This window comes from Scyliorhinus torazame, chromosome 14, assembly GCF_047496885.1.
Source record: "Scyliorhinus torazame isolate Kashiwa2021f chromosome 14, sScyTor2.1, whole genome shotgun sequence".
In the NCBI taxonomy this organism is placed as follows: domain Eukaryota; kingdom Metazoa; phylum Chordata; class Chondrichthyes; order Carcharhiniformes; family Scyliorhinidae; genus Scyliorhinus; species Scyliorhinus torazame.
The window spans coordinates 209644207-209787952 of record NC_092720.1 but is presented as its reverse complement, the minus strand read 5'-3'; the positions used below and the strand labels follow the sequence as shown (position 1 = coordinate 209787952).

Below are 143746 nucleotides of genomic sequence, written 5' to 3'. Positions count from 1 at the left end.
TCCGAAGCGGCGGGAAGGGCCCCGTCGAGTTCCGCGGGCCGCAGGCCAGAGAATCGCCGGACACACCCAAAATGGTGATTCTCCGGCACCCCCGCTATTCTCAGGCCTGGATGGGCCGAGCGGCCAGGCCAAAATGGCGGGTTCCCCCGGCGCCGTCCACACCTGGTTGCTGCCGATGGGAACAGCGCGGGAACGTTGGCGGGGGGCGGCCTGCGGGGGTGGGGGAGGGGGGATCCTGCACCGGGGGTTACCTCAAATGTGGGATGGCCCGCGATCAGTGCCCACCGATCGTCGGGCCGTCCTCTCTGAAGAAGAACCTCCTTCCTTCCGCGGCCCCGCAAGATCCGCCCGCCAACTTCTTACGGGGCGGACTCTGATAGGACGGCAACCACGCATGCGCGGGTTGGCGCGGGCCAACCTGCGCATGCGTGGGTGATGCCAGTTATGCGGCGCAGGCCGCATCATCTATACGGCGCCACCTTTACGCGGCGACATGGCCTGGCACGTGTAGATGGCGCGGCCCCGATCCTAGCCCATTGTCGGGGCTTGAATCGGTGGGGATCGGGGCCGTTTGGCGCCGTCGTGAACCTCGACGGCGTTCATGACGGCGTGGGCACTTCGGCGCGGGAGTGGAGAATCCCGCCCATGGTTATCACAAACCGGTGCCAGCTTCCACATCCTACTTAATTTTAAATGCTGCTGAAATAGATGCCAGATTTCCAACATTGCAACCATCACCAGATTACCCGAATACTTCACTGGAGAAAATATCAGTGAGGCTGTCACCAGTGCCGGCAGCCCTGTCCCCCTGCAACACCAAACAGCAACACCCCCAAATTAGCTCCCTTCTCCAACGGGATAACTGAAAAACACTCACTCTTCCCCAGAAAACACATCAAACTGCTTCAACAGCATTCTGCCCTCCATTGCAGGAATCGAACCCAAAACATACAGCAACAGATCATCAGCATACAGGGACACCCTATGATCTACTCCCCCCTCACTATCCCCCTCCACTCACCCATATTCCACACGACGATGGGAAAAGGCTTTATCGCCAATGCAAATAAAAATGGGGACATAGGGCACCCCGGCTTAGTTTTCCTGTACTGCTGAAAATACTTTATTCATGTAAACACTCGCCTTAGATTCCTTGTATAACAGTCTCACCCATGACACAAACTTGCACCCAATCCCAAACTGTTGCAAAACTGCAGATACTGCCACACCACGCTCCACACTACCCTATCAAAGGCCTTTTCCACATAAGCACCACAATGACCTTCTGCTTCGCTTCCCTCCCCTCAGGCAGGGGTAGGATCACGTTCAACAGGCTCCTCACCTTAAGAAGGCAACCGTCTACCCATCACAAATTCTGTTTGATCCGCCCCAACTTCTCAGGAGGCACTCCTCCAATCTGAGCACCAGCATCTTTGCCAGGATCTTTGCATCCACATTCAATTACACAATTGGCCGATAGAACCCTCAATCCACCTGGTCATTCTTCTTAAGAAGGAGCGAAAGGGATGCCTGCATCATCATCTCTGGGAGCGACCCCCGAGCCATTTAGTCCTCAAATGCAACGGGACCGACCAGTCAGCAATCTTTTTCTAAAATTCCATCTGGCCCTGGTGTCTTCCCTGTCTGCATAGCTCCGATTGCCTTCGGAACTTCTTCCATCCCCCAGTGGCTCCTCTAACCCTTCCTGATCCTCCTGCTCCAATGTGAAACACTCCAACCCATGCCAAAACTCCCCCATGCCCAACTCATCCTCTGATGGTTCCGACCGATGTAGCCTCCACAGAATGCCTCAACCGCCGCATTCACCTTCTCGAGCGCAGCCACCAGCCCACCTCCCATGTCCCGCTCCTGAACAATCTCTCGGGAAGCTGCCTGCTGTCTCAACTCAACAGCCAAAAAGTGGCTGTCCTTCTCCCCATATTCATACATCACCCCCTTTGCATGCCGCAGTTGGCGCCTCGCCTTATCCTTGGTCGCCAGATTAAACTGAGTCTGCAATGCCTCCCTACTAGACAATAGCTACCGGGTGGGACCCTCTGCATAATTACTGTCAACCTCCAGAATCTCATCCACCAGCTGCTGCCGTTCTCCCTCGCCTCCCTATCTAGCTGCGCCTTAGGTACAATTATCTCTCCTTGCACCACTGCCTTCAACACCTCCCATAACACCAATGGCGAGACACCACCATTTTTATTAAACCTAACAAACTCCCATCACACCAACATTCCCCAACCAGCAGTCCCCACCCAAGATGGCACCAGCCCCACCCATCAGATAGAACAAAAAACAACCCCAGTCACTATCAGCAAACTCGCCCTGCTTAACCCATAAATCCCACACCACTTCCTCTCAAAACCATTCTTATCTCCCCCACCCCCCCACCTTCGCACCTCTAAGGCACACAGTAACCTGCACAAACAGGATCAGCAAGCCGCAGCCCCTCCCCCATCTGGCTTCCATTTACTCGCAACTGCAGTTCGCTAGCAGGGTAGCCCCCTTCAGAACCCCCCTTGCTCAAATATCAACAATAAACCAATGGACCCTCCACACTCTCCCCATTCTTCATAATGTAATTTCCCCCTCCCCATCCCAAATATGCATACCCACCACTCACAACCACAATTTACAAAAGGGGGAAAGAAGCAACCTAATCCATCGAACAGCTCCCCAAACAATTTTCAAGTAACACTACCAAAGAAAATACAAGGTCTCAGTTACAACAAAGAAACCACAGACCACATAGCCCTCCCCATCGCCCCTTTACACGACAAGATCCCCCTTCCACCATTCTTAGTTCAGTCCAAAATCCTCTGCCTTTAGTTTGAGATTTAATCTGTGGCTAACCCCGTGCGGTACCTGTCCTGAGAGTTTAACGGGGAGAATGTTTGGGGAGCTGCACTGTATCTAATCCTCGGCCTGGAAGTGTGTGGTGCAAACAGTGCAGAGGTAGCTTTGCTCCATTTCTAACCGATACCGGGTGTGTTTGATGGGGACAGTGTGGAGGAAGTTTTACTTCATATCTAAACCAATGTTGTACCTGTTGTAGGAGTGTTTGTTGGTGACAATGCAGAAGTAGCTTTACTCTGCATCTAACCTCATGCTTTATCTGTCCTTTTATTCAATATAAATTTAGAGTACCCAATTCATTGTTTCCAATTAACGGGCAATTTAGCATGGCCAATCCACCTACCCTGCACATCTTTGGGTTGTGGAGGCAAAACGCACGCAAACACGGGGAGAATGTGCAGACTCCACACAGACAGTAACCCAGAGCCGGAATCGAACCTGGGACCTTGCCGCTATGAGGCAGCAGTGCTAACCACTGCACCACCGTGCTGCCCTTGCTTTATCTATTTCCAGCCTGTACCGGCTGTGTTTGATGGGGACATGGAAGCGGTAGCTTTACTCCGTATCTAACCCAGCGCTGTACTAATCCTGAGAGTGTTAGACTGAGCTTTACTCCGTATCACAACTTTGTGGGATTGTTTGATAGTTTCATAGGATACAGTGCAGAATGAGGCCATTGATCAAGTCTGCACTGACACTCTGATAGAGCACCCTACCTAGGCCGAATCACACCAAACCTTTGGACACTAAGGGGCAATTTAGTATGTCCAATGCACCTAACCTGCACATCTTTGGTCTGTGGTAGGAAACCGGGGCACCCGGAGGAAATCCATGCAGAAACGGAGAGAACTTGAACACTCCACACAATCATTAAATCATTGACTCGGGAATTGAACCTGGATCTCTGGTGGTGTGATGCAGCAATGCTAACCACTGTGTCACCATGGCACCCATTTGTTGATGGCAGCTTCGAGATAGCTCTACTCTTTCTCCCCCTGCCCAGAGATTGGTTGATGGAGGTTGTGTTTACCACCACCACCAAACTGTAATAACCACTCCCAGGCCATGAAGCCAATGAATCAAAATCAAGAGTGGTGATACTGCCTAAATGTTCTCATTCTTAAACTGAAGACACTGCAGCAAACTGCTGTACATCAGCCCAGGAAAAATCTGGACAAATGTAACTTGGGTATTTCAAGTTGCAGTCAGTCTGTATCATGTCAGAATTATTGAGCCTTTAATTGAGGTGGAAAAAGAAACAGCAGCAAATAATTATCAGATCAAAATACCGTGGATGCAGGAATCTGAAACAAAAACAGAAGATATTGGACAATTCGGCAGGTTTGAAAGTATCTGTAGAAAGGGAAGGGAGCTAACGTTTCAAGTCTGGATGACTTTGTCCACTTTCTCACTCTGCATGACAGGCCCTATGACCAATCCGCTTCCCCAGACCCAAAGCCCGCCTCCACGAACCTGCGTGACAGGTGTTGTGACCAATCCGAACCGTCATTACCCGAAAGCCCGCCTTCCTCCCTGTGAGTGACAGGCACTCCGACCAAACCACTTCTCACTTCCCGGAAGCCAGCACCCTCACACTTTGTGACAAGACCATGGACCAATTCGCTTCTCCGTTGATCAGGAATTCACCGCCCACGCCCTGGGTGACAGTCAGATCGGCCAATCCGCCTCCTCATCCACCGGAAACCCGCCTCCCTCGCTCTGAGTGACAGGCGCTCTGACCAATACGCTTCCCCATTCCACGGAAACCCGCCTCCCTCACTCAGTGACGACACAAACAACATGTTGAGCTTCTGCTTCTTGGATTTAATGATGAACTGTGTCAACTTTGAGAAAAACTGTTTCAATTCCAGTGGTTCTCAGATTGTTTTGTTATGTTGAAGGAATCATTTCACAAATGTAATCATGGAGCCCCCAATATAAATTATAATTCTATATAATAACCATAATATGAACAGGTTCCATTTACAGAGAACATAAATAATACTTTACTAAACAGGTAATTACATACTAGTGATTTAAAGATTATTTCACTGTTGTGGACAGTGATGAAACAGAGCAGATAAACCAGAGCAGATAGCGGCATGGTAGCACAGCAGTTAGCACTGTTGCTTCACAGCGCCAGGGTCCCAGGTTTGGTTCCCAGCTTCGGCCACTGTCTGTGCAGAGTCTACATGGTCTCCCTGTGTCTGTGGGTTTCCTCCAGGTGCTCCGGTTTCCTCCCACAAATCCGGAAAGACGTGCTGTTAGGTGAATTGAACATTCTGAATTCTCCCTCTGTGTACCCGAACAGGTGCCGGAATATGGTGACTGGGGCTTTTCACAGTAACTTCATTGCGGTGTTAATGTAAGCAGACTTGTGACAATAAAGATTATTATTATAACTGTGACTCCACTAACATTCTAGTGCAGCGACTTAACTGCATTTCAACTGGCTAAACATTACCTGTTAATATCATACAAATCCCATCATTTCACATGTCATGTTCAATACAGACATACTGTCAAATCAGTATTCACAGCAGTGTCACATAATTTACATCCTTAAAACTGTCTCAAGGCAGCTTCCTGTTTTCATGTAAAATATAAACTCCTGGAAACACGAGTTTCCTTCCCTAAATTGTATTACAGAGTATCCACTGGAACATGACATTTTGGGCAATATTTGAAAATGAAAAATGAAATGAAAATCACTTATTGTCACAAGTAGGCTTCAAATGAAGTTACTGTGAAAAGCACCTAGTCGCCACAGTCCGGCATCTGTTTGGGGAGGCAAGTATGGGAATTGAACCAGGCTGCTGGCCTGTCTTGGTCTGGTTTAAAAGCCAGCAATTTAGCCCTGTGCTATTTACAGACCTGTGCAAACCGAGTCCAGTTTGTCAGTGTTATTTAATCACACAAGGAAGTTACAATATTAAAACATGGTGAGAGTTTGAAGTGAGTCAAACTGACAGATTTATCTTGATTATAAGAAACAAACCAACTGGAGATTAAAAAAACAGAGAATGATGGAAATACTCAGCAGGGCGGGCAGCTCGATAACGGCACTTACTCACTGCCTGAGCCCAAACTGAAGACAGCGAGTATCACAGCAGCAGCTGGTCTCCCACCTCCCCTCCCCTCCCCTCCTACTGAAAGACAAAGTAAGACTCACCGCTGAAAACCATGACAGCGAAATGTCCATCACCGTGTAGAAGGGAGAGGATTCGGGAGGTTTGTAGTGCAATTATTGATAGCTGCTCAATATAGAACTAACACTATCTCCTGCTAAGTTATATAAAACAACAGTTGAGATATTTTCACTTAGCTTCCTCTCCCTCTTGTGTTTCTCTCTCTCTCTCTCACCCTCTAGAAAAATTATTTCTTGGACCCCTGGAAAGACTCCTTGGTCCCCAGTTGGAGAATCATGGAACTGATTCACCTGAAACACGGTGATGTAGCACCAAATTCCACCTATGGAGCAACATTACAGGCAGGAAGTCACCGGCTTCCTGAATTTACAACTCATTCCACCCAGTAGGATCCTCTCCACAATTGAGCTTCTATTTGTTTCTTCTCTCCCCCTGCTTCTTTTCCCAAATCCTACAGAGGTCCTTGCTGATTATTCAGGTTCCCGTTCCGATACATGGATTATACCCGGAATGTTAATCTGATTTCTCCGTCCACACCATGAAACACTCCAGGCAGTCGACTGTTGTGTTCATGTCCAACCCCTGATTTGCATGTGTTTCTGATTCTGTCTCTCTCTCACTCTCCCACAATCTGTAGAAATTGGGCCTCCTGGAAAGACTCCCCGGGGCTCAGTTTGAGATCACTGAACTGATTCATCTCAAACACAGTGATTATCCACCACCTTCCGCCTGTGGAGCAACATTACAGGCAGGAAGGTCACCGGCTTCCTGCAGTTCACAGCTCATTCTACCCAGTAAGCTCCTCTCTACAATTGAGCTTCTATTTGTTTCATCTCGCTCCCTCCTTTATTCCCCCAGCCCTACAGAGGTCCTTGCTGATCTTCAGTTCCCAGTTCCCATACAGGGTTTATACCCGGAATGTTAACCTGGTTTCTCTCCCCACACGTTCAAACACTCCAGGCTGCCGAATGTTTTGTTCATTTCCAACCCCTGGTTTGTGAGTGTTTCTGATTCTCCTGCCTGTTCCCTATTGAATTTGCTTCTATGTACTTGTGAATTTTCCTTTGTACTTCCCTGGGTATTATTTAATTTTCCCGCTCTTGGATTTTCTCCTTTGTCATTTCCTTGCCATTGGTGATCAATCTCACCCTAGTTCCTCTTCCCTGCCCCTCTTAACGTTCAATTTCCCACCTGGAGTCTCGGAGACCCTTAGTTTATTTCTGTCTGTGTTTTAATTCTCCATCGTCTCTGCACTTTGATTATTCTCCATTATCTTGGGGATTTTAATCTGTTTTCCAGGAGTCACTGGAAAAGTTGCCGCGTGTGTGTTTCTCCTCACCGAGTAAGGAAACAAAAAACAAAATCACCAAAACATTATTGTCACTCAGCTGGAATCACCCTGAGCTCAGGAACCATTGGAACCATCCGCACCCCCTGTGACTGAGACCCACACCCAGCAGCTTACAGCTGCCAGGAGGCAGGGAGATGGTGTGAAATTATGGGAATGATCTGTTTGTGACCTTTAATCCCGCAGATTGTCAGTGCTGTGGAGTTTTTCCCATCGTTATTCAATCCCGGACTGAAGATGGGAAAGATTCTCTCAGTGAAAGTGTGGGTGAAAGTGTGGAGATGGGACATGTTGTCCGCATTGTAAAATGACACCTGTCCCCCCTCATAGTCCAGGAAAACCCCGATCTTAACGAGATTCACACTCGGGGTGAGGCAGGTATCAGAGGGGGAGGTGGCGGCAAAATAACCAATTCCGGGAAACAGACCCACAATCCAGAATCCGGACTCAGGAATCAGGGAGATTCTCCTTTTCCTGTCCACAGACTCTCGGGCCACTCCCAGAATCCACTCAGTCTTCTCCCCAACCCCCACCTCCCAGTAATGTCTCCCTGATGTGAATCCCTCTGATCCCAGGACACATTTCCAGAGATTAAACCTCTCCGGGGTGTCAGGGAGTGGCTGCTGTTTGTCTCCGAGTCTCACACTGGTCCGGTCCTCAGACAGGATGAGCCGGGGATTTGCTGTGTTCAGATCCAGAGTCAGAGAGGCTGGAGCTGGGGGAAAGATAAAATTACACAGTCGGTGAGTTAGAGAGAGGGGGTGGGGAAGAGAGAGGGACTGGTAGAGAGGGCAGAAGTGGTAGGCAAGGAAGAGGGTAGTGAGGGAGGGATAAGTTGGATAGTTGGAGGGGTGAGGTTCAGAGGAGAGAAATTAGGGCAGGGAGACAGTAGGAGAATGGGTTCCTCACACACCTCCTTCCTTCACTTTCAGCTTTCCCTCCCCCTCTCTCTGCTCCCCCTCCAGCCCATGGGTCATCTCCTCTAGCTCACTGTATTGTTACTCTGTCTATTCACACTCTCCCCTACTCCTCCGAATCTCTTGCTCATCCATCCCCCTTTGTCCCTCCCCTACCCTATGGTGGTTAGCACTGTTGCTTCACAGGTCCAGGGTCCCAGGTTCGATTCCCAGCTGAAGTCACCGTCTGTGCGGAGTCTGCACGTTCTCCCCGTGTCTGCGTGGGTTTCCTCCGCGTGCTCCGGTTTCTTCCCACAAGTCCAAAGATGTACAGGTTAAATGGATTGGCCATGCAAAATTGCCCTTTGTGTCCAAAAAGGTTAGGTGGGGTTACTGGGTTACTGGGACAGGATGGGGTGTGGGAGGAGTCGAGCATGAAGGGATAGTTTAAAAATGAGGGATTTGACATTTGAGACTGAGATGAGGAGAATTTGTTTGCTGTCAGAGGGTTGTTAGTGTTTGGGATTCTCTTCCCCAGTGAGCAGTGGTGACTGGGTCAGGAAATATATTCAATCAGATCAGCCATGATCTTACTGAATGGTGGGGCAGGCTCGAGGGGCCGAATGGCCTCCTCCTTCTGCTAATTCTTGTGTTCTTGTAATGTAATTTTTGTCTGGTATCTTACTGGCTCGGATTGTGTCCAACCTGTGCAGTGATATCGAAACACTGCTTAGCGGAAATATCACTTCCCACCCGCTCTCCATTTACCTCTTTCTCTCCTTCCCTCTGTTCCCTCTCCCGGTCTCCACAACCTTATCTTCCCCTCCTGCTCTCCTTATCACAGTCTGTCTTCCCTCTCTCACATTCTCTTCTCGAACTCTCATATTCTCTCTCTCATATTCTCTCTCTCCCATTGCCCTGCTATTTCACTGTGTCAATCCCCTGCACCTCACTCACTTCCTGACATATCACTCCCTCTTCTCTCCATTTCCCCCATCTGCATTTTCTCACTCCTCTTTTCCTCACACTCCCACACACTCGTTCTACCTGTTTAACTTCCGCTCTCCTTACCGCTACCCTTCCCACAATCTCTCTCTCCTTGCCATGCACTCAGACTCCCCCCTCCTGCTCAATCTAATATCTTTCCCTTCCACTCTCGATCTCCTATTCCCCTCCCACTGTCCCTCTCAGCCCCTCTTCTAGCTATGAACCTTCTCCACCATTCAATCGGATCATGGCTGATCACAATGTGATTTCGACCCCACTTTCCTGACTATCTCCCCATGCAGGTCCAGAAATTCATTCGGAACCAAATGGAATACTGGTCTTCATTATAAGAGGGATGGAGTATACAAGCACAGAAGTTTTGATCCAGCTGTGCAGGACATTGGTGAGAGTAATGGTACAGTTTTAGGCTGCTTACTTAAGGAAGGTATACTTGCCTTCATAGTCTTTCAGCGAATGTTCACGAGGGAGTTTCCTGGGATGACTAATTTGCTTATGAGGAAAGATTTAGCAGGTTAGATATCGCCTAGGGGCAGCATGGTAGTGTCGTGGTTAGCACTGCTGCTTCATGGCGCTATGGTCCCAGGTTCGATCCCGGCTCTGGGTCACTGTCCGTGTGGAGTTTGCACATGGGTTTCGCCGCCCACAACCCAAAGATGTGTGGGCTAGGTGGATTGGCCGCGTTAAATTGCCCCTTAATTGGAAAAAATGAATTGGGTACGCTGAATTTATTTTAGAAAAAGATTTATAGTTTGACATTTCGAAAAATGAGATGTGATCTTATTGAAATATTTTTGCTGGAGTTTGACAGAGGAAATGCGGGAAGGATTTTTCCTCTTGTGGAGAAATTTTGAACGAGTGGGATATAGTTTGCAAATGAGGAGTCTGTCTTCCTTTAAATACAGAGATGAGGAGGAATTTCTTCTCCCAGAAGGATGTTAGCTTTTGCAATTCACTTCCAGAGAGAGCAATGGAAACGACGTCATTGTATACAGTCGGGATGAGGTAATATAATAATAATCGCTTATTGTCACAAGTAGGCTTCAATTAAGTTACTGTGAAAAGCCCCTAGGTAGACAGAATTGACCAACAGGTTTATCGAGAAGAGGCAAAAGGTGGAGTTAAGGCCACAGTCAGATGAGCCATGATCATTTTGAATGGGAAAGCAGAATCAGTGGGAAAAAATGACCTACTCCTGCTCCTATTTCTTCAGATCCTATGATCCTCAAGCTACCCCAGTCTCTCACTGGAAGATCACTGGTTTTCTGCCCCCCAGCCCTCCCAACCCCCACATCCAAAAAGGACCACCAAGCACCTTTCCACACAATAAACCTATGAAAGATTGTGGTGATCTTTCGCGGTAGTTCAACCCTTAGAATGGACTGGGCATCTGAGCAAATTCAAAGTGAGCAGTGGCTTCACTGGTTCACTACCTGCTCCATCAATGGAGTCACTCAAAACATCAACCTCACTCAATCCAAACTGCTGTGTCACCATCCCTTTTCTTAATTTTATGTTGTCCTACTTTGTTGCAAACTCTGTGACTGTGTGAAAACGATGAATGTTTGTCTTCTCTAACTACTTTGATAGGATCCCCTGGTGTCCTCCCTTTTCCAGTGCAGACTCACCTCCTCACGATGAAGGAGTCTAATTCTACATTCAATGTTAGTTGTCTTTAAACACATTACCCCCAAAGACACCATATCTCCTGATAATACATTTTAAGAGCCCTTCCTGATGATTCCCTTATTTCCCCTTTCATTATTTTTTGCCGTTAGCATTTTGGATCCATGGATGCTCAGTGGACATATATTTTTCAGTCAAGCAGCAGAAAGATGGGGGAATTCAAGAAGTTGCAACATGTTATATGGTTCTGCTAGCTTTGGACAGCAAGACCCAGACTTCTCAGCACCCAAGAGATGGGTTGGGACTTGGTTCGATTGATTGGTTGGTGGTCAATGAATTGGCGATAAGGCTGTAATCTGCCTTGTAACAGGCGGTGATTAGGTCCTACACAAGTGGAATAATTTTTGGAAACCCAAGGAGCTGGGTTGAATCCTGGACACTCGGGGGAAGGACCTGCCCTTCACTCTCTCACACACTCTCTCTCTTTCTCTCTCTCTCTTTCTCCAGAAAAGCTGTGAGTTGCTGTATTTCTGAAACTGCAGAGACCTGAATGACTCGACAGTGAAATCCATTACAGGCTGCAAACAGAGACCTGGGGCGGGATTTTCCGACCCCCTGCCGGGTCGGAGAATCGCCAGGGTGTGGCATAAATCCCACCCCACCATTCCAACGCCGGCTGCCGAAATCGCCGGCGCCGGTTTTCGGGCGGGGCAGGGATCGCACCGCGCTGGTCGGGGGCAGTTGGCAGCAGCCCCCCTGGCAATTCTCCGGGCCCTGATGGGCCAAGCGGCCACCCGTTTGCGGCCAGTCCCGCAAGCGTGAAATAGACATGGTCCATTCTGGTGGGACCTGGTTTGGAGGGTGGCTACCGGAGTCCTGGGGAAGTGGGGGGGATCTGGCCCTGGGGGGAGGCGGGGCCTGGCCTGTGATCGGGCCACCGATCTGCAGGCAGGCCTGCGCCGTGGGGGCACTCTTTCCCTACGCGCCGGCCTCTGTAAGGCTCTGCCATGGCCGGCGCGGAGAGGAAACCCTCTTCGCATGCACAGGAAACATGCCGGCAGTTCTGCGCATGCGCCAGAACATGCTGGCAGTCCTGCGCATGCGGCAACTCGCGCCGGCCCGCGGTGGTCCTTTGGTGCCGGTTGGCGTGGCGCCAACCCCTCCGGTGCCGGTCTCGCCCCCGGAAGTGCGGCGGATTCCGCAACTTCCAGGCGGCCCGACGGCGGAGTGGTTTGCGCCGCTCGAGGTGCCGCTGTCGGGCCATCCCGCCAAGTGCGGGAGAATCCCGTCCCTGGATCTGAAAGCTTACCTGGAAGGAAGGTATGCTCAAACTCAACCATCTGAAATAAACACTCTTTTCCTTGTAAGGGGGAATTGGTGCTCTATTCCTCTGGTTGTACAGAACCATTCACTTCTTTAACACATGGTGCTGATGGTTTCAAACACATTCCCAGAGGAACCCACAGAAAGTCAAATATGAGAATGGGACGGCTGAAGAGATTCTAATCCGGGACCTTGGAGACCTGTTTGTCCATCCAAAGTTGATTTATAATCAGGAAAATTAATATCAGAGTTTTACCTGGGTTAATTAAATGCAGCATTTCTCTCCACATTGTGTACTGTAAAGGACCATTAAACTTTCCAGTGGGTAGGGCGACATCAGAAAGTGGGAGCGATGGATCGGCATCACTCATCCTGCAAATAATAGTTGATGTCATAAATCATTGCTTGTTAGAAAATTTAAGAAATGTAAATAAGCAACTATTTGAATGATCTATCTGTCCCACCATTCCCAGAGTGAAAGCAAAATGTTAATTTAAGTTTGATAGCTGAGAAGGAGCAGAGAATGGAAACACCCATATCCCGAAAATGATTCATAGTCGGATAACAGATTAGTTACCAAGGCATCGCACACACTCAGAAGATACACACAATCCTCTGAGTCAGAGCTGCTCTATTTCTGGCCTCTTGACTATCTTTGATCTCAGTCGCTCAGCTATTGGTGGCTGGGCCTTCAGATGTCGGGGCCATAAACTCTGGAAATTCCCCCTAAAATCTTCCCCTCTCTTCTTTCTCCTTGAAGAAAGCTCTACAATTTTGCTCCGTCTTTATATGGCTCGGTCTCAATAATTAAGGCAGCACGGTAGCATAGTGGTTAGCACAATTGCTTCACAGCTCCAGGATCCCAGGTTCGATTCCCGGCTTGGGTACCTGTCTGTGCGGAGTCTGCACATCCTCCCCGTGTGTGCGTGGGTTTCCTTCGGGTGCTCCGGTTTCCTCCCACAGTCCAAAGATGTGCAGGTTAGGTGGATTGGCCATGCTAAATTGTCCTTAGTGTCCAAAATTGCCCTTAGTGTTGGGTGGGGTTACTGGGTTATGGGGGTAGGGTGGGGGAGTGGACTTGGGTAGGGTGCTCTTTCCAATAGCTGGTGCAGACTCGATGGGCTGAATGGCCACCTTCTGCACTGTAAATTCTATGATGATCTACGATGATAATTACTTTTTAAGTTCAAATGCTCCTGCGCATCACCTTGGGATTTTCTAATGTGTCAAAGGCATTATAAACATACGAATTATTGTTATTGTGGTTGATATTGGGACATAGCAAGGTTGCATGAATGTATAAAAATAGAACCCAGTTCTCCTTTAAGGTGAGGCTCTCTCAGATGCTGTGAAGATGTTTGAATGACCCACACCTAGGAAACCTGGACCGTGTGTCTCTCTCAGGGTCAGTGGGAAGGTCACTACCTCACAGGCAGACTGCAGCTTGTAAATCATCACTGCGGGTCCTGGAGCATGGTCCTGTTATTTACATGTCACCGTGTCACTTAATACAACATTGGAGAATAGCTATTGATCACTGTATTAAAACGTGTTATTACAATGAAAACACTCGTATGGGAATCATAAACGAGTTATCGTCACCCGACTAATAGACCTTGGAAAATGTAATGTAACTGCAGGCAGGGGAGAAATACACTAAAATCTAAAATAACATAATTCTGAGTTATTCTTAAAAATGTCCTACCTTCTCTTCCGAGAAACTCCCACCTGAAATAAATAAATCACAACAGTGACGATGATAGTAACAGATTTCAGGACGAGACAGACAGGATGGTGAAATGAACAGACATAGGGGCAGATGTGATTTCACACGTGGATGTAAAGTGATGCATTTTGGAAGGAAGAATGAGTGGAGACAAAATAAACGAAATATTACAATTTAAAAATAATACGGGAACAGAGCGATCTGGAGGATTGAGTTCACGAATATTAGCTAATTGTAAAAAGAGAGAAATGTATTTTGCTAATGAATTGTGATGGAACATGTTGACTGAAATGCTGGAGAAAACAGATTCATTAGTGATTTTCAGAAGGGATTTGGAGATATATTTGTGAAGGGTACAATTGCCCCCGATCAGGCTAAAGATCCGGGGCAGTGGGACTAATTGGAGATCTCTTTCACTGACCCGGCACGGACAAGATGGAGAGAAGTGTTCCCCCTGTGCTGTAGAATTGATGATATTATTAAGATGATCTTTGTGTCAAATACTGGAGTCAACATCAATCCCAGTCACAGACGGAGTGACTCTCACACCCACCGTATTAGACACACCCACACACTCACAACATGGGAATGGAACTGAATGACAATGTCAATTTCAGGAAAAAATTACACTAATGGAGCATGGAAATCATTCCAAACAAGTGTCCAGATCGGGACAACTCAAACCCGGGAGGTTCCGGTATTCCTGAGATTCTGCAATATGAAGGCGGTTAGTTCAGTGACAGTCGTAGAAATTCCCGGAAATGGGCACAATCTCAGTTTCATTCTGGCTTCATATTGTTCAGTAAATTCTATGTTAATTTCAATTTAATTTCACAGTTATCATCAGTTATTTTGTGACTGTGAAGTTTCACGGAACTGACCCGCAATATATTCCCTCACCTTCAGAAATAAAAGCTCGTCTTTTTGCTCCATCTGTTTCTGCAACTTTGAGAGTTTCTCCTCAATAGAATTTAAATTCTCCTGAATCTCTCGAAGGTTTTTCTCCATTGGTTCTAGAATCCTCTCCTCTTCTTCCCTGAGATCTCTGAGTAAACGCTGCTCTTTCTCAGTGAGAATCTGGTGCATTTTACTGAACTCGGCTGTGATGTGGGTCTGCAGACCGCTCGACTGTTCCTACCAAATGAAATGTGAAACATAATTAATGTCCCGCGATGAAGGGAACAAAACTAACCGAGATACCAGAAAATCAGCTCAGGGAGACCTTACCCTAACTTTAGAAATTTTCCCTTTTTGTTTCAGTTCCGTTTCTAGAACCGCCGATTTCTTCTCTGTGAGAGAATCTAAGGACGATTTCAGCTGTTCCTGGGATTGGAAGAAAAAAACAAGAAACTTGTTGTAAGTCCACGTTGCAATCAAATAATTTGCTGATAAAATCTGTCACCTTTTACCTTGTAGATTTCAACAGCTTCAACGATGGGCAGAAAGTTGTGAGATTTGTGTTCCCGCGAATCTCTACAAATCAGACAGATCAATTTCTTGTCAGTTTCACAAAACAGCTTCAGTTCTTCCTGATGTTCATCACAGTGAAGTTTACTTTCCTTCTCTTTCCGATTCAACTTCAATGTTCGTGCTTTCTCGGCCAAATTCGCTAAGGCCCGATTTCTTCTGAGGTTTCTTTCCGGAAACTCCTCTCTACATTCCGGACAGGAGTTTATCTCCTTCTTTTCCCAACACTGGGAGATACAGGAGCGGCAGAAGTTGTGTCCACAATCCAGTATTACCGGATCAGTGAAGAAATCAAGACAAATGGGACAAATTGCCTCCTCGGCCAAAGCCTGGACCTGCTGACTGAGAGCCATGTTCGCACTCAGCACTTCCTGATTCAAACCGATTTCAGTTTCGATGTTACTGCCGAACATCTTCAGTTCAACGATTTCTAGATTATCTACGAAGTTTACGTTCTCGAGAATTTCTCACCGAAGAGATAAAGGATAACGGAGCGGAATAATTGAACTCTTCCAGGGGCCGGTTGGGCTCCAGGGAATGTTGACAGTGGAGAGAGAGTGAGAGAAACAGAGAGGGAGATGAGGCAATGATGGGAGACATCAAGATTCAATTGAACTTTTCTCCAATCTTAATTCGCTGTCGATTACAACCCCTCTGGGGAAACTCGGTGTGAGATCCAGGTCCAGACATTTAAGCAAAAAAATACCGTAAATGACAGGAAGATATTTAAAACAACGGATACAGGGAAGATATTTAGAAGTTTGTTTTTGTTTTCTAGAAAGGAAATCTTGCGGATTTATATATATTTATGGACCCCTTTCGGGGATCCAGAGAAACATCGTCTGATGAAGGAAGATTTGAAGTGGAATCTCTCCTCCAATATTTGGCGGACTTTCTTCACACAGAGAGTGATGAGGATGTGGAACCTGCTGTCACAGGGAGCGAGCACAGTAAGAAGTCTCACAACACCAGGTTAAAGTCCAACAGGTTTGTTTCAAACACTAGCTTTCAGAGCGCTGCTCCTTCCTCAGGTGAATGAAGAGGTGGGTTACATTCACCCCCGCCATCAGGCCTGGGCTTGCGAAATCCGACCAACTGACCTGGCTTGGGACAATTCACACCTCTTTAACCTGGGGTTATCCCCCTCTCCAGTCGTTCCATCTGGACCTTTAAAGCAAAAAGTGCAGAGCATACCGGAAGTCTGCAGAGGGATTTGGATAGGTGAAATGAATGGCCTAGGGTCTGGCAGATGGAATAAAATGTTGACAAATGTGAGGTTATCCATTTTGGTAGGAATAACAGCAAAAGGGTTTATTTTAATGATAAAATATTAAAACATGCTGCTGTGCAGAGAGACCTGGGTGTGCTCGTGCATGCGTCGCAAAAAGTTGGTTTACAGGTGCAACAGGTGATCAAGAAGGCAAATGGAATGTTGTCCTTCATTGCTAGAGGGATGGAGTTTAAGACTAGGGAGGTTATGCTGCAATTGTATAGGGTATTGGTGAGGCCACACCTGGACTATTGTGTTCAGTTTTGGTCTCCTTACCTGAGAAAGGACGTACTGGCGCGGGAGGGTGTGCAGAGGAGATTCACTAGGTTAATCCCAGAGTTGAAGGGGTTGGATTACGAGGAGAGGTTGAGTAGACTGGGACTGTACTCGTTGGAATTTAGAAGGATGAGGGGGGGGATTTCATAGAAACATATAAAATTATGAAGGGAATAGATAGGATAGATGCGGGCAGGTTGTTTCCACTGGTGGGTGAAAGCAGAACTAGGGGGCATAGCCTCAAAATAAGGGGAAGTAGATTTAGGACTGAGTTTAGGAGGAACTTCTTCACCCAAAGGTTTGTGAATCTATGGAATTCCTTGCCCAGTGAAGCAGTTGAGGCTCCTTCATTAAATGTTTTTAAGATAAAGATAGATAGTGTTTGGAAGAATAAAGGGATTAAGGGTTATGGTGTTTGGGCCGGAAAGTGAAGCTGAGTCCACAAAAGATCAGCCATGATCTCATTGAATGTTGGAGCAGGCTCGAGGGGCCAGATGGCCTACTCCTGCTCCTAGTTCTTATGTTCTTATGTAAAGACTTAATTACCTGTAAAGACTCGCATTCAAAGTATCGTCTTGCATCTTTGACTTTGTCTATATATATGTTTCTGGAACCCACCTCTTCATTCACCTGAGGAAGGAGCAGTGCTCCGAAAGCTAGTGATTCGAAACAAACCTGTTGGACTTTAACCTGGTGTTGTAAGACGTCTCACTGTGCTCATCCCAGTCCAACGCCCGCATCTCCACATCATATATCTGACAATATTGAACATTGGGTTTTATTGTTACTGCCTGGGTGTTAAACAACTTGTGTGCGGAGCACAGAATGGAAAATCTGGCCTGAGTTCACCAATCACTTTTTCTCCAGCATTACTGTTGTCAAATTCTCTGTAAGCTCAGCAATGCCGCGCTGACAATTGTCGTAGTTTCCAGAGCGGATTTGAAAAGCAGCTAAATACTATAATATATATTAAATTAATGCAGAATGTTAATTCGTACATCCTTTCCATATTCTCCAGATAATCTTTACCACGAATAGCCATGGGCAGCACGGTAGCATAGTGGTTAGCACAATTGCTTCACAGCTCCAGGGTCTCAGGTTCGATTTCCGGCTGGGTCACTGTCTGTGCGGAGTTTGCACATTCTCCTCGTGTGTGCGTGGGGTTCCTCCGGGCTCTCCGGTTTCCTCCCACAGTCCAAAGTTGTGCGGGTTAGGTGGATTGGCCACGCTAAATTGCCCTTTGTGTCCAAAAAGGTTGAGTGAGGGTTGCTGGTGTTGCTCGTTTTAGCCTTAGTTTAATTGCTCTTATTCTGTCACCTTTGCTGTTGAGTCACCAGATATCTTTCTGATACCGCCACGTGGTTCAAGTCCGAGTATTGATCAATAATCCAACACACCGCTTAGTAAGAGTTAAATCAATGCACATTTATTTTTACAGCAATCAATACTTATACATTAATTCTACTTCTAAGCTACTTCCTACAACTAACAGGCCAATACTTAACTTTGGGCATGGCCCACCAGGTCAGGGAAACAAATGGCCTTCCGTATGGGTTCTGAGCCTGCGGGATTCAAAGCTGGTACAAGTCGATAGTCAGGAGTGTCTATCGCGTAGCGAGCGTTGGAGTAAAACTTACTATTTCTCGCGGCTGTTGCAGAGGGTCAGCAGAAGGGTCTCGAAGGGTGCGGAGAGGAGGAGAAGGGTCGATTTGAACTTGGCCCCTATTCTTATAGTCCCCAGGGGCTTCCCGCCTCTCGGGACAGACCTTGTACCTGGTTCCAAGTGATTGGACCTGGTCCCAATCACTTGGTTCGATATTCTCCAATGCTGGAGCGATTCCTTGATCGAGGGGTGGTCATTCCCCTCTCTTTGTGTAAGCTCCTGCTGGCGCCGAAAAGTCTGGGTTGGCTTTGTGTTCCTAATTTGTAGCATATTGTTCCCGGGATTGCTACTTACTATGCAGATGGCTGGTGTGTTGTTGTGTTGATGGCTGCAGGCATCGATTCTGTCTGGCTTCCCCAGAGGCGAATACACTGTTTTATCTGCAGCTGTCTGTTTGAGTCCTGTTGGCTGATTTTCCCATCAGCCTCTTCCGTTCGCCATTTTACATCGGGGTTTGCCTATTCTAATTGGGAGTTAGCCATCTTACATGGCTACACTGGGTTGCGGGGATAGGGTAGCTACATGGGCTTGAGTGGGTTGCTCCTTGTAAGGGCCGGTGCATACTCGATGGGCCGAATGGCCTCCTTCTGCACTGTAAATTCTATGATTCCATCTCACCAAACAATAGGATTGCATGAATAGAATTTCCGAATCTGGATGTTATCAGATAAAAATCTATGAATATATCACAATCCCAGTCTGATACAATACAGAGGATGACATTCAGTCTATCGAGACTGGGGAATATGGCTATAGCTCAATTTATTGACGTTAATTTCAGCCAAAGGAAAATCGTAGAATCATCATAGAATTTCTACAGTGCAGAAGGCGGCCGTTCGGCCCATCGAGTCTGCACTGACTCTCTGAAAGAGCATCCTACCTAGGCCCACTCCATCCACCTATCCTTTAGCCACTATAGGGCAATTGATCATGACCAATCTACCAAACCTGCATATATTTGGACTGTGGGAGGAAACCCACGCAGATACGGGGAGAATGAGCAAACTCCTCGCGCACAGTCACCGAAGGCCGGAATCGAACCCAGGTCCCTGGCGCTGTGAGGCACTGTGCCAACTTCTGGAAAGTTTCTGTCATTTTCGACAATCCCCCTAACTGCTTCTGCACTTGTGAATAAATCATTGCAGTAAGTTTCTGGGATGTGTTGAGACTCTGTGTGAAGTCAAGTCTGTGACAGTTCCCTTTAGTAAATTACATAAATTGCCTAGTTCTTTTTCATGGAATGATACAACTGCATCAAAGATCTGTTATAACCCCATACTCATCAGTTTGCCGAATAAATTGTTGTGATAAACCATATTCGTTATTTCCCACCTTCAGTTCTGTTCCATCTTTAGACATTTAACCTCTCCTGCATTCCAGCATTTCATTGGTTGTTGTTGCTCTCCGCCCTTTTATCTGACACTGTCCTTGCTGAGAAATTGTTTACTAGAACCCTAGAAAGGATACAGCACAGAAGGGGGACATTCGGCCCATCTCATTCATACCGGCCCAATGACATCCAGGTGCCATTTCTCATCCCATCTTCCTGCGTCTGGCCCATTTAAGGTGCAGATCCTGGTACTTTTAAAAAGAATTTAGGTTAACTGCCTCCACCACCAACTCAGGCACCGAATTCCAGATACCCACCTCCCTCTGTGAAATATTCCAGTTTCAATGAAAGGACATCGACTTGAAAAGTTAATTCCTTTCCACTCTCCGTTGATTCTGCCTGATCTGTTGAGTGCTTTCAGCATTTTATGTATTGTAAAAAGGATTAGGTCTATAAATAATAGATTCATAACTTTCAATCGCTGCAGAGTAAATGCAGTAACCAGCAGGAAGCTGAAGAGAAGCCGGCGTGATTCGCCCACAGGAATATCAGAAAGCACTGAAACTCCCCATGGCTTCCAAACCAGGCGGAGAGTTTCACTGAGCTTCTCTGCAACATAAGGTCTGAAATGGGATAATTGCACAGTGGTCAGTGCCATTCACAGCTCTTGAGATACTGAATGTCCGAATGCAACAAGACCTGGACAACTGTCTGATAATAAATGGCCAATAACATCGCATCACTCAATTGCCAATGTAATTAATGACCATCTTCAACAAGAGAGAATTTAACCAATGCCTCTTGTTATTCAACAGCATCGCAGCCACACATCCCTCACCATCAACAACCTGTGGTGTCTTTTTTTTTCAAAAAATTTACTTTATTCATAAAATCTATCATAAACATTACAGCTCATTTTGAATTGTCTTGACTGTACATTTCCATCGGAGTTACACATTCCCTTGACTTTCTTCCATTCAATTTTGATAACATTACACACATATCGCTCTTTACGTTACAATTCCTTCTTAAACATTTACATTGTCATGTTTCTTTTATACATTAGAGTGTTAATGACCCAGACCGAGGGGGGTTTACACTGTTACCCGCCCGTCGGTGTACATTTGCTGGTAAGACCTTACACAGTGGCCTTTCCCCATTGCGCCTTGGTGGTAGCTGCCCCAAGCTTGTGTGCGTCCCTCAGCACATAGTCCTGGACCTTGGAATGTGCCAGTCTGCAACACTCGGTCGAGGACAGCTCTTTGCACCGGAAGATCAGCAAGTTTTGGGCAGACCAAAGAGCGACTTTCACCGAGTTGATGACCTTCCAGCAGCAGTTGATGTTTGTCTCGGTGTGTCCCCCTGGAAACAGTCCGTAGAGCACAGAGTCCTGTGTCACAGAGCTTCTCAGGATGAACCTTGACAAATACCACTGCATCCTTCTCCAGACCTTCTTTGCAAAGGCACATTCCACAAGGAGGTGTGTGACCGTCTCATTTCCCCCACAGCCACTCCGAGGGCAGCGTGCATTGGCGCAGAGCCTTCGGGTGTACATGAAGAATCTGACGGGGAGGGCCATTCTCACCACCAGCCAAGCTAGGTCTTGGTGCTAGTTTGTAAGTTCTGGTGATGAGACGTTCTGCCAGATGACTCTGACAGTCTGCTCAGGGAACCGTCCAATGTCCTCCACAGTCTGCTTTTCCCTGAGGGCCTCGAGGACATTTCGTGCTGACCACTGCTTCATTGCCTTGTGGTCAAAGGTGTTTTTCTTCAAAAACGTTTCCACAAAGGACAGGTGGTACGGCACGGTCCAACTACTTGGAGCGTTCCGCGGCAATGAGGCCAGGCCCATCCTTCGTAACACCGGGGACAGGTAGAACCTCAGTATGTAGTGACACTTGGTGTTTGCATACAGGGGGTCCACACACAGCTTGATGCAGCTGCACACAAAGGTGGCCATCAGGATGAGGGAGACGTTGGGTACGTTTTCCCCTCCCTTATCCAGAGGTTTGTACATGGTCCCTTCGGACACTGTCCATCTTGGATCTCCAGATGAATTTAATTATGCAGCAAGTAACTCATCTCCCAAAGTCTGTCCACCCTGGAGAAGGCACAAGTCAGTATGAAGGGATCTCTCCAATTGTCTGATAAGAAATGGAGCTTCAATAGCAAACACGAAACTCGGCACCATCCAAAACAAGGCAACCCGCTTCATCGGATGCCGTCTACTACTTTAAATATTTACCTCCTTCACCGCCAGCGCTCAGTGGTAGCGGTGTTTACCATATAGAATATACTGACCATCAAAGTGTTTATTATGAATTTATTGGCAGGATTAATGAAAATTATAATTGAGTGTTGTTATCAGAGAGTTTTACTGTGACGGATGGTGGTGCAGTTATGAGTAATTCATTGCGGATGCAGGAAGTTTCTAGGATCTGTTGAGACTCTGTGAACTCAAGTCTTTCATTGTTACAAAGAGCACCGCTGCCACCTGCTGACGGAATGTCGGTGCTGCAGGAAAGAATTCCCCATTAAAAACAAAGAAATGGGGGTTCACGTGATATGAGCGCGGGAACACCTGTGCCTCGGCTTTGGCCCTACTCAGATTTTAACCCTTTCATTTATCCCGGTGCACAGCCAATAAGTATCTTATCCTGGAGTGAAAACTCCGTACTATGCCCCAGGAAGATTTCAGGTTGACTTGAGACAAAATACTGAGTAAAGTGATGAAGATCCTGGATTGAAATGAGTTGGGGAGCAGCCGAGTCCTCAATGTGGTGATTTGTTCAGTGAACCGACTCTCCACCAGGCCCCAGTGAAATGAAGCGTAAATGATAACTGCCAATACTTTTAGATAACAAACTCGGCTATTTGACACAGAATTTCAGCGCTCATATTGCTGAACTGCAGAGTATTGACAAGAAGCTCAATGAAGCGGAGGAAACCATCCTTATTGTGCAGGATGCAACTTCCTGAGTTCAGGCCCGCTTCCAATCCTCGGAAAATCAGCTCAATGGGATATCAGTTATCCTGGTCCATGTGGAGAGCCGCAGCCCGAGTGTCCCCGTCACCAGCTTTCCAGTAGGAGCTCAGGGTGAGATCCCAGCGAAACCTTTTGAGAACTGGCTGCCACGTTTCCTGAATCTCCACACAAAGAAGCTGGGCGGATGAAGCTTGAAGGGACATGTCACATCCTGTTGCTAAGGCTCCTGTTCTCGAGCTGTGACCCACACTGGTAATCCTGCGTTTTCATAGCTTCAGTGACAGATGTTTCGATGATGCTGGAAAGCGTCTGAAAGCACCTGAATGCAGGTTGCCCTGCTTTAATCCTGATACCCTGAGGGTGACATCCGATGTGTCCACGGTGGCGCATTGCTGCCTCACGGCTCTGAGGTCCCAGGTTCGATCCCCATTCTGGGTCACTGTCTGTGTGGAGTTTGTACAGTCTCCCTGTGTTTGCGTGGGTTTCGCCCCCACAATCCAAAGATGTGCACGTAATGGATTGGCCACGCTAAATTGCCCCTTAATTGGAAAAAAAATAATTGGGTACTTTGTTTAAAAAAAGGATGTTTGTCAGGCCTACTAACACTTTGGCCTCTCTAAACTCTGCGGATGACAATGATTTGGAGTCATAATCATCACTAATCCTGGATTTTAGCCTTTGTCGTACTGATGTTGCGCTGCTATTTATCATGTTGATAGGGGTGATCCGCACTGTATTTCTATTATTTTGGGGTCAAAGAGATTCCTACAGACTCCTGTAAAGGTGCAGACAGAGCACATATCCTGGTAAAATAGATTGTTTTGTATCAATAGTGCCCCTGGTGGCTGGAGATGGGGGAAGTATGTTTTGGCGCGTGCCTAAGCATGGCGGGAGAATCTGTGGCGGTCCAGCCTTCTCTGTACCTGTGTCAATATCCACCATTCTCCTTGGCTGAATACGCAATGGCAGCCGCTACCTTGAAAATCGTGGAATGCGGGGCTACAATTGTTTAAATGGATTGCATCCCTCAGTGCGCTCCTTTGATGGAGCGGGGTAGATTTAGCCTCTAACACCGCGCCGTCTTCATTGCTTCAAGCCTAAAACACAGATTTAATCCTGCTTGTTAACCAGTGGTGTGGGGTGGGTATAGGGGTCTAACGACTTTATATTTGGCACTGTGTCAAAATTGAATCCTGATGGAAGGGTTTGAGAAGTTAAACTGATATTGGCCATGATGTGGAGATGCCGGCGTTGGACTGGGGTGAGCACAGTACGAAGTCTTACAACACCAGGTTAAAGTCCAACAGGTTTGTTTCGATGTCACTGATATTGGCAGTATGGGACAATATGTTTTGCTTATGATTGGCGGTGGGTCTCTGTTCTCGTGGAGAGTGCGCTGTGTAAAGTTCCATCGTCCCCAAGGACCACAAGTTACTCTCCCCTTTTGAGAGAGAGCGCTGACGACTGGGAGTTATTTAAACTGAGGGTCATCACACTTCAGACCAATGGCAAGGGTGCGACGGTAGGGCGTTCATGAATAACCTGTGCGCTGTGCAGATTGTTTGGTATTTTCCCTATTAAAAGGAGGGAGGAGGTGGGCAGCATGGTGGCGCAGTGGGTTAGCCCTGCTGCCTCACGGCGCCGAGGTCCCAGGTTCGATCCCGGCTTTGGGTCACTGTGTGGACACTGTGTGGAGTTTGCACATTCTCCCCGTGTTTGCATGGGTTTCGCCCCCACAGCCCAAAGATGTGCAGGCTAGGTGGATTGAACACGTTAAATTGCCCCTTAATTGGAAAAAATGAATTGGGCACTCTAAATTTATTTTAAAAATTAAAAAAAAGGAGGGAGCAGTGTGTCTTTTCTTAAATAGGAGAGGATTGGCAAAGCTTTGTATCGGGGGAAGAGTTGGGGGCACCTCAAATTGAAAGGGGCCGTGTTTGATGTGCCTCCCTATCGCCTATTGGGCAACTACGTCAGTGACCAGTTCTTCCGAGATACTCCATTTTACTGTATCCTTAATAATATGGTCCTTTTTGGTGTTAAAAAATCCTGGTGTTTGCAGAACCGAAGCGAGTATTTTGCTTTGGATCCTGCGAGAAGTTGGACTCCGAACTATGTGACTTACTCGAAAGTTTCCTCGAGTTACGTGGTTCTATCTCCAGTATCCTGTCAGCGTGCATCATTATCCTATGTACTTATGGCTTTTTCTTGTTGTTTCCCCCCCAATCCCTCAAACATCCTTTCATTGTTTGTACCTTTGGAGGCGCTGTTTGTAATGAATTGTAAATAATCCGAACCAATCAGCTTGGTGCTTTCTTGTCTCTTTCTGTGTATGTGGAAAATGATGACGCCGCACTGAATCGATTCTTGAGGATTTGTTTGTGAAATGGGGAAAAAAAATCTTTAATAAAAACATATAAACAAGAAACGGCCCAAGAAGTGGAGGCTGAATTTGAAGGTTCACAGGCATGATGGGCCGAACGCTCTCCTGTGCTGGATCATCAGTGATTCTTCGGTATTCTGCTACTCGGATCTAATTGATTCCACCTTCTCAAAACTGATTTAATTCAAACCCCTTGTTTATATGTTTTGTGGACACCATTGGGAAGATTAGCTGGAAAGCACACACTAAAATCAGCTATTAATTAGGACCTATACACGCAATATGGTTGTCAATTAATGTGTAAGTTTTAATATAAGTTGTAACATTTAACTGGCTTTGATTGCAGCTGCAAGAATGAGCTTAATATCAAGGTGGTGTCCTTCTAACAGGATGATTTAAGTTCAGCAATTTGAAAGCAAATCACTGCGGATGTTGGAAACCGGAAATAAGAACAGAAAATGCTGTAACACTCAGCAGGTCTGGCAGCATCTATGGAGAGAGAAACAGAGTTAACATTCCGAGTTCAATATGCCTCTTCTGCAGATCCCAGTAATGCTGGGACCAAGTGATTGGAGAATTCAGGAAAGAAACAGGATCACGGTCAGCTTTCGTGTCCAGCCTCTGGCTTGAACAAGTCAATTCCGACCTGCTACTCCAGCGAATATCGCAATGGGATTCACTCTACTGGGGAAAATTATCTAACGGTCAACTCACTCGTCAGACTAACTCCTGCTAAACCCCGATTCCTTTGCTCCAACATTGGTGGCTGTGCCTTCAGCAGTCCCGGTGCCAAGGCCAGGATTCCACCAAAACCTCCCGACCTCTCTCCATTCGTTTCAGATACTCTTTAAATATTAAGATTGACAAAGCATTTGGACACCTGGTAAATATGTTGTTTCTGTTGCTCATTAGCAAATTTTGACAATTATTTTATGATTGTTCTGATGGGAAAATTCCAGGGTGTCTTGAATGGTCACCTGTTGGGCCGTAAAGCAGCCGCATGACAACAAAACTTTGTGATAATTTGGAGATGTTTCCTGTGTGTTTTGGGCAGGAATGATGTGAACAGAGGAATAAGAAGATGAAGAGCACAATGTAATGTTGCAGTGTGAGTGTCAATCAGTGAGTGTAACGTTTGAATGGAGCTGGTGAATCAGTGGGACTCAGGATGACAGAATGTGGTGAGAAACCTGGATCAGCTGAATTTGGGACATTGTCACTTTCTGAAGCCCGGGGCTACGAGGCCTTTCCCGCGCTCCCCTCCCCGACTCGCGCGCTTCTCACCACGTGATGCAGTGCGGAGTACAGCCCCTCCCCTTCCCTCGCTGACGCTGTCTGATCCTCCAATCAGAGCCGCGCTTCTTCCCGCGATTTCTTTTGTCTCGGGCCGCTCGCGCTCTGACGTTGGGCTTGTAGGTCAGCGCGCGGCCGCTCCTCGCGCTCTGGGAGGATTCCCCTGCTCCTCTTTACCGTGAGATCTGAAAGACCCACTTGAGGCAAACTCACCGGAAGGACGAAGCTGGTGGGAGGAAGATACGAACAGGAGTGTTCAGCTCCTAAAATTCAGCCCCTAAAATCACTTCCACCTTTAAAGTAGATCATGGTTGAGTTTATCCCTACTCCATTTACCCACCTTCGCCTCATAACGCTTGATACTCTGGGAAGCTCCAATTGTTCCAGTATCCACAGGCCTAGTGGTTACTTCACTAAAGGTCGAGATGACCTGCGTTCTTTAACCTGAAATGTTAATTATATTTCTCTGGACCAATGCTGCCTGACGTGCTGAGTAGTTCCAGCACTTTTGTTTTTATTTCAGATTTCCAGCTCCCGGTGACCTCTTCATTCACCTGAGGAAGGAGCAGTACTCCGAAAGCTAGTGTTTGAAACACACCTGTTGGACTTTAACCTGGTGTTGTAAGACTTCTTACTGTGCTCTCCCCAGTCCAACGCCGGCATCTTCACATCATCTTCTTCCTGTGTTATGGAATTGTCTGGGAGGAACCAGCCACAACAGGAAATCCATCGCATCACCTCCCCAGACATGCTAGGCAAAGAAACATTCCAGAAACAGTTGGGGAAACTGCCTGGGCTCCAGCGCCCTTATCGCCGAGTGAGGAGAGAGTGGGATCGATCCCATTCCACACACTTCAGCACATAACTGGAATTGGAGGGATCTCGTTGATCTCAAATCAACTCAGCGACCCCAGGAGCGATGAAAAATCTTTGTTCATTGCTTCCTCGCAGAGAAAACTGAATCTCACATTCCCCTTCCCTCTAAAGATTTTCTCTGTGCGATATAGAATCGTAGAATTTCCAGTGCAGAAGGAGGTCAATCGGCCCATAGTGTCTACATGGCCCTTAAAGAGCACCCTACCCGAGTCCACACCTCCACCATCCCTGGAACCCAGTGACCACAATTAACCTTTAGACACTACGGACAACATAGTATGATAAATCCACCTAATATGATGTATTTGAAATTGAAAATCGCTTATTGTCACAAGTAGGCGTCAATGAAGTTACTGTGAAAAGCCCCTAGTCACCACATTCAGGTGCCTATTCGGGAGGCTGGTACAGGAATTGAACCGTGCTGCTGGCTTGCCTTGGTCTGCTTTAAAAGCCAGCGATTTAGCCCAGTGTGCTAAACCAGCCCCGAACCAAATATTTCCCTGAACCAAAACTGTGACTACACATCAAACCTACTCACTGGTCCTTCATGCCCTTTGGGACATCCCAAAGTGGCGAAAGGCACTATATAAATGCAAATATTTCTGACTCGTAAATAAGATTGGAGATCACAGGTTCAATCCCTCTCAACATCTTCTCTTGACATTTATTGTTCTTTTATGGTTTTATATGAGCAGCTGTTCTCATGAACACAATTCAGTTTCTAGACCTAGATCTCACACCGAGTTTTCCAGAGGGTTTGTAATTTTCAGCGAGTTTAGGCTGCAAAAAAAATGTAAAGAGATCTCGATCCCACCCATCTCCGTCTCTCTGTCGGTTTCCCCACTGTCAACATTTCTTGATCCCGATCTGCAGTGCAGCAACCAAAGAGGAAGAGTCGAATTGGACACCTCCGGAAGGCTGCTGCCCTGTCTAGACTCAACATGAATGCTCAAGCCGTCAGGAGTCGCCGTCAATGCCAGATTCACTAGTCTCATTCACAAGACGGCCCTGAACTTCACTCAAACACAATGCAATGCCATCCGCTCTCTCAAGACCAACCGCAACATCATCATCAAACCAGTTGAATCAGAACATTCCTCGTCACAATGGACTTCTCAGCACTCACACCAGCATCCCCCATGACGATGGCATTGCTGCATCTGCCTCAGTACTCAACACCGACAACTGCCAATCTCCAGACGCAATTCTACAACTCATCCGCTTCATCCTGGATTACAACGTCTTCACCTTTGACGACAAGTTCTTCAGCCAGACACATGACAGCCATGGGACCAAATTTGCACCTCAATACACGAACATCGTCATGTTACTTACAACACCAGGTTAAAGTCCAACAGGTTTGTTTCGAATCACTAGCTTTCGGAGCGCAGCTCCTTCTTCACCTCAAATCCAGCTCCCTCGCTCAATGACAGACACAAACAACATGTTGAGTTTCTGCTTCTTGGATTTAATGATGAACTGTGCAAATTTAGAGAAAAACTGTTTCTATTCCAGTGGTTCTCAGATTCTTTGGTTTGAAGAATCATTTTACAAATGTAATTGGACCCCTACACCACCGTGCTGCCCACAAACATTATCTGTTCATGTCGTACAGTTCACACATCATGTTCAATAGAGACAGACTGTCAAATCAGTATTCACAGCAGTGTCACATCATTTACATCTTTAAACTATCTCGAGGGAAGTCCTGTTTTAATGTAAAATAAAAACTCCCAGAAACAAGAGTTTGCTTCCCTCCAATTTTATTACAGATTACCCACTGGAACACTATTCTGGACAATCCTGGACAATATTCACAAACCTGTACAAACCCAGTCCAGTTGTCAGTGCCATTCAATCATATAAGGAAGTTACATTATTGAAACACGGTGAGAGTTTGAAGCGAGTCAAACTGACAGATTTACCACGATTACAAGAAACAAACCAACTGGAGATTAATATTAACAGAGAATGATGGAAATACTCAGCAGGCCCGGCAACTTGATAACGGCACTTACTCACTGCCTGAGCCCAAACTGAAGACAGCGAGTATCACAGCAGCAGCTGGTCTCCCACCTCCCCTCCCCTCCGACTGAAAGTCAATGTGAGACTCACGGCAGAAAACCATGACAGTGAAATGTCCATCACCGTGAAGAAGGGAGGGGATTCAGGAGTTTTGGAGCAGAAATATGGACAGCTGCTCAATACAGAACTAACACTGACTCCTGGGAATTTATACAAAATGGAACAGTTGACGTTTTTTCACTCCTCTCGCTCTCTCTCTTGTCTCTCGCTCTTTCTCACACAATCTGTAGAAATTGGACCTTCTGAAAAGAGACCTCAGTTTGAGAATCACTGAACTGATTCATCTCAAACACGGTGATCTATCGCCACCTTCCGCCTGTGGAGCAACATTACAGGCAGGAAGGTCACCGGCTTCCTGCAGTTCACAGCTCATTCTACCCAGTAAGTTCCTCTCTACAATTGAGATTCTATTTGTTTCTTCTCTCCCACTCCTTCTTCCCCCAGCCCTTAAAGGGATTCTTGTTGATATTTCAGTTCTGATACAGGGTTTAAACCCAGAATGTTAACCTGGTTTCTCTCCATACCTTTAAACACTCCAGGCAGTCAAATGTTTTGTTCATTTCCAACCCCTGGTTTGTGAGTGTTTCTGATTCTCCTGCCTGTTCCCTATTGAATTTGCTTCTATATACTTGTGAATTTTCCTTTGTACTTCCCTGGGTATTATTTAATTTTCCTGCTCTTGGATTTTCTCCTTTGTCATTTCCTTGCCATTGGTGATCAATCTCACCCTAGTTCCTCTTCCCTGTCCCTCTTAAAGTTCAATTTCCCACCTGGAGTCTCGGAGACCCTTAGTTTATTTCTGTCTGTGTTTTAATTTTCCATTGTCTCTGCGCTTTGATTATTCGCCATTATCTTGGGGTTTTTAATCTATTTTACAGGAATCTCTGGAAAAGTTACCGCGTGTTTGTTGCTCCTCACCGAGTAAGGAAACAAAAAACAAAATCACCAAAACATTATTGTCACTCAGCTGGAATCACCCTGAGCTCAGGAACCATTGGAACCATCCGCACCCCCTGTGACTCAGACCCACACCCAGCAGCTTACAGCTGGCAGGAGGCAGGGAGATGGTGTGAAATTATGGGATGGATGGGTTAGTGATCTTTAATCCCGCAGATTGTCAGCGGAGTCGAGTTTTTCCCGTCCTCATTCCATCCTGGACTGAAGAAGGGAAATATACTCGGAGTGAAAGTGTGGATGAAGGTGTGGAGATGGGACATGTTGTCTGCATTGTAAAATGACACCTGTCCACCTTCATAGTCCAGGAAAATCCCGATCTTCCGGGGATTCACACCCAGGTTGAGGGGGATATCAGATAGGGAAGCGGCGGCAAAATACCCTCTTTCAGGATTCAGCCTCACAATCCAGACTCAGGGATCAGGGAGGTTCCAATTTTCATGTTCACAGACTCTCGGGCCACTCCCAAACCCCATCAAGTCCTCTCCCCCACATCCACCTCCCAGTAATGTCTCCCTGATGTGTATGCCTCTGATCCCAAGACACAGAGGCAGGAATCAAATCTCTTTGGGGTGCAAGGAAGTGGCTGCCATTTATCTCTGGATCTTACGTTGGTCCGGTCCTCAGACAGGATGAGCCGGGGATTCGCTGTGTTCGCATCCAGAGTCAGAGAGGCTGGAGCTGGGAGAAAGTTGAAATAACACAGTCAGTGATTTAGAGAGTGGTAGTATGTATTGGGGGTCATGTGGGACTGGAAGCCCTAATGTCATTGGCTGACAGATCCCGGGTCCTGGTTGGCCGTTGACCTCAAGCTCCGCCCTGAAGGCGGAGTATAAGAAGCCGGAGTCTTCCCCCGCAGGCCAGTTTACTATCGAGCTGCAGGGGAACAGACATGCTTAATAAAGCCTCATCGACTTCACTCTATTCGTCTCATGGAGTCTTTGTGCGCTACAGGGAGCGAGCGAGAGGGAGTAGTAGAAAGGAGAAGGGATAGGCGAGGTAGAGAATAGCGAGGGAGAGGTCAAGTTGAGAGGAGAGCGATCAAAGTAGTAGAGCCAGAAAGTGGATAAAGGAAGTGAGCAGGAACCGAGGAAGTGTGAAAGAGAGGCAGAGAGGGGCGATGGAGAGCTGGATTGAGAGTTTGAAAGCAGTAATGAGAGCCGGAATGTGACAGGGAATGTAGTAGGATGTGAGAGATCAAGGTGGAGGAGGAGAGGGAGCAGGGAGAGGGCAGAGGTGAAAGAGAGAGCGGAGGGATAAATGCAAAAGTTAGAGCGCCTGAAAAAGAGAAAGGGGGAAGGTTAGCAACAGTAGGAGGGTGAGATAATGAGGCAGGGGATGGAAATGCAGGAGGGGGAAGGGCGAGAACATGAGGAGGGTAGGATTGGGGAGGGGGGGGGGGAAGTACAGCGGAATGATGAAGGAAGAGTGAAGGAGAGAAATGGGAGAAAGTGTGTAAAGGTGGAAGGGGCTGAGGGAGAGTGGGAGGAAAGAAGATAGAGAGTGGGATGGAAAGATGTTAGATTAAGCAAGAAGAAAGAGCTTGAGTGCTTGGCAGGGAGAGGGAAAGAGATTGGTGGAAGAGCAGATGTAACCAGACCAGAAGTTATACAGAGAGAGAGCATGTGTTGGTGTAACAGAGTGTGAGGAAAAGAGGAAAAAGAATGTACGGTTGGAGGGAAGGAAAGGGGAAAACAGGGAGCAATGTCAGTCAGGAAGACAGTGAGGGATAGGGAGTGGACACTGAGATAGCAGGGGAGTAGGAGAGAGAGAATGTGAGATGGATTAGAAATTGTGAAAAGGAGAGGGAAGGGGAAGATAATGTTTTAGGAGAGGGAACAGAGGAGAAGGAAAGAAAGAGTTGGAGAGAGCACAGTGGGGGTGAGGAGTGATGTTTCGATATCACTGCCCAGGTTGTACACAATCCGAGCCTGTAAGATACCAGAGAAAAACTACATTTCAAAAACACAAGAATTAAGAGGAGGACGCAATTTAGCCCCTTGAGCCTGCTCCACCATTCAGTAAGGTCAGGGCTGATCTGATTGAATATATTTCCTGACCCGGACTTCCGGGTGCGTCTATGCAGAGCTCGGTCGCATATTTGGTCGCTCCCGCTTGGAACGGACTTTTGGGCTCTTTTGCAGGGCCCCCACGGCATTTGTTTGACATTTCCCGGTGCGGCAAGAGGACTGCAACACTCCCCTGACGGTGTCCCCCAGGAGTGTTGTGTCTTTTGGCTGCCAGGCCCGGCAGAAGCAGTGGAAGATTTGGCTGCAACAGGATAAACAGCATTTGCAGCAGTTTGCAGCTTGCAAGCGGGGGAAGGGCAAGCTTAAAGCTGCAAACAGTCCTGAGGACCTTTATCAAAAGTGAATTCTAACAGCAGAGGGAACAACTGTGAAAAGATCTCACCAGGGCCACTGAAGAAGCGGGGACGAGGCTTCCTGTGGCGGCCATGGAAGAGTAGGTCACGCATTCGGCAATTCCCGTCTGGAATGGACACTTAGACCATTTTCAGGAGTTTCCACGGACATTTTGGGGCAAATTGGTGAAGCGAACACTGCCAAAAGGATTCCCTCTCGAGACTTTTGGGCTCTTTTCAGGGCCCCCAAGGGCACGTTTTCGACGTTTTCCGGTGTGGGAAGGAGTTAATAATAGTTCCCCGTCAGTATATGGCTTTAACTAGGAGCGGGGCGACAAAAAAGGTGGTGGTGGACCAGAAGAAGGGAGGGAAGAAGGTCAAAATGGCGGCGGGCGGAGACCAGGCAGCGTGGAGGCAGTGGGCGGAGGAGCAACAGGAGGGTATCCAGCGATGCCTCAGAGAGATTAAAAAGGACCTGCTAGAGCCAATGAAGGCTTCTATTGATAAGCTGCTGGAGACACAGACGGCCCAGGGGGTGGCGATCCGAGAAGCTCAACAAAAGATCTCTGACAATGAGGACGAGATCTCAGCCCTGGCGGTAAAGGTGGAGGCGCACGAGGCGCTCCACAAGAAATGGCAGGAGCGGTTCGAGGAGATGGAGAATCGGTCGAGGCGGAAGAATCTGCGGATTCTGGGCCTCCCGGAGGGGCTGGAGGGGCCGGACGTGGGGGCCTATATGGTCACCATGTTAAACTCGCTGATGGGAGCGGGGTCCTTCCAGGGGCCCCAGGAGCTGGAAGGGGCCCATAGAGTGTTGGCGAGGAGGCCAAAAGCTAACGAGCCTCCGCGGGCGGTGCTGGTGCCGTTCCATTGGTTCGTCGATCGGGAGTGTGTGCTCAGGTGGGCCAAGAAGGAGAGGAGCAGCAGGTGGGAGAACGCGGAGGTTCGGATATATCAGGACTGGAGTGCGGAGGTGGCGAAGGGGAGGGCCGGGTACAATCGAGCGAAGGCGGTGCTGCACAGGAAGGGGGTGAAGTTTGACATGTTGCAGCCGGCATGATTGTGGGTTACCTACAAGGGCCAGCACCATTATTTTGAGTCTCCGGAGGAGGCGTGGGCCTTTGTTCAGGCCGAAAAGCTGGACACAGACTGAGGGTCGGGATGGGCGATTGGGGACTGCGGTGGATATGTTATGCCTATTTTTGGTTCGTGGGGGGGGGCCTTTGCATTGTTTTGGGTTTCTTTTTCTCTGTGTTTTTCTCTTTCGGGTTGGGGAGGTTGGATGGGGCGGGTTGGGACTATTTTGGTTGGTGGCGGGGCCTGGTAGGTAGAGAGCGGGGGATTTTTTTCCCGTGCCGAAGACTGGGGGGGACGGGACCGGGGCGGGGAAGCGAGGATTGTTTCCCGCGCTTAGAACGGAGGGGGAGAGCCTGTGAATGGGGAGCGGGAGAGGAGGGTGTGCCACACAATGGGAGGAGTCGAAGGGGAGGCGGGAGTGGCCGGGGCCAGCAGGAGTCAGCTGACTTGCGGAAGTGCAATGGGGGGAGTAAACCAGCTAGGATGGGTCCTAGCCGGGGGGTGGGGTGGGGTGGGGGTGGGGGGGGGAATCGAGTTGCTGCTGCTAAGATCAAGGAGGAGCTGGAGCGAGTGGGGTGGGTCAAGACAGGGGTATGCCGCTGTGGGGAACGGGCCGGGTGTGGGGTGCGGGCGCCTGGCTGGCCGAGGAGGGGTCATGGCTAGTCGGCGGGGGAGGGGGGCGGGTAGCCCCCTAATCCGGCTGATAACCTGGAATGTAAGGGGACTGAATGGGCCGGTTAAGCGGGCCCGCGTGTTCGCGCATCTGAAGGGGCTCAAGGCGGATGTGGTTATGCTCCAGGAGACACACCTGAAGGTGGCAGACCTGGTAAGACTGAGGAAAGGGTGGGTAGGTCAGGTGTTTCACTCGGGGCTAGATGCCAAAAACCGAGGGGTGGCGATCTTAGTGGGAAAGAAGGTGTTATTCGAGGCTTCGAGCATTGTGGCAGATAATGGCGGTAGGTGCATAATGGTAAGTGGTAAGTTGCAGGGAGAGAAGGTGGTACTGGTCAATGTGTATACTCCGAACTGGGACGATGCGGGTTTTATGCGGCGTATGTTGGGTTGGATCCCAGACTTGGAAGTGGGGGGCCTGATAATGGGGGGAGACTTTAACACGGTGTTGGATCCTGCACTGGATCGCTCCAGGTCTAGGACGGGTAGGAAGCCGGCGGCGGCTAGAGTGTTGAGGGGATTTATGGACCAAATAGGAGGGGTAGTCCCTTGGAGATTTGCAAGGCCGGGGGCTAGGGAATTTTCATTCTTCTCACATGTCCATAAGGCTTATTCTCGAATCGACTTTTTCATTTTGAGTAAGGCGCTGATAGCGAGAGTAGAGGATACCGAGTATTCAGCAATAGCCATTTCGGACCACGCCCCGCATTGGGTGGACTTGGAGATGGGGGAGGAGAGGGACCAGCGCCCGCTGTGGCGCTTGGAGGTTGGGCTGTTGGCGGACGAGGAGGTGAGCGAGCGGGTCCGAGGAAGTATAGAGAGGTACTTGGAGACCAACGACAACGGGGAGGTCCGCGTGGGGATGGTATGGGAGGCACTGAAGGCGGTGGTGAGGGGAGAGCTGATCTCCATCAGGGCCCACAAGGAGCGGAGGGAGCGGGGGGAGAGGGAGAGGCTGGTGGGGGAGATGGTGAGGGTAGACAGGAGGTATGCGGAAGAACCTGAGGAAGGATTGTTGAGGAAGAGGTGCAGCCTCCAGGCCGAATTCAACCTGGTGACCACCAGGAAGGCGGAGGTGCAGTGGAGGAAGGCCCAGGGGGCGGTCTATGAGTATGGGGAAAAGGCAAGCCGGATGCTGGCGCATCAGCTTCGGAAGCGGGACGCAGCTAGGGAGATCGGGGGAGTTAAGGACAGGGGAGGGAGCGTGGTGCGGAGTGGGGTTGTCATCTATGGGGTCCTCAGGGACTTTTACGAGGAATTGTACCGATCCGAGCCCCCACGGGAGGAGGGAGGGATGGGCCGTTTCCTGGACCAATTGAGGTTTCCAAAGGTGGAAGAGGGACTGGTGGCGGGACTGGGGGCCCCGATTGGGCTGGAGGAGCTGATCAAAGGGATAGGAAGCATGCAGGCGGGGAAGGCACCGGGGCCGGACGGTTTCCCGGTCGAGTTCTATAAAAAATATATGGACCTGTTGGGCCCGCTGTTAGTTAGGACCTTTAATGAGGCAAGGGAGGGGGGGGCTTTACGCCCGATGATGTCCCGGGCACTGATCTCCTTGATCCTGAAGCGGGACAAGGATCCCCTGCAATGTGGGTCTTACAGACCGATTTCCTTGCTAAATGTAGATGCCAAGGTGCTGGCGAAGGTCTTAGCCACGAGGATTGAGGATTGTGTGCCGCAGATCATCCATGAAGACCAGACGGGGTTTGTGAAGGGGAGACAGTTGAACGCGAATGTGCGGAGGCTTTTGAACGTTATCATGATGCCGGCGAGGGAGGGGGAGGCGGAGATAGTGGTGGCGATGGACGCTGAGAAAGCCTTCGATAGGGTCGAGTGGGGGTACCTGTGGGAGATGCTGAAGAGGTTTGGGTTTGGGGAGGGGTTTGTCAGGTGGGTTAGGCTGTTGTACGAGGTCCCGATGGCGAGTGTGGCCACAAATAGGAGGAGGTCCGAGTACTTTCGGTTGCACCGAGGGACGAGACAGGGGTGTCCCCTGTCCCCCCTGCTCTTCGCACTGGCGATTGAACCCCTGGCTATGGCACTGAGAGAGTCAAGGAACTGGAGGGGGTTGGTGCGGGGTGGGGAGGAGCACAGGGTGTCGCTTTATGCGGACAACCTGCTGCTGTATGTGGCGGACCCGGTGGGAGGAATGCCAGAGGTAATGAGGATGCTTAGGGAATTCGGGGACTTTTCGGGGTACAAGCTCAATATGGGGAAGAGCGAGCTGTTCGTAGTTCAGCTAGGGGACCAGGAGAGGGGGATTGGCGAGCTCCCACTAAAAAGGGTGGAGAGGAGTTTCAGATATTTGGGGGTCCAGGTGGCCAGGAGCTGGGGGGCCCTGCATAGGCTTAACTTTACAAGGCTGGTGGAGCAAATGGAGGAGGAGTTCAAGACGTGGGACGCGTTGCCGCTGTCCCTGGCGGGTAGGGTGCAATCAATCAAAATGACGGTGCTCCCAAGGTTTTTGTTCCTGTTCCATTGCCTCCCCGTGTTTATCCCAAAGGCTTTCTTCAGGCGGGTTAACAGGAGTATAATGGGGTTTGTGTGGGCGCGAGGGACTCCGAGGGTGAGAAGGGTGTTCCTGGAGCGGAGTAGAGATAGGGGGGGGCTGGCGCTGCCCAACCTCTGTGGGTACTACTGGGCTGCCAATGCGACAATGGTGCGCAAGTGGGTGATGGAGGGGGAGGGGGCTGCATGGAAGAGGCTGGAGACGGCGTCCTGTGTGGGTACAAGTCTGGGGGCGCTGGCAACGGCGCCGCTGCCGCTCCCTCCAAGGAGGTATACCACGAGCCCGGTGGTGGTGGCGGCCCTCAAAATTTGGGGGCAGTTGAGGCGGCATAGGGGGGAAGTTAGGGCCTCGGCGTGGACCCCATTACGGGGGAACCACCGGTTCGCCCCAGGAAGAACAGGTGGAGGGTTTTCGGGGTGGCACAGGGCAGGCATACGAAAGTTAGGGGACCTGTTTGTGGACGGGAAGTTCGCGAGCTTGGGTGAGCTGGAGGAGAAGTACGGGCTCCCCCCGGGGAACACCTTCAGGTACTTACAGGTAAGGGCGTTTGCCAGACGGCAGGTGGTGGAATTCCCACGGCTACTGCCACACACAGTACAGGACAGGGTGCTCTCGGGGGGATGGGTGGGATTGGGGAAGATCTCGGAAACTTACCAGGTGATGCAGGAGGAGGAGGAGGCCTCGGTGGTGGAGTTGAAAGGTAAGTGGGAGGAGGAGTTGGGAGAGGAGATCGAAGAGGGGACGTGGGCAGATGCCCTAGGGAGGGTGAACTCTTCCTCTTCATGCGCGAGGCTCAGCCTCATACAGTTTAAGGTGCTGCACAGGGCACACATGACCGGGACAAGGATGAGCAGGTTCTTTGGGGGTGAGGACAGGTGTGTTAGGTGCTCAGTGAGCCCAGCAAATCACACCCATATGTTCTGGGCATGCACAGCGCTGGAGGAATTTTGGAAGGGCGTAGCGAGGACGGTGTCGAGGGTGGTAGGATCCAGGGTCGAACCGGGCTGGAGGCTCGCAATATTTGGGGTGGCAGAGGAGCCGGGAGTGCAGGAGGCGAAAGAGGCCGGAATTCTGGCCTTTGTGTCCTTGGTAGCCCATTCTTAGACTTTCTGGCAGAACGCTAGACATTGGTCAATGGCAGCAGCAGCTCGGCGGGGGGGGGGGGGGTTTACTTTATTTTTGTTTTTGTTATTTACATTGGAAGGGTCTGAGGGGGCGTATACACCTGTTGTCTTAAGTCGGGGTGTTAATGTTAATTTATTATTTAGGGGGGTGAGGGGTTTGGGGGGTTGCTTTTTTAGATTGTGTTTTGTACTTAACCCTGTTGGGTTCTTTTTTCTTTCTCATTTTGTTCTTGATATTTTATGAAAACCTTTAATAAAAATTATTTAAAAAAAAAAAAGAATATATTTCCTGACCCAGTCACCACTGCTCACTGGGGAAGAGAATCCCAAACACTAACAACCCTCTGACAGCAAACAAATTCTCCTAATCTCAGTCTCAAATGCCAGATCCCTCATTCTTAAACTGTCCCTTCATGCTCGACTCCTCCACAAGAGAAACATCCTCTCAGCATCCACCCTCTCAAGTCACCTCAGCGTTTTATATGTTTCAGTAAGATCACCTCTCATTCTCCTAAACCCCAATGGGTATCGGCTCAACCTTTCATCATAAGATAACCCCTTCATCCTAGGAATCAGTTGAATGAACCTTCTTTGAACTGCTTCTAATGTAATTGTATAATATAACACAAAAGGAGCCCAAAATGGTACACAGTACTCCAGATGTGGCCTCACCCAAGGCCCTGTACAGCTGCTGCAGCAACATAATTTTTATATTCGATTCGCCTTGCATCTCATTTACTTTCCTGATTGCTTGCTGTACCTGCTGACAAACCTTTTATGATTCATGTACCAGGACACCCAGATCCCTCTGTACCATGCAGTTCCTCTTTGCACGATGCCTGACCAGATCCCCAAATTCATAACATTCCTGAACAATAACCAGCAAATTTGGTTATGATATGGTTAAGGACTATTATATTTTTTGTTGGTAGATCTAGTAAGAGAATAAAATCATAAGATTCCATGGTTTGAACGAAACAAAATAGTTTGCTATTCAAGAGTCAACCAAAGGTAGAGGAGTCTCGAACTGGAGGGCATAGGTTTAAGGTGACAGGGGAAAGATTCAAAAGAGACCAGAGGAAAAATTTCTTCACACAGAAGGCTGTGAGCATCTGGAATGAGCTGCCAGATGCAGTGGTAGAGACGGGTACTATTTTTTTCCTTTAAAAAACAGTTAGACAGTTACATGGGCAGGCTGGGTATAGAGGGACATGGGCCAAATGCAGGCAAGTGGGACTAGCTTAGTGATAGAAATTGGGCGGCATGGACAAGCTGGGCCAAAGGGTCTGTTTCCATGCTGTAAACTTCTATGATTCTATGATTCTATGATAACTGAAGCATAGGATCCTTGCTGTTCTGTTCAATTGCTCTTTTCTTTGGAATACAGGGAATTGGTGAGACTCGACTTTGAATACTGTGTGCAATTTTAGTCTCCTGATTTAAGGAAGGATGCAAATGCATTTGAGACAATGCAAAGGAGGTTTACTAGTTTGACACCTTCAACGAGTGGTTTGTCTTGGGAGTATAGGTTGGAAAGGCTGGGCTTGTTGCCACTGGAGTTAAGAAGAGTGAGGGGTGACTTGATTGAAGTGTAAAAGTTCCTGAATGGTAATGACAAGGCGGACATTTAAAAGTTGTTTCCTCGTTATGCATGTCATTTATTAGGACCATTCTGGGCTGTGATCGGGATGAAAATCTGGTTGCTGTGGTTCAAACATCCATGTGCAGTAAATTGGACATCGATTTCAGAAGTGAACACTTGTTGAAAGACTTTGTAGAAGAATGTACGGTCAGAGAACAATTATAAATACAGAGGGATTGAGATTGGGGATTTTGAATTGGGGCGTATAAAATGTGAAAAGGAATTTAACAGGAGCTGACAGCACAGGAACAAGATCGGAGAGAGAAGACAGCCCTGCACGACTCCAGATTTAACTGGAAAACTTTCCAATTTCCACCCATTGATTGAAATTGCGGTATTGTTGTTTGTATAGAGCAGTTTGATCCATTTGTAGATTTTGGAGAGCATATTGACCATGTGGGTGTGTGATATTCTGTTAAAGGCCTTCTCCTGGTCCAGTCTCATGAGACAGGTGTCTACATCCTGATCCACATATAGGTGATTGTATCCCTGAGGTGCACAAGACTATCAGAGATCTTCCTTCTGGATACAGCAGAGGTCTGATCAAAGTAGATCACCAACTCTAGAGCAGACTTGACTCGATTGAAGACCTTGGACAGAATTCTGTTGCCCATGTTAAGCAGTTAAATGGGTCACCAATTTTGAATTCATCTCTCTCCTTCCACTTAAAGGTGAAGGTGATGATGCATTTTCTCATGGATTCTGAAATCTTGTCAGTCAGAAGCACACACTCAGACACTCCCAGCCGACCTGGACTGATCGAGTCCCACAGAGTCAAACACAACTGACCTGGTGAACTGTCACTTCCCTTCAAGGATCTGACATCTGTTGTCAGCTTGCCCAGAGTTGGTGGTTTTGTGTGCACTTTTGCTGTCTTTATCTGAGGAAGGATGTTCTTGCTATGGAGGGAGCGCAGCAAAGATTTACCCGGCTCATTCCTGGGATAGCAGGACCACCATATGAGGAGAGACAAAGTCAGTTAAGATTATATTCATCGGAGTTTAGAAGAGCGAGAGGGGATTTCATAGAAACTTATAAAATTCTTACAGGATTAGACAGGGTAGATTGAGAATAAATGTTCCTGATGATGGGGGAGTCCAGAACTAGGGGTCATATTTTGAGGGTAAAGGGGATCAACCTTTTAGGACTGAGGTGAGGAGAAATCTCTTCACGCAGAGAATGGTGAATCTGTGGAATTCGCTACCACAGAGAGTAGTTGAGGTGAGAATGTTACGTAATTTCAAGAAGGAATTGGATATAACTCTTGGGGCTAAAGGGATCAAGGGATATGGGTGTGTGTGGGGGAGGCAGGAACTTGATGATCAGCCATGATCTTAAAGAAAGGTAGAGCAGGCTCGAAGGGCTGAATGGCCTCCTCCTGCTTCTCTTTCCTATGTTTTTCTAGACTCTCCTGCGTACTGTCATCTAAGATCGGAGGACAGTAAGGAGAGTGATGCCGTGCTGTCTGTGGTCTTTGTGTCAAATAATCTGGCACAAAATGATTTGCTGATCATCAGTACATCAGACCGATGATGGCACTGAATCAGTTTCTTTCTTCAGGCTGTTGATCACAAGAGTTCTGTCCCTGTGATTGTCTCTCTATAACCTTTGGAATATGAAAAGTAAGTGGACTTGGGAATGGATGATTAATCTTGGGAGGTCTCTGCAGCAAAGAATGATTCATGATGACCCTTCAGACCCTCCTTGTTATCGACCAGGAGCAGTTTCTACATACTTTTCTGGAGTCATTACATTTACTTCTGTCTCTCTCTCTCTTTCACCTTCTGAACACCTTTGTTAAAACCTGCCTGGATCCTATTGGCTGAGGACAATTGGTTACCCCATGTTCCTTAAGGAATACGAGCTCCCCCAATGAGTGGGGGAGAGGGGTGATGCCAGAGAGGGAACCCAGTGGTGAACTGCTGGTATTTTGTACATAGTGTTTTAAATAAAGTTACTTTCTGTTTGACTCTACAAACTCGTGCTGGATTCTTCATGGTCCTCAGAAAAGCCTTTGAGGAAAAGCAACCTCTTGATGTTTCCTTTGACTGCTTCCCACCAGGCATCTTGGGTTTCCTAGGCACCCACCTTTTTGCAATGCAGTTCCTTGATGTTTTCTGGAGAATTGTGACAAATTGTCATGTCTGTCTTGGGCCAAATTAGGTGATGAAGCGAGTTGTGAGGGTGATTCAAAGAGTTTGTAAAGGGATATGGAGAGGTTAAGTATGTAAGAAAAATTGGCATCTAGCATTTAATGTGGGAAAATGTGATGTTGTCCACTTTATCAAGAAGAATTGAAAAGTAGAATATTACTTAATTGGAGAGAAATTTCAGAATGCTGGAGTACAGGGGGAACTTGTACATTAAATCACAAAAGGTGAGCACAATAGACAAAAATTGGTCCATGGGTAGGCCATTTATTTCCACGAACCTGCTACACCATTCAATAGGATTGCGGCTGATCTTATTGTGGCCTCAACTCCACCCTATCTCCCCGTGCAGGTACAAAAATCATTAGGAAACCAAATGGAACACTGCTCTTTATTATAAGGCTGTACAGGACATTGGCGAGAGTAAAAGTACTGTTTTGGGCTGCTTACTTGCCTTCCTAGTTTGGGGTCACTCAAGAAATCAACCCCAGTCAATCCAAACTGCTGTATCACCCTCCCTTTTTGAAATTTCATGTTACCCTACTTTGTTGCAAACACTGACTTGTGTGAAAACTATGAATGTTCATCTTCTCTGTACTTTTGAATCTTGAATAGAACATAGAACAGACAGTGCAGAAGGAGGCCATTCGGTCCATCGGGTCTGCACTGACCCACTTAAGCCCTCACTTCCACCCTATCCCCGTAACCCAATAACCCCATCTAACCTTTTTGGTCACTGAGGACAATTTATCATGGACAATCTACCTAACCTGCACGTCTTTGGACTGTGGGAGGAAACCGGAGCACCGGGAGGAAGCCCACGCAGACACAGGGAGAAGGTGCAGACTCCACATAGACAGTGACCCAGCGGGGAATCGAACCTGGGACCCTGGCGCTGTGAAGCCGCAGTGCTATCCACTTGTGCTACCGTGCTGCCCACCACTTTGGTAGGATCCCTTGGTGTCCTCCCTTTTTCAGTGCAGACTCATCTCCTCACGATTAAGGAGTCCCATATTAGCTGCCTTTTAAGACATTCTCTTCAATGTTCCCAGATCTTCCCGATAATACATTTTAAGGGTCCTTCCTGATGGGTCCTTCCTGATTCCCTTATTTCCCCTTTCTATATTTATGGCGAAATCATTTTTGATCCATGGATGCTCAATAGACATATATCTTTCAGTCAAGCAGCAGAGAGAAGAAAGAATTCAAAAAGTTGCAACATAAGGTGCTGCAAGCTTTGGACAGCAAGACCCAGACTTCTCAGCACCCAAGAGATGGGATGGAACACGATGCAATTGATTGGCTAGTGGCCAATGAATCGAACAAAAGGTCTTATTCTGCCTGATAACAGGTGGTGATTGGATCCTACTCGAGTGGAATGATTATCAGAGGCCCAAGGAGCTCGGTATGAATCCTGAACACTCAGGGGAACTAACTCCTCCTCTCACACGCTCTCTCGCTGTCCAGAAAAGCTGTGATTGCCTGCATTTCTGAAACTGACCTGAATGAGTCTATAGTGAAAACCATGACACTGCAAATGGAGACCTGGAGCTGACAGCTTACTTTGAAGGAAAATCTGCTTAAAAGATAACTATCTGGAACAAAGACTCTTTTTCCTTCTATTATTTTCACCCCTCTCCTTATATAGAGGGTGGAGGCACATCAAAGTGGAGGAGTAAGAATTAGATAATAGTTACCCTGTTGTATTTGCTGCAGATTTCATTATAGCTCGTATTCCAAATTAAAAGCAATTGTGTTTAAATTTACAAGCCTGGTGACTGTAATAATTGGGCAGTCAATGGCCAAAGACTTTTGGGTATTTTACTCAGAATTATTGGTTACTTAAATTGTGTTGCGACTCCGGGTCAAGTGGGGCTGCGATTGGCCGTGCACTAGCCCAGGGTGTCATGACAACATTGATAAAAGGTTTCACAGAATTTCAAAAGCAGATTTGTCCAGTCTCACGAAATTGGGTTTCCCATTCAGAGATTGGTCCTCTATTCCTCTTGTTGTACAATCCCTTTACTATTTTAACACACAGCGCTGATGGTTTTAAACACTTTTACAGAGGAACCCACAAAAAGTAAAATATGAGAATGGAGAGGCTCCAGGGATTAATAACTGGAAATGTGAACATCTCATCCGGCACCTTGGAGACCCGTTTGTCCATTCCCAAGTGGATTTATAATCAGGAAAATTAATATCTGAGTTTTACCTGGGTTAATGGAGTTTATCATTTCTCTCCACATTGTGTACTGTAATGGGCCTTTGAACTTTCCAATGGGTAGGGCGGCAGCATATACTGAGAGTGACGGATCGGCATCACTCATCCTGTAAATATTGAACAGTTCGTCAGAAATCATTCCTTGTTCGAAAATGTAATTTCTGTGAGAAATTATTTGAACTATCGACCTGTCCCACCATTCCCATCTATTAGCACTTTTCACATGAGTGAAAGTAAAATGTTTTGTAACTGAGCAAAAGAGAAGGAGCAGAGAATGGAAAATGTCCAGAAAAAGATTCATAGTCTGATAACCGATTAGTTACCAATACATCGCCCACATTGAGAAGATACACACAATCCTCTCTGAGCTGCTCTAATTCTGGCCTCTTGACTATTTTTGATTTTAGTTGCTCGGCTATTGGTAGCATGGCCTTCAGATGTCGGTGCCACAAATTCTGGGAATTCTTCCCTAATTATCGTGCCTTCTCCATTTCTCATTTTCCTTTCAGACAAGGTTTAAATCTCGTTCAGTCATCTGAGTTAATATCTCTTATGTGGCTCGGTCTCAGTTTTTTGTTTTCTAAGTTCTAATACTCCTGTTCAGCACTTTGGGACTTTTAAAATGGTAAAGGCGCTATAAAGATACAAGTTGTTGTTGTGGTTGTTATTGGGACAGAGCAAGGTTGTATTATAATATAAAAATAGAACCCGCTTCTCCTTTAAGGTGAAGCTCTCTCCGGCCTGTCAGGTGCTGTGAAGGTGTTTGAATGACCCACACCTTTGAAATATAGACTGTGTGCCTCTCTCAGGGTCAGTCAGAAGGTCACTACATCACAGGCAGATTGCAGCTTGTAAATCATCACTGCAGGTCCTGGAACATGGCTGTGTTATTTAGATGTCACCATGTCAATTAATACAATATTAGAGTACAGATATTGATCACTGTATTAAAAGTTATTACAATGAAAACACTCATTTGGGAATCATGAAATGAGTTATGGTCACCCAACTAATAAATCTTTAAAATGTAATTTGGAACTGAAAGCAGGAGGGAAATTCACAAAAATCCAAAACACAATTCTGAGTTATTTAAAAAAAATCAAACTCTGCAGAGTTCGAGTAAAGAGCATGTCCTACCTTCTCTTCCGAGAAACTCCCACCTGAAATAAATAAATCACAAACAATGAAGATGATGGTAACAGATTTGAGGAGGAGATAGACAGGATGGTAAAATGAAACACACGGACAGATGTGATTTCACAAGGACCGGACGTGGAAAGTGATTCATTTGGATGCAAGAATGAGAGAGACAAAATAAACTAAATACCATAATTTCTTTTACTTATTTATTTTTTTAAATTTACAGTACCCCATTCATTTTTTCCAATTAAGGGGCAATTTAGCATGACCAATCCACCAAGCCTGCACATCTTTGGGTTGTGGGGGCGAAAGCCACGCAAACACGGGGGAAATGTGCAAACTCCACACGGACAGTGACCCAGAGCCGGGATCAAACCTGGGACCTCAGTGCCATGAAGCAGAGTGCTAACCACTGCGCCACCGTGCTGCTCTTAAATACCATAATTTAAAAGAAATAAAAGAACAGAGGGATCTGGAGGATTGTGTTCACAAATATTCAAGATAATTGTAAAAAAAGAGGAAAAATTATTTTACCAGTGAAATTTAATGATCTGGAATGTGCTGACTGAAATTCTGGAGAAAACAGATTCATTGGTAATTTTCAAAAAGGATTTGGAGATATATTCGTAAATGAAACAATTTCCCCTCCAGGGTGAAGAGACGGGGCAGTGGAACTAATTGGAGATCTCTTTCACTGACCGAGCACAGACAAGATGGAGAGAATGGTTTCCCCCTGTGCTGTAGAATTGATGATATTATTAAGTGATCTTTGTGTCAGATACTGGAACTCAACATCAATCCCGCTCACAGACACAGTGGGCGGGATTCTCCTTTCCTGAGACGAAGTGTTGATGCCAACACTGAATTCATGGACTTTCATGACAGAAAAACTGGCACCACATCTGGATCGATTCCGCTACTATTAAGGGGCCAGCACTGTGCCGGGTGAAACACAATTGATTCCAATGAAAAATGGTGTAGGATTCGCTGGGTCCGTATTTGACATTCAGGAGGCTGACAAGCTGCAGCCACGCAAACACATTACACTTTCCACACAGAGTTATCCCAGCCAAAAAGATGGCACTGGTTGTGCTGGAGCATGCCCTCACAGCGATGGGTCAACTGGGGCCAGACGGCACCTGGGGGGACACCTATAAGACCCCTGGCATAAGTTCAAAGTGGGCTCTTAGTGGTGTGCGCAGCTGCATGGCTGCCTTGCCGGCAGGAATGGAGTTCTGTGCGGGTAGTCGGCGTGGTCGGTGGTGGTCCCAAGATAGCGGCCCCCGTCGTGTCGGGCGGCGTTGAAGATGGCGGCCAAGATGGCGACCTCCATGAGTTGCACACGGCGGGCCTGGTTGAAGATGGCGGCCACCATGAGTCGCACGTGTCGGGCGGAGTTAAAGATGGCGGCCCCCACGGATAGCACGAGGCGGATGACGCATCAGAAGGGGGCGGTACCGGCAGGCACGCAGCCACGCCGTGGTGCCTGTGAGTCTGAGAGTCGGGCCTGCGATTTTGGAACTTTGGGACGGGCCAAGCAGACTTTGGCAAAATGTCCTTTCTTGCCGCAGTTGCTGCAGGTCATGATCCGAGCTGGGCAACGCTGCCTGGGGTGCTGGTTCTAACCACAGAAATAGCAAGATGGCCCCCCGGGTTGGGAGGGCAGCTGCGTGGCACAGGCCTGGGGCACCCTCGGGTTGGGTGATGGCCGTGCCTCCGGCGCCCACGAGGATATTGCGTGGTCGGAGGGGAAAGCATTTAGGCTCTGACAGGCTACCTCTAATGAGGTGGATAGTTTTACCGTCTCTTCTAGGTCGAGGGTGCCCTTTTCGAACAGGCGCGTTCCGGATAGCGAGTTCCATGTGATGCAAGGCGACGTCTCTGTAGTTACAGTTCCGAGCGAGTACCCTCAGGTCACGTAGATATTCCTCCAGCGATTCCGTGGGGCGTTGATGATGTGTGGTGAGGAGATGCCGCGCAAACACTTCGTTCACCAGCCTCGCGTAATGTCTTTTCAGAATCACGACCACGTCTGTTTACGTGGTCGCGTCCTCGATTAATATAAAGATTCTGTGGCTCACCTGGGCGTTGAGGAGACTCAGCTTGTGTGCCTCGGTGATGGCGGGCGAGGAGGAGGCGCCGAGGTAGGCCTCAAAGCAGCGGAGCCAATGTGAGAAGATTCCTCTGGCTTCAGCTGCCTGTGGGTCGAGTTCCAGTCAATCAGATTTGAGGGCAGCTTCCATTGCGATATCTTAGCTTATTGAATTGCTGCGACCATCAGTTCACATGAGACGATTAGTAGAAGTGAACAGTGGTTTTAATAAGCTAGATCTGTGCCTGCCAGTGACTGCTCTGTACTGAGTACTGCCTACAGGCTGCAGGTTTATATACCACCCCCGAGGGGGCAGAGCCACAGGTGGAGCCCACAGGGGCATCAATATAATACAGTACAATACAGTGGTGAATTGCAGTAGCAAAACGTTCACCACATTTAGAAAAAAGAAAGTCAGCCATAGGGGTTGTTTAGCACAGGGCTAAATCACTGGCTTTGAAAGCAGACCAAGGCAGGCCAGCAGCACGGTTCAATACCCGTATCGGCCTCTCCGAACAGGCACGGGAATGTGGTGACCAGGGGCTTTTCACATTAACTTCATTTGAAGCCTACTTGTGACAATAAGCCATTTTCATTTCATATTGGAGGAGAGATTCCACTTCAAATCTTCCTTCATCACTTGTTGTTTCTCTGGGTTTAGGTCTTTAACACATGTCAGGAAGAGGAAATATCCCAATAGTGTCCCACCCTGCCCTGCCCCTCCGTACTCTGAAAACTATCCAGTGAGCGCTCCTCTCCACTTCCCATCCCTCAGACACTTCCATGTTTGTGTTGCAATTGCTCATTTTATTGCATGAACTGCAAGTTGGCTCACTCACCTGCTGTGTGACACCGTATCAAATGCAAGTCCATGTACAGCACATCAGAAGCATTATCCTCATAAATCTATTATACCTCAAAAAAAACCTCCAGCAATTAGTTAAACAGCCAACAATCCCGTGATGGCTTTTCTTAATTTACCTGCATTTGGTTATTCTTGGGTGGTAAGTGGCTGCCGCATTTCCCCCTGTCAAGACAGGCTTTCCAGGTTTCTGGAATTTCTGGAATAAAGCAGACATTCCTGGAAATACCCCTTGACTCTTCTGGGGAGAGAAACCGTTAACATGTCTGGTTGATGATCTTTCATTCGCCAATTATTTTTCTCATTGGGACTATGTGAAATTGGTGAATTTGCAGATATTTTTAAAATGCAGAAGCAGGAGAACAAGTGGGAGAAAGAAGTTGTTCATCAGTATACTGGAGATGACCAAATCTAAAATGGAAGCAGCTTTTTCCCCAATTGTTCTCATTGCTGATTATTCAAGTGTAAATTTTCCGAGGACCAATGTAAGAAGCTGGACAGGAGGGTAACAGGAGAAATACATTCCAAACATATATCAAAAACATTTAATTCAAAGGCCATCAAGTAAGGGTGATGTACCTAATGTAGCAACAACCCCAGTGAATTATTACATCAACATAAAGCTGTGTGGCAACTTCAACCACAAAATAATCTGCAGACCATCAAAATGAAACTGACCAATGATTAATGTCAGTCATATTAACAGATTCTGACATTGAAAATTTCTCATTGTTGCTGCCGGGTGGCTCAGAGAATGAACGAATCAGAGGCTTGATCTCCTTTGCGTTGTACCAGTCTTGGGGGTCATAGTACCACTGCAGTTATTTGAATGCTTAATTTGGGAATTAATTTTGCGCTTCTGGATAATGAGGTAGAAATACGACCGTGTTTTACCTGTTTTATTGGTTGAAACAGTTGCAATGAGAACTAACATCTGATGCCTATCTGAATCTTTACCTCTACCCAGAGTTCTAGTTGACATTTACCTTTACAACACATTCAAAAACAGATCATTTGGTCATTATCACATTGCTGTTTGTGGGGCATTACTGTATGCAAATTGTTGGTGGTGGCTTCCTACATTTCAGAAGATGTGATAGTTCAATATCATAGAATCATAGAATTTACAGTGCAGAAGGAGGCCATTTGCCCATCGAGTCTGCACCGGCTCCTGGAAAGAGCACCCTACCCAAGGTCCACACCTCCACCCTATCCCCATAACCCAGTAACCCCACCCAACACTAAGGGCAATTTTGGACACTATGAGCAATTCAGCATGGCCAATCCACCTAACCCGCACATCTTTGGACTGTGGGAGGAAACCGGAGCACCCGGAGGAAACCCACGCACACACGGGGAGGATGTGCAGACTCGGCACAGACAGTGACCCAAGCCGGAATCGAACCTGGGACCCTGGAGCTGTGAAGCATTTGTGCTATCCACAATGCTACCGTGCTGTGGTATACTTAATTCACTGTCAATGCTTTGGGATGTAAGGATGATGGATATTAATATAAATACATTTTTCTTTATATTTTCATTTACATTCAATCAGCTTCATGTTTTAAAATTGTAATTGTGTTTCAGTTTTTGACTTTAAAAGATTGATTCTGAGGAATTCAACAGAAATCAAAATGCATCTTTGTGACTGAACGTTGAAACTGTCTTATTTTTGTGTTGTCTCCATATATCCTTGCTAATCTGTTAGGGGCTGGTTTAGCACAGTGGGCTAATAGCTGGCTTGTAAAGCAGACCAAGGCCAGCAGCACGGGTTCAATTCACGTACCAGCCTCCCCGAACAGGCGCCGTAATGTGGTGACTAGGGGCTTTTCACATTAACTTCATTAGAAGCCAACTTGTGACAACAAGCAATTTTCATTTCATTGAGTTTTAATTTTAATTATCCGATGATTCATCGTTGACAAATATTGATGACAGTGATTATATTTTATTCAGCACAGAGACTTGACATGGTACAATATCCAAGCAGTAGTTACAATGCATAATTGAGAATTACATTAGATGGTTTATGCATTAGGTTAAGGTTGTGGTAACACGTGCCTGCACCCCTGGCCTGCACCCGTGGCCTGCACCCCTGGCCTGAACCTCTGACTCACCCTCCAAATGTCTCCTGAAATTTTCTAAACTTTGATAAGAAGGCATCTCCCCTCCTTTCATAACTCTTTCTATGATTCAAAGCAACTTCGTTGACCTATAGCCAACACCTTGTTGTCCCTTATCAGGGTACCACTTACACAAAGGCTCAGGATTTGGCCTAATGACACCTAATATCATTGGTTTGCCTGTTGTTCAAGCTGTTCTCCATGCAGCTGTGGCAATACAAAGGGGCGTGTTTTGCATAGTAGACATGTATTGCACTTAATGGTCCAATGATTCCTTCCTGAGACAAATTTTCTTTTTTATTCCAAACACAATCAATGACATCAATTCCACATCCAATCAAAACATAGTATTCAGTTTGTACATTTTCCCCCTTTAGTCCTCTCTCTCACCCCCACCTGCAATACTTCCTCAGGAAACTAAGGAAATTCGGCATGTCCACATTGACTCTTACCAACTTTTACAGATGCACCATAGAAAGCATCCTATCGGGCTGCATCACAGCCTGGTATGGCAACTGCTCGGCCCAGGGCCGCAAGAAACTTCAGAGAGTCGTGAACACCGCCCAGTCCATCACACAAACCTGCCTCCCATCCATTGACTCCATCTACACCTCCCGCTGCCTGGGGAAAGCGGGCAGTATAATCAAAGATCCCTCCCACTCGGCTTACTCACTCTTCCAATTTCTTCCATCGGGCAGGAGATACAGAAGTCTGAGAACACGCACGAACAGACTCAAAAACAGCTTCTTCCCCACTGTCACCAGACTCCTAAATGACCCTCTTATGGACTGATTTCATTAACACTACACCCTGTATGCTTCATCCGATGCCAGTGCTTTTGTAGTTACATTGTATATGTTGTGTTGCCCTGTTCTGTATTTTCTTTTATTCCCTTTTCTTCTCATGTACTTAATGATCTGTTGAGCTGCTCGCAGAAAAATACTTTTCACTGTACCTCGGTACACGTGACCATAAACAAATCCAATCCAATCCAATCCAACCTCCCCCACAAGATGAACAGCTCCACAAATATTGTCATTAATAGCCTCCACCGTACCTAGAAGCCCTCTTCCAATCTCCTGAAGGTGAATTTGACCATTGCCAGCCTGAGAAACGTATATAAATCCCCCAGCCAAGCTACAACCCCCATTGGTATACCTGACCTCCAATTCAAAAGAATCCATCGCTGGGCAATCAGAGAGGCAAAGGCTTTGACATCGGCCTCCTTTCCCTCCTGTAACTCCAGCACCTCAAAAGGTCACCACCATAGATTCCAGCCTCATCTCAACCCTACTACCCTCGATAGCATCCTGAACACCGCCTCTCAATAGCTCTCCAGCCCCTCACACCCCCAGAATATGCGGAGACAACTTCTGCCGTGAACCAAGGCATCAGTGCTTCCTTACTCCGGATCATGATTCAGTTCAGGTCCCCAGCTCACATTCCCATGGCAATGCAGCTGCCTTTGCTGGCTCTTTCGTTTATATATCTGCTGTTGTACAGTCATTACTGCACAGAGAGAGGCCATTCAGCCCATTGCGTCCAGGCAGCCTCCCCTTGGAGCAATCCTCAATCAGTCTCATTCCTCACCTCTATCCATCAGGTTTTGTAGTTTTAAATTTTTGGGGTTTTCACGTCCTGGGCACACTTATTTCCCTCAAATACCCATTCAATTTCCATTTGAAATCATTGATCATCTCCAGTTCCACTACTCTCGTAGACAATGGGTCCCAAGGTCATTGCCACACACCGTAAAAGAGATTTCCTCACGTCACCTCCCCCGCTCCCTATCCTGTATCTCTTGCCCAATATTTAAATCTGAGTCCCCCAGTCCTTGTACCTTGACGATGTTTCCAAATATCATTACTTCGTACCCTTCTTAAAATCTTTATTTTCGAATGGAGAACAACCCCACCTTCTCCAAACTCATCTGCTCGCTCAAATCCCTCACCACTAGAACCATTCTGGACATTTATTCTCCGTCCACTCACATCTTTCCTGAAGTGCAGGGATCAGAACTGAATGCTCTAGTTCTGGTCTAACTTTGCATTTCATTGGACATTTTTAAAAATTAATTTACCGGCTGCGGGTGTTGCTGGTAAGGCCAGCATATATTGCCCATCCTGGTTGCCCTTCAGAAAGTGGTGGTGAATTGCCTTCTTGAACCACTGCAGCCCATGAGGTGTGGGTACATCCACTGTGCTGTCAGGGAGAGGGTTCCAGGACTTTGCCCCAGCAACAGTGGAGGTACAGCGATATATTTCCAAGTCAGGATGGTGAGTGACTTGGAGGGGAACCTCCAGATAGTGGGGTTTCCAGGCACCTGCTGCTCTTGTCCTTTTGGATGGTTGTGGTCATGGGTTTGGAAGGTGCTGCCGAAGGAACCTTGGTGATTTACTTTAGTGCATCTTGTAGATGGTACACATGGCTCACACTGTTCAACAGCGATGGAGTGTTTGAATATTTGTGGAAGGGGGAGCAATCAAGCGGGCATCTTTGTCTTGGATGGTGTTGAGTTTTTGAGTGTTGTTGGAGCTGTGCTCATCCTGGCAAGTGGAAAGTATTCCATTACACTCCTGACTCGTGCCTTGTGGATGGTGGACAGGCTTTGGGGAAGGTCATGAAATTAGTTATATGTGCAAGATTCCTACCTTTGACCTGCCCTGGTAGCCACAATATTAATATGGTTAGTCCAGTTCAGGTTCTGACCAAGGGTAATCCCAGGATGTTGATTGTGGGGGATTCAGCGATGGTAATGCCATTGAATGGACAATGTATGGTGGTTAGATCCTCTCTTGTAGGAGATGGTCATTGCCTGCCACTTGTATGGCGTGAATGTAACTTTTCCCATTACCTCTCTTTTAATTTTATCACTTCTGCTACCACCCCCATTTTTCTCTGATTATAGACATCTGCAAGGCATAAAACTGATTTAGATTCATTTAACAGTGAAACAATACAATATTAAAACAAAACAACAGCTTATATTTGTATAGCTCATTTAGCGGAATAAACATTCCAAAACACTTCACAGGAGCATCATCAAAAGAAACACTTCTGCACTGTAAACTCTATAACCGAGCCGCACTGGAGATATTAGGTCAAAACAGATATATATGGTTAGCTATATATTAACAGGTATATTTTATAATTACACATTTATCCTACTAACTACAGCAATATTCGGATGACTCGATACCATAACACCATGACCACAGAAAAAAATGTATTGGTCGCATCTCTCCGTAGTGCTAGGACCCCAATTGTTCACATTATATATTAATACACATGGATTTTACAGTGCAGAAGGAGGCTATTTGGTCCATCGGGTCTGCATTGGCCCTTGGGAAGAGCACCCTACTTAAGCCCACATCTCCACACCATCCCCGTAACCCCACCTAACCTTTTGGACACTAAGGGTGAATTTAGCATGGCCAATCCACCTAACCTACACACCTTTGGACTGTGGGAGAAAACCAGAGCACCCGGAGGAAACCCAAGCAGACACGGGAAGAAAGTGCAAACTCCACACAGACTGTCACCCGAGACTGGAATTGAACCTGGGACCCTGGAGCTGTGAGGCAGCAGTGCTAACCACTGTGCCACCAGGCAGATTTGGACGAGGGAACAAAATATAGTATCTCCAAATTTGCTTTTTGTTTGAGATTTAAGAAATAACCAAATTCTACCAAATCTTACAGAAATATTGTCTGATAACAGCATTTGGAAGCAAATATGTTGCACAGATTCATGCCAAACAAAGTCATTTCCTGCCATATTCTGGTTGTGGAGCAACATTAGAGGCATGAGGCTCACGGGCTTCCTGTAATTCACAACGCATGTCAATTAATTTCTTCAACCACCCACCTGAAGCACCCCTCGGGAGACGTTGTGGAATTATGGGATGGTTCTGCTTGGGACCTTTAATCCCGCAGATCGTCAGCGGTGCAGAGTTTTTCCTGTCGTCGTTCAATCCCGGACCGAAGAAGGGAAAGATTCTCTCAGTGAAAGTGTGGGTGAAAGTGTGGAGATGGGACATGTTGTCCGCATTGTAAAATGACACCTGTCCCCCCTCATAGTCCAGGAAAACCCCAATCTTCCTGGGATTCACACTCAGGGTGAGGGGGGTCTCAAAGGGATACGTGGAAGCAACATAGTCCCAACCATTTTTCAGCCGCATCATCAAGTATCCCGACTCAGGGCTCGGCTCAGTTCTCCCTTTCCTGTTCACAGACTCTCGGGCCACCCCGAGCCTCCAGCAAGTCTTCTCCTCCACCCCCACCTCCCAGTAATGTCTCCCTGATGTGAATCCCTCTGATCCTAGAACAAAGGTCCAATAATCAAACCTTTCTGGGTTGTTGGGGAGCTGCCGCAGTTCAACTTTGAACCTGACACTTGTCCGGTCCTCAGACAGGAAGAGCCAGGGACTTGCTGTGTTCGGATCCAGAGTCAGAGAAGCTGGAGCTGGGGAAAGTTAAAATAACACAGTCAGTGCCTGTCAACCTATAATCTGTGACCTCTTGTTCTAAATTGCTTCACAAGGGGGAACATTTAGTCTATGTTTACTTTATCAATCCATTTAGTATTTAATGTACCTCATCCTTCTAAACTCCAGTGAGTATGAGCCCAAACTGGTTAATCTTTCCTCATATGTCAACTCTTTCATCCAGGAATCAATCTGGTGAACTTCTTCTAAACTGTCTCCAATGCCACCACATTCTTCCTCAAATAAGGAGAGTAAAACTGGACACAATACTCCTGACGTGGTCCCACCAACACCCTATACAATTGCGATACCACTCCCTACTTTTATACTCCAGTCCTTTTGCAATAAACACAAACATTCCATTTGCCTGTTTAATTACATGCTGTACCTGCATACTAACCTTCTGTGATTCATGAACAAAGACACCCAGATCCCTCTGCCCAGACACATTTTGAATCTGCTTTCCATTTAGGTAAGAATTTGCCGTTCGATTTTTTCGGCCAAAATGGATAACCTGACACTTATCCACATTAAACTCCATCTGCCAAATTTTGGCCCAATCTCTTAGCCTATCTATAACCGTCTGTAAAATATTTATCTCCTCTTGACTGCCTGCTTTCCCACCTATTTTAGTATCATCTGCAAATTTTGCTCTGTTACACTCTGTCCCTGCTTGCACAACATTTAAATAAATTGTAAACAGTTGAGGTCCCAGGGCTGACCCCTGCGATACCCCACTAGTTACAGTTCTCCAGCCAGAGAAGGACCATTTATCCCAAACCTCTGCTTTCTGTCAGTCAGTGAATCCTCAATCCAATCAAGTACTCTACCCCCAATCTCCTGCAATCTCACCTTCTGGATCAGTCTTTTATTCAGTAACTTGTCAACACCTACTGGAAGTCTAGATTTACCATATGCACAGGTTCCCCATTATCCACCTTGCTGGTTACGTCCTCAAATAACTCCAGCAAGTTTGTCAAGCATGACTTCCCCTTCATAAAACCATGCTGACAATGGTGGATTAAGCTTTGTCTTTCCAAATGTTCAGTCATCTTCTCCTTAATGATTGGTTCCAGCAACTTCCCCACCACAGATGTCAAGCTAACCGCTCTATAGTTCCCTACTTTTTGCCTCTCTCCCTTTTTGAAAATGGGCACCACATTAGCTTGTTTCCAATCCACCGGGACCCTTCCAGAATCCAAGGAATTCTGAAATATCATAACCAATGCATCTACTGGGCTGATTTGACCAAAGAATTCTGAGTGCATTTCTGGTGGGATCGGGAGAAAGTGTGCAAATCATAGAATCCCTACAGTGTAGAAGGAGGCCATTTGGTCCATCGAGTCTGCATCGACCCTCTGAAAGAGCACCCTACTTAGGCCAATGTCCCACCCTATCCCTGTAATCCTATAACCCTGCCTAACCTTTTCAACACTAAGGGGCAATTTAGCATGGCCAATTCACCTAACCCAGACATCTTTGGACTGTGGGAGGAAACAGAGCACTTGGAGGAAACCCACGCAGACATCGGGACAACATGCAAACTTCACAGTCACCTAAGGTCGAAATCAAATCCAGGTCCAGTTCTGGAGGCCCGCTCTGGTCTCACCCAGTGTCTGCATGCTCTCGACCATGGAGCACAGGGAGCGGACCATCTCCGTCTGGGACTGCACCATATCACGCTGTGACTGGGCCACCACAATTTGGATCAGCCAGTGACTGCAGTATCTCCCTCTGAGTCTGGGCCACCTCCCTCTGTGTATTTGCCATATCAGCCAGCACCTGGGCAATGAAGCCAATGTTGTCAGCCATGGCCCGCTGGGCCTGGGTCATGCTCAGAAGCACCGCTGCAATTTCCTGGTGGCTCTGGCATATGCTTGCCTGTGAGGCAGCAATCCTGTCCAGGACTTCAGCCAGCGCCTGCACAGAATGCCCCAGGCTTTGGACATGCTGATCCATCGTCAAAACCGTTGCCACAATGCCTCTACCGTGGAATGCCACCTGTGGCGTGTTGGCCTGGGTGACACGCATGGTCAGCACCATCTCCTGCTCCTGCACGCGGTTGGACTCCTCCACCTGTGCCTGCAGGTGTTGGATGCTCGCCGACACTGGCTCTGCGACTGCATTGCCATAATCGATTGGATTGTCCCTGGGATTCTGGAAGGGCCTGCCCACCGACCGTCCGCCCCTCGGGACTTCCTACCCCCACCTGCTGTACCAGGTCAGCTGTGTGCTGAGCACCAGAGAGTGTCCCAGGAGCCTCTACACTAAAGTGCCCAACCGAGGTGAGTGTCTCTGGGTTGGTGGAGGGTGTTGGAGACGCTGTGACGGGAAATCTGTGTCAACATCGGAATCGAGCTCCGGGGGTCCTGGGTCTTGGGTGGAGGGCTGCTGTCTGAGATGCTCTCATTGTCGGTGCTCAGCTTATGGGGAAGGCTCTGGCTGTGGCACTGGCTGGGGGCAGGGGACAACAAATGGGCCCGCCCCATCTCTGCGAGACACAAGACAATATGCATAATTTGGCCCGGGAGAGTGGCGGGGGGGGGGGGGGGGATACTAGGTGTGTGTGTGGGTGAGGGGGATGAGGTGGTGTGGTGGAGGGGTTGGTGTGGTGGTGGGCGTGGGTGTGAGGGTAATGTGGGGTGAGGATGAGGGTGGTGTGGGGTGAGGGTGAGGATGAGGGTGGGGTGTATTGAGGGTGGGGATGGTGTGGGGGTGCAGTTGGTGTTGGGGGAGGGGGGGGGTTGACACATGTGTCCCTGGGAACCGCAACTCAGCGGGGTCTCACTTCCTCGCTGTGGCCGAACTCCACATCCGGGCCGCCAACCCAGTTTAGAGCCCTCTGTTCGGCCACAGTGAGGGGCCGCAGATCCGGCGGTTCCCCCTCCAGTTTTCCCCCCGCTCACAGCAGTTATGGGTGACCTTCTCCTGGAGGGGTCGCGGGGGGGGAGGGGAACAACAGTGTTAGACAGCCCGACGCATGCAGGCCATTGGGTAGGTAGCTGGTGGCCTCAGGGCACCCAGCCATAGTGGTCGGGAGGTTACCAGCATGTGAGGTGGGGGTTTGGCCACTCTCCAGTTTGGAGGGGGGTGGCAGGTTATGGGTGTGTTGGACAGAGGTTAGTGCCTGGGGCACAGTGTTGCCTACTCACGCTGGCCACCCTGAGGAGGTCGTGCAGATTCTTCCGGCACTGCAGATCAGTCCGGACGACATTCCCCACAGCGCTGACCGCCACTGCCACCTGCACCCAGGCACGACAGACGGCGGCTGCTGGCAGCCTCCTTCCCGGGCCGAAGTACAGGGTCATCTGCCTCTCCTCCATGGCATCCAGGAGGGCTTCAAGCTCGGCATCTGTGAAACGTGAGGCTGTGCATCTTGCTGTCATCTTGTTGATTGGGATGGTGTGTGTGGGGAGCGCAGTGTTTATATGCAGCTGCAGCTTGTCAGCCTCCTGAGTGTCAATCGCGATCTGGTGAATCCTGCCCCATTTCTCATTGGAAACAATTGTGTTCCATGCGGTGCCAGTGCTAGCCCCTTAACAGTAGCTGAATCGGTTCAGGTGTGGGGCCAGTTTTGCTGCTGTGGAATCCACAAATTCTGTGTTGGCATCAACACTTAGGGATGGATTCTCCGTTTCTGGGACTAAGTGCTGATGCCTGCGGAGCATGTGTGGCTTTTACGATCAAAACATCGGCGCCGACCCCTCACCGATTCCAGTACTGGTGAGGGGCTAGCACTGACATCAAACAAAACATCTGCCTCCCGCGTTGTAAATGGCCGGAGAATGGCCAGGTACCGGGCTGTGTATGCGCATGGCTGATGCCCTGCAGTGGTTCCGCCATACAATATGGCGCCGGCCATATGCAGAACCACAACATGGCGCCGGCCATGCGCGGAACCTAACCCACAACCGCGACCCCACAACCCACCCCTTGGCCACTCCCCATCAGTCCCCCAGCCCTGGCAGACGCCCCCCTGACCAGCGGCACGGATCCCGGCTGAGTGTGGCAGCGCTGGACACAGCCTGCAGCTGGCACGCCGGCTCAGATCCCACATCCCGCGCCGTCAGGAACTCGGCGCTTCGGGGGCAGAGCATCGCAGGCAGGCCAGCCGATAGCGCGCCAATGTCATTGAAACATCGTGCGGCGTGCGTCACGATGATGCTGGTTTGGAGGGGGTGGAGCATCACCAACTGGCGTGAAACCGGCGCCAGCCCCGATTCCGCCGGTGTCTGAATGGCTTCTCCGCCCAATCGCCGAACCCAATTTTGGCGTCAGGCAACAGAATCCCGCCCCCGGTCTCAGAAATGGAGAATCCAGCCCAATATGTTTTGACCTCAACTACATTCTGTGGTTGCGAATTCCACAGACTCACCACTTCCTGAGTGAAGAAATTCTCTTAATCTCTGTCCTAAATGGTCTACCCTGTATCCCCAGACTGTGACCCCCCTGGTCATCCCCCACCATTGGGAATATCCTTCCTGCATTTACCCTGTCTAGCCCTGTTAGAATCCCCCGACATTCTTCTGAACTCCAGGAAATATAACCCTAACCGACTCAATCTCTTCTCATATGTCAGTCCCGCCATCCCAAGAACCAGTCTGGTAAACCTTCTCTGCACTCGCTCGACAGCAAAAATATTCCTCATCAGGTAAGAAGCTCAAAACTGCACACAATATTCCAGGTGTGGCCTCACTAAAGACTTTCATGACTGCATCAATATATCTCCTGGACTCGGAACCTGTCGCTATGAAAGCCAACATGCCATTTGCCTTCTTTACCACCTGTTGCATCTGCATGCTTTCAGCAGCTTATGCACCAGGGCACACAGGTTGCGTTGCAAATCCCCTTCTCTTGATGTGTAGCCATTCAGATAATAATCTGCCTTCATGTTTTTGCTACCAAAGTGGGTAACCTAACATTTATCCCCATTATACAACATGTGCAATTCATTTGCCCACTGACTCAGTTTGCCCAACTCACACTGAAGGATCACTGCAACCTCCTCACAGCTCACCCTACACCTGGCTTGTACCATCTGCAAATTTAGAGATGTTACATTTTGTTCCCTCATCTAAATTACTAATATATACTGTGAATAGCTGGCGTGCCAGCATTGATCCCTGCGGTACCCCACTAGTCAATGCCTGCCATTTGGAAAAATAACTGTTTATTCCTATTCTTTGTTTCCTGTCTGGCAAACAGTTTTCTATCCATCTCAATAAATTACCTCCAATCCCATGCAATTTAATTTTACACACTAATCTTTAACGTTGGACTTTGTTGAAAGCTTTCTGAAAATCCAAATAAATCACATCCATTAGCGCCCCCTCATCAAATCTTCTGGTTAATTCTTCGAAGAATTCCAGTCGATATGTCAAGCATGATTTATTTCCCTTTCATAAATCCATATAGACTCTGTCTGACCTTCCCCTTGTTTTCCAAGTGCTCTGCTATGAAATCTTTGATAATGGACTCCAGTATTTTCCCCTCTCCTGACGTCAGGCTGACTGGTCTATAATCCTTATTTACATTAGCTACCCTGCAATCTGTAGCAACTGTTTCAGAGCCTATAGATTCTTGGAAGGTGAGCATCAATGCATCCACCATTTTTAGAACCACTTCCTTAATAATATGTGACTTAGGGCAGCAGGGTGGCGCAGTGGGTTAGCCCTGTTGCTTCACGGCGCCGAGGTCCCAGGTTCGATCCCGGCTCTGGGTCACTGTCCGCGTGGAGTTTGCACATTCTCCTCGTGTTTGCGTGGGTTTCGCCCCCACAACCCAAAAATGTGCAGAGTAGGTGGATTGGCCACGCTAAATTGCCTCTTAATTGGAAAAAATAAATTGGGTACTATTAAAAAAAAAAATAATAATAATATGTGACTTAGATTATCAGGTCCTGATCAATTTCAATTCCCTTATCAATCCTAACAATTTCCCCTCAGTGGAAGGAGGCAGAGGGCAGAGGTGATCAAAGTTGTTTTTGTGACGAGAAGGCTATGTCCAGCAGTGTGCCACAGGGATCGGTTCTGGGTTGCTTGCTGTGGTGTACATGAGTGATCGTGGTGTGAAAGAATGGGTTACTTCTCAGATGGTGGTGTGATAAATAGTGAGGAGGAAAGCCTGAGATCACAGGACAATATCTACAGGCTGGTCAGATTGACAGCATGGTGGAAAAAGGAATTTACCACTGAAAGGTGTGAGGTGGGTATTCTGGAGGACTAACAAAGCAAGGGAAGGATGCTAGGAAGTATAGAGGGAGAGAGGGATCTTGGAGTGCATGTCCATGGATCCGTGAAGGCAGCAGGACAGGAAGATAAAGTGGTTAAGTAGGCATATTTGATTTGATTTATTATTGTCACCCGTATTAGTATACAGTGAAAAGTATTGTTTCTTGCATGCTATACAGACAATGCATACCGTACATAGGGAAGGAAGGAGAGACTGCAGAATATAATGTTACCGTCATAGCTAGGGTGTAGAGAAAAGATCAACATATAGCACATAGGATATTTGCTTTATTAGCAGAGGCATAGAATGTGCAGAGAGGTTATGATGGAGCTATATAAAATGCTGATTAGGCCACAGCTGGAGTACTGTGTGCAGTTCTGGTCATCACATTATAGGAAGGATGTGATTGCAGTAGAAAGGATGCAGGGGCCGTTCCCCAGGATGGTGTGTGGGCTGGAACATTTCAGCGATGAGGAGAGCAGAGAAGGCTGAGGAGGTCCTGGCTGAGGTGTACAAAATTATGAGGGACATAGATAGAGTGGACAGGAAGGTACTTATAGCCTTAGTAGGCACTAACCCTCGACGACTATGGCAGGGCCTACACAAGATCACAGACTACAAAGCAAGGCCAGGCGGATGAACTGAACAAGCTCTATGCCCGCTTTGAGCAGTCGACCAATGTATCTGTGCCACCCACCCCAACAGCCCTGGACACACCCATACCCACTATTACAGCCTCAGAGGTAAGAGCTGCCTCCTGTGAATATTAAGCAGTTAATGTTATAAATCTGTCTTTGTCAGAATTTTTTAGAAATGGTTTAAACGTTCAGCGATAGAGGAAATATGCTGGAAAGGGAAATATTACTTTCTTTTGCGACTGAACAATAGATAACTTTTTTAAAAAATTACTTTTTCTGAGTTACAATGCCAGAGCTCCGAGTGTGGACAGGGGCGAACCCCTAATCCTTGCCTGCTCCAAAAAACAATTCAAATTCAAATTGTGTCCAATTCATGGTTCCCACAAGAGAGACATACCAGATCTGAGCCAAAAGGCAGAGCAGATATTACACTTGATCTTAGCCAAAAGGCCGAGAAGCGATAGCAACAGATAACTTGAAAATGCAAGAGCAGAAAACGGAAGCACCCACGTCAACGTACAGCCTCAAAGCCTGATGAAAGATTAGTTGCCAATTCATCACACAGTAGAGGAGATGGTAAACATTTAGGCTGTCCACTTGTGTATTAGAAAAAAGCTTAGACAACAACGTAAAGGCTGAAAACACCTGACAGCTTAATGTCCAACTACGCCATCTGTGGGGCCCACAACTCACCAGGAATCCTGCACTCCTCTACTGGCATCTTGAATATATGATTGGGAGCTGGACCTCCAGCTGCCGAGATCCCGAGCTCTGGAATTCCCTCCCTGATCCTCTCCCTCTCTCTGTCTCTCTTTCTTCCTTAAACACTCTCTCTAAAATCCACCTCCGTCATCCATATTAATAGGTCTTTATGTGCCTGTGTCAATTTGTGCTTTCTAACGCTCCTGTGAAACTCCTTTAGACTTTATATGACATTAAAGTCTTTGCTGTTGTTGTTGTTAAGGACACAGAGCCAGTTTATTTTATAGAATAAAAATAGAGCCCTTTCTCGGGTTGTTCAGGCTACATGCAGGGACATGGATGACCCTCTCCTTGGATACATGGCCGAACGGCTCTCTCAGGGTCAGTCGGAAGGTCTCAGACACTAACAGTCAACTTCAGGCAAGTGATCATTTCCAGCCTGGGAAATTTACCTGACATCGTCATTTATACAATATTGTACAGCAGTTATAGAAAATCTAATACTGTTCAATCACGGCCATAAAGATAGTTATTCTAAAGCAGTTGTTTGTGAATTATAAACAGTAATGTTGGAGCCGAAGAACAATCCTTTAAAGTTATGACAACAACCAAGAAATAAATCCATAAGAACACTTTACTGAGTTATTTTATCAAACTGCAGAATTTCAGTAAAGAACATGTCCTACCTTCTCTTCTGACAAGCTTCCTCCTGAAAGAAATGAATGGGGAACAGTGAGGATGACAGGAACAGATTTCAGGAGGAGTTAGACAGGCTGGTGAAATGAGGAGACTCAGAACAGATGAGATTTCACACGGAAGTGGAAAATGATGGATTTTGGAAGGAAGGTTGTGGAGAGTCAAATAAACTGGAACTAAGCATCAGCCCGCTCACAGACACAGTGACTCTCACACACCATACCAGACACAACCACACACTCACAACATGCTGGAACTGGATTACAATGGGAGTTCCAGGGGAACATTAAACTTGGGAAACATGGAAATAATCACAAAGCAACTTGGGAATTTGGAGCAGTTTGTAATTTGGTGGAGTGGGCGGACGTGATTTTTCCCGTTCATTTTGTTTTCTTTCTTCTGGCTTTCTAACTGTTAGTCTGCAGGGAGAGATACAGAGAGCATCCTAGAGAGGGAAGTGATATAAAGACCTTGTCAACTTGTGGGGGGAATAAACTGGTGACATCACAGTAAAGCTGTGACCTGATTGGCTGGTCAGGAATCTGTTAAAAATTGGGGGAAAACTAACATTGAAAAAACTAATTAAAACGAATTAATTAACTAGATAGAGGAGTAACTAAACCTGAGGGCAGAGATTAATATTTAGCATTTAATTTTATAGTAAAACCTAGCTCCAGGACCATATAATTAATTGTAACTTCATCTAATAAAAATTTAAATATTTATTTTTAATTAATACGAGTGCTTAAATGTCACTCAGCGGGGTGCAGTGCTCTAACTGTGAGATGTGGGAGATCCGTGAATGCTTCCAGCATTCCAGTCAACTACATCTGCAGGAAGTGTAACCAATGGCAGCTCCTCACAGACTGCGTAGTTTGGTTGGAGCAGCAGCTGGATGCACTTAGGAGCATGCAGGTGGCGGAAATCGTCATAGATAGGAGTTATAGAGATGTGGTCACACCCAAGGTGCAGGCAGACAGATGGGTGACCGCTAGAAAGGGCGGACAGTCAGTTCGGGAATCCTCTGTGGCTGTCCCCCTCTCTAACATGTATACCATTTTGGATACTATTGGGGGGGATAGCCATCAAGGGAAAACAACAGCAGCCAGAACAGTGGCACACAACTGGCTCTGTTGCTCAGCAGGGGAGGGCAAAGTGCAGGAGAGCGCTAGTTATAGGGCACTCTACAATAAGGGGCACAGATAGGTGCTTCTGTGGATGTAAAAGAGACTCCAGGATGGTATGTTGCCTCCCTGGTGCCAGGGTCAAGGGTGTCTTTGAACGAACACAGGTCATCCTGAAGGAGGAGGGTGAACAGCCAGAGGTTGTAGTCCACATAGGTACTAATGACATAGGCAGGGTGATGAGGTCCTTCAGAAGGAGTTCAGTGAGTTAGGCAGTAATCTAACAAGCAGGACCTCCAGGGTTGTAATCTCAGGATTACTCCCTGTGCCACGTGCCAATGAGGCTCAAAATAGGAGAATAGTGCAGCTAAACACATGGTTAGGAGGGAGGGTTTCAGCTTTCTGGACCATTGAGATCTCTTCTGTGGCAGGTACGATCTGTACAAGAAGGACGGGTTGCATCTAAACTGGAAGGGCACCAATATCCTGGTTGGTACATGTGCTAGAGTCACTCGGGAGGATTTAAACTAGTATGGCAGGGGGGTGGGAACCAGAACGTTAGCTTAAAAGGTGTAATAACTGACGGTGAAATAGAGAACAAAAATAAGAGAACATTGGATTGGATTGGATTGGATTTGTTTATTGTCACGTGTACTGGGGTACAGTGAAAAGTATTTTTCTGCAAGCAGCTCAACAGATCATAAGGACATGGGAAGAAAAGGGAAGAAAAGAAAATACATAATAGGGTAACTACATAAGCACTGGCATCGGATGAAGCATACAGGGTGTAGTGTTAATGAGTCCATAAGAGGGTCATTTAGGAGGTACATCACCCTCAGGCAGAGCAAAAAAATAACAAGTGTGAGAAGGGAGGTGATCAATGCAGGACTGACAGTGTTGTACCTAAATGTGCGCATTATACGGAACAAGGTAAATGAGCTTGTTATGCACATTGAAGTTGGCCGGTACGATGTTGTGGGCATCACAGAGACGTGGCTGCAAGGGGATCAGGGCTAGGAATATACAAGTATATGTGTCCTATCAAAAGGACAGGCAGATGGGCAAAAGGGGCGTGTTGCATTGTCAGTAAGGAATGAAGTTAAATCGATAGCAAGGAGCGATATAGGATCAGAAGGCATAGAATCTCTTTTGGGTAGAGTTGAGGAATCGCAAAGATAAAAAGACCCAGATGGGAGTTATGAACAGGCCCCCCTAGCAGTAGTCAGGATGTGGGGCAGAAAATAAATCAGGAGATAGAAAAGGCATGTAAAAAGGCAATATTACAAGATTATTACAAGAATCATGGGGGACTTCAATACGAAATGTTTCAGTAGGGGAGCATTTCGGTAACAGTGACCACAATTCAGTAAGTTTTAAAGTACTGATGGACAAGGATAAGAGTGGTCCGAGGATGAATGTGCTAAATTGGGGGAAGGCTAATTATAACAATATTAGGCGGGAACTGAAGAACATAGATTGGGGGCGGATGTTTGAGGGCAAATCAACATCTGACATGTGGGAGGCTTTCAAGTGGCAGTTGAAACAAATACAGGACCGGCATGTTCCTGTGAGGAAGAAAGATAAATACGGCAATTTTCGGGAACCTTGGATGACGAGTGATATTGTAGGCCTCGTCAAAAAGAAAAAGGAGGCATTTGTCAGGGCTAAAAGGCTGGGAACAGACGAAGCCTGCATGGAATATAAGGAAAGTAGGAAGGAACTTAAGCAAGGAGTCAGGAGGGCTAGAAGGGGTCATGAAAAGTCATTGGCAAATAGGGTTAAGGAAAATCCCAAGGCTTTTTACACGTACATAAAAAGCAAGAGGGTAGCCAGGGAAAGGGTTGGCCCACTGAAGGATAGGCAAGGGAATCTATGTGTGGAGCCAGAGGAAATGGGCGAGGTACTAAATGAATACTTTGCATCAGTATTCACCAAAGAGAAGGAATTGGTAGATGTTGAGTCTGGAGAAGGGGGTGTAGATAGCCTGGGTCACATTGTGATCCAAAAAGACGAGGTGTTGGGTGTCTTAAAAAATATTAAGGTAGATAAGTCCCCAGGGCCTGATGGGATCTACCCCAGAATACTGAAGGAGGCTGGAGAGGAAATTGCTGAGGCCTTGACAGAAATCTTTGGATCCTCGCTGTCTTCAGGGGATGTCCCAGAGGACTGGAGAATAGCCAATGTTGTTCCTCTGTTTAAGAAGGGTAGCAAGGATAATCCCGGGAACTACAGGCCGGTGAGCCTTACTTCAGTGGTAGGGAAATTACTGGAGAGAATTCTTCGAGACAGGATCTACTCCCATTTGGAAGCAAATGGACGTATTAGTGAGAGGCAGCACGGTTTTGTGAAGGGAAGGTCGTGTCTCACTAACTTGATAGAGTTTTTTGAGGAGGTCACTAAGATGATTGATGCAGGTAGGGCAGTAGATGTTGTCTATATGGACTTCAGTAAGGCCTTTGACAAGTCCCTCATGGTAGACTAGTACAAAAGGTGAAGTCACACGGGATCAGGGGTGAGCTGGCAAGGTGGATACAGAACTGGCTAGGCCATAGAAGGCATAGAGTAGCAATGGAGGGATGCTTTTCTAATTGGAGGGCTGTGACCAGTGGTGTTCCACAGGGGTCAGTGCTGGGACCTTTGCTCTTTGTAGTATATATAAATGATTTGGAGAAAAATGTAACTGGTCTGATTAGTAAGTTTGCAGACGACACAAAGGTTGGTGGAATTGCGGATAGCAATGAGGACTGTCGGAGGATACAGCAGGATTTAGATTGTCTGGAGACTTGGGCGGAGAGATGGCAGATGGAGTTTAATCCGGACAAATGTGAGGTAATGCATTTTGGAAGGTCTAATGCAGGTAGGGATTATACAGTGAATGGTAGAACCCTCAAGAGTATTGAAAGTCAAAGAGATCTAGGAGTACAGGTCCACAGGTCATGGAAAGGGGCGACACAGGTGGAGAAGGTAGTCAAGAAGGCATACGGCATGCTTGCCTTCATTGGCTGGGGCATTGAGTATAAGAATTGGCAAGTCATGTTGCAGCTGTATAGAACCTTAGTTAGGCCACACTTGGAGTATAGTGTTCAATTCTGGTCGCCACACTACCAGAAGGATGTGGAGGCTTTAGAGAGGGTGCAGAAGAGATTTACCAGAATGTTGCCTGGTATGGAGGGCATTAGCTATGAGGAGCGGTTGAATAAACTCGGTTTGTTCTCACTGGAACGAAGGAGGTTGAGGGGAGACCTGATAGAGGTATACAAAATTATGAGGGGCATAGACAGAGTGGATAGTCAGAGGCTTTTCCCCAGGGTAGAGGGGTCAATTACTAGGGGGCATAGGTTTAAGGTGAGAGGGGCAAGGTTTAGAGTAGATGTACGAGGCAAGTTTTTTACGCAGAGGGTAGTGGGTGCCTGGACCTCGCTACCGGAGGAGGTAGTGGAAGCAGGGACGATAGGGACATTTAAGGGGCATCTTGACAAATATATGAATAGGATGGGAATAGAAGGATACCGACCCAGGAAGTGTAGAAGATTGTAGTTTAGTCGGGCAGCATGGTCGGCACGGGCTTGGAGGGCCGAAGGGCCTGTTCCTGTGTTGTACATTTCTTTGTTCTTTGTTCCTTGTTTGAAAATGAAATGAAAATCGCTTAGTTGTCACAAGTAGGCTTCAAATGAAGTTACTGTGAAAAGCCCCTCATCGCCACATTTCAGCGCCTGTCCAGGGAGGCTGGTACGGGAATTGAACCGCGCTGCTGGCCTGCCTTGGTCTGCTTTAAAAGCCAGCTATTTAGCCCTGTGCTAAACCAGCCCCTAATATGCAGGTGGACTGGGAAAATCAGGTTGGTAGTGGATCCAAAGAAAAGGATTTTACGGAATGTCTAAGATGTTTTTTTGGAGCAGCTTGTGACAGAGCCTACTAGGGAACAGGCAATTCTGGATTTGGTGATGTGTAATGAGGCAGGCTTGATTAGGGAACTTAAGGTGAAGGAACCATAGGGAGCAGTGACCACAATATGATAGAATTTACACTGCAGTTTGACAGGGAGAAGCTGCAATCAGATGTAACGGTACTACAATTAAATAAGGGTAACTACAAAGATATGAGGGAGGAGCTGGCCAGAGTTGATTGGAAAAGGAGGCCAGCAGGGAAGACAGTGGAACAGCAATGGCAGGAGTTTCTGGGGTTATTTGGGAAGCACAACAGAAATTCATCCCAAGGAGGAGGAAACATGCTAAGGGGAGGACAAGGCATCCATGGCTGACAAGGGATGTCAAGGACAGCATAAAAGAAAAAGAAAAAGCACACAAAGTGGTGAGCATTAGCGGGAAACCAGACGATTGGGAAGCCTTTAAAAGCGAGCAGAGGACAAATAAAAGAGAAATAAGGGGGGAGAAGATGAAATATGAGTGCAAGCCAACTAGTAATAAAAAAGAACAAAGGAAGAGGTTTTTTTCAATATATAAAAGGTAAGAGAGAGTGAAAAATAGACATTGGACCACTGGAAAATATGGCTGGAGAAGTAATGATCGGAAACAAAGAAATGGTAGAGGAACTGAATGATTACTTTGCATCAGTCTTCATGGTGGAAGACACCAGTGGGATGCCAGGGGCACAGGTGAGTACAGTGGCCATCACTGAGAAGCTTCTGGGGAAATTGAAAGGTCTGAAGGTGGATAAATCACTGGAACCAGGTGGACTACACCCCAGGGTTCTAACAAAAGATAGCTGAGGAGATTGTGGAGGCAGTGGTGGTGATCTTTCAGGAATCACTGGAGGCAGGAAGTGTCCCAGAGGACTGGAAAGTGGCAAATGTAACACCACTGTTTAAGGAGGAAGGCAGGCAGAAGATGGGAAATTATAGGCCAGTTAGCCTGACTTCGGTCATTGGTAAGGTTTTAGAGTCTGTTATTAAAGATGAGATTGCGGAGTACTTGGAAGTGCATGGTAAAATAGGACTGAGTCAGCACGGCTTCGTCAAAGGGAGGTCTGACAAATCTGTTAGAGCTCTTTGAGGAGGTAATAAGGAAGTTAGACAAAGGAGAACCAGTGGACATAAGGGCCCATGGTGTTACAGGTAAGATCCTAGAATGGATAGAGGATTGGTTGACTAGCAGAAGGCAGAGAGTGGAGATAAAGGGATCTTTTTCAGGATGGCAGCCAGTGACTAGTGGTGTGCCTCAGGGGTCTGTGCTGGGACCACAACTTTTCACAATATACATTAGATCTGGAAGAAGGAAATCAGAAGCACAAAGGAAATTGGGAGTATTGGTTCAAGATTCTCTTCAGGGTTCAGTCGGCAGTTAGGAAGGTAAATGCAATGTTAGCATTCATGTCGAGAGGGCTAGAGTACAAGACCAGGGATGTACTTCTGAGGCTGTATAAATGAGGTCAGACCTCATTTAGAATGTTGTGGGAAGTTTTGGGCCCCGTATCTAAGGAAGGATATGCTGGCCTTGGAAAGGGTCCAGAGGAGGTTCACAAAAATGATCCTTGGAATGAAGAACTTGTCGTATGAGGAACGGTTGAGGACTCAGGGTCAGCACCCGTTGGAGTTTAGAAGGATGAGGGAGGATCTTATTGAAACTTACAGGATACTGTGAGGCCTGGATAGAGTGGACGTGGAGAGGATGTTTCCACATGTAGGAAAATCTAGAACCAGAGGACACCATCTCAGACTAAAGAGGCAATCTTTTAAAACAGAGATGAGGAGGAATTTCTTCAGCCAGAGGGTGGTGAATCTGTGAAACTCTTTGCCGCAGAAGGCTGTGGAGGCCAAATCCCTGAGTGTCCTTCAGACAGAGATAGATAGGTTCTTGATTAATAAGGGGATCAGGTGTTATGGAGAGAAGGCAGGAGGATGAAAATGAGAAAAATATCAGCCATGATTGAATGGCGGAGCAGACGCAATGGGCCGAGTGGCCTAATTCTGCTCCTATGTCTCATGGTCTAATAAGTGTGAAGAGCAAGAAAATTCATTCTCTGGAGATTACAGGTATTCCCAGGTTTCTGCAGACAGTGTGGAAGCTGCTAGTTCAGAGACAACAGTAGAACAGTTCAGGAAGGGAATCAATTTCAGTTTAGTTCTGTATTTTTTCAGTAAATTCTATATCTATTTCACAATTATCATCAGTTATTTTGTGACTGTGAAGTTTCACTGAACTGACCCGCAATATATTCCCTCACCTTCAAAAACATCAGCTGATCTTTTTGCTCCATCTGTTTCTGCAACTTTGAGAGTTTCTCCTCAATAGAATTTAAATTCTCCTGAATCTCTCGAAGGTTTTTCTCCATTGGTCCTAGAATCCTCTCCTCTTCTTTCCTGAGATCTTTGAGTAAACGCTGCTCTTTCTCAGTGAGAGTCTGGTGCATTTTACTGAACTCGGATGTGATGTGGATCTGCAGACAACTCGACTGTTCCTACCAAATGAAATGTGAAACATAATTAATGTCCCACGATAAAGGGAACAGAACTAACCGAGATCCCAGAAAATCAGCACAGGGAGACCTTACCCTAACTTCAGAAATCTTCCCTTTCTGTTTCAGTTCCGTTTCTAGAACCGCCGATTTGTTCTCTGTGAGAGAATCTAAAGAAGATTTCAGCTGATCCTGGAATTGGGAGAGAAAATCGCAGAGTGAAAGTGTTAGAGCAGAAAATGGGGGGAAACTATCAGTTTGGTTCTTTGTTCTTTATAAAAGAATTTCCCCTTTACCTTACAGATTTCAGCAGCTTCTTTAATCGGCAGGAAGCGGTGCTCTCTGTGTTCCCGCGAATCTCTACAAATTAGACAGATCAATTTCTTGTCAGTTTCACAAAACAGCTTCAGTTCTTCCTGATGTTCCTCACAGTGAAGTTTACTTTCCTTCTCTTTCGGGTTCAACTTTGATATTCGAGCTTTCTCGGCTAAATTCGCTAAGGCCCGATTTATCCTGAGGTTTCTTTCCGGAAACTCCTCTCTACATTCCGGACAGGAGTTTATCTCCTTTTTTTGCCAACACTGGGAGATACAGGAGCGGCAGAAGTTGTGTCCACACTCCAGTATTACCGGATCAGTGAAGAAATCAAGACAAATGGGACAAATTGCCTCCTCGGTCCAACTCTCTGCTTGCTGTCTGGAAGCCATGTTCACACTCAACACTTCCTGATTCAAATCAATTTCAGTTTCGATCTTTCTGTCGAACACTTTCAGTTCAGCGATTTCCTGGTGAAGTTCTCTGCGATACTCAGGGAATTATCATTAACTACTTGTTGACGTTCTTGCGACTTTGAAACCCTCACTCAGTGTGAAGGATAAACAGGGTTGGAGCCGGAGGGAAATAATTGAACCCCGTGGGAGGCGGGTGGGGCTGCAGGGAATGTTGACAGGGAGACAGGAAAGAGAGGGAGGAGGCGGAGAGAGAGGAGGTGGAGATGGGCGGGATTGAGATTCCATTACATTTGTCTCCAGTCTGAACTCGATGCCGATGACAAACCCTCTGGGAAACTCGGTGTGAGATCCAGGTGCAGAAACTGAATTATGTTCATGACAGCAGCCGCTCACATTAAACCACAAAGTATTATAAATGTCAAGGAGAGATTTTACACAACAGATACAGGGAAGAAATTTAGACGGTTTGACCTGTGAAGTTTGTTTTTATTTTATATAAATACAAACTTGCGGATTTATATATATTTGTCAGGGCTCCTGACCCAGAGAAACATCAACTGATGAAGGAAGATTTGAAGTGGAAACTCTCCTCCAATATTCGGCGGACTTTCTTCACACAGAGTGATGAGAATGTGGAACTCGCTGTGACAGGGAGCGAGGTAGAGAGAGTTGAGACATTGACAGGGAAGCTTGAATCACGCAGAATTATATCACACAGAATGTGTGTGGAGCTGGTTTTGTATCGGTTTGAGAAAATTAAGCTAATTTTCTGAAACAGGAAATGTCCAGAGATATTCAAACTCCGTCTGGGGAATTTTGGGGTCTGTGTGTTCCTGTCTCAGACAGCGCAGTCCTCCCAGTCCCTGATAAAGAGGAAGCACATCACAGGGTGTGTGTGGGGGGGGGGGGGGGGGGGGGATTGTGGGACAGACCAATGGAAATGGGAGGCGGTGAAACGACATCCCGTTGAGATTGAATTTGAAGACTCGTGCTAATCCAGGAAGGAAAACCACAGACTGAAATTTTGAGAGACATCAGCTGGTAAACAGATATTTTAGCAAAGGTTTGAAAATGTAAAGGCGACAACGGGAAAAGGAGAGATCAATGTTGACTGGAAATAAATGTCTTGTTTTATTGCAGAGATATTGTCTGTGATTCCGGTGTAAAATGTTTGATATATCTGACAGTATTGAACATTGGGTTTTATTGCTACTGCCTGGGTGTTAACCAGCTCGTGTGTGGAACACAGAAAGGACAATCTGGCCTGGCGGACATGGACATCCCTCACACAGCCCAGCGGAATTTACTGACATTCATTCCAACACAAGGAAAACCTGGGACATTTCTGTCATTTTCGACAGTCTCCCTCCCTAACAGCGGCTCCTGTACTGGGGAGTAATTCATTGCGGAAGCAGTAAGTTTCTGGGATGTGTTGAGTCTCTGTGAACTCAAATCTTTCATTGTTACAAACAGCACGGCTGCCACCTGCTGACAGAACACTAGCTTTCGGAGCACTGCTCCTTCCTCAGGTGAATGAAGAGGTAGGTTCCAGAAACATATATATAGACAAAGTCAAAGATGCCAGACAATGCTTGGAATGCGAGCAATTGCAGGTAATTAAGTCTTTCCAGATCCAGAGATAGGGGTAACCCCAGGTTAAAGAGGTGTGTCTCAAGCCAGGACAGTTGGAAGGATTTTGCAAGCTCAGGCCAGATGGTGGGGGATGAATGTAATGCGACATGAATCCAAAGTCCCAGTTGAGGCCGTATTCATGTGTGCCGAACTTGGCGATAGGTTTCTGCTCGGCGATTTTGCGTTGTTGCGCATCCGGAAGGCAACCTTGGAGAATGCTTACCCGGAGATCAGAGGCTGAATGCCCTTGACTGCTGAAGTGTTCCCCGACTGGAAGGGAACGTTCCTGCCTGGTGATTGTTGCGCGATGTCTGTTCACTCGTTGTCGCAGCGTCTGCATGGTCTCACCAATGTACCACGCTTCGGGACATCCTTTCCTGCAGCGTATGAGGTAGACAACGTTGGCCGAGTCGCACGAGTATGTACCACATACCTGGTGGGTGGTGTTCTCATGTGTAATGGTGGGACCCATGTCGATGATCTGACACATCTTGCAGAGATTGCCATGGCAGGGTTGTGTGGTGTCGTGGTCACTGTTCTGAAGGTTGGATAGTTTGCTGCAAACAATGGTTTGTTTGAGGTTGCGCGGTAGTTTGAAGGCAAGTGGTGGGGGTGTGGGGATGACCTTGGCAAGATGTTCATCTTCATCGAAGACTTGTTGAAGGCTGCGAAGATGATGTCGTAGTTTCTCTGCTCTGGGGGACGAAGGGTACTCTGTCGGTTGTGTCCCATGTTTGTCTTCGGAGGAGGTCGATGCGATTTTTGCTGTGACGCGTTGGAACTGTCGATCAATGAGTCAAGCACCATATCCCATTCATACGAGGGCACCTTTCAGCGTCTGTAGATGTCTGTTACGCTCCTCCTCGTCTGGGCAGATCTTGTGTATACGGAAGGCTTATCCATAGGGGATGGCTTCTTTAATGAGTTTAGGGTGGAAGCTGGATAAGAGGAGCATCGTGAGGTTATCCACAAGCTCTATCCTCCACCCCTTCAAAACATCTGCTCATCTAGGCCACAGCCATAAGTGCCCTGTGGAACACCTTAAACTGAATAAGGCTAAGCCTGGCGCATGCCGAGAGTGCATTAACTCTCTTTTGTGAGGGCCACGAAGAATCCAGCATGAGTTTTAAAGATACAAAGAAATAACATTTATTTACAATAACATATATATACAACAGCAGCAGCAACTTCCCATGCTGCTCACTCTTCTCTCTGGCTGTTTCCAAGCTGGCTAGCTTTATTTATGCAGGGGGCCTGCTAATGATTTCTCCGCCCCCCCTCATTGGAAAGCTCATACTCCCATAGGATTGTGAGATTGTCATTAGTCCCCAGCCAGTGGTAAGCATCCCCCCCCCACCCAAAGTCCAAGGAATTCACCAAAGACCCTGGCGAAGGAGAACATCGGACTCGTTTTGCTGCAGGCCGGACACCATTTGCATGAGGCGCTGGATCGGCTGGCGGTAACGAGACAGAGACCGGCGCTTCCGTGATGAACGGCATAACGGTTGTACATCCACGGCCCGTGGGCCCGAGGATTCCCCCTCTGAGTCTGCTACCTCCGTCATCTCGGCGTCTCTATCTCCACACGGTTCTGTAACGACCTGCGCAGGCTTTGAGTGAGACACCAGAGGAAGATTGTGAGGAATGCTTTTCATTGCGTCTGGTGTTTGTGGCTGTAGAAATGAGCTCCGGGGGCAGGGAATCTGTGGAAGGGATAGTCTTCTGGACCGAACGTGGTCTACATGTTTGCGCTGGAGACGACCCTGGGCTTGCACCTGGTAAGAGATAGGGCCCGTTTGGTGAAAGATTATGCCAGGGACCCACTGGGCACCACCAGCAAAATTTCGAACGAACACTGGGTCACCGGGCGCAAACTGCTGAATCGGACAATGCCGAGAAAAACCATGACTCTGCTGTTCTTGTGTGTGGCGCCAATGTCTGGGGAAACTATGCTAAGGCCCGTGCGAAGTCTCCGGCCCATTAGGAGTTCTGCGGGAGCTACCTCAGTCACCGCATGGGGGGTGGTCCTATATGAAAACAAAAAAACGAGCCAGTCTCATGTCCATCGACCCGGAAGACTGCTTCTTTAGGCCTCGTTTGAAAGTCTGCACTTCGCGCTCCGCCAACCCATTTGAAGCCGGGTGGTAAGGGGCAGTGCGGATATGGCGTATGCCGTTCACCTTCATGAACTTCGCAAACTCCTCACTTGTGAACAGAGTGCCATTGTCCGTGACCAGCACCTCGGGGAGGCCATGCGTACTGAAAGACAAACGCATCTTCTCGATTGTTGCGCAGGACTTTGTGCCTACCATCTTATGCACCTCTAGCCATTTAGACTGGGCATCGATTAATAGAAGGAACATGGATCCTTGAAAAGGGCCGGCAAAATCCACATGTAAGCGCGTCGAAGGCCGCCCTGGCCATTCCCAGTGATGTAGGGGCGCGGCCGGCAGAAGCTTCTGATGCTCCTGGCAAATGGAGCAGTTTTGGGCCACCTTCTCAATGTCGGCATCAAGGCCTGGCCACCAGACATAACTCCGGCCAACATTTTCATTTTGGTCACACCTGGATGCCCATTGTGCAAGTCTGTTAGTATCAGCTCCTGTCCTTTTTCCGGGACAATCACACGCGTCCCCCAGAAGAGGATGCCGTCTTCCACACTGAATTCTGACAGCTTGGAGGAAAATGCCCGCAACTCGCCTGGGAGATGTCTATGCTGCCCACCATACAGGTCATGTGCTGAACATCTGACAGGACTGGCTCTGTCTGGGTCCACTCACGGATCTGTGATGCCATGACAGGCAAGGTGTCCATAAAATCTAGGGTTGCAACCACCTCACCAGTCGTGGGGGTCGACATGGGGCTGGTCGATAAAGGCAATCGGCTCAGTGCATCGGCATTCGCGATCTGGGTTCCTGGTTTGTGCTCCAAAGAATACTCATATGCAGCGAGCAACAAAGCCCAGTGCTGGATCCATGTGGAAGCAATGGGCGGTATTGGCTTATCCTCTCTGAAAAGTCCCAGCAGAGGCTTATGATCAGTCATGATAGTGAAGTGGTGGCCATACACGTACTGGTGGAAACGCTTCATCGCAAAGACCACCGCCAAGCCCTCCTTCTTGATCTGCGCGTCCTTCTTTTCCGCTGCAGTCAATGTGCGGGAGGCGAAAGCTATCGGCCGCTCGGCCCCGGTCTCCATCTTGTGGGACAGGACGGCCCCAATACCATATGGGGATGCATAATATGTGACGAGCAAAGGCTTTCCAGGATCATAGTGGGTTAGTAACCCAGACAACGACAATTGTTCTTTTACCTGCCGGAAAGCGGTTTCTTGCGGCTGACCCCAAACCCTCTTTAGCTGATTCTTCTTTAGCTGAAGGTGCAACGGGGCCAGCGTAGTTGCCAGATTGGGGAGGAACTTCCCATAATAGTTTACGAGGCCGAGAAAAGAACAAAGATGCGAAGTGTCAGTCGGGGTGGGGGCCTGTTGAATCGTGCGCACCTTCTCTGCGACGGGGTGCAAACCTTTGCGGTCCACCCGAGAACCCAGGTAGACGACTTCCTTCGCCTGAAAGACGCATTTTATGCGACGTAAATGGACTCCAGCCTCCGAAAAGCATCTAAGGACAGCCTCCAAATTTTCCAAATGTTCCTGCTCCCACGTCCCTGTGATCAAAACGTCATCGAAGTAGACAGCGACATGCAGTAAACCTCTAAAAATGCCCTCCATAACGCGTTGAAAAGTAGCGCAGGCAGAGGATACTCCAAAGGGCAAACATGTATATTCACACGGGCCCACCGGTGTGTATTAATTGTTCCATATGGCCGGGAGGCAGGGTCCAGCTCCAACTGTAGGTAGGCGTGACTCATATCTAATTTTGTGAATGAGAGTCTGCCTGCAAGCTTCGTGTAGAGATCCTCTATGTGAGGCATTGGGTATCGGTCGAGTCGGGAAGCCGTATTCACTGTAAGTTTATAGTCACTGCACAAGCGAACTGTGGCATCTGGCTTTATTACAGGTACAATTGGTGCTGCCCAGTCAGCGAAACGGACGGGCATGATAATACCCAAAGTCTCCAAACAAGTGAACTCCCCTTCTACCTTCTCGAGCAAGGCGAAAGCCACCGGGCGCGCCCGGAAATAGTGCTGCGTGGCTCCTGGGTCAACTTGGATATGGGCTACGGCCCCTTTTATTTTCCACAAACCAGGCTGGAATACATCTGGGTATCGTCCTAGCACCTCAGTCAACCCTCCAGAAACTGTTTGGACGATGTGCTGCCACTGCAACCGCAAATGGCACAACCAGTCCCAACCCAACAGGCTGGGCCCATGGCCGCACACCACGATAAGTGGGAAACGCTCCTCCTGGCGTCCATAAACAACAGGGGTCATCATAGTTCCTGCAATGTCCAATGGTTCCCCCATGTAGGTGGCCAACCTGGCCTGTGTGTCGGTTAATGTAAGGGTCTGTATACCCTGCTTGATGTGGTCGAATGTCCTCTGGGCGATCACGGAGACTGCTGCACCAGTGTCCAACTCCACCTCAAGCGGGTGACCATTGACCCATACTGTCACCTTAATGGGGGCCACACGGGGAGCTGCCACACAATGCAGCTGCAGGCAGTCATCCTCCGTCTCCATGTCCTCGGGAGTAGTCACCGCAGGTTCTTCCACATGGAAGGCACAGCCCCTTGGCTGGCCCCAGTTTCGGTCAGAACGATGGCTCCTCTGGCGCCCCCAGGACCGGTGTCCGCGACGGGGTCAGCGCCTACGAGTCTGACATAGACATGGCTCCTCATCTATTGGTTCTTGAGAAGGCTCCTTTCGGGGACGAATGTCCGATGGCCACTGGCGTCGATCCGGACGTCGCCTCGCCCAAGGTACCGCAGGGGTGCAGGGGGATGCTTTCGGATGGAAGGGGTTGCGCCCCAAGGCATGCACCTCCATTCCCTGTAGCTCCTGCACTCCTTGTTCTGCGCTCTCTCGGGACAATACTATTTGAATGGCCTGTTGAAAAGTGAATATTGGCTCAGCTAACACCATTCTCTGGGTGGCCTCATTGTTAATATCGCAAACCCAATGGTCGCGTAACATTTCTGACAAGGTCTCACCATAGTTACAGTACTCCGCAATCCTGCGTAACCTGGATAGAAGCTCGGCAACGGATTCTCCTGGGGTCCTCTCAGCGGTATTAAACTGGTAACGTTGGACTATCGTGGATGGGTTGGGTTAAAATGTTGCCCCACTAAGTTCACAAGTTCATCAAACCTTTTGGTGTCCGGCGCAGCTGGGTACGTAAGGCAATCACCCCAAATGTATGTGGGCCGCAGGCGGTGTAGAGGGTGCCATCTCCGCTACTCCACTACTGGGCCGATATCTGGGGTTTGAATATCTGTGTGTGTCTCTCTCCAGCTGGCACTGAAACTTCAGAGGCCAGGGGATGTCGCACTGGGACACTTCCACTGAAGAGAGCACTGATTCAAGCCTGCCGTTTATTCCTAACCGACAGCCTGAGACTTATATCACACAGATCTCCAGACCCCTACCAATACCCAGGTGATTCTCTCTCTTGCCGGTGGTACAACACCCACCCGGTTCCTACTCCACTAGAGTAGCTTTCCCAAGAGAGAGAATAGGACACTGCTGTTTATTTCCTAACCAGCAGTCTGTCCTGAGTGAATCGCTCAAGATGACCCTCGATTCTTGAACCCGGAATTAAGGTGAGGAGTATTTTTAACAATGACTTGGTCAGAGATCGCTGGTGAAGGATTGAAGAATTTAAACGACTCCAATTAGCATCAAATCAAGATTTATTGTAAAACCCAGGTCAAAATCATCAACAGAAGAAACACAATAAAATCTTATGCTCTAATACAACTAAGTCTATTCAAAAGGTAATATAGCGGACACAACGAAAATTCTTACGGTTACACAGGTTTTAGCAAAATCACAAGGCACAAAACAAGTTCCCTTCCCCAAAGCCTCAACCACTATTAAAATCAAGGGAGTTTCGCAAGCTGCTGCGGGTTACTTACGGTCACAGGCTGCAGAGGTCAAGTCAGGGGTGCAGCGGTCGAGCCAGGAACGAAGAGACCCCCAATTGAAAACACAGCCCCTTTTATATTGCTTTACCTGGCTTTGTTCTGTGATCGGCCAGCCCCTTTTGCATTGAAAAGGTAAGTTTTAAAGTTCCCGCTGGTCCCGCCCCCTTTGAGCCGGTCAGAGCTGTCGAGATGGGAGTACCTCCCCTAGGTCCGCCTCCAGTCTGTTTTTTGAGATAACGAGGTTGAGCTCCCTTGAAGATTTTCAAAGACTTCCATCTGCTCCGGAGATGCTGCTATGTTGATGGGGTGTTGATTGGATTCTGCTCTGGTGGAGGCCAGGTCATTTACATTTGCATGGGGCTATGACCATCCCATTGTCCTGCTTGCATGCAAGCCTCCTGTGTATTCCCGTGCCCCTTTGTCTGTGTCTTGATGTTATCTTGTTGTCTGGCTCCTTCTTCCTTGTAGCTCCTAGGGGGGTGTTTGTAAATATTTATGTGCTTATGTCCCCACTCAGCTCAGCGGGCCAAGCCTGCTGGGAAAACTGGTTCTGTTCCCTTGGCTGGAAAGTCAGTTTACAGTCTCTGAGTTTCTCCAAAAGGGCCGAATTGCCCGAAAACCTTACAGATGCCCCTTCGATACGTCCCTACCTGCTTGGACCGTATCGACACAGGTGAAGGGCAATTATTTCCTTTTGTGTGGACCGTAGGTCCCCCCCCCAACAACATGCGAAACTACAAGTCCCAAGACAGTTCCCTTAATCTAGGCTACCCCTGATTTCAATGAAAGGGAAAGACAAGACCATACTTAATTCAAGCAGACAGTAACATATACACATTGCACCGGAACCCCAAACGTAAGGGTCCCTGTACATATATCCCACTCAAGTACACATTGCACCGGAACCCCAAACGTAAGGGTCCCTGTACATATATCCCAGTCAAGTAACTGGGACCCGCGAATCCATACAACTATTTACAATTGCATCTGTTTATTTCATCAAGGATCCTCCTTTCTTGGCTGCACTTCGCTTCTTCCCGTTGAGGGCTCTTCATTTATCCTCCATCGTCGATACCTGCAGCTGAAAGGTTTAGTCCAACTGAGGCGGCAGCATAATGTACCCCCTGTACAACATTTCCTTTGTGGGGGCAAACACTAAACCATTCTCAGGCTCCCCCCTGGTGGTGATCGGACAGTTGTGAGGGTCGATCGGTTGGGCTGTGGGCAGGGGTCGCTTTACCTGAACCAGCAGTTCGGTAGCTTCTACAGTCATCCCTTCCCTGGGCGTTACACATCCCTCCCCACTGCGGTCAATTTATCCCGTTCCCTGGGTTCTGCCCCCACCTTACAAAAGTGATTAATGCCCCTTGTGGACATGCCTTGGTAGATCCCCATGAACACAAATAAATGCCCTGGTCAGAAGCCCACCCCTTATCCCCGCAAACGGTGATCCTACCCGGTGACCCCGTGATGGTCCGTTAGGTGTTGTCCAGTCCGTTCCCAGTCCGAGGACCGATCCCTCATGTCCAGCCTCAGCTTCCTGGGCCACCACCGTCTCCCCAAAGGAACGTCCCCCTCACAGGTTGAACACACCCGCCTGCCCTCAGTCACCCTAACCCGGTCAGTCGAAGGACTCTTCTGTCTCGCCTCTGCGGAGTTCTCCCGGTCCCACCATCGCCAAGATCAGCAAACTCCACATCGTCGGGTGCCCCATCTGTAAAACCAAAACACATTCTTGCCTCTACAGCCCTACCTACCTTGAAGTGCATGGGTGCTATCCGGTGGCGGCAGCAGCTCCTGCTTTGAAGTTGCCGCAGCCTGTCTGGGGTTCTGTGTTTACAGCCCGGCTCCCCAGGGTCCTAGTGCCTGCCGCTATCCGGTGGCAGCAGCAGCTCCTGCTTTGAAGTTGCCGCAGCCTGTCTGGGGTTCTGTGTTTTACAGCCCGGCTGCACCAGGGTCCTAGTGCCTGGTGCTTCATCATTTTACCCTTGCACCAGGCGCTTCTGTGTTCCCACGATCCTAAATACTTCACACACAACTACACACTAATTAGAACTAGCAGGGGGAAAGAAAAAGGAATATGATATATACAATGCCACCCGTCTCCGGGTGGCCAAATTAAAACTGTGCCCCGCTAAACTGGGGCAGTTCACCTGTTTGGTCCAATGGCTCGGGCCAGACCGTCCCCTCCCGGGGGTTCGGGCTGCCCCTTGCCTCTCCTTTCCCAACAGGGTTCGGTGATCCCTCATCGCTCCCTTCCACTCGGGCCCCCTTACTGCGGGACCGGGTGACAGGGAGATGGGATGGGGACCATCTTACCGGGGGCTTGGAGACCCGATTGCTCCTTCGTCCCCTGACTGGTTCCCAAACCCAAGGTGATACCTCCACTTCCTCCGCCTCCTTAGCCTCTATACTAAGGCAGGCCACCTGACCCACAGGTAAGGGCTTGGGAATCGTTCCTGTCCCTGGGCTGGGTGCTTGCAGCACTGTCGGTCTCTTTGGGACTGCCCCTTCGGGACAGCACCTTGTCACCGGTTGTGTGACCGTGGAGTCAGGGACCTCCCCCACCGTCGTTAATTCTACGGGGGGTTTCTCCACTACCACCCCCCGTCTTCCCCCCACCTTGCTCTTTTTTGTCCTTATGGGGTGGAACAATTTAAATTGACTGATGTGGCGTTCGCATGGGTCCCACCTTAAGGGATTTAAACTGCAAATAGCCCCTGAGGCAGCCTCCAGAATGGGACCCTGCACCTGGACCGGACCAGGGTCTGGGGCTAGAACTACCCCTGCGCTCCCTTTTTCCTGAGGCTGCTCCCTGGGTAGTCATACGGGTTCTTGTGGTGTGGGTGCGGGCAGGCCCTGGCCCGTTGCCATTGCCACCTGTCCCGACCCAGCTGTTAGGTTCTGCAAAAAGGCTAAAAGTTTCTTTACCTCGAAGGTTTCCGGGGCAGCTGCTCCTGCCGCCGGGGTCTGACTCTCTACTGCGGGAGCCCTCTCCTGCTTGCTAGGGTTTTTACATTCCCTCTTGAAATGCCCGGCCTTCCCACACCCGTAGCATACCGGTTTCTCGTCGGAGGTCCGGGTGCCCACATGCTTCCACTCTCTCTTAGGGGCTGCTGGCGCGATTTCATGCACCCTACCCTTAAGGGGCTTGTCCTCACCCCTCTCCCCATTACGATATGCGAGGGTAAGTTTCCTAAGGACCTCTTCCTCATTAAGGTCCGGACTCTGCGGGTCGAACCAGTGTTCGGCTTTTGCCCTAACGTTAGGGAGACAGTTGGCAACTAGGGTCTTCAGCCAGTGGGCGGTTCTTTCCCCTAAATTCCGTCTATCCGCTTGAACCCCGCATGCCTCCATATAGACAATCCACAGCCTGTCTGCGAACATGGTGGGAGATTCCCCTGGTTGCTGCTTGGTTTCCCCCACTCTCATGAAAGGGCTCCCCAGATTCAAGCCCATCGCCTCCAGAACAGCAGTCTGTGCGGCCGCCCATGTGTCAGGTCTTCCCCCATTCCCAGAGGTCACTGTCCTGCATAGCTGTGCATCTAGGGTCATCAGGAGCATCTTTATTTGCTCCCCTTCGTCGCAGTCATTGATGTTGGCAGCCTGTTCCACCTCCATAAAATGCAGCGACGGATCCCCCTTTGGAGTTAGTCTGGGAACGTGGGCCACCATCCCCCTGAGCGCGGATGCCCCATGAGGAACGATAATGTCGCCCTCAACCGGTCCCCTGTTTGCCATCCCCGCCGGGGGACCATACCTTCTTTGCCTGACAGGGCACATCTGCCCTACCTGGGGTTCCTGCTCCTCCTCCCCACTGTCCAGCTCTCCTGCCTCGTTGGGTAGCCCCCCTGTCCCCGGGCTAGCTACCCATATAGGAGACGCCGCTATCTGGGGATACACTGCCGACCCCCCTTGGACTTGCCCCTGAACGTGCAGCCCGATCCCCCCCTGCCGACCCGGACACGATCCCGGTGCCTCAGGAGGCGGTCTATTCCCCTTGGCCTTTGGGGAATCATCCGCTGCGAGGAGCACCTTGCCCCTTGGGACCCCCCCTGGACCTACCAGGTGTATCTGTCCCCTGAACTTGGACAAGGTCTCCTCCAACTCCGTTATTCGTGCCTGGCACGGCCCGTGGGCACAGTCCCCTACTTCCTCGCGAGCCACCCGGTACGCTGCCTGGATGTCCCGGAACTTCCCCTCCAGCTTCCTACACTGCTCTGTACTCCGAGCATATAGTTCCTGGAGCCTCCGTTCCTTTTCTTTACCCTCCACTATCTGGCAGTGGAGATAGTCCTTCTCACACCGGTTAGACTCGCTTTCCTGTTTCATTTCTGTCATTTCTTCCCGCAGTCGTTCCGCTGCGCTAGCGCTGTCCCCTGCGCTGGCCCTCACTTCTCTCAACTCCTGCTCTAACTCTTCGACCCTATCCTCTGTCTTGACTACCTGCTCGGACAGGCAAACCAGCCAAACTGCCTTCTCCAAGTGCCTTTTGTGCGCCTTGCTTTCTGTCCATGCAGCCGCTGCCATTACCGGTTGCTCCGCATTGATCAATTCTGAAACCCAAGGTTTGGTGAGGTTGACCTTTTGCCACAAATACGAGGATATTCTCTCCTCCATTTTGCTTCGTTCCCTCACCCCCTCTGCCAAGTCACATACTCCAAACCACCGGGGTCCTGCCGCGGTCGCCATTGTAGAGGGTGCCATCTCCGCTACTCCACTACTGGGCCGATATCTGGGGTTTGAATATCTGTGTGTGTCTCTCTCCAGCTGGCACTGAAACTTCAGAGGCCAGGGGATGTCGCACTGGGACACTTCCACTGAAGAGAGCACTGATTCAAGCCTGCCGTTTATTCCTAACCGACAGCCTGAGACTTATATCACACAGATCTCCAGACCCCTACCAATACCCAGGTGATTCTCTCTCTTGCCGGTGGTACAACACCCACCCGGTTCCTACTCCACTAGAGTAGCTTTCCCAAGAGAGAGAATAGGACACTGCTGTTTATTTCCTAACCAGCAGTCTGTCCTGAGTGAATCGCTCAAGATGACCCTCGATTCTTGAACCCGGAATTAAGGTGAGGAGTATTTTTAACAATGACTTGGTCAGAGATCGCTGGTGAAGGATTGAAGAATTTAAACGACTCCAATTAGCATCAAATCAAGATTTATTGTAAAACCCAGGTCAAAATCATCAACAGAAGAAACACAATAAAATCTTATGCTCTAATACAACTAAGTCTATTCAAAAGGTAATATAGCGGACACAACGAAAATTCTTACGGTTACACAGGTTTTAGCAAAATCACAAGGCACAAAACAAGTTCCCTTCCCCAAAGCCTCAACCACTATTAAAATCAAGGGAGTTTCGCAAGCTGCTGCGGGTTACTTACGGTCACAGGCTGCAGAGGTCAAGTCAGGGGTGCAGAGGTCGAGCCAGGAACGAAGAGACCCCCAATTGAAAACACAGCCCCTTTTATATTGCTTTACCTGGCTTTGTTCTGTGATCGGCCAGCCCCTTTTGCATTGAAAAGGTAAGTTTTAAAGTTCCCGCTGGTCCCGCCCCCTTTGAGCCGGTCAGAGCTGTCGAGATGGGAGTACCTCCCCTAGGTCCGCCTCCAGTCTGTTTTTTGAGATAACGAGGTTGAGCTCCCTTGAAGATTTTCAAAGACTTCCATCTGCTCCGGAGATGCTGCTATGTTGATGGGGTGTTGATTGGATTCTGCTCTGGTGGAGGCCAGGTCATTTACATTTGCATGGGGCTATGACCATCCCATTGTCCTGCTTGCATGCAAGCCTCCTGTGTATTCCCGTGCCCCTTTGTCTGTGTCTTGATGTTATCTTGTTGTCTGGCTCCTTCTTCCTTGTAGCTCCTAGGGGGGTGTTTGTAAATATTTATGTGCTTATGTCCCCACTCAGCTCAGCGGGCCAAGCCTGCTGGGAAAACTGGTTCTGTTCCCTTGGCTGGAAAGTCAGTTTACAGTCTCTGAGTTTCTCCAAAAGGGCCGAATTGCCCGAAAACCTTACAGCGGTGAGCAATATGACCTCCTGCCACTCGTTTTCGGTGATGTTGTTTGCCTGGAAATAGTAACACATCCGTTGTACGTACTAGTTCCAGCTTTCCAGCGCAACATCAAAAACATCCAAACGTCCGTACAGAGGCATGGTGTAATAGAAAACAACTTCCAACCTGTATCCAACAAAAATCCAGGGAGATGGCTTCAGCAGTGTAGACAGCTATTCACTTTAACCCTCATCGCCAGTTTTGTGAGGGCCACGAAGAAAGAATCCTGCACGAGTTTTAAGGATACAAAGAAATAACATTTATTTACAATAACATATATATACAACAGCAGCAACAACTTCCCTTACTGTTCACTCCTCTCTCTGGCTGGTTCCAAACTGGCCAGCTTTATTTATTATTCTTCCTCCCACGTACGCATCACCTCCCCTATTGGGGCTCCTCCCAGTCATCAGTCCCTTATAAAGTTCCGACACTTTCCCCTCCCGTATTCCCGTTTTTGACACCACCTTATCTTGTAGCCCCTGGGGGGGGGGGGGGGGGGGGGGGGGGGGGGAGGTGCGGAAAGGTTGATACTTGCCTCGGCACAATACGGGAACCCATAACCGACCCCTGCAAATACTGGAACCCATACCCAACAGGCTGCTCAAATTTCTCCTGCAACTCTTCCAAGCATGGAAAGCCAACATCAATAAACAAATCCCCAAACCGTTCGATCCCCACCCGCTGCCTCCATCCGCTCCCATACCGACCCCTCCCCCACTACCCATTTCCTGACCATCGCTGTTTGCCGCCCAGTAGTAACTCATGAGCTTTGGGAGAACCAACACAGCTCCCCGACACAGCTCCAGCAAACCTTCACTCGTGGGGTTTTACCTGCCCACACAAATCCTGAAATTACCGAGGTCACCCTCCTAAAAAACGCTTTGGATTAAAAATCAGGAGGCTCTGAAACACCAACAAGAACATCAGGAGGACCATCATCTTCACCGTTTGAACCCTCCCCGCCAATGACAACAGGAGTGCATCCCACCTCCTAAAGTCCCCTTTCACCTGCTCTACTATCCAAGCCAAATTCAACTTATGCAGCTACTCCCACTCCCATGCCACCTGAATGCCCAAATATCGAAAACTCCTCCCCCACCACCTTGAACAACATTTCCCCCAATCTCTTCTCCTACCTACTTGTCTGGATCGGAAAGACCTCACTCTTCCCCATATTCAATTTATACCCCGAGAACCAGCCAAATTCCTCTAAGATCCCCATAATCCCCCAATACCTGCCAGTGGGTCAAAAATGTACTATCCCCTGTCAGTCCCTTGATGCTCCCAACGCCAGTGGCTCTATAGCCAAGGCCAAGAGTAATGGGGAGAGTGGGCATATCTGCCTCGCCCCCACGATGCAGCCTGAAATATTCTGAACTCACCCGGTTCTCTGCACATTCGCTACGGGTGCCTGGTACAATAATCGGACACAATCCACAAATCCCTGACCAAACCCAAACCGCCCCAGCACCTCCCACAGATAGTCACAGTCACCGGATCAAAAGCCTTCTCTGCAGGGGGGGGGGGGGGGCATCATTATCACATTCAATAATCTCCTAATGTTGGCCGAAAGAAGCCTCCCGTTTGGTCCTCCCCTATCACGCCCTGGCACACAGGAAAAGTATTCTTCTGCCTGAAGCTCAAACAGATCATTTAGTGCAGAAATAGAAAATTTTAACTATGTTTCACATTTCATTTGGTAGGAGCGGTCGAGTATTTTGATGAACATTCTATATCACATCCATGACTCTAAAATGCCCCAGGCTTTCACCGAGAAACCACATCCTTTACTCAGGGATCTCAGCGAAGAGGAAGCGATTCTGGCATCAATGGAGGAAACTATGGAGAAATTAAATAAAACTGAGATTCTATTGGTTAACTAATCACAGATTTGTTGACACACGACGAGCAAAACGACTGGCTGATATTTCTCAAGGTGACGCGATTGTCTGATGTGATTAATTCCTTAGAGTCAGAAATGAGAAATAAGAGTTGAAACTGAGCGATCCAACATTCCTCCGACACTTGGGAACATAACGGAACGAGTTAGTTAGTTTCTGGACTTTCATCTATTTCCTGAGCGATTCTGTTGTTTTCAGTGTTGGATAAGGAACCAACGAGGTGATCAGCAGAATTTCAGGCAGATTCATTCTGACAGAAAATACTGCGGATGCTGGAAATCTGAATTTAAAACAGAAAATGTGGTAAATTCTCAACAGGTCAGTCAGGGTCTGTGGAGGGAGAAATTGAGTTAGCGTTTCAGCTTTGTGACCATAATTCCTTCTCCACCGGGTTTAACTTGTTTTCTCAATGAACAACTTATTCTCCAATTTGGAGGATATGTGGATCATTCCTCCTTCTCTTAACCCTTTCCCCAAGTCCTTTATTCCAGGTAATCTTGTTTGTGATTCCGCTTATGGATAATTTTTTGTTGGTCAAGAACACCGTTTTCGCCCTGAAACACTAAAATGAATGAATCTCTGGCTGTGTTTCAGTGTTTTCCGTATGTTTTTGTGATATGGGCTCCGGTTTGGGCGCTCCTGATGTGTGAATGGTGTGTGATTATATAGCCTTGTGTTCAAATCACCTTTCTCGTTCCCTTGTTTGCATGAGTTTCACCCCCACAACTCAAAGATGTGCAGGGCAGGTGGATTGGCCACGCTAAATTGTCCCATTAATTGGGAAAAATCACCTTCCTCGACCTCTCTGCTCCAGATCTTTGTAAACTCCTCCAGTCCGATAATTTTCTCAGATTTCTGCACAGCTCCAATTCTGACACTTATTAAACCACTTTTATCCAACATTGGTGGTTTCAGCTGTGACGGCCTCTCGGCAGGGATTCCACCAAAACTTCCCGTCCTCTCTCCCCTCCTTTAAAATGCTCTTTAACTATTAAGATTGACAAAGCGTGTGGACATCTGGTAAATGTATCGTTTCTGTGGCTCGGTATTAAGTTTGAAAAATTATTTAATGATTATTCTAACGTGTAAACTCTAGGATGTCTTTAACGGTCGCCTGACAACTAAACTTGGTGATAAATTGGAGATGTTTCCTGTGTGTTTTGGGCAGGAATGATGTGAACAGAGCAATAACAAGATGAAGAGCATAATGTATTGTTGCAGTGTCAGTGTTAATCAGTGAGTGTAATGTTTGAATGGAGCTGCTGAATCAGTGGGAGTCAGGATGACAGAATGTGGTGAGAAACCTGAATCAGCTGAATTTGGGACATTGTCACTTTCTAAAGCCTGGAGCTCCGAGGCCTTTCCCGCGCTCCCCTCCCCTACGCGCGCGCGCGCGCGCTTCCCACCACGTGATGCTGTGCTGAGTACAGCTCCTATCCCCATTGACGCTGTCTGAGCCTCCAATCAGAGCCGCGCTTCTTCCCGCGCTCGCTCTGTCTTGGGTTCCTCGCGCTCTGTTCACTTCAGCTGAAATCAACTTTGAAAATGTGTATTTAATCCGATCCGAATCTCAGTGACGCAACAATCACAATATGATGTCACAATGGAAAGAGACCATTCGGCCCATCGTGTCTGTGAACCTTCAAAGACACTTCCCATTTCTCGGGCTGTTTTTAATGGGGAATTCTTTCCTGCAGCACCCACATTGTCAGCAGGTGGCAGCGGTGTTCTTTGTAACAATGAAAAACTTGAGTTCACTCAGTCTCAACACATCCTAGAAACTTACTGCATCCGCAATGAATTACTCACAAGTTCAGGAGCCGCCAATAATTAGGAAAATACGGCCGCAACTTTATACACAGCAAGATCCCGCAGAGCGATAAACAATGAATGAGACGTTAACCCTTCTTTGGTGATGCTGGTTGAGGGAGGAATGTTGTCCAGTTCACTGGGGGAACTCCCCTGCTCCTCTTCACCTTGGGATCTAAAACACCCACTTGAAGCAGATGCGGCCTTGGTTTAATATCTCACTGGAAGGACAATGGGAGCGAGTTGGTTGCATTGCAAACAGTTTGGCGCCCGGCGAGGTTCTCGTTTTCCGCCTCCCGCTATGAATCGGCCTTGTTACGCTCGAGTGGGAGCAGAATGAGATCAGAGAATCACACCCGTTAATTCTATTTGGCTCCACAGATGCTGCCTGACCTGCTGAGTATTTCCAGCATTTTTGTTTGTATTTCAGATTTCCAGCTCCCGCAGTATTTTACTCTTCTTCCTGTGTTGTGGAATTGTCTGGGAGGAACCGGCCACAACAGAAAATCCATCGCATCACATCCCCAGACCAGCTGGGCAGAGAAACATTCCAGAAACAGGTGGGAAACTGCCTGGGCTCTAGTGGTCGGTGTCCGTTGTGGTTCAGTGGCAACGCCCTTATCACTGATTGAGAAGAGAATGGGATCGAGTCCTATTCCACACACTTCAGTATATAACTGGAATTGGAGGGATCTCGCTGATCTCAAATCAGTGCTGAAAAAAATTCTGAGTGTGGGCTAAACCAATGAGAAACTCCCCAGGGCCCAAAAAAGTGACTAAGCGTCATTGAAGAGCGGTGGGGAACTCACCGGCAGAGCCGGCGGGAAACTCCCTGAAAAACCTGCCACACATTAACTTAGAAATGTTTTGGGAGAATCCCGTCCCTTGTTCTTTGATTCCTAACAGATAAAACCGAATCTCACATTTTCCTCCCCTCTGAAGGCTTTCTGTGTGATATGATGTATTTCGCTAAATCAAACCTGTGACTACACATGAAACCTACTCACTGGTCCATCATGCACTTTCGGACACCCCAGAGTGGTGAAAGGCGCTATGTAAATGCTAATGTTTTGGACTCGTAAATAAGATCAAAGGTCACAGGTTCAATCCTTCCAAACACCTCTGTTCCAGTAATCTAAAATATCTCCTTGACATTTATAGTATTTGTGGTTTAATGTGAGCGGCTGCAGTCATGAACACAGTTCAGTTTCTGCACCTGGATTAGACATGGAGTTTCCCAGAGGGTTTGTAATCGGCAGTGAGTTCAGACTTGAGAAAAATGTAATGGAATCTCGATTCCGCCCATTCCCACCTCCTCCCTCTCTCTGTCTCTGCCTTTAGGACCGAGTTTAGGAGGAACGTCTTCACCCAAAGGGTTGTGAATCTCTGGAAATCCTTGCCCAGTGAAGCAGTTGAGGCTCCTTCTTAAACGTTTTTAAGAAAAAGATAGATACCTTTCTAAAGAATAAAGGGATTCGGGGATATGGTGTACGGGCCGGAGAGTGGCGCTGAGTCCACAAAGGTCAGCTATGATCTCATTGAATGGCGGAGCAGGCTCGAGGGGCCAGATGGCCTACTCCTGTTCCTAGTTCTTATATTCTCCCTCTCTCGCTTTCTCTCTCCACTGTCAACATTACTTGGAGCTCAGCCTGCCCCAGTTGGGTTCAGTTCCTCTTTGTGCACTAACACTGTTTCCCCACTGGGCTAGGTTTTATGTTCCTGTGTGAGACGTTCCAATTACATAATCAGATTAGTTTACAACTATAATTCCTCAAATATTGCCATGAAATTGATCGGGAATCACAGAGCTGACATTGCTGCTGTGGAAAAATGTGGATCTCGCTGATCTCAAATCAACTCAGCGACCACAGGAGCGGAGAAAGAAACTATGGGGGCGATTCTGCAGCCGTGTTGTGCTCTCACTTGAGCACTACATGGTCAGCGAATGCTGGGAGAGGCTTGCAGCAAGAATGACACAGAAAACCTTCAGAGGGGAGGAAAATGTGAGATTCGGTTTTATCTGTTAGGAATCAAAGAACAAGGGACGGGATTGTCCCAAAACATTTCAAAGTTAATTTGTGGCGTTTTTTTCAGAGAGTTTCCCGCCAGCTCTGCGGGTGAGTTCCTAAAGAAGTATGCTGTAAACCTATTTACGACCTACCTGCGCGGGATCCAGCAGCCTCCCTCAATTATTTGGCCTCCCCAGGGAGGCTGCACAAAACATGGACCAGTTGGAATGGCACCCGGGGTCTCCCGGGCCACCAAAGACCCCAGGGTGATCAGGGTCAGTGCAGGGTGGCTCCCTGGCCCTCCCCCTGGAACGTGGGCACATTTACACTGCCCAGCTAGCATCTTGGCACAGCCACTCTGCCAAGGTGCCCGGATGGCACTGCCAAGCCAGCAGGAGCACTGCCTGGATGCCAGTGCAAGCATGTCTGATGCCAGGGTGGCACTGCCAGGGGTGAGGGGGCCTTGCCCATGAAATTGAAGGTGGTGGGGTGTTTGAAAGGTGGGGGAGTGCAGGACAGGTAAGTGCGGCCTCCGGGAGGTTAGTTTGGTGCTCAGTCCTAGAAGGGAGAGGGTCCTGGAAGGAGGCTTGAGTGCGGGGGGGGGGGGGGTGAAGAGGGCGGATCCCCTGGGACCCCATAGCAGGGTCACTTGGGGGGGGGGGATAGTGTCCTTGTGTTTGTGTGTGTGTGTGTGTGTGTGGGGGGGGTGACATTGCCATTGGTGGGGTGTGAGTGGGACCCACAAGCTCACTTGGAGATCAGGGTGGCCCAATCTCTGAGTTCAGCTCCCCAGTGCTGAAAAAAATTCTGAGTGTGGGCTAAACCAATGAGAAACTCCCCAAGGCCCAAAAAAGTGACTACGTGTCATTGAAGAGCGGTGGGGAATTCACCAGCAGAGCCGGCGGGAAACTCCCTGAAAAACCTGCCACAAATTAACTTAGAAATGTTTTGGGAGAATCCCGTCCCTTGTTCTTTGATTCCTAACAGATAAAACCGAATCTCACATTTTCCTCCCCTCTGAAGGTTTTCTGTGTGATATGATGTATTTCGCTAAATTAAACCTGTGGCTACACATCAAACCTACTCACTGGTCCATCATGCACTTTCGGACACCCCAGAGTGGTGAAAGGCGCTATGTAAATGCTAATGTTTTGGACTCGTAAATAAGATCAAAGGTCACAGGTGCAATCCTTCTAAACACCGCTGTTCCAGTAATCTAAAATATCTCCTTGACATTTATAGTACTTTGTGGTTTAATGTGAGCGGCTGCAGTCATGAACACAATTCAGTTTCTGCACCTGGATCTCACACCGAGTTTCCCAGACGGTTTGTAATCGGCAGCGAGTTCAGACTGGAGAAAAATGTAACGGAATCTCGATTCCGCGCATATCCGCCTCCTCCCTCTCTCTGTCTCTGCCTTTCTCCCTCTCTCTCTTTCTCTCTCTCCACTGTCAACATTACTTGGAGCTCAGCCTGCCCCAGTTGGGTTCAGTTCCTCTTTGTGCGCTAACACTGTTTCCCCCTCACACTGTGCTAGGTTTTATGTTCCTGTGTGAGACATTCCAATTACGTAATCAGATTAGTTTATAACTATAATTCCTCAAATATTGCAGTGAAATTCGTCAGGAAATCACAGAGCTGAAGTTGCTGCTGTGGAAAAATAACAGGTAAAATGTCTATTATAAAGTATGTGTTAACAGGAGACTTAGAAACTTGGACTCTAGATCACTGGTATTCCTTTCTGAGACCCCTTTTCCGGAGGCCTGCACTTGCCATGTGGTGTCCTTGAAGAATTGTGTCCAATCAATCAGGAGGTTCCTCCAAGTTTGTCTCTTCTGAGCAAGGGTCTCCCAGGCATTGACGTCCATGTTGCATTTGTTTAGGTAAGCAGAATGAGGAACTTAATATATTATTTCCATGTTTGCTGATGATAAGGAACATGGTGGGAATGTGAGTGGCGAGGAGGATAAGAGGCTTCAAGGCGATTTGGACAAGTTGAGTGAGTGGGCAAATACATGGCAGCAGCCAAGCCCTGTTATTAAAGTTTAAAACAGAAGCAGCGTTTATCTGAAAAGAGGGTTTGATGTGTAATTACATCCCAGAAGCCTCACGGTGGTAAAGGACAGGCGGTGGGCAAATCCACCACTGAGCACTCAATACCGTAAGCCTAACTAAACATTACATTGATGCAGAAATTTTAGCCCAACATCTCAGATTTCTCGAAAACTCTCTCTCCTCTATGTTTTAAAAATACAAGTTAGGTGGATTGGCTATGCTAAATTGACCCTTAAGTGTCTGAAGAACTGCAGGCGAGGTAGAGTTATAGAGATGGGCCCGGGCAGTGGGCCTAGGTACAGTAGTCTTTCAGAGGGCCAGTGTAGACCCACTGGGCTAAATGGCCTCCTTCTGTACTTTAGGGATTCTATTGATTCTGTGGAGGTTTGACCTGTATCCATTGAAGATTAGAAGATTGAGAGGTGAACCTATTGAATAATACAAGATCCTGAGGGGACATGGTGAGGAGGATGGTGAAAAGATGTTTACACTCAGGGGAGCGACTTGCACTTGGGGCACAGTTTAAAAATAAGGGGTCTTCCATTTAGGACTGAGCCGATGAGAAACATTTTCTCAGAGGGTCGCTCGTCTTTGAAACCCGCTTCCCCAGAGAGCAGTGGAAGCAGAGTCACTGAATATTTTAAAGGCAGAAATAGATAGACGAGGGAGTGAAAGGATAATCGGACACAGGTTGGAATGTGGAGTTAAGGCCACAATCAGATCAGTCACAATCTCATCGAATGACAGAACAGGTTTGAGGGGCTGAATGGCCGACTCCTGATTTATATGTTTTTCTGTTCCTCATCTCAGTCCTAAATGACTTTCCCCTTATCATGTTTCCCAATGATCGAGATTCCCAGCCCAGAATCCTGTAACTTTCAGTGAGATCATCTCTCATTCTTCTAAACTCCAGAGAGTTTAGGTCCAATTTACTCGGCCTATTATCACAGGACAACCGTCTCAGAGCAGGAACCAATCGAGTGAACCGTCACTGTGCTGACTAATCGATCATTGAGAGCAAAATGTTTCTTTCCACTCTTTCTGAAACATTTTTCATTATTATTTACATTCAAATCCATGAATCAGATAAATAAAAGCCACCATTTCATTTATTTCTCATTTTAAGTCAGTGTGAATAATATTTACATTCTTGTCTGATATTCAGTAGATGTGGACACTTGAGGAGTTTCTGGGTTAAATAAGAAAACAGGAAAAGATCTCAGTCCCAGGTTTAAGAAGGTCTATGACACGTCTCCATTCTCCATACTGGGTGCATCCTGTAAACGCTCCCAGAGACAGACTGCCTTCTGCTGGGATTGGCTGATAGTCTTCTTCACTAATTATGTAAATATGAAATGTTTAATAACAGAAAATAAAACAAATACTTCAATCTGTTACTTTAGAATGTTACTCAGTTATTTTTGGAGAACGTGCCGCCGGATGTACTCTCCTGAAATAAACAAAAACACAAATGTTAACTCACAGTAAACTGATGGCCGTCCACAAACAGAGTAAAAAATCCTCGACTTTGCAGCGTGAAAGAAGACGAGAGTCAATAGTAAAATGTTCAGCAAATTGCTGATCTCAGCTGCCAAGAAGCTGAAGGGAAAGTTTTGGGTCTTGGACAGGGGTGGATGTGAATTAATGGAAAGAAGCGATTGGAAAGCGAATTAGAAAAGGTGAGTGAAAAATACAGGAATAATCGAGTAAAGGTTCAGTGAAGTGGATGGGCTGGTGCTCAATATTGAGGGTGAATCACTGGAGAACTGTGACAGGGATTTTTACCGACAGGCGCAGGGTCAGCAAGAAACAGGAATAAGAGCGGGGGGAAAAAAGTGCTGTGGACGGCATGCTGGCACAGTGGTTAGCACTGCTGCCTCACAGCTCCAGGGACCCGGGTTCAATTACGGCCTTGGGTGACTGGCTGCGTACAGTTTGGACTTTCTCCCCATGTCTGTGAGGGTTTCCTCCGGGTGCCCCGGTTTTCTCCCAAAGTCCAAGGATCTGCTGGTGAGGTGGATTGGTCATGTTACATTGCCCCTTAGTATGCAGGTTGGGGCGGGTGTTATAGGGTTGCTTGTGGAGACACTGAGAAAGGCACAATAATGTGAAACTACAGGACCAGGAGGAGGCCATTCAGCCCCTTGAGCCTGTCCCATTAAATTCATTAAATCAAACATTGACGCCCAATACAGAGACACAGTCATGGAGAAGGTGATAGTTCAGAACCCAGAGAACGTGGTTAGGATAATGATGGAGTTGGGAAGGTGCAGGGAGATTCTGGCTGTGGGTAGTGATGAGTGTGGGAATGATGATGGAGTTAGTTACCTGAAGACAGGTCTGTGCAGATTGAAGAAAAATGACAAAAGGTACTGGAGGAGCAGGAAGGAGTAAATGACAAAGTAAGAAATTATGGAGATTATTCAAGAAATGAGAGCCAGACCTCACTGGAGTGAAATGAGGAAATATTTCAAGTTAAAGAGGATGGTAGAAGTCTGCAACTCTCTTACCCAGTTGGTAACACATGCTGAATCGACAGTAAAATTAGATGATATATATCCAAGTTAGGAGGACCTCCGGTGCAGCATGTAGCGGAGCGGCCTCACGTGGAGGAGCACCTGCCGGGGATCGCAATTTTTTCCTATTTTTAGCTGGGAACTTGCACCCAAAACATTAGTTTGTTTGTTTAAGCCCCCCACAGCAAGGGAGGGCAGAATAGGTGTCAAACCAGACACGAAAAGGAGAATCGTAGAATCATAGAATCTACAGTGCAGAAGGAGGCCATTCGGCCCATCGAGTCTGCACCGGCTCTTGGAAAGAGCACCCTACGTAAGCCCACACCTCCACCCTATCCCCATAACCCAGTTACCCCACCGAACACCAAGGGCAATTTTGGACACTAAGGACAATTTAGCATGGCCAGTCCACCTAAACCGCACATCTTTGGACTGTGGGAGGAAACCGGAGCACCCGGAGGAAACCCACGGACACACGGGGAGAACATGCAGACTCCGCACAGACAGTGACCCAAGCCGAGTATTGAACCTGGGACCCTGGAGCTATGAAGCAATTGTGCTAACCACTATGCTACCGTGCAAGGTCAGAGACCTTGAGTGCTTAAAAAGAAACCAAAATGGCAGTGGGGGCGCTCTCAATGCCGGGGCCAACTCCCTAACCATGGAGACTTTGGCGGCTGAGTTACAGAAGCTGAGCCGGGAGGTTTCATGAGATCATGAAGGCGATTGAGGGGGTGATTTCCTCGATCCAAGGGGCTCTGGCCAAGGCAGACGAGGTAGCGAAGCAGCAGATCTGGGAGCTGCCAGAGGTAGGGGTTGCTTTGTCGAGGCAGAGCGACCAGATTGCTTGTCTGGAAGTGGAAATGGCGAAGTTGGCGACTGATAATAAGGGTCTGAGTGTTGGGATTGACCAGCTCAAAAATCGGCCGAGAAGACGGAACTTGCAGGCGGTTGGATTGGCGGAGGGGTTGGAGGGCCCAAACCCGATGCAATTCATGGTGCAGGTACCCTGGTAAATGGTGGGGAGGAGGTAATGGTGGCCTCTCCTGAACTGGATCTTGCCCAATGGTCACTGAGACAGAAGCCTCGCGCTGGGGAGCCACCTCGGGCATTTGTGGTCCAGTTCCACAGTTATCAGCGAAAGGAAAACATTTTGAAGTTGGGCAAAAGACCACTGGAATAGCAGATGGGAAGACCACGTGGTGAGAATATATCCATACGCCGGTTTGGAACTTGCCAGGAGGCGCACTGTATCGCAAGAAAGTTCAGTTTGGCATGATTTACCCCTTTGGGTGACCTGTGAGAATGAACATCATCATTTTGAGAGGCCAGAGGAAGCTGAGGGGTTTATTCAAAGGAACGGACTGAGGTTGAAATAATTGTAATGTAACTGAATTGAAGGAAACTTGTTTGGAAAAGGGGGGTGGAAAAGGGGGGAGGGTCGTTTGGAATTTATTCTATTTGTCTGTTCATTCTGGTTAATGGTTGAAGAGATATAGATGGGGTTGTTTGTTGCTTTATATGACGAAGTTGCTGTTCTTATTTGGAATTTACAAATCGGTTGTGTGTGAAAGGGGCTGCTTCCATATTCTGGAATTTTAAGATTATTGAAGGCTCTCTGTGTGGTGGCTACTACCTAGGTGAATTAATTATTTAGTAAACGGAAGTGAGGAGATGGGGTTATATGTGGCTCATATGAGGGTGGAGTAGGTTCATTTAGTTTAAGTTAGGGGGTTATATTAATGGGATGGTTGAGGTGCAGTAAGGGAGCGTTTGGGGTTTTGTCTATAGTTTAAAAGAATAAATGTAGAGTACCCAATTTTTTTTCCAATTAAGGACACTTTAGCGTGGCCAATCCACCTACCCTGCACGTCTTTGGATTGTGAGTGTGAGACCCACACAAACATGGGAGTAATGTACAAACTCCACATGGGCTGTGACCCGGGGCCAGGATCGAACCCGCGTCCTCAGCGGCATAGGCAGCAGTGCTATCCACTGCTCCACCGTGCCGCCCTTGGGAAAGGGGGGTTGTCTACAGTTTATCTGGTTGTTTTGGTGTGGTATCAGTGGGTAGCAGGGAGAAGAGGGATTTAGTTATCCGATGGTGACCGGGACTTTTCTTTGTCGATTTGGGCTAGGGGATCTGGCGGCCATCTTGGGTGGGTCTGGTGTCGACCCTTCCTGGACGGTTGCTCAAAGGCCTCATGGGACGGGAATGACTGACTCCGGGAGGGGAAGGGGTGGATGTCCCCCCCATTTGTTTGGTCACATGGAATATGAGGGGGTTGAGTAGCCCGGTTAAGAGATCCAGGGTGTTTACACACCTCAAGACTTTGAGGGCAGATGTGGTGCTGTTCCAGGAGACCCACTCACTAGTTAGAGACCAGATATGGTTACGGAGGGGCTGGGTGGGGCAAATGTTTCATTCAGGGTTCGATGGCACAGACCGGGAGACTGCGATCCTGAACAACAGGAAGGTAGCCTTCTCAGCGGGGAGGATTTTGACGGACCCGAATAGGAGGTATGTCATGGTCAGTGGGCTGTCAGCGGGTGCAACTGTGGTGCTGGTCAATGTATATGTCCCAAATTGGGACAACTCAACTTTTATTGATAGGTTGCGGTCGCTGATCCCAGATTTGGATCAGAGGTGGAGACTTTTGTTGCATTTTGGACTCCTAACTGGATAAATCGAGACCTACAGTGTTAAGACCTTCTTGGATGGCGAAGGTTCTGTTAACCTTCATGGAGCAGATGGGGGAGCTGACCCTTGGAGATTTTGTACACCCGGGGAAAAGGATTTTTCATTCTTCTCTCAGGACCACTTGGCCTATCTGGGATTGACTGTTCTGCAGTCGATAGGTCTTTGCTGCTGGGGGTGGTGGAGTCAGGATACTCAGCAATGGCGATCTCTGATAACTCCCTGCACTATGGAGAGATGATGGTTGGCTCGGTCCCCGCTCAGCGTCCCCTTTGGAAATTTGATACTTCTCTGTTGGCGGATAAAAGTTTTTGTGAGAGGATCTCCTCTGTCATCCGAGGAATATTTGAGCTTTAATAGGAGTGAGATTTCCCCTTCTACGCTATGGGAGGTGCTGAAGGTGGTCGTTAGGGGAAAGAATATCTCCTTCTAATCCTAAAGATTAGCTCGTAAGGAAAAGAGCGAAAGGGCAGTGAGGCGGAGGTTGGGGAAGGCCATCTTAGAGGTGGACTATCACTACTCAATCAATCAGGCACCAGAATTGCTGGCTAGTAGAAAGAAGGTACAGTTGGGAGTTTGGGCTTCTATGCACAGACAGGGCAGTGTGCTTGTGGTGACATTCACTTTTTAGGAACACTGGGAATACGCTAGTCACTTGCTGGCATATCAGCTGAGGCAACAGGTGGCCTCTTGGGAAATATTGCAAGTCAGGAAGGGTGGGGGCGGGGAGGGGGGGGGGGGAAGGGGGGGGGGTAGACTGGCCTACGCCCCAACCAAGGTTAATGGGGCGTTTGAAGCGTTCTATTGGAACCTGTACCAGTCAGAGCCCCCGGAGGATGAGTCATCACTGTCAGAGTTTTTAGACGGTTTGGCCTTCCAGGTAGTGGAGCAGGAGGAGAGAGGGGAATTGGAATCTTCTCCGACCCTGGAGGAGATTAAAGAGGGTATGGGTTTGATGCAGTCAGAGAAGGCTCCAGGACCGGAAGATTGAATTTTACGAAAGGTTTGCCGGATTGCTGGCCTTAGTGTTCCTGGAAATGTAAATGGAGGGGGGTTGGAGCAGAGGATGTCCTTATCTGCGGATGACCTGTTACTGTGTATGATGGACCCTGTCTCCAGTGCAGAGGAGATAATGAACCTGCTCGAGAGGTTTGGTTCCTTTGAGGTGCAGATTGAATCTGGGTAAAAGCAATCGAGTTCCAGTGAATCCCCCAGGAACAGGAGCCGACCTGAGGAAGTTGCTCTTTCGCTTGGCCAGGTCCAACTTTCAGTATCTGGGAGTCATTACAGAAGTTAAATTTTGGAGTCCTGGTTAGAGCCGTGAAGAAGGACCTGAAGAGATGGGATAGCCTCCTGCTGAATTTGGTTGGAAGGATCCAGTTGATTAAAATGAATATCCTCCCAAGATTTCTGCTTTTGATTTAATGCCTTCCAGTTTTCCATTCAAAGTATTTTTTTTTTACATGAGTCAATAAGATGATCTCGTCTTTTGTTTGGAGGGGGGTAATACCCCACGGATCCAGGGCAATACGGTGGAGTGCAGTGGTTAGCACTGCTGCCTCACGGCACCAAGGTTCCAGGTACGAGCCCGGCTCTGGGTCACTGTCCATATGGAGTTTGCCCATTCTCCCCGTGTTTGCGTGGGTTTCAGCTCCATGACCCAAAGATGTGCAGATGGCCACGCTAAATTGCCCCTTAATTGGAAAAAATGAATTGGGTACACTAAAAAAAATTTTTTTTTTTTTTTAAACCCGCGGATCCGTAAGGGTTTTTACAAAGGAGTAGACAATCAGGGGGCTTTGCATTACCCAACCTGTTAAATCATTAATGGGACGCGAATATTGAAAAGATGTGGGGGTGGCATAGAGGGAGGGGTCTGTGTGGGGGTTTATGGAGAGGAATGACTGTAAAGGTACCAGCTTGAGGAATCACTCCCCTTCCATTTTCCCCAATGAATCGGACTGCCAATCCAGTGGTGGTGACCATCTTCAAAATATGGAGACAATTTAGGTGGCAATTTAAACTGGGTGCTATGTCAATGTTGGTCCCAGTTTGTGCAAACCATTGTTTTGTGCCAGCTGTTTTGGATTCATCCTTTGGGGCTTGGGAGGTGGAGGGGTTGGAGAGGCTCAGTGGTCTGTTTGCTGATGTTGAGTTCCTGAGTTTTGAGGAGTGGCTGGAGAAGTGTAAGTTTTAAAGAGCTAACCTGTTTCGATATTACCAGGTATGAAACATTGCACGCAAGGAGATTGCTTCCTTTCCTTTGGACTCCCCTCCCTCATTGATGGACAAAGTTCTTTTGGTAACAAATGTTGCGGAGGGAGGGGTGTTGGAGATCTACAGTCGGCTGGTGTTGTCAGATCAGATCCTGTTGGACAAAATTAAAGAAAGCGGGAGGAGGAGTTGGGCCAGGAAAACGAGGATGGGAAGTGGAACGAGGCCCTATATAGGATCAACTCTACCTCTTGGGTGTGCTAGGCTCAGCCTGATACAATTCAAGGTGGTACATAGCGCACATTTGACCAGGGCCCGAATGAGTGGGTATTTTGCAGATGTGGGGATAGGTGAGAGCGGTGCTCTGGAGGCCCTGCCCATGACACACCCATGTTCTGGTCCTGCCCTGGGCTTGTGAATGTTTGGATCACCTTCCCCAGCACCATGTCAGGAATTCATGGGGTTGACTTGGAGCCATGCCTTTTGGTGGCTATGTTTGGAATCTCAGACTTGCCGGAGTTACAGACAGATGCTCTGGCCTTTGCTTCCCTCATAGTCTGTAGGTGAATCCTGTTTGGCTGAATATCCTCGTGCCCGCCCAGCGCAGCAGCTTGGCTCAGCGACCTGATGGAATTTTTACACAAAGAAAAAGTCAAGTATCTGATGAGAGGGTCGGCTGAAAGATTTCCTTTTTCAGAGGGTCGGTCACCATCAGATGCTGGGATGGGGAAGAGAGTGCACTTGGAATTGCTTGTTGTTTTGGGTTTCTGGATGAAAAGGTTGGAATACTGTTTATTGTTGTACATAAATGGCTATAATGGTGTTATTCTGAAAAATTAACTGTAATAACCTGCATGTGATATGCCTGACGTTCATCCAGCTGGGGAAGATTGTTCCCTTACCTGATTGGACTGGGAATTCACCAGCATTTGTAGAATAGGTCAGCCTCTGTAGTAGCCAACAGAAAGGAGTAAGGACCCGGTAATGTGCAACCAGGCCCTATGTATGAGCCTGAGTAAATGTCTCCCTGAGAACTCGTCGGACTCCCTTGCTGTTACTAGGTTAACAAAATATTGAAAAAATATATATTTCCAAGTCAGGTTGGTGAGCAACTTGGAGGTGAACCTCTCGGTGGTGATGTTCCCAGGTATCTGTTGTCCTTATCCTTCAAGATGGGGTTGTCATGTATTTGGAAGGTGTTGTCAGAGGAGTCTTGATGAGTTCCTGAACTGCATCTTGCTGATGGCTCACACCCCTGCCACTATACATCAGTGGTGGAAGGAGTGAATGTTTATGGCTGGGAAGCCAGGAGGGGAGCTCTGTGTCTAACCCCAATGCAATGTTGCGGGAACGGTTTTGATGACAGTGCAAAGATAGTTTTACTTAGTATCTAAACTCTTGCTATACCTAACCTGAGGGTGTTTGATGGGGACTGTGTTGAAGTGACTTTACTTTGCATGGACCATCGTGCTGTAGTAATCACTTCCAGGACAGGCACAGCATGGCTTTCAATATAAAAGTAAAACTTCCTCTACACTATCACTCCCAGGACAGGTGGAGACACTGTAGCAAGAGATTTATTCTGTATCAATCTGGTGCGGTATCTGCCCTGAGTATGCCTGATATTGCAGTGTAGGGAGTTTTTCCACTTTATCCAACCCCATGCAGTAACTGCCTTGTATGTTTACAGGAAATTGTAGAGGGAGCTTTATTCTGTATCTAACCACATGCTGTACTTTAAATCCATAACCGTGCAGTTGACAGCAAGACACTGAATCATTATTTGGAGTGGGGATCCTGGCTAAATGTTCCCATTCTCAAACTAGGGACACTGAGGCTAACTGTCGTACATCAGCTCAGGAAAAATCAAATTTGGGTTTTCTAAGTTGCAATCAGTCTGTTTCATGTCACAGACATTGAGCCTTTAGTGGAGGCAGAAGAAGAAACAACAGAAAATAATTTTAATCCATTTTCTCAGGCTAATTCTGTCCATTGTATTTCTTCATTTCTTTCAAAGGAGAATTTTACCGCAAACTCCGTGAGTGTAAAAGACACTGTATTGTTCTGACACAATATTCTGTACAGTTCAGTGAAAACCGAATGTGTTCTTTAAGATTCAGCTCTTGTTAAAAAAAAAAAGGTTATGGCTAGTCGGTGGGGAGATGCCGGGGGGGGGCAAGACTGGGATGATGTGGGATTTATGTGGCGGGTGTTAGGCAGGATCCCGGACTTGGAGTCTCACGGCCTGATCCTGGGGGTGGACTTTAACACGGTCACTGATCTCGATCTGGACCGGGTTGTGGAGACCCATGGAGATTCGAGCGGTCGAGGGTGAAGGAGTTTTTTTTTTCTTCATGTCCATAAAGTTTACTCCCATATTGATTTTTTTGGTTCTAAGCAGGGCGCTAATCCCGAAGGTGGCGGGGACGGAATATTCGGCGATTGCAGTCTCTGATCATGCCCGGCATTGGATGGATTTGTGGTTGAGTGAGGAGAGAGGGCAGCGCCCGTTGTGGAGATTAGATGTGGGGTTGTTAGCGGATGAAGCGGTCTGCGGGCAGGTGAATAAGTCCATCCAGAATTACCTGGAAACAAATGATACGGGAGAGGTATCAGCAGTGACGGTTTGGGAGACTCTGAAGGCAGTTGTAAGAGGGGAACTAATTTTGATTCAGTCCCATAGAGAAAAGGTGGAACAAGCAGAGAGGGAGAGATTAGTGGATGAGATACTTCGAGTGGATAGGAGATATGCGGAGGCCCTGGACGCTGGGCTCCTGAGGGAGTGCCGGAAGGTGAACGACATTTTAAAATAATTTTATAGCAAATCATATGTCGGAACCCCCAGCTGGAGCAGAAGGGATGAGGCAATTCCTAGATCGGTTGAGGTTTCAGAGGATGGAGGAGGACCTGGTGGAGGGGCTGGGGGCCCTGATTGAGGCAGAGGAAATTGCCAAAGGACTGAGGGCATGCAGTCAGGCAAGGCTCTGGGGCCGGACGGTTACCCGGTAGAATTTTACAAGAAGTTCTCAGAGGTGTTGTGCCCACTGCTGATGAGGACCTTTAATGAGGCCAGAGAGAGGGGGATCCTCCCCCCAACAATGTCGCAGGCCTCAATTTCACTCATTCTTAAACGAGAAAAGGACCCGGAGCAAGGTGGGTCATTTAGGCCGATATTGAACATAGATGCCAAGCTGCTGGCTATGATTTTGGCCACCAGAATAGAAGACGATGTCCCGGGGGTGATAGGGGAGGACCAAACTGGATTTGTTATGGGCAGACAGCTCAATGCTAACGTCCGGAGGCTTTTAAATGTAATTATGATGCCCTCAGAAAATATATGTTTGGTCAAAATATTGTCAATTTTACAACCTACAGAAAGGACTAACAAATTTAAACATTTGTTATAAAACTATCCCACTACCCAGCCCCAAATTTCCCATATTTATCCAACCCTCTTCCCCAACTTTTAAATGTAATTATGATGCCCTCAGAAGGAGAGGAGACGGAGATGGTGGTTGCGATGGACACGGAGAAGGCTGTGGGAGTATTTATGGGAGACGCTGGGAAGGTTTTGGTTTGGCAATGGCTTTATTGACTGAGTGCGATTGCTCTATCAGGCGCCAGTAGCAAGCGTGTGCACGAACCGGCTGAGGCCGGGGTACTTTAAGCTACACCGAGGGACGAGGCAGGGGTGCCCCCTCTCCCCGTTGCGGTTCGCTCTGGCTATAGAGCTATTGGCCATGGCGCTGAGAGCATCAAGCAATTGGCAGGGGCTGGTTGGGGGGGGGGGGGGGGGGGGGGCGTGGCTGGAGCACCGGGTTTCGCTGTACACGGACGATCTGCTCTTGTACATCTCGGACCCGGTGGTGGGGTTTGGGGAGGTTATGCAGATCTTGGGAAATTTGGCAGGTTTTCGGGGTATGAATTGAACATGGGAAAAAGTGAATTGTTTGTGATCCAGGCAAGGGGGTAGGAGAGGAGACTGAAGGAGCTGCCGCTCAGGACGGTGGAGAGGAGCTTTCGCTACCTGGGAATACAGGTGGCTCAGAAATGGGAGGCATTACACAAGCTCAACCTAACCCGGCTGGTAGAGCAAATTGAAGGGGACTTTAAGAGATGGGATATGCTCCCGTTGTCACTGGCGGGGAGGGTACAGACCGTGAAAATGACTGTCCACCCCAGATTTTTGTTTGTCTTCCAGTGCCTCCCAATCTTCATCCCCAAGGCCTTTAAGCGGGTGAATAAGATTATTTTGGGCTTTGTATGGGCGAATAAAACACTGCGAGCGAGGAAAATTTTGTTGGAGCGCAGTCGGGGGAGGGTTGGTTGGCAATGCCGAACTTCTGCAGCTACTACTGGGTGGCGAATATAGCGATGATTAGGAAGTGGGTGGTAGGGAGGGGCCGGCATGGGAGTGGATGGATGTGGCGTCATGCAAAGGTACCAGTTTGGGAGCACTGGTAACGGCACCTCTGCCGTTCTCGCCGGCCCGTTACTCCACAAGCCCGGTGGTGGTGGCGGCATTGAGGGTTTGGGGGCAATGGAGGAGGTATACGAAGGTGGAGGGTGCGTCAGTCTGGACCCCGATTTGCAATAACCACAGGTTCGAACCGGGCAGGATATATGGCGGGTTGCGGAGATGGCAGAGAGCAGGAATTAGACGGATGGGGGATCTATTCATAGACGGGAGTTTTCCCAGTCTGAAGGCGCTGGAGGACAAGTTCAAGCTGCCGCCAGAGAACGGTTTCAGATACTTGCAATTGTGGGACTTTCTTCGGAAACAGGTGTTGGCTTTCCCACTCTTGCCGCCCTGGGGGATACAGGACAGAGTAGTCTCTGGTATCTGGGTGGGGGAGGGGAAGGTGTCAGAGGTCTATCAGGAGTTGCTGGAGGCAGAGGAAACCCCGGTGGAGGAACTGAAGGGCAAGTGGGAGGAGGAGTTAGGTGGGGAGTTAGAGGTGGGTCTGTGGGTGGACGCCCTAAGCAGGGTTAATTCCTCCTCATCATGTGCAGTTTAAAGTGATGCACTGGGCACACATGACGGCGGTAAGGAAGAGCAAGTTTTTTAGGGTAGAAGACAGATGTGCAAGGTGTGCAGGAAGCCCAGCAAACCATGTCCATATGTTTTGGGCATGCCCGAAGCTTGGAGGGTTCTGGCAGGGGTTTGCCAAGGCAATGTCCAAGGTGCTAGGTACGTGGGTGGTGCCGTGTCCAGAGGTGGCGATCGTTGGAGTGTCAGAAGATCCGGGAGTTCAGGGAGTGAAAGAGGCCGACTGCCTGGCCTTTGCCTCCCTGGTAGCCCAAAGATGGATCCTTTTAATGTGGAGGGACGCGAAGCCCCCGAGAGTGGAAACTTGGCTCAGTGACATGGCTGGGTTTCTCAAGCTGGAGAAAATAAAGTTTGCCTTGAGGGTCAATGCTGGGGTTCTCTCGTAGGCGGCAGCCGTTCGTCGACTTTCTCGGGGAAAATTAATGTCAGCAGGAGCAGCACTCTGAAAGGTGGGGGGGGGGGGGGGGGTGCGGGGGTGCAGTATGGTTAAGGGATGTACAGAAGGGGTTGGGTGGGAAATGTTTATTTTACCATGTTGTTGTTTGTTATTATTTCTCTTGTTACGGTTATAAAAATTTTGCAAATACTTCAATAAAAATATTTTTAAAAAATATTCAGGTCTTGTGAGAAAGACATTTCCTCTTCCCCACCCCCACACACCCTCAATGAAAAGGAAGCCCCTTTTCCCCGGGTGGACAATTCCTTATTCTCCCAGTCAGCTCCCAATTTGATCACCCAGTAACCGCTCTTGCTGGGTGGGACCTTCAGGCTGTGGCGAGGTCTGACTTTCACTGACCTCACACTGACCTCTACTGCCAGCAACAGGGTGTCATCAATCCGCTTCCTCAGTTACCGGAAACTCGCCTCCCTCATTCTCACGAACAGACTCCCAGTGTCTGCCTGGGTTTCCTCCGGGTGCTCCAGTTTCCTCCCACAGTCCAAAGATATGCAGGTTAGGTGGATTGGCCATGCTAAATTGCCCACAGCTAAAGTGAGGTTACTGGTTTACGGGGATAGGAAGGTGTGGGATTAAGTGGGGTGCTCTTTCCAAGAGCCAGTGCTCCTTCTGCACTGTAAATTCTTTGATTCTATGAATAATCAGAATATGAACAGATTTCATTTACAGAACATTAAGAATGTTTTAATAAAACAGGTAATTACATACTGGTGATTTAACGATTATTTCTCCAATGTGGACAGTGATGAGACAAACCAGAGATAAATGATAACTGTGACTCCACTAACATTCTAGTGCAGCAATTGAACTGCTTTTCACCTGGTTAAACATTGTTAATTGTAGAATTATATCATAGAATTTACAGTGCAGGAGGAGGCCATTCAGCCCATCGAGTCTGCACCGGCCCTTGGAAAGAACGCCCTACTCTAGCCCACACCTCCACCCCATCTCCGTAACCCAACTTAACCTTCTTGGACACTAAGGGCAATATAGCATGGCCAATCCACCTAACCCACACATCTTTGGGCTGTGGGAGGAAACCGGAGCACCCGGAGGAAACCCACGCAGATACGAGGAGAACGTGCAGACTCCGCACAGACAGTGACCAAGCCGGGAATCGAACCTGGGATCCTGCAGCGGTGAAGCAACGGTGCTAACCACTGTGCTGCCCTGAATGTCATACAAACCCCATCAGTTCACACATCATGTTCAAGACAGGCAGACTGCCAAATCAGTGTTCACAGCAGTGTCACATCATTTACATCTTTAAACTGTCTCAAGGTAGCTTCCGGTTTTAATATAAAGTAAAAACTCCCTGAAAAACGATTTTCTTCCCTCCAATTTTATTACAGAGTACCCACTGGAATATGACATTATTTACAAACACATTCCAGTTTGTCAATGTCTTATTTAATCAAACAGGGAAGTTATTTTATTGCGGGGCACGGTAGCACAGTGATTTGCATTTTCTCCCCATGTCTGCGTGGGTTTCCTCCGGGTGCTCCGGTTTCCTCCCATAGTCCAAAGATGTGCAGGTTAGGCGGATTGGCCATGATAAATTACCCTTAGTATCCAAAACGCTTATGTGGGGTTACTGGGTTACAGGGATAGGGTAGAGGTGTAGGCTTAGGTAGGGTGCTCTTTCCAAAGGGCACCCGGTGCAGAGTCGATGGGCCAAATGGCCTCCTTCTGCACTGTAAATTCTGTGAGTCTATGAAACATAGTGAGAGCTTGAGGTGAGTCAACTGACAGATTTATCACAATTACAAGAAACAAAACTAACTAGAGATTAATATAAACCGAAAATGATGGAAATACTCAGCAGGCCGGGCAGCTTGATAGCTGCACTTACTCAACTTGTCTTCAGGCAGTGGGTATCACAGCAGCAGCTAGTCTCCCAGTTCCAATCCCCTTCTACCCTTCCCCTTCTACTAAAGTCAATGTGAGACTCACCGCTGAAAGCCATGACAGTGAAATGTCCATCACCGTGAAGAAGGGAGAGGATTCGGGAGGTTTGGGGTGGGAATATTGACAGTTGCACAATGCAGAACTAACACTAACTCTTGGGAATTTAGACAAAGTGGAACAGTTGAGAGTCATTTCCTCTCCCTCTTGTGTTTTTCTCTCTCTCCCACAACCTGTAGAAATTGGACCTCCTAGAAAGACTCCCCAGATCCCAGTTTGAGAATCACTGAACAGATTCATCTCAAATACAGTGATGTCCCACCACCTTCTGCCTGTGGAGCAACATTACAGGCAGGAAGATCACCGGCTTCCTGCAGTTCATGGCTCATTCTACCCAATAAGTTACTCTTCATTTGAGCTTCTAATTGTTTCTTCTCTCCCTCCTTCTTTCCCCCAGCCCTACAGAGGTCCTTGCTGATCTTTCAGTTCCCAGTTCCCATACAGGGTTTATACCCGGAATGTTAACCTGGTTTCTCTCTCTGCGCCTTTAAATTCTCCAGGCAGTCGAATGTTTTGTTCATTTCCAACTCCTTATTTGTGCGTGTTTCTGATTCTCCTGCCTGTTCCCTATTGATTCCTCTTCTGTTTGATTTTGAAGTTTCCCTTGTACTTCCCTGGGTATTATTTAATTTTCCTGCTCTTGGATTTTCTCCTTTCCTTGCCATTGGTGATCAATCTCACCATAGTTCCTCTTCCCTGCCCCTCTTAACGTTCAATTTCCCACCTGGAGTCTCTGAGACCTTCGGATATTTTTGTGTTTTAATTGTCCATCATCTTTGCGTTTTGTTGCTGCCTCACGGCGCCGAAGTCCCATGTTCGATCCCGGCTCTGGGTCACAGTCCGTGTGGATTTTGCACATTCTCCCCGTGTTTGCGTGAGTTTCGCCGGCACAACCCAAAAGATGTGCAGGGTAGGTGGATTGGCCACGCTAAATTGCCCCTTAATTAGAAAAAACTAATTGGGTACTCTAAATTTATTTTTAAAAAGATGTCTGCGCTTTGATTTTTCTCCTTCATCTTTTGGCTTTTAATCTATTTTACAGGAGTCACTGTCAAAGTTACCGCGCGTTTGTTGCACCTCACCGAGTAAGAAAACAAAATCACCAAACCATTATTGTTACTCAGCTGGAATCACCCTGAGCTCAGGAACCATTTGAACCATCCGCACCCCCTGTGACTGAGACCCACACCCAGCAGCTTACAGCTGGCAGGAGGCAGGGAGATGGTGTGAAATTATGGGATGGATCTGTGAGTGCCCTTTAATCCCACAGATTGTCAGCGGGGCCGAGTTTTTCCCATTGATATTCCATCCCGGACTGAAGAAGGGAAAGATTCTCTCGGTGGAAGTGAGGGTGAAAGTGTGGAGATGGGACATGTTGTCCGCATTGTAAAATGACACCTGTCCCCCCTCATAGTCCAGGAAAACCCCGATCTTCTGGGGATTCACACCCAGGTTGAGGGGGATATCAGAGGGGGTGGTGGAGGCAAAATAACCTCTTCCAGGACTCAGCCTCACAATCCAGAATCCAGACTCGGGGATCAGGGGGATTCCACTTTTCCTGTCCACAGACTCTCGGGCCACGCCCAGACCCCATCGAGTCCTCTGCCCCACCTCTACCTCCCAGTAATGTCTCCCTGATGTGTATCCCTCTGATCCCAGAACACCAAGCCAGGAATCAAATCTCTCCGGGGTGTCAGGAAGTGGCTGCGGTGTGTCTCGGAGTCTCACACTGGTCCGGTCCTCAGACAGGATAAGCCAGGGATTCGCTGTGTTCGGATCCAGAGTCAGAGAGGCTGGAACTGGGGGAAAGTTAAAATAACACAGTCAGTGATTTAGAGAAGGAGGGAGAGGGAAGAGAGAGGGAGGCGTAGAGAGGGGCAAATGGGGTAGGTGAGGAAGATAGGTGGGGCAGAGGTCAGGTTGTGAGGAGAGGGATCAAATCAGTAGAGCAAGGGAATGGATGAATGGAGAGAGCAGGAACAAAGGATCAGTGAAAGAGAGACAGAGGCGATGAAGATTTGGAGGGCTTGAGAGTTTGGAAGCAAGATCACAGAGAGGATGGGAGAGGGTTGAGAAAAAGAGGATGCGGTAGGGAGACCAGGACGGTGACAGGGCATACAGGAAGATCTGAGAGACCATGGTGGAGGAGGAGAGGGAGCAGGGTAGCAAGGAGAGTGGGGGGGGGGGGGGGGGGGGGAGAGAGAGATCTGAGGAATGAACGCAAAAGTTTGAGAGCGTGAAAAAGAGAAAGGGGGAAGGTTAGCAACAGTTGGGTGATGGGAGGGTGAGATAGAGTGGGGAGATAATGTGAAAGGTGGGATGAGCAGGAAATGAAATGTAGTGGGGGGGGGGGGGGGGAGGCAGAGAGCGCGAGGAGACCATGCGCTCTCCATTCTCTGCACTCATTCTCTCTCCTCTGTTCCTGCTTTTGGGAATAGGGGGCAGGTTATTTAGGATTGGGATGAGGAGGAATTTCTTCACGCAGAGTGGTGAATCTTTGGAATTCTGTGCCTCAGAGGCTGTGGAGGCTCAGTCATTGAGTATGTTTAAGACTGAGATCGATAGATTTCTACATGTTAAAAACATGGAAACAGGGATCGTGCAGGAAAACGGTGTTGAAGATGATTAGCCACAATCTCACCGAATAGGGGAGCGAGCGCAAAGGGCTGAATGGTCTAGTGCTGTCGACAGCAGTTCTATCCAGCATCTAAACACAGTCCCAACTCCTCAGCTGAGCTGCTGCCAACAACTGCTACTCCCAGCTCCTTAAAAACTTAAAACAACTGATCAAGTTGTTGTTCACTGACCCCGGCTTGGGTCACTGTCTGTGTGGAGTCTACACGTTCTCCACGTGTCTGCGTGGGTTTCCTCAGGGTGCTCTGGATTCCTCGCACAAGTCCCAAAAGACGTGCTTGTTCGGTGAATTGGACAGTGTACCGAACAGGCGCCGGAATGTGGCGACGAGGGACTTTTCACAGTAACTTCATTGCAGTGTTAATGTAAGCCTACTTGTAACACTAATAAAAGATTATTATTGTTATTATTGAACGGGGGGGGGGGCAGCACGGTGGCGCAGTGGTTAGCATTGCTGTCTCACGGTGCCAAGGTCCCAGGTTCGATCTTGGCCCTGGGTCACTGTCCGTGTGGAGTTTGCACATTAGAACATAGAACATTACAGCGCAGAACAGGCCCTTCGGCCCTCGATGTTGCGCCGACCTGTGAAACCACTCTAAAGCCCATCTACACTACTCCCTTATCATCCATATGTTTATCCAATGACCATTTAAATGCACTTATTGTTGGCGAGTCCACTACTGTTGCAGGCAGGGCATTCCACGCCCTTACTACTGTCTGAGTAAATGAAATGAAATGAAAATGAAATGAAATTGAAATTGAAAATCGCTTATTGTCACAAGTAGGCTTCAATGAAGTTACTGTGAAAAGCCTCTAGTCGCCACATTCCGGTGCCTGTTCGGGGAGGCTGGTTTGGGAACTACCTCTGACATCTGTCCTATATCTATCTCCACTTAATTTAAATTCTCCCCGTGTTTGCGTGGGTTTTGCATCCACAACCCAAAGATGTGCCGGGTAGGTGAATTGGCCATGCTAAATTGCCCCTTCATTGGGAAAAAATAAATGGGCGCTCTAAATTTATTTTAAAAATGCATTTAAAAAAAATTATTATTGAACTGACCCGTGACCTCCCATCAGGGTTCAGCCTCCTGCCCTGAGACAGGATCTGAATGTGTCAACCCTCGGGCCATTCTGAACCTTAAATATTACAATCTCCAGTCAACGCAAAGTTCACTTCCACAGGTGTGAACCTATAATCACTCCACACATAAAACACACACAGGCAAAACTCCAGGAATATAGATTTACTCATCCTTTCCATTTAAATAATATATTGTCTTCATATTCTGCCTGCCTTTTCCCACATTCTACTCCACCTACTATCACTTAACCTATCGAAATCCCTTTGTCGACTCTTCATGTCCTCTTCACAACATAATTTCCTGACCATCTTTGTGTCATCAGCAAATTTAACTCCCATATACTCGCTCTTTTCATCCAAGTTATTGATATGATTTCTAAATAGTTGAGGTCCCAGCACTGATCCCTGTGGCACACCACTAGTTAAAACTTACCAACCCAAAAACAGGAGCAGAGAAGAGAGAGAGAGAATGTGCAGAGAATGGAGAGCTGTGTGGGTGAGGCATAGAATAGGGGAGCGGGGGACAAAGGGTATTGGCGAGCGAGAGATTGAAAGTGGTAAGGCGAGAGTGAGTAGACAGAGGAACAATAGAGTGAGCTAGCGGGCACAGCCCATGTGTGAGATGGGGAGGAGAGCTGCGGATTCTGGGCAGAAGGTGGGGGAGGAGAAGAGGGCTCAGGAATGGGAGGGGGAAGAGAGAAAACTGCAGAGGAAGGGAGGTTGTTGTGAGCAACATCTGCAGAAGTAGGAGGGCAGACAGAATCGGGGAGCAAGAAGGGAAAGGAAAAGAGGATTGGACTAAATAGGATGGGGGTGGGGAATCAGCAGGGGTGTAAGAAGGTGGTGGTGAGCTGTGATGTTGAACTGCTGCAGTCCATGAGGTGTAGGTACACACACTGTGCTGTTAGGGAGGGAGTTCCAGGATTTTGACCCAGTGACAGTGAAGGAGCAGTGGTATATTTACAAGTCTGCACCGTGTGGGGCTTAGAGGGGAACTTCCAAGTGGTGGTGAGCCCAGGTATCTGCTGCTCTTGTCCTCCCAGATGGTAGCAGTCATGAGTTTGGAAGGTGCTGCCTAAGAAGCCTTGGTGACTTAATGATAATGTTGAACTTCTTTAGTGTTGTTGGAGCTGCAGATAAGCTGACAAGACACTGGCAGTGGGGGGGGGGGGGGGTCAAGAAAGATAATGGCGAGGTAGAACTGGGTGTCATTTGAAAACTGTCCCTCTTTCTGTGGGTGAGGTTACTAAGTGGCAGCAAGTAGATCAGGAAAAGGAGATGATCAAGGAAAAAATATTTGAGAGTCTCCTAGGGAGCACTATGGAGGTGAGAAGTGAAACTTTGCTGGAGATACTCTGGCTGTGATAGAATCAGCAAGTGTGGAACCAAATAAAGACAGTGCCACAGAGTCGGGCAACAGAGGAGATAGTTTGGAGGAGAATGGTGATGTTGACCATGTCAATGTTTGCAGAGAGGTTCAGAGGGATGAGGAGGGATAATGTATTATACTAGTTATGTGTGTCATTTATTAAGACCATTCTGCGCTGTGGTCGGGATGAAAATCTGGTTGCTGTGGTTCAAATATCCATGTATAGAAAAATTAGACATTTATTTCAGAAGTGATCATTTCTGGAAGACTTTGTAGAAGAATGTAAGGTCAGAGAACAATTAGAAATACAGAGGGATCGAGATTGGGGATTTTGAAATGGGGCTTAAAACTCTGAAAAGGAATTTAACAGGAGGTGACAGCACAGGAACAAGATCGGAGAGAGAACACAGCCCTGTCTGACTCCAGATTTAACTGGAAAACTTTTCAGTTTCAACACAGATTGAAATTGCGGTATTTTCGTTTGTACAGAGCAGTTGGATCCATTTGCAGATTTACTCCACAAACTTCATTTTGGAGAGCATATTGACCATGTGGGTGTGGGATATTCTGCCAAAGGCCTTCTCCTGGTCCAAGCTGATGAGGCAGGTGTCTACATCCTGTCCCACATACAGGTCATTGTATCCCTGAGGAGTACAAGGCTATCAGAGATCTTCCTTCAGAATACAGCAGAGGTCAGATCAAGGTAGATCACCAACTTAATTCTTCTCTCTCCTCTTCTACTTATAGATGAAGGTGATGATGCCTTTCCTCATGGATTCTGAAATCTTGTCAGTCAGAAGGACACTCTCAGACACTCCCAGCCATCCTGGACTGATCCAGTCCCACAGAGTCAAACACAACTGGCCTGTGGAACGGTCACTTCCCCTCAAGGATCTGGCTCCTGTTGTCAGCTCGCCCAGAGTTAGTGGTTTTGTGTGCAGTTCTGGTGTCATTATCTGAGGAAGGATGTTCTTGCGATGGAGGGAGTGCAGCGAAGGTTTACCAGGCTGATTCCTGGGATGGCAGGACCGTCATATGAGGACAGATAAAGTCAGTTAGGATTATATTCATTGGAGTTTGGAAGAGTGAGATGGGATCTCATAGAAACTTTGAAAGTTCTATTTTCCTGATGGTGGGTTCGTAGTCCTTACCCCTGATAGTCAAACTGAGGAGAGGAGAAATTACTTCACCCAGAGAGTGCTGAATCTGTGGAATTTGCTGCCACAGGCATTGAGGCCAAAATGTTGTGTAATTTCAAGAAAGAATTAGATATAACTCGTAGGGCTAAAGGAATCAAGGGATATGGGGGCGGGGGGGCAGGCAGGATCAGGGTATTGAACTTGATGATCAGCCATGATCAGAATGAATGACGGAGCAGACTTGAAGGGCCGAATGTTTGTTTGTTCTCTCTCTTTCTTCCCAGTAGTGAACTGCTGGTAGTTTGTACATCATATTCATTTCATTTCATATTGTAAATAAAGTTACTGCCTGTTTGACGCTACAAACGCGTGCTGGATTCTTCATGGCCCACACAAACACCTTTAAGGGAAACAACCTCTCGATATTCCCCGTGACTGCTTCCCACCAGGCATCATGGCCAGTATTCTCCGATCCCGTGCTGGGTGGGAGAATCGCCGGAGAATCGGCACCAATGACGCCCGCGCGGTCGCGACGGTCGTGGGCCGTTGAAAGCGACCCCCTGCGGCGATTCTATGCGCTCGACTAATCGAGTGCCCGCCGAGTCCCACCGGCGTGTGTTACGTATGGTCCCACCCGATGGGACCTCGGAGTTCTGGCTGTAGGGGCCGTCCTGGTTTGGGGGGGGGGGGCAGAATCCGACTCCGGGGGATCGGGGGCCTCCACGGTGGCGAGGCCCGCGCTCGGGGCCTAACGATCGTCGGGCGGGCATATTCTGGGGGATGCCTATGTTCCTCCATGCCAGGCCCCTGTAGGGCTCCGCAATGTTGCCCGGAGGCCGGCGCGGAGACGGCAACCCACGCGCATGCGCGGACCCGCACCGGCCTTGTCGCACCATCTTTCGAGCGCACAGCACTCCGGCGCTATACTAGCCCCCGAGGAAGGGGTGAATGCCTGGGCCTGGAGGCCCGTTGACACCGGCGTCGCTCATGCCGGTTTTGACGCTGGCATCAACACTTGGCCGGGATTTCGGAGAATCCCGGCCCATGGGTTTCCTAGACACCCACCTTTTTGTAATCCTGTTTGTGTTCCTTATGTTTTCTGGGTAATTGTGACAAATTGGCATGTCCGTCAGTCTTGGGCCAAATAAGTGATGAAGCAATAGGGAAGAAAGCAAGTTGTGAGGGTGGTTCAAAGAGTCGGTAACGGGATATAGAAAGGTTAAGTACATGAGAAAAAATTGGCAGCTGGGGTTTAATGTGGGAAAATGTGATATCCACTTTGTCAGGAAGAATTGAAAAGTAGAATATTACTTAATTGGAGAGAAATTTCAAAATGCTGGAGTACAGGGGGAACATATACATTAATCACAATAGGTGAGCACAAGAACACAAAAATTAGGTCATGGGTAGGTTATTTGTTCCTGTGAAACTGCTCCACCATTCAACATGATTGTGGTTGATCTTCTGGAGGCCTCAACTCCACTCTATCTCCCCGTGCAGGTAGAAAAGTCATTAGGAAACCAAATGGAATACTGGTCTTTATTATTATTTAAAAAATAACTTCGGAGTACCCAATTCCTTTCTTCCCAATTAAGGAGCAATTTAGCCAATCCACCTACCCTGCACATCTTTTGGGTTGTGGGGGCGAAACCCACGCAGGCACGGGGAGAATGTGCAAACTCCACACGGACGGTGACCCAGAGCCAGGATCGAACCTGGGACCTCAGTGCCATGAGGCAGCAGTGCTAACCACTGTGCCACCGTACTGCCCTATTGGTCTTTATTATAAGGATGTACAGGACTTTGGTGAAAGTAAAAATACAGTTTAGGGCAGTTTACTGAAGGAAGGTTTCCTTGCCTTCTTAGTTTTCCAGCGAATATTCATAAGGGCGATTCCTGGGATGAAGGAAGTTTCTTATGAGGAACGATTTGGCAGGTTAGATTTATACTCTTGATGTTTTGGAAAATGAGAGATGATCTTATTAAAATATTTCTGCTGGAGTTGGACTGGGGAAGTCCTGGGCAGGATGTTTATTCTTGTGGGGGAATTTCCAACCTGTGGCCATAGTTTATAAATGAGTCTGTCTGCCTTCAAAAACAGATAGAGGAATTTCTTCTCCCAGAAGGATGTTCTACTTTGGAATTCACTTCCAGAGAGAGCAGTGGAAACTAGGCTACTGTATACAGTCGGGCTGAGTTAGATAGATTTTTGACCAACAAGGGAGTTCAGGGTTATCGAGAAGAGACAAAAGGTATGGTTAAGGCCACAGTGAGAGGGGTCATGATCATATTGAATGGGAAATCAGGATTGATGGAAGGCATGGCCTAATCAATCTCCTATTTCTTAGGATCCTATAATCAAGCTACCCCATCCCTCACTGGAAGGTCACCTCACTTTCCTCCTCCCAACCCTCCATTCAGCACCATTGAACACCCTTTCACACAATAAAGCTGTGAAGATTTGCCCAGAGATATTGCTCTGTACCTCAATGTGCAGAATGGACTGGGCCTCTGATCAAATTCATAGTGAGCAGTGAATTCATTGGTTCATTAACTGCTCCATCAATGAGGTCGCTCAAAAAAATCAACATCAGTCATCTAAACTGCTGTGTCACCATCCCTTTTCTAAATTTGATGTTATCCTACTTCATTGCAAACTGTGAAAACTATGAATATTTATCTTCTTTCGAATCTTGAATAGTTCAATAGGATCCCCCGGTGTCCTCCCTTTGCCAGTGCAGACTCACCTCCTCACAATTAAGGAGTTTAATTCCACCTTGTGTTAGCCGCCTTTTAACACATTCTAATCTTCCTGACAATACATTTTAAGGGTCCTTCCTTATGATTCCCTTATTCCCCCTTTCTATATTTTTGGTGTCATCATTTTTAATCCCTGGATGCTAAATGGACAAGTATGTTTCAGTCAATCTCTCTCTCTCGGATTGTGTTGCGACTCCGGGTCAAGTGAGGCTGGAATTGACCGCGCACTAGCCCAGGGTGTCATAACAACATTGATAAAACGCTTCGTACAATTCTAAAAGCGGACTGTCCAGTCTCCTCAAGAAATTGGGGTTCCCATCCATCCAGAGATTTGTGCTCTATTCCTCTGGTTATAAGGATCCCTTTATGACTTTCATACACAGTGCTGATGGGTTGAAACACTTTTCCAGAGGAACCCACAGAAAGTAAAATATGAGGAGGCTCCAGGGATTAATAACTGTAAATGTGAAAATCTAATCCGTTACCCTGGAGACCTGGTTGTCCATTCCCAAGTAGATTTATAATCAAGAAAAATAATATCAGAGTTTTACCTGGGTTAATTAAGTGCAGCATTTCTCTCCACATTGTGTACTGTAAAGGGCCTTTGAACTTTCCAATGGGTATGGCGACATCAGATACTGAGAATGATGGATCGGCATCACTCATCCTGTAAATATTAAACAATTGATGTCATAAATCATTCCTTGTTCGAAAATGTAATTTATGTAAGAAATTATTTGAATGATCTACCTGTCCCAACATTCCCAAATATCAGCACTTTTCACGTGAGAGTGGAAGTAAAATGATAATCTTAGTTTTATAACTGAGCAAAAGATAACTTGGAAATGAAGGAGCAGAGACAGGAAACGCCCATGTCCAGAAAACGATTCACAGTCTGATAACAGGTTAGTTACCAAGGCATCACACACACTCAGAAGGTGACACAATCACCTGAGACGGAGCTGCTCTAATTCTGGCCTCTTGACTAGCTTTGATTTCAGTTGCTCGGCTATTGGTGGCAAGGCCTTCAGATGTCGGTGCCGCAAACTCTGGAAATTGTTCCCTAATAGTTTTGCCCCCTCTATAAACATCTCGCTGCGTCATCTGTGCTAATATATCTTTATGTTGCTGGGTCTTAATGCTCCTCTTCAGCAACTTGGAATGTTTAACATGGTAAAGGCGTGATAAAAATTACAAATTGTTGTTGTGGTTATTCTTCGGACAGAGCAAGATTGTATTATAGTATAAAAATAGAACCCGATTCTCTTTAAGATGAGGTATTCTCAGGTCCATCAGGTGTGTGGGTGTTTGAATGACCCACACCTTGGAAACTTGGACCGTGCGTCTCTCTCAGGATCAGTGGGAAGGTCACTACCTCACAGGCAGACTGCAGCTTGTAAATCATCACTACGGGTCCTGGGACATGTTCTTGTTATTTACATGCCAGTTTGTTAATCAGTACAATATTAGGAACAGTTGGTATTAATCACTGTATTAAAACTTGTTATTACAATGAAAACACTCATCTGGGAATCATGAAGACGTATTGTCACCAGACTACTAAATCTCCGAAAATGTAATTTGAAACTGTAAGCAGGACAGAAATTCACTAAAATCCAAAATAACCAAAATTGAGTTATTTAAAAAAAATCAAACGCTGCAGAGTTTGAGTAAAGAGCATGTCCTACCTTCTCTTCCGAGAAACTCCCATCTGAAATAAATAAATCACAAACAATGAGGGTGATAGTAACAGATCAGGCAGGATGGTGAAATGAACCGACACTGGGGCGCATGTGATTCACACGGACCTGTGAACTGATGCACGTTGGAAGGAAGAATGAAGAAAGGCAAAATAAACTAAATACCACAGTTTAAAAGAAATACAAGGACTGAGATCTGGAAGATTGAGTTCGCAAATATTCAAGATAATTTTAAAAAGGGAGGAAAATTTATTTTACTAGTGAAATTCTGGAGAAAACAGACTCATTGGTGATTTTCAGAAGGGATTTGGAGATATATTTGTGAAGGGTACAATTGCCCCCAATCAGGGTAAAGAGCCGGGGCAGTGGAACTAATTGGAGATCACTTTCACTGATCCGGCACAGACAAGATGGTGAGAATTGTTTCCCTCTGTGCTGCAGAATTGATGATATTATGAATAGGAGCTCGGTGTCAGATACAGGAGTCAACATCATTCCCGCTCACAGACTCAGTGACTCTCACACCCACCGTATTAGACACACCCACAGCATGGGAATGGAAGTGAATTACAATGTCAATTCCAGGAGAAAATTACACTAATAGAGCAAGGAAATCACTCCAAACAAGTGTCCAGATCGGACAACTCATTTCCAGGACGTTCCGGTATTCCTGAGTTTCTGCAGACTGTGTGGGAGCGGTTCGTTCAGCGACAACGGCTTAAACCCCCAGAAATGGTCACAAACTCGGTTTACTTCTGGCTTCAGGAAATTCTATATTAATTTCACAATTATCATCAGTTACTTTGTGACTGTGAAGTTTCACTGAACTGACCCGCAATCTATTCCCTCACCTTCAGAAATATCAGCTCGTCTTTTTGCTCCATCTGTTTCTGCAAATTGGAGAGTTTATCCTCAATAGAATTTAAATTTTTCTGAATCTCTCGAAGGTTTTTCTCCATTGGTTCTAGAATCCTCTTCCCTTCTTCCCTGAGATCTCTGAGTAAACGCTGCTTTTTCTGATTGAGAATCCTATGCATTTTACTGAACTCGGATGTGATGTGGGTCTGCAGACTGCGCGACTGTTCCTATCAAATGAAATGTGAAACATAATTAATGTCCCGCGATAAACGAAACAAAACTAACCGAGATCCCAGAAAATCAGCACAGGGAGACCTTACCCTAACTTCAGAAATCTTCCCTTTCTGTTTCTGTTCCGTTTCTAGAACCGCCGATTTCTTCACTGTGAGAGAATCTAAGGAAGATTTCAGCTGATCCTGGGATTGGGTGAGAAAATATGGAAGAAATTTGTTGGAACTCCACATTGCAGTGAAATAATTAGCTGATAAAATATATCACCTTTTACCTTGTAATTTCCAACAGCTTCTTTAATCGGCAGAAAGCTGTGAGATTTGTGTTCCCGCGAATCTCTACAAATCAGACAGATCAATTTCTTGTCAGTTTCACAAAACAGCTTCAGTTCTTCCTGATGTTCCTCACAGTGAACTTTACTGAACTTCTCTTTCGCATTCAGCTTTAAATGTCGAGCTTTCTGGGCCAGATTCGCTAAGGCCCGATTTACCCTGAAGTTTATTTCCGGAAACTCCTCTCTACATTCCGGGCAGGAGTTTCTCTGATTCTTTTCCCAACACTGGGAGATACAGGAGCGACAAAAGTTGTGTCCACAATCCAGCATTACCGGATCAGTGAAGAAATCCAGACAAATGGGACAAATTGTCTCCCCAATCCAACTCTCTGCCATGTTCGCACTCAGCACTTCCGGAATCAATCCGGTTTTAGTTTCAATCTTACTGTCAGACACACCCAGTTCGGTGATTTCCCAATTATCCACAAATTAAGTTCTCGCGACTTCTCCCGGAAGAGATGAGAGAGTGCCGTCTGAAGGATTAACCGAGCGGACTAATTGAACTCTTTCGGGGGCGGGCTGGGCTCGGCTCCAGGCAATGTTGACAGAAGAGAGACAGGGGGAAGGAGGCGGGGGAGGGATGGAGATTTCATTATCCGGTCTGAACTCGCTGCCCACGACAAACCCTTTGCGAAACTCGGTGTCAGATCCAGATCCTGGAACTAATGGTGTCAGCCGCTCACATTAAAGCAAAAGGTAACATAACTGCCAAGAAGCTATTACACACAACAGGTTCAGGGAAGATATTTGGAGGGTTCAACCTGTGAAATTTATTTTTTAGAAAGATAAACTTGCGGATTTATATATATTTATGGGTCCCCCGGGACTCTGACACAGGGAAACATCAACTGATAAGGAAGATTTGAAGTGGAATGTCTCCTCCAACATTCGGCTGACTTTCTTTTTAAAAAATATATGTTTGGTCAAAATATTGTCAATTTTACAACCTACAGAAAGGACTAACAAATTTAAACATTTGTTATAAAACTATCCCACTACCCAGCCCCAACTTTCCCATATTTATCCAACCCTCTTCCCCAACTTTTAAATGTAATTATGATGCCCTCAGAAGGAGAGGAGACGGAGATGGTGGTTGCGATGGACACGGAGAAGGCTTTGTGGGAGTATTTATGGGAGACGCTGGGAAGGTTTTGGTTTGGCAATGGCTTTATTGACTGAGTGCGATTGCTCTATCAGGCGCCAGTAGCAAGCGTGTGCACGAACCGGCTGAGGCCGGGGTACTTTAAGCTACACCGAGGGACGAGGCAGGGGTGCCCCCTCTCCCCGTTGCTGTTCGCTCTGGCTATAGAGCTATTGGCCATGGCGCTGAGAGCATCAAGCAATTGGCAGGGGCTGGTTGGGGGGGGGGGGGGGGCGTGGCTGGAGCACCGGGTTTCGCTGTACACGGACGATCTGCTCTTGTACATCTCGGACGCGGTGGAAGGGTTTGGGGAGGTTATGCAGATCTTGGGGAAATTTGGCAGGTTTTCGGGGTATAGATTGAACATGGGAAAAAGTGAATTGTTTGTGATCCAGGCAAGGGGGTAGGAGAGGAGACTGAAGGAGCTGCCGTTCAGGATGGTAGAGAGGAGCTTTCGCTATCTGGGAATACAGGTGGCTCGGAAATGGGAGGCATTACACAAGCTCAATCTAACCCGGCTGGTAGAGCAAATGGAAGGGGACTTTAAAAGATGAGATATGCTCCCGCTTTCACTGGTGGGGAGGGTACAGACCGTGAAAATGACTGTCCTCCCCAGATTTTTGTTTGTCTTCCAGTGCCTCCCCATCTTCTTCCCTAAGGCCTTTTATAAGCAGGTGAATAAGATTATTTCGGGCTTTGTATGGGCGAATAAAACACCGCGAGTGAAGAAAATGTTGTTGGAGCGCAATTGGGGGGAGGGTTGATTGGCGCTGCCGAACTTCTGCAACTACTACTGGGCGGCGAATATAGCGATGATTAGGAAGTGGGTGGTGGGGAGGGGCGGCCATGGGAGTGGATGGAGGCGGCGTCATGCAAAGGTACCAGTTTGGGAGCACTGGTAACGGCACCTCTGCCGTTCTCGCCGGCCCGTTACTCCACAAGCCCATTGGTGGTGGCGGCATTGAGGGTTTGGGGGCAATGGAGGAGGTATAAGAAGGTGGAGGGTGCGTCAGTCTGTACCCCGATTTGCAATAACCACAGGTTCGTACCGGGCAGGATATATGGCGGGCAGAGTGCAGGAATTAGACAGATGGGGGATCTATTCAGAGACGGGAGTTTTCCCAGTCTGAAGGCGCTGGAGGACAAGTTCAAGCTGCCGCCAGGGAACGGTTTCACATACTTGCAATTGTGGGACTTTCTTAGGAAACAGGTGTTGGCTTTCCCACTCTTGCCGCCCTGGGGGATACAGGACAGAGTAGTCTCTGGTATCTGGGTGGGGGAGGGGAAGGTGTCAGAGGTCTATCAGGAGTTGCTGGAGGCAGAGGAAACCCCGGTGGAGGAACTGAAGGGCAAGTGGGAGGAGGAGTTAGGTGGGGAGTTAGAGGTGGGTCTGTGGGTGGACGCCCTAAGCAGGGTTAATTCCTCCTCATCATGTGCAGTTTAAAGTGATGCATTGGGCACACATGACGGCGGTAAGGAAGAGCAAGTTTTTTAGGGTAGAAGACAGATGTGCAAGGTGTGCAGGAAGCCCAGCAAACCATGTCCATATGTTTTGGGCATGCCTGAAGCTTGGAGGGTTCTGGCAGGGGTTTGCCAACGCAATGTCCAAGGTGCTAGGTACATGGGTGGTGCCGTGTCCAGAGGTGGCGATCGTTGGAGTGTCAGAAGATCCGGGAGTTCAGGGAGTGAAAGAGGCTGACGGCCTCGCCTTTGCCTCCCTGGTAGCCCATAGATGGATCCTTTTAATGTGGAGGGACGCAAAGCCCCCGAGAGTGGAAACTTGGCTCAGTGACATGGCTGGGTTTCTCAAGCTGGAGAAAATAAAGTTTGCCTTGAGAGGGTCAATGCTGGGGTTCTCTCGTAGGCGGCAGCAGTTTGTCGACTTTCTCGGGGAAAATTAATGTCAGCAGGAGCAGCACTCTGAGGGGGGGGGGGGGGGGGCGGGAGGATGCAGTATGGTTAAGGGATGTACAGAAGGGGTTGGGTGGGAAATGTTTATTTTACCATGTTGTTGTTTATGTTATTATTTCGCTTGTTACTGTTATAAAAATTTTGCAAATACTTCAATAAAAATATTTTTTTTAAAATTCAGGTTTTGTGAGAAAGACATTTCCCCTTCCCCACACACCCTCAATGAAAAGGAAGCCCCTCTTCCCCATGTGGACAATTCCTTATTCTCCCATTGTCAGCTCCCAATCTAATCTCCCAGTAACAGCTCTTGCTGGGTGGGACCTTCAGGCTATGGCGAGGTCTGACTTTCACTGACCTCTACTGCCAGCAACAGGGTGTCATCAATCCACTTCCTCAGTTACCGGAAACTCGCCCCTTCACTCTGAGTGACAGAAGTTCCAATCCGCTTCGTCTGTCACCAGAAACCCGCCTCCCTCATTCTCACGAACAGACTCAAAAACAGCTTCTTCCCCACTGTCACCAGACTCCTAAATGACCCTCTTATGGACTGACCTCATTAACACTACACCCTATATGCTTCACCCGATGCCAGTGCTTATGTAGTTACATTGTATATGTTGTGTTGCCCTATTATGTATTTTCTTTTATTCCCTTTTCTTCTCATGTACTGAATGATCTGTTGAGCGGCTCGCAGAAAAATACTTTTCACTGTACCTTGGTACACAGGACAACAAACAAATCCAATCCAATCCAATCCAATCTGAGTGACAGAATAACTGACCAATCCACTTCTGATACCACGGAATTCAGCTCCCTCATTGTGGGTGACAGGCAATGTGACCAATCCCCCTCACTCTGGGTGACAGGGTTTTTGACCAATTCGCTGAAAGCCGTCTCCCACACTGAGTGTCAGGACCAGTGACCAATAGGTGCTCCATTGCCCAGAAACCCACCGTCCTCACTCGGAGTGATTGATTAGCCGACCACTTGCCAGAAACACGCCTCCCTTGAATGACAGGGACTGCGGCCAATCCGGTTCCACAGTGCACGGAAACCCACCTCCTCCTTCACTCTGAGTGACAGGGACCACGACCAATCCACTTCCCTATTCCCCGGAAATCCGTCTCCCTCGCTCAGTGACAGACACAAACAACGTGTTGAATTTCTGCTTCTTGGATTTAACGATGAACTGTGTCAACTTTGAGAAAAACTGTTTCAATTCCAGTGGTTCTCAGATTGTTTTGTTTCCAGAATCATTTTACAAATTTAATCATGGAACCCCCAATGTCAAATATAACAACACGGTAGCGTAGGGGCAACACGTAGCATAGTGGTTAGCACAGTTGCTGTGGTGTTGGGTGCTCTGGTGCACAGATGAGCCAACACAGTTGTATGTGGTACAACTCTATTTTATTTTAACTCTTATAATACAGTTCGTTCTGGATACTCTGCACGTGCTGTCTCCCTGAGTGTGTTTGGTAACAGATGTGTCCTGGTCCTCCTCTGCAGCTAATACTGACCACCGGGGGTCGTGTCTGTGCTTTTATATCTTTCTGTCATTGGTTGTGGTGTTGTGTGTTCTGATTTGTCTGTTGGTGTGTCTATCATGATGTGTGTGTTTGAATATCATGACATCCTCCCTTTTTACAAAGATATGTGCCTACGTGGTTATAAATATAATTGTGTCGTGAGTGCATCTAAGAGTGTGTGTGTGTGTTGTGTACAGCGTGTGTATATGACGTAACTATTTACATGGGGCGATGTCGGGTGCGTCACACTAACAAGGTTGTACCATAACAAAACTTGGATGCGAGAGAAAAAAAAACTTGAACATTGGTCTGGTCAGACGATATCTGGAACAATAAACAACAACAGGTTATAATACAGAAGTGTTTGACTTTTTGAACGTATGAACAGCGTTATAAGTCCAGTCTAATGGGTGACCGCCTCAAGAATGGGCTGGTCCTCAAGCCGGTTCAGCTGTGGAGATTTGGGGTCACACTGGTTCACCTTGGACTGTTGGAGGTGATGCTGTTGCCGAAGTCTCTACTTTACCATTTGTTGTACTTCGTGCAGTGCTTGGTTTTTTTATTCGTGCAAATATAACATTCAACATCTTTGTTAGTGGTGCCTCGGCTGTGGTTTGGTTCTGGTGGCGATGGAAGGGGCATGATCCGTGGCATCTCCACAAAGTCATCCTTGGGAACCAGTGGAGGATCCGGCGTGTGCGTACGGTTCAGTTGCGAGCGTGGAAGGCGGCGCAAAGCTCGCTGATTGCGCCTACGCACCAATCCATCCGCCCTGCATGCCAGGAACAAGGTGGAGTCTTTTTCTTTTTATGTTTGTGGTGGACGGCATCTTGTAGCCGATGGGTCGTTGCCATCGAAGTAGCACCATCACTAATATCATGCAAGGCGATGACTGTGCCAGATGTGGAAGTTGGCCGAGACCGTGTACGCTGGTTCCGGCCACCTGCTGTGCCGGAAGGGCGACTCCGCATAGAAACGTCGAAGCATGTCGCCTTGGAGAGAGAATTGTTGCTCGCATCAACGTCTGGCGATGGCGCGAATTGGTGTGTCCATCTTGGACCGCCGGTGCTGGTTGCCACTGCCGACCCAGTGGGACTGCCACGCGATCCATTCCCTGTCGCCGTGGCATCCGCCGTCACCCTGAGCGTGCCATCACCAAGGCCGCGACACTGCCCATCCGGAGCAAGGTCTGGCGTGCGCAAATCAGAGTCAGCGCTTGGCTGCTCCCCATCTGGAGTCCGGTCTGCCTTCCGTCGATGCCCCCCGTCCGGAGTCCCAACAGGTTCACTGGAGGCAGCCGAGATTCCCTGAAGCTGCACTTCTGGAGTCGGAACATGCAGGAATGCACCAACCAGTGGAGAGGGTCGAGCCATCGAGGGTGGAAGCGGTGCGCCGCCACCGCAGTCGTCAGTGGTCCCACCGTGATCGTCGAGTGCCTCGGTACGCACTAGGCGAGGTCTGTCACCTTGCACCTTTTGCATGGGAAGTGGGATGCTGTCGTCACTCGTCTCACATCCCGTGGATAGATCCTCATTAGCAGCTTGCTGTTCACTAGGGTTGGGTAAATTGTCAGAGTTTTCATCTGGTGGTGCACACCATGTCGGTGGACTGTCATTGTCTTGCCGTTGTCCTTCATTTGGGCTTTTCTTCTTTGGAATTTTAAATCTTCCCCCAGACATTGCAGAACCTTGTTTATTACCCCCAAATTCTCCCATATGTATGGTCTCGAATATAGGATCCAATGTTTCTATCGACATTGTACTATTTTCCAAAGAACATTCCGTTTCACTTTTCTTCTCAGGTACCTCATATGTATCTTTGTCTAATGTACATGCCTTCATGGTCTCTGGGTCTGATTTTGCTGGGACTGGCATGGTCACAGTCTCTCTTTTACTGTTCTCAATTGCCCACATTATACTCCCCATACATAACTGCTTAATCACTGGGGTTAGTGTGGTACAATGGATAATCGGGTCGACCTTATCTGCATCTTCACCATTAGTGGAAAGCACACTTGGTTCACTTGAAACTGCTGTGGGTTTTAAATTCGTTATCTGGCTACTCGATGTCGGTGTCCTCAGGATTCTTGCTCCAATGTTCTGCTCAATAATCAGTGGAGTGTGTATAGGTTCAATGCAATTAATGTTCCCCTCAAGGTTTGAAGAGTCATTACTGACTAACTGCTGGTCTCCGAAGTTGGGATTTTGCGGCGTTGTGTTGAAGGGAGACATTTGTCCCTGCTGTAGATATGATTCAGGTTGTGTTATTTCCATTACCTGAGGATCAATGTCTTGTCCATTTTTTCGATCCGTACTAAAACACTGGCAATTCTCAGTCTGCTCCTTGCAAGTTAAACATTCAATTAATTTCGTTAGCAAATCCTCAGCATCCTTCTGTGGCCGTGCAGCATTATTAATCTCTGTTCGGCTATAATGATCCTGAAGGTCAGCGCATAAACCTTTTTTCTTCGGGCTTGGACGAGGCGATTCCTTTGGCTTGTCTTCAGTTGGGCTTGAACAGTCTTCAGCGCTGTGCCCTTCATTGTAGCATGAGAGACCGTCATGGTCATGCTGCTGTGTAGTGGAGCATGGTAGGCTGTTATAGCCTTCTTGCTGTTCACGTGAGCATGGCAGACTTGCATCGTCTGCCGCTGGTTGGTCAGGAGAGGTTGCTAGACCCTCATGGTCTTGTTCCTGCAAGGACTGCACATTGGAGTCTTGCGTTGCTTCTATCGTGGAGGCTGTCCACGAGCTCTCTGTGGAGGCTTGTGACACTGGAGTCACTTCTTGTCCGTGCAAGGACTGCGCTCTGGAGTCTTGCATTTCTGCAATTGTGGAGTCTGTCCACGAGCTTGCTGTGGAAGCTTGTGACACTGGATTCACTTCTGGTTCATGCGAGGACTGCACTCTGGAGTCTTGCATGTCTTCTTTCATAGAGTCGGGAACGTTGAGCGGGACGTGGACCACGCTCTGTGTGGCAGCAGGGCACTCTCCGTGTGCTTGCACCGCTCCCTGTCTGTTAATGTCAGGCTGCAGCATCATCCGGTACTGATAAGTTGGAACGTCATATCTGCTGGATTGAAGATCCTCAAATCCGAAAAATGAATCCGCATCTGCGTCGGATTCAATGTGGGGGCCGCCAATGAGCAACACGAAAGGTTCATCCGAGTCATAGTCGTATAGGACCACGGAGCTATCATTGGGCTCGCGAGGTCCGGAAACACTGTAAAGATCGTCATCGAAGTATTCGAGGTCGGAATCATCGGCTTGTGCGTAGGTAACTGCTTGTCGGAGGGTTCTTCAGAGGTCAAATTCATCTCCTGGGTCAATTTGCGGCAATGTGCTGTCATTCCAGGTGAGGGAAGGTTGTTTTACAGCTTTAACAGATTTTTGTTTTTTTGATTTGGGACGTTTCCCTTTTAAATTGGATTTGGGACATTTCCCCTTTAAATTGGTGCAGTCTGGGGCCTCTGACATCCTGACGCTCGGTATGTAGCACGTAGGAAGCGACTGCGCATGCTCAGATCGCTGTTCCTTTACCGATGGCCGTTTTCTTGACTGCGCATGCGCAGCATCTCGCGCATGCGCAAACGAAACTTCTGGTTCTACGCACTGCTCGCGCAACTGTGCTAGCGTGATACCTTTAGCAAGATGGCCACCGACCTCGACCCAGCCCTCTCTCAGGCCCGGGATTTCGGCCTCTGGGAATTCGGGCTCCGGGATCCCAGCCACGGGGTGAGTACTGCAGCTTTTCTTACCTTTACTTGCCGATTGGATTGCGTTTTCTTCACAGTACTTGGAGAATTTGTCCAGGACTGCCTGGTAATCGTACCTTTGCTGCCTCCTGAAGAACCTGAACCTTGTGAATATTTCTCTTGCCCTTGCACCGGCGATGCTGAGGAGAAATTCAATTTTTTCGCTATCATCCAGGTCTTGGAGTTCAGCTGCCACCAGGAACAATTCGAACCATTGCCGGAATCGCCGCCAGTTTTCGCGGAGATCGCCGTAGCACTGGAGCGGCTGCGGAACCGGGAGCTCTATCATTTTGCCTGGGCACTGCTGGTTGTCTCTGTACACTGAGGTATGCCGGCAGGTATCAATCCACTCCTGTACCATGTGGTGTTGGGTGCTCTGGTGCACAGATGAGCCAACACAGTTGTATGTGGTACAACTCTATTTTATTTTAACTCTTATAATACAGTTCGTTCTGGATACTCTGCACGTGCTGTCTCCCTGAGTGTGTTTGGTAACAGATGTGTCCTGGTCCTCCTCTGCAGCTAATACTGACCACCGGGGGTCGTGTCTGTGCTTTTATATCTTTCTGTCATTGGTTGTGGTGTTGTGTGTTCTGATTTGTCTGTTGGTGTGTCTATCATGATGTGTGTGTTTGAATATCATGACAGTTGCTTCACAGCTCCTGGGTCCCAGGTTCGATTCCCGGCTTGTGTCACTGTCTGTGCGCAATCTGCACGTTCTCCCCGTGTCTGCATGGGTTTCCTCAGGGTGCTCCAGTTTCCTCCCACAGTCCAAAGATATGCAGGTTAGGTGGATTGGCCATGCTAAATTGCCCACAGCTAAAGTGAGGTTACTGGTTTACGGGGATAGGGAGGTGTGGGATGAAGTGGGGTGCTCTTTCCAAGAGCCAGTGCTCCTTCTGCAGTGTAAATTCTTTGATTCTATGAATAATCAGAATATGAACAGATTTCATTTACAGAACATTAAGAATGTTTTAATAAAACAGGTAATTACATACTGGTGATTTAACGATTATTTCTCCAATGTGGATAGTGATGAGCAGAGCAGAGCAGACAAACCAGAGATAAATGATAACTGAGACTCCACTAACATTCTAGTGCAGCAACTGAACTGCTTTTCACCTGGTTAAACATTATCTGTTAATTGTAGAATTATATCATAGAATTTACAGTGCAGAAGGAGGCCATTCAGCCCATCGAGTCTGCACCGGCCCTTGGAAAGAACGCCCTACTCTAGCCCATACCTCCACCCTATCCCCGTTACCCAACTTAACCTTCTTGGACACTAAGGGCAATTTATCATGGCCAATCCACCTAACCCGCACATCTTTGGGCTGTGGGAGGAAACCGGAGCACCCGGAGGAAACCCACGCAGATACGTGGAGAACGTGCAGACTCCGCACAGACAGTGACCCAAGCCCGGAATCGAACCTGGGATCCTGACGCTGTGAAGCAACGGTGCTAACCACTGTGCTACGTGCTGCCCTGAATGTCATTCAAACCCCATCAGTTCACACATCATGTTCAAGACAGGCAGACTGCCAAATCAGTATTCACAGCAGTGTCACATCATTTACATCTTTAAACTGTCTCAAGGTAGCTTCCTGTTTCAATATAAAATAAAAACTCCCTGAAAAACGATTTTCCTTCCCTCCAATTTTATTACAGAGTACCCACTGGAATATGACATTATTTACAAACACAGTCCAGTTTGTCAATGTCTTATTTAATCAAACAGGGAAGTTATTTTATTGCGGGGCACAGTAGCACAGTGATTTGCACTTTCTTCCCGTGTCTGCGTGGGTTTCCTCTGGGTGCTCCGGTTACCTCCCATAGTCCAAAGATGTGCAGGTTAGGTGGATTGGCCAGGGTAAATTACCCTTAGTATCCAAAACGTTTAGGTGGGGTTACTGGGTTACAAGGATATGGTGGAAGTGTAGGCTTAGGTAGGGTGCTCTTTCCAAAGGGCCGGTGCAGAGTCGATGGGCCAAATGGCCTCCTTCTGCGCTGTAAATTCTGTGAGTCTATGAAACATAGTGAGAGCTTGAGGTGAGTCAACTGACAGATTTATCACAATTACAAGAAACAAACTAACTAGAGATTAATATAAACCGAAAATGATGGAAATACTCAGCAGGCCGGGCAGCTTGATAACTGCACTTACTCACTGCCTGAAGACAAGTTGAGTATCACAGCAGCAGCTAGTCTCACAGCTCCAATCCCCTTCTACCCTTCCCCTTCTACTAAAGTCAATGTGAGACTCACCGCTGAAAACCATGATAGTGAAATGTCCACCACCGTGAAGAAGGGAGAGGATTCGGGAGGTTTGGGTGGGAATATTGACAGTTGCTCAATGCATAACTAACACTAACTCTTGGGAATTTAGACAAAGTGGAACAGTTGAGAGTCATTTCCTCTCCCTCTTGGGTTTTTCTCTCTCTCCCACAATCTGTAGAAATTGGACCTCCTAGAAAGACTCCCCAGATCCCAGTTTGAGAATCACTGAACTGATTCATCTCAAATACAGTGATGTCCCACCACCTTCTGCCTGTGGAGCAACATTACAGGCAGGAAGGTCACTGGCATCCTGCAGTTCACAGCTCATTCTACCCAATAAGTTCCTCTCTACATTTGAGCTTCTATTTGTTTCTTCTCCCTCCTCCTTTCCCCCCAGCCCGACAGAGTTCCTTGCTGATCTTTCAGTTCCCAGTTCCCAGACAGGGTTTATACCCGGAATGTTAACCTGGTTTCTCTCTCTGCGCCTTTAAATTCTCCAGGCAGTCGAATGTTTTGTTCATTTCCAACTCCTTATTTGTGCGTGTTTCTGATTCTCCTGCCTGTTCCCTATTGATTCCTCTTCTGTTTGATTTTGAATTTTCCTTTGTGCTTCCCTGGGTATTATTTAATTTTCCTGCTCTTGGATTTTCTCCTGTCTCCTTTCCTTGCCATTGGTGATCAATCTCACCCTAGTTCCTCTTCCCTGCCCCTCTTAACGTTCAATTTCCCACCTGGAGTCTCTGAGACCTTCGGATATTTTTGTGTTTTAATTGTCCATCATCTTTGCGTTATGTTGCTGCCTCATGATGCCGAAATCCAAGTTTTGATCCCGGCTCTGGGTCACAGTCCGTGTGGATTTTGCACATTCTCCCCGTGTTTGCGTGAGTTTCGCCCGCACAACCCAAAAGATGTGCAGGGTAGGTGGATTGGCCACGCTAAATTGCCCCTTAATTGGAAAAAACTAATTGGGTACTCTAAATTTATTTTTAAAAAGATGTCTGCGCTTTGATTTTTCTCCATCATCTTTTGGCTTTTAATCTATTTTACAGGAGTCACTGTCAAAGTTACCGCGCGTTTGTTGCACCTCACCGAGTAAGAAAACAAAATCACCAAACCATTATTGTTACTCAGCTGGAATCACCCTGAGCTCAGGAACCATTGGAACCATCCGCACCCCCTGTGACTGAGACCCACACCCAGCAGTTTACAGCTGGCAGGAGGCAGGGAGATGGTGTGAAATTATGGGATGGATCTGTTCGTGACCTTTAATCCCACAGATTGTCAGCGGGGCCAAGTTTTTCCCATTGATATTCCATCTCGGACTGAAGAAGGGAAAGATTCTCTCGGTGGAAGTGAGGGTGAAAGTGTGGCGATGGGACATGTTGTCCGCATTGTAAAATGACACCTGTCCCCCCTCATAGTCCAGGAAAACCCCGATCTTCTGGGGATTCACACCCAGGTTGAGGGGGATATCAGAGGGGGTGGTGGAGGCAAAATAACCTCTTCCAGGACTCAGCCTCACGATCCAGAATCCAGACTCCGGGATCAGGGGGATTCCACTTTTCCTGTCCACAGACTCTCGGGCCACGCCCAGATCCCATTGAGTCCTCTGCCCACCTCTACCTCCCAGTAATGTCTCCCTGATGTGTACCCCTCTGATCCCAGAACACCAAGCCAGGAATGAAATCTCTCTGGGGTGTCAGGAAGCGGCTGTGGTGTGTCGCCAAGTCTCATACTGGTCCGGTCCTCAAGACAGGATAAGCCAGGGATTCACTGTGTTCGGATCCAGAGTCAGAGAGGCTGGAGCTGGGGGAAAGTTAAAATAACACAGTCAGTGATTTAGAGAAGGAGGGGGAGGGAAGAGAGAGGGAGGGGTAGAGAGGGGCAAATGGGGTAGGTGAGGAAGAGGATGGGTGGGGGCAGAGGTCAGGTTGAGAGGAGAGGGATCAAAGCAGTAGAGCAAGGGAATGGATGAATGGAGAGAGCAGGAACAAAGAGTCAGTGAAAGAGAGACAGAGGCGATGAAGATTTGGAGGGCTTGAGAGTTTGGAAGCAAGGTCACCGAGAGAATGGGAGAGGGTTGAGAAAAAGAGGATGCGGTAGGGAGAGCAGGATAGTGACAGGGAATGCAGGAAGATCTGAGAGACCATGGTGGAGGAGGAGAGGGAGCAGGGTAGCAAGGAGAGTGTGGGAGGGAAGGGGGGGGAGAAAGAGATCTGAGGAATGAACGCAAAAGTTTGAGAGCGTGAAAAAGAGAAAGGGGGAAGGTTAGCAACAGTTGGGTGATGGGAGGGTGAGAGAGAGTGGGGAGATAATGTGAAAGGTGGGATGAGGCAGGGAGTGAAATGTAGTGGGGGGGAGGCAGAAAGCGCGAGGAGCCCATGCGCTCTCCATTCTCTGCACTCATTCTCTCTCCTCTGTTCCTGCTTTTGGGAATCGGGGGCAGGTTATTTAGGATTGGGATGAGGAGGAATTTCTTCACGCAGAGTGGTGAATCTTTGGAATTCTGTGGCTCAGAGGCTGTGGAGGCTCAGTCATTGAGTATGTTTAAGACTGAGATCGATAGATTTCTACATGTTAAAAACATGGAAACAGAGATCGTGCAGGAAAATGGTGTTGAAGAAGATTAGCCACAATCTCACGGAATAGGGGAGCGAGCGCAAAGGGCTGAATGGTCTAGTGCTGTCGACAGCAGTTCTATCCAGCATCTAAACACAGTCCCAACTCCTCAGCTAAGCTGCTGCCAACAACTGCTACTCCCAGCTCCTTAAAAACTTAAAACAACTGAACAAGCTGTTGTTCACTGACCCCGGCTTGGGTCACTTTCTGTGTGGAGTCTGCACGTTCTCCACGTGTCTGCGTGGGTTTCCTCCGGGTGCTCCGGTTTCCTCCCACAAGTCCCAAAAGACGTGCTTGTTCGGTGAATTGGACAGTGTACCGAACAGGCGCCGGAATGTGGCGACAGTAACTTCATTGCAGTGTTAATGTCAGCCTACTTGTGACACTAATAAAAGATTATTATTGTTATTATTGAACGGGGGGGCAGCACGGTGGCGCAGTGGTTAGCATTGCTGTCTCACGGTGCCAAGGTCCCAGGTTCGATCTTGGCCCTGGGTCACTGTTCGGAGGGAGTTTGCACATCAGAACATAGAACATTACAGGGCAGTACAGGCCCTTCAGCCCTCGATGTTGCGCCGACCTGTGAAACCTCTCTAAAGCCCATCTACACTATTCCCTTATCATCCACATATTTATCCAATGACCATTTAAATGCACTTAATGTTGGCGAGTCCACTACTGTTGCAGGCAGGGCATTCCACGCCCTTACTACTGTCTGAGTAAATGAAATGAAAAGAAAATGAAATGAAATTGAAATTGAAAATCGCTTATTGTCACCAGTAGGCTTCAATGAAGTTACTGTGAAAAGCCTCTAGTCGCCACATTCCGGCGCCTGTTCGGGGAGGCTGGTACGGGAACTACCTCTGACATCTGTCCTATATCTATCTCCACTTAATTTAAATTCTCCCCGTGTTTGCATGGGTTTTGCATCCACAACCCAAAGATGTGCCGGGTAGGTGAATTGGCCATGCTAAATTGCCCCTTCATTGGGAAAAAATAAATGGGCGCTCTAAATTTATTTTAAAAATGCATTTTTAAAAAATTATTATTGAACTGACCTGTGACCTCCCATCAGGGTTCAGCCTCCTACCCTGAGACAGGATCTGAATGTGTCAACCCTCGGGCCATTCTGAACCTTAAACGTTACAATCTCCAGTCAACGCAAACTTCACACCCACATGTGTGAACTTACAATCACATAAAACACACACAGGCAAAACTCCAGGAATATAGATTTACTCATCCTTTCCATTTAAATAATATATTGTCTTCATATTCTGCCTGCCTTTTCCCACATTCTACTCCACCTACGATCACTTAACCTATCAAAATCCCTTTGTCGACTCTTCATGTCCTCTTCACAACATAATTTCCTGACCATCTTTGTGTCATCAGCAAATTTAACTCCCATATACTCGCTCTTTTCATCCAAGTTATTGACATGATTTCTAAATAGTTGAGGTCCCAGCACTGATCCCTGTGGCACACCACTAGTTAAAACTTACCAACCCAACAACAGGAGCAGAGAAGAGAGAGAGAGAATGTGCAGAGAATGGACAGCTGCGTGGGTGGGGCATAGAATAGGGGAGCGGGGGACAAAGGGTATTGGCGAGCGAGAGATTGAAAGTGGTAAGGCGAGAGTGAGTAGACAGAGGAACAATAGAGTGAGCTAGCGGGCACAGCCCATGTGTGAGATGGGGAGGAGAGCTGCGGATTCTGGGCAGAAGGTGGGGGAGGAGAAGAGGGCTCAGGAATGGGAGGGGGAAGAGAGAAAACTGCAGAGGAAGGGAGGTTGTTGTGAGCAACATCTGCAGAAGTAGGAGGGCAGACAGAATCGGGGAGCAAGAAGGGAAAGGAAAAGAGGATTGGACTAAATAGGATGGGGGTGGGGAGTCAGCAGGGGTGTAAGAAGGTGGTGGTGAGCTGTGATGTTGAACTGCTGCAGTCCATGAGGTGTAGGTACACACACTGTGCTGTTAGGGAGGGAGTTCCAGGATTTTGACCCAGTGACAGTGAAGGAACAGTGGTATATTTACAAGTCTGCACCATGTGGGGCTTATAGGGAAACTTCCAAGTGGTGGTGAGCCCAGGTATCTGCTGCTCTTGTCCTCCCAGATGGTAGCAGTCATGAGTTTGGAAAGTGCTGCCGAAGAAGCCTTGGTGACTTAATGATAATGTTGAACTTCTTTAGTGTTGTTGGAGCTGCAGATAAGCTGACAAGACACTGGCAGTGGGGGGTGGGGGGGGGGGGGGGGGGGGGGGGTGGGGGGGGGTGGGGGGGGTGGGTGGGGGGGGGTGGGGGGGGGGTGGGGGATGGTGGGGGGGGGGGTGGGTGGGGGGGGGTGGGGGGGGTGGGTGGGGGGGGGTGGGGGGGGGGTGGGGGATGGTGGGGGGGGGGGTGGGTGGGGGGGGGTGGGGGGGGGCAAGAAAGATCATGGAGAGGTAGAACTGGGTGTCATTTGAAAACTGTCCCTCTTTCTGTGGGTGAAGTTACTAAATGGCAGCAAATAGATCAGGAAAAGGAGATGATCAAGGAAAAAATATTTGAGAGTCTCCTAGGGAGCACTATGGAGGTGAGAAGTGAAACTTTGCTGGAGACACTCTGTCTGTGATAGAATCAGCAAGTGTGGAACCAAATAAAGACAGTGCCACAGAGACGGACAATAGAGGAGATAGTTTGGAGGAGAATGGTGGTGTTGACCATGTCAATGTTTGCAGAGAGGTTCAGAGGGATGAGGAGGGATAATGTATTATACTCGTTATGTGTGTCATGTATTAGGACCATTCTGCGCTGTGGTCAGGATGAAAATCTGGTTGCTGTGGTTCAATTATCCATGTGCAGAAAAATTGGACATTTATTTCAGAAGTGATCATATCTGGAAGATTTTGTAGAAGAATGTAAGGTCAGAGAACAATTAGAAATACAGAGGGATCGAGATTGGGGATTTTGAAATGGGGCTTAAAACTCTGAAAAGGAATTTAACAGGAGGTGACAGCACAGGAACAAGATCGGAGAGAGAACACAGCCCTGTCTGACTCCAGATTTAACTGGAAAACGTTTCAGTTTCAACACATTGATTGAAATTGCGGTATTTTCGTTTGTACAGAGCAGTTGGATCCATTTGCAGATTTACTCCAGAAACTTCATTTTGGAGAGCATATTGACCATGTGGGTGTGTGATATTCTGTTAAAGGCCTTCTCCTGGTCCAAGCTGATGAGGCAGGTGTCTACATTCTGTCCCACATACAGGTCATTGTATCCCTGAGGAGTACAAGGCTATCAGAGATCTTCCTTCAGAATACAGCAGAGGTCAGATCAAGGTAGATCACCAACTTAATTCTTCTCTCGCCTCTTCTACTTCTAGATGAAGGTGATGATGCCTTTCCTCATGGATTCTGAAATCTTGTCAGTCAGAAGGACACTCTCAGACACTCCCAGCCATCCTGGACTGATCCAGTCCCACAGAGTCAAACACAACTGGCCTGGTGAACGGTCACTTCCCCTCAAGGATCTGGCTCCTGTTGTCAGCTCGCCCAGAGTTAGTGGTTTTGTGTGCAGTTCTGGTGTCATTATCTGAGGAAGGATGTTCTTGCGATGGAGGGAGTGCAGCGAAGGTTTACCAGGCTGATTCCTGGGATGGCAGGACCGTCATATGAGGAGAGACAAAGTCAGTTAGGATTATATTCATTGGAGTTTGGAAGAGTGAGAGGGGATCTCATAGAAACTTTGAAAGTTCTATTTTCCTGATGGTGGGTTCATAGTCCTTACCCCTGATCGTCAAACTGAGGAGAGGAGAAATTACTTCACCCAGAGAGTGCTGAATCTGTGGAATTTGCTCCACAGGCGTTGAGGCCAAAATGTTGTGTAATTTCAAGAAAGAATTAGATATAACTCGTAGGGCTAAAGGAATCAAGGGATATGGGGGCGGGGGGTGGGGGGAGGGGCGGGGGGGGGGGGGGGCAGGCAGGATCAGGGTATTGAACATGATGATCAGCCATGATCAGAATGAATGACAGAGCAGACTTGAAGGGCCGAATGTTTGTTCTCTCTCTTTCTTCCCAGTAGTGAACTGCTGGCAGTTTGTACATCATATTCATTTCATTTCATATTGTAAATAAAGTTACTGCCTGTTTGACGCTACAAACTCGTGCTGGATTCTTCATGGCCCACACAAACACCTTTAAGGGAAACAACCTCTCGATATTCCCCGTGACTGCTTCCCACCAGGCATCATGGCCAGTATTCTCCGATCCCGTGCTGGGTGGGAGAATCGCCGGAGAATTGGCACCAATGACGCCCGCGCGGTCGCCGCCGCGACAGTCGGCCCCTGCGGCGATTCTCTGCGCTCGAGTGCCCGCCGACTCCCACCGGCGTGGGTTACGTATGGTCCCACCCGATGGGACCTCGGAGTTCTGGCTGTAGGGGCTGTCCTGGTGGGGGGGGATCCGACTCCGGGGGTTGGGGGGCCTCCACGGTGGCAAGGCCCGCGATCGGGGCCTAACGATCGGCAGGCGGGCATATTCTGGGGGATGCCTATGTTCCCCCATGCCAGGCCCCTGTGTAATTTCAAGAAAGAATTAGATATAACTTGTAGGGCTAAAGGAATCAAGGGATATGGGGGCGGGGGGGCAGGCAGGATCAGGGTATTGAACTTGATGATCAGCCATGATCAGAATGAATGACGGAGCAGACTTGAAGGGCCGAATGTTTGTTTGTTCTCTCTCTTTCTTCCCAGTAGTGAACTGCTGGTAGTTTGTACATCATATTCATTTCATTTCATATTGTAAATAAAGTTACTGCCTGTTTGACGCTACAAACTCGTGCTGGATTCTTCATGGCCCACACAAACACCTTTAAGGGAAACAACCTCTCGATATTCCCCGTGACTGCTTCCCACCAGGCATCATGGCCAGTATTCTCCGATCCCGTGCTGGGTGGGAGAATCGCCGGAGAATCGGCACCAATGACGCCCGCGCAGTCACCGCCGCGACGGTCGTGGGCCGTTGAAAGCGACCCCTGCGGCGATTCTATGCACTCGACTAGTCGGGTGCCCGCCGAGTCCCACCGGCGTGTGTTACGTCTGGTCCCACCCGATGGGACCTCGGAGTTCTGGCTGTAGGGGCCGTCCTGGTTGGGGGGGGTGGGGGGGAAATCCGACTCCGGGGGATCGGGGGCCTCCACGGTGGCGAGGCCCGCGCTCGGGGCCTAACGATCGGCGGGGCGGGCATATTCTGGGGGATGCCTATGTTCCCCCATGCCAGGCCCCTGTAGGGCTCCGCAATGTTGCCGGGAGGCCGGCGCGGAGACGGCAACCCACGCGCATGCGCGGACCCGCACCGGCCTTGTCGCACCGTCTTTCGAGCGCACAGCACTCCGGCGCTATACTAGCCCCCGAGGAAGGGGTGAATGCCTGGGCCTGGAGGCCCGTTGACACCGGCGTCGCTCATGCCGGTTTTGACGCCGGCATCAACACTTGGCCGGGATTTCGGAGAATCCCGGCCCATGGGTTTCCTAGACACCCACCTTTTTGTAATCCTGTTTGAGTTCCTTATGTTTTCTGGGTAATTGTGACAAATTGGCATGTCCGTCAGTCTTGGGCCAAATTAAGTGATGAAGCAATAGGGAAGAAAGCAAGTTGTGAGGGTGGTTCAAAGAGTCTGTAACGGGATATAGAAAGGTTAAGTACGTGAGAAAAAATTGGCAGCTGGGGTTTAATGTGGGAAAATGTGATATCCACTTTGTCAGGAAGAATTGAAAAGTAGAATATTACTTAATTGGAGAGAAATTTCAAAATGCTGGAGTACAGGGGGAACTTATACATTAATCACAATAGGTGAGCACAAGAACACAAAAATTAGGTCATGGGTAGGTTATTTGTTCCTGTGAAACTGCTCCACCATTCAACATGATTGTGGTTGATCTTCTTGAGGCCTCAACTCCACTCTATCTCCCCGTGCAGGTAGAAAAGTCATTAGGAAACCAAATGGAATACTGGTCTTTCTTATTATTTAAAAAATAACTTTGGAGTACCCAATTTCTTTTTTCCAATTAAGGAGCAATTTAGCCAATCCACCTACCCTGCACATCTTTTAGGTTGTGGGGGCGAAACCCACGCAGGCACAGGGAGAATGTGCAAACTCCACACGAACGATGACCCAGAGCCAGGATCGAACCTGGGACCTCAGCGCCGTGAGGCAGCAGTGCTAACCACTGTGCCACCGTACTGCCCTATTGGTCTTTATTATAAGGATGTACAGGACTTTGGTGAAAGTAAAAATACAGTTTAGGGCAGTTTACTGAAGGAAGGTTTACTTGCCTTCTTAGTTTTCCAGCGAATATTCATAAGGGCGATTCCTGGGATGAAGGAAGTTTCTTATGAGGAACGATTTGGCAGGTTAGGTTTATACTCTTGATGTTTTGGAAAATGAGAGATGATCTTCTTGAAATATTTCTGCTGGAGTTTGACTGGGGAAGTCCTGGGCAGGATGTTTATTCTTGTGGGGGAATTTCGAACCTGTGGCCATAGTTTATAAATGAGTCTATCTTCCTTCAAAAACAGATAGAGGAATTTCTTCTCCCAGAAGGATGTTATCCTTTGGAATTCACTTCCAGAGAGAGCAGTGGAAACTAGGCTATTGTATACAGTCGGGCTGAGTTAGATAGATTTCTGACCAACAAGGGAGTTCAGGGTTACCGAGAAGAGGCAAAAGGTATGGTTAAGGCCACAGTGAGAGGGGTCATGATCATATTGAATGGGAAATCAGGATTGATGGAAGGAATGGCCCAATCCATCTCCTATTTCTTAGGATCCTATAATCAAGCTACCCCATCCCTCACTGGAAGGTCACCTCACTTTCCTCCTCCCAACCCTCCATTCCCTAACACTCCAGAAAGCACCATTGAACACCCTTTCACACAATAAAGCTGTGAAGATTTGCCCAGAGATATTGCTCTGTACCTCAATGTGCAGAATGGACTGGGCCTCTGATCAAATTCATAGTGAGCAGTGAATTCACTGGTTCATTAACTGCTCCATCAATGAGGTCGCTCAAAAAATCAACATCAGTCATCTAAACTGCTGTGTCACCATCCCTTTTCTAAATTTGATGTTATCCTACTTTGTTGCAAACTGTGAAAACTATGAATATTTATCTTCTTTCGAATCTTGAATAGTTCAATAGGATCCCCCGGTGTCCTCCCTTTGCCAGTGCAGACTCACCTCCTCACAATTAAGGAGTTTAATTCCACCTTGTGTTAGCCGCCTTTTAACACATTCTAATCTTCCTGACAATACATTTTAAGGGTCCTTCCTGATGATTCCCTTATTCCACCTTTCTATATTTTTGGTGTCATCATTTTTAATCCCTGGGTGCTAAATGGACAAGTATGTTTCAGTCAATCTCTCTCTCTCGGATTGTGTTGCGACTCCGGGTCAAGTGAGGCTGGAATTGACCGCGCACTAGCCCAGGGTGTCATAACAACATTGATAAAACGTTTCGTACAATTCCAAAAGCGGACTGTCCAGTCTCCTCAAGAAATTGGGGTTCCCATCCATCCAGAGATTTGTGCTCTATTCCTCTGGTTATAAGGATCCCTTTATGACTTTCATACACAGTGCTGATGGGTTGAAACACTTTTCCAGAGGAACCCACAGAAAGTAAAATATGAGGAGGCTCCAGGGATTAATAACTGTAAATGTGAAAATCTAATCCGTTACCCTGGAGACCTGGTTGTCCATTCCCAAGTAGATTTATAATCAAGAAAAATAATATCAGAGTTTTACCTGGGTTAATTAAGTGCAGCATTTCTCTCCACATTGTGTACTGTAAAGGGCCTTTGAACTTTCCAATGGGTATGGCGACATCAGATACTGAGAATGATGGATCGGCATCACTCATCCTGTAAATATTAAACAATTGATGTCATAAATCATTCCTTGTTCGAAAATGTAATTTATGTAAGAAATTATTTGAATGATCTACCTGTCCCAACATTCCCAAATATCAACACTTTTCACGTGAGAGTGGAAGTAAAATGATAATCTTAGTTTTATAACTGAGCAAAAGATAACTTGGAAATGAAGGAGCAGAGACAGGAAACGCCCATGTCCAGAAAACGATTCACAGTCTGATAACAGGTTAGTTACCAAGGCATCGCACACACTCAGAAGGTGCACACAATCACCTGAGACGGAGCTGCTCTAATTCTGGCCTCTTGACTAGCTTTGATTTCAGTTGCTCGGCTATTGGTGGCAAGGCCTTCAGATGTCGGTGCCGCAAACTCTGGAAATTGCTCCCTAATAGTTTTGCCCCCTCTATAAACATCTCGCTGCGTCATCTGTGCTAATATCTCTTTATGTTGCTGGGTCTTAATGCTCCTCTTCAGCAACTTGGAATGTTTAACATGGTAAAGGCGTGATAAAAATTACAAATTGTTGTTGTGGTTATTCTTCGGACAGAGCAAGATTGTATTATAGTATAAAAATAGAACCCGATTCTCTTTAAGATGAGGTGTTCTCAGGTCCATCAGGTGTTGTGTGGGTGTTTGAATGACCCACACCTTGGAAACTTGGACCGTGCGTCTCTCTCAGGATCAGTGGGAAGGTCACTACCTCACAGGCAGACTGCAGCTTGTAAATCATCACTACGGGTCCTGGGACATGTTCTTGTTATTTACATGCCAGTTTGTTAATCAGTACAATATTAGGAACAGTTGGTTATTAATCACTGTATTAAAACTTGTTATTACAATGAAAACACTCATCTGGGAATCATGAAGATGTATTGTCACCAGACTACTAAATCTCCGAAAATGTAATTTGAAACTGTAAGCAGGACAGAAATTCACTAAAATCCAAAATAACCAAAATTCTGAGTTATTAAAAAAAATCAAATGCTGCAGAGTTTGAGTAAAGAGCATGTCCTACCTTCTCTTCCGAGAAACTCCCATCTGAAATAAATAAATCACAATCAATGAGGATGATAGTAACAGATCAGGCAGGATGGTGAAATGAACAGCCGTCGAGGTTCACGACGGCGCGAAACGGCCCCTAACCCGACCAATTCAGGGCCCGATAATGGGCGAGGATCGGGGCCGCGTCATTTACACGCGCCAGGCCTTGTCGCTGCGTAAAGGCGGCGCCGCATACATGACGTGGCCGGCGCCGCATAACTGCCGTCACCCGCATATGCGTGGTTGCCATCGTCTCCGAGTCCGCCCCGCAATACGATGTCAGACAGATCTTGCGGGGCTGCGGAAGGAGCTCCTCCTTCAGAGAGGACGGCCGAAGATCGGTGGGCCAGACCCCATTTGAGGCCCCACATCCCCCCGGTGCAGGATCCCCCCTCGCCCCCCCGCAGGCCGCCCCCCCCCCCCCCAGCGTTCCCGCGCTGTTCCCCCCGGCAGCGACCAGGTGTGAACAGCGCCAGGGGGCAACCTGCTGTTTTGGGCTGGCCGCTCGGCCCATCTGGGCCTGAGAATAGCAGGGGTGCCGGAGAATCGCCATTTTGGGTGTCTCGGGCGATTCTCCGGCCTGCGCCGCGCAGAACTCGACGGGGCCGTTCGCGCCGCTTGGGAGAATCGCGGGAGGGTGATGGACCGGTGTCGCAGGAAAATTTGGCGACCCAGGCGATTCTCCCACCCGGCGCGGGAGCGGAGAATCGCGCCCAAGGTGTCAGATCCAGGGGTGAAATTCTCCCCCAACGGCGCGATGTCCGCCGACTGGCGCCCAAAATGGCGCCAATCAGACGGGCATTGCGCCGCCCCAAAGGTGCGGAATGCTCCGCATCTTTGGGGACCGAGCCGCAACATTGAGGGGCTAGGCCGACGCCGGTGGGATTTCCGCCCCGCCAGCTGGCGGAAACGGCGTTTGTTGCCCCGCCAGCTGGCGCGGAAATGACATCCCCGGGCGGCGCATGCGCGGGAGTGTCAGCGGCCGCTGACAGTTTCCCGCGAATGCGCAGTGGGGAGAGTCTCTTCTGCCTCTGCCATGGTGGAGGCCGTTGCGGAGGCGGAAGGGAAAGAGTGCCCCCACGGCACAGGCCCACCCGCGGATCGGTGGGCCCCGATCGCGGGCCAGGCCACCGTGGGGGCACCCCCCGGGGTCAGATCGCCCCCCGCCCCCCCCCCCCCAGGACCCCGGAGCCCGCCCACGCCACCTTGTCCCGCCGGTAAATACCTACTTTAATTTAAGCCGGCGGGACAGGCAATTTCTCGGCGGGACTTCGGCACATCCGGGCCGGAGAATCGAGCGGTGGGGCCCGCCAACCGGCGGCCAACAGCCATTCTCCGACCCGCTGGGGGGTCGGGGAATGACGCCCCAGATCCTGGAACTAATGGTGTCAGCCGCTCACATTATAGCAAAAGGTAACATAACTGCCAAGAAGCTATTACACACAACAGGTACAGGGAAGATATTTGGAGGATTCAACATGTGAAATTTGTTTTTTAGAAAGATAAACTTGTGGATT

General features: G+C 48.0%; 2 protein-coding genes, 2 long non-coding RNA genes, 1 other non-coding gene and 1 pseudogene across 5 annotated transcripts; all 6 read right to left on the bottom strand.

The window, feature by feature from the left end:
- Positions 1-4685: 4685 nt before the first annotated feature.
- On the bottom strand, positions 4686-15843 carry LOC140390441 (zinc-binding protein A33-like). The gene is made up of 6 exons (XM_072475583.1): positions 15351-15843; positions 15169-15264; positions 14842-15075; positions 13921-13943; positions 12472-12587; positions 4686-8080 (listed from the first exon to the last, which is right to left on the bottom strand). The coding sequence occupies exons 1-6, from the start codon at positions 15819-15821 to the stop codon at positions 7479-7481; spliced, it is 1542 nt and encodes a 513-aa protein (XP_072331684.1). The 5' UTR covers positions 15822-15843; the 3' UTR covers positions 4686-7478.
- A 13003-nt stretch (positions 15844-28846) lies between these two features.
- On the bottom strand, positions 28847-71714 carry LOC140390439 (zinc-binding protein A33-like; annotated as a pseudogene).
- Positions 62119-62318, bottom strand: LOC140390917 (U2 spliceosomal RNA). The gene has a single exon (XR_011934956.1). It is a non-coding gene; the product is annotated as a U2 spliceosomal RNA (small nuclear RNA).
- A 22416-nt stretch (positions 71715-94130) lies between the features above and the next one.
- LOC140390440 (uncharacterized) lies at positions 94131-95782 on the bottom strand. The gene is made up of 2 exons (XR_011934639.1): positions 95550-95782; positions 94131-94489 (listed from the first exon to the last, which is right to left on the bottom strand). It is a non-coding gene; the product is annotated as an uncharacterized lncRNA (long non-coding RNA).
- A 10849-nt stretch (positions 95783-106631) lies between these two features.
- LOC140390438 (zinc-binding protein A33-like) lies at positions 106632-120560 on the bottom strand. Its single transcript, XM_072475582.1, has 6 exons — positions 119986-120560; positions 119801-119896; positions 119474-119707; positions 118611-118633; positions 117474-117589; positions 106632-109738 (listed from the first exon to the last, which is right to left on the bottom strand). The coding sequence occupies exons 1-6, from the start codon at positions 120379-120381 to the stop codon at positions 109137-109139; spliced, it is 1467 nt and encodes a 488-aa protein (XP_072331683.1). The 5' UTR covers positions 120382-120560; the 3' UTR covers positions 106632-109136.
- A 9805-nt stretch (positions 120561-130365) lies between these two features.
- Positions 130366-142531, bottom strand: LOC140390437 (uncharacterized). Its single transcript, XR_011934638.1, has 3 exons — positions 142204-142531; positions 141061-141176; positions 130366-132463 (listed from the first exon to the last, which is right to left on the bottom strand). It is a non-coding gene; the product is annotated as an uncharacterized lncRNA (long non-coding RNA).
- Positions 142532-143746: the final 1215 nt, after the last annotated feature.

What these genes read in the sequence shown, in the direction of transcription:
- LOC140390441 (XM_072475583.1), bottom strand. Translation starts at nt 15,821, where the DNA reads ATGTTCGGCAGTAACATCGAAACTGAAATCGGTTTGAATCAGGAAGTG. An exon ending in AAGCTGTTGAAATCTACAAG is followed by an intron (nt 15,265 to 15,350) that starts GTAAAAGGTGAC and finishes TTCCAATCCCAG; the next exon opens with GAACAGCTGAAATCGTCCTT. An exon ending in GGAAAATTTCTAAAGTTAGG is followed by an intron (nt 15,076 to 15,168) that starts GTAAGGTCTCCC and finishes TTCATTTGGTAG; the next exon opens with GAACAGTCGAGCGGTCTGCA.
- LOC140390438 (XM_072475582.1), bottom strand. Translation starts at nt 120,381, where the DNA reads ATGGCAGAGAGTTGGATTGGGGAGACAATTTGTCCCATTTGTCTGGAT. An exon ending in GGAAGATTTCTGAAGTTAGG is followed by an intron (nt 119,708 to 119,800) that starts GTAAGGTCTCCC and finishes TTCATTTGATAG; the next exon opens with GAACAGTCGCGCAGTCTGCA. An exon ending in GGAGTTTCTCGGAAGAGAAG is followed by an intron (nt 117,590 to 118,610) that starts GTAGGACATGCT and finishes TAATATTTACAG; the next exon opens with GATGAGTGATGCCGATCCAT.